A 118,763-nucleotide genomic window follows, 5' to 3' on the forward strand; every position below is an offset into this window, starting at 1 on the left:
TTTAATGGCAACCCCCAACAACTCAAACCTGCAATATTAGTCTTAGAAGAACCGTTATTGTCGAAAATGCTTTATTATGGCCTGATCGGGTGGCCTCCCATAATCCACAAGGCCCACAATATATTAATCAATAGTCAGATCCACGATAGCTTTATCAATATCCTTAACCAATAATCTAAATATAAGTTAGATAATCTAATTAAACGATTCAAACCTTATATTAATTATATTAATTTATTTAAAAATATTTACCTATTAATCAATTTAGTTATATTTTAATATATTAGTTAATATATACAATATAACCTTATTAAAAACCTTATTTATAACCTTATTAATAGCTTTAATAATCACGTTATTTATTAATTAAGTTAATATAATTTTTAAAATATTAATATTTTTATATTTTAAATTAAGATATATAAGATATGATATAATTTAAAAAACATTATTATATTAGGATTTAATTATTAATTTTAAGATATATAAAGGCTATAATATATTTTAACTAATTAGATATTAGGAAATAAAAGATGGCCTTATTAAATATGTAAAAGGATTACGGGGATAAAATTAGCAAAAATATTGGTAATTATTATATTTAAGATTATATTTTAAGTTATTTAAGGATAATATATAATGCTTTTTAGGTTATATTATACCTAATATATGAAACAATTAATTATAAGAAATTAATAATAAGGGAGGTAAATTAACTAATTAATTAATAAATTATTAGGTTTATTATAAGGGAGATAAGAGCCCAATCAATATTAAAGCTTATTTAAATTAGTATTAGGATATTAAAGGAGGTAAATAGCTTAATTACAAGGATTATATAATACCGGGATAAGAAAAGGAATAAGATTAGCCAAATCTATTATAAGGAAGGTAAAGTTATACAATAATCCTTTTATATAATTTTTATATTATAATCTTTATATATATTTAATTTAATAGTAAATATTATAATTAAACCTGTTATTATATAATTTTATATGGCTAAAAAATATGATTTAATGATATTGGATATTTAATTAATAGATCTTAATTAAATTGGTTGAATTATATAATATATAAATTTATTTAGGATATGATTTAAAACTTAATAATACCTAGGATATTAAGAAGGCTATATTATAAGACTAATGATCAAAAGTTTTAATAGCCTTAATAGCCTAGGCAGTGCAAAATTTTTTTTTTAAGGCCTAGGATTTAATTCCCATTCGTATTGTTTTATTTCTTCTTTTTTCAGATCCCAACCCCTGTTTCGTAGGTTAAATTTGATCTTATAACCTTAATAAAATTCAAAAAGAAGTTATAAACTGGTATTAATATATTAAATAACCTTAATCTTAATTATATAATTATATTTTTAATATAAATATCATTTATAATCGCACACACTTATTTTATATAATATTATTCATTTTTAATATAAATTATTTTTTTTCATCAATTTTATTATTTAAAAATCCTTAATATCAAATTTAATAAAACTTGATTTAAGGTTAAGATGTTTAAGTTTTATTTAATGGCAACCCCTAACAACTTAAACCCGCAACACCAATCTTAAAAAAACCATTATCGTTAAAAATACCTTATTATAACCTAATCAAATGGCTTTCCATAATTTATAAGGCCTACAATATATTAATTAATAACCAAATCCATAATAATTTTATTAATATCTTTAACCAATAACCTAAATATAAACTAAATAATTTAATTAAATAATTTAAACCTTATATTAATTATATTAACTTATTTAAAAATATTTATTTATTAATTAATTTAATTATATTTTAATATATTAATTAATATATATAATACAACCTCATTAAAAACCTTATTTACAACCTTATCAATAACCTTAGCAATTATATTATTTATTAATTAAATTAATATAATTTTCGAAATATTAATATTCTTATACCTTAAATTAAAATATACAAAATATAATATAATTTAAAAAATATTATTATATTAAGATTCAATTATCAATTTTAAGATATATAAGGGTTATAGCGTATTTTAACTAGTTAAATATTAAAAAATAAAAAATAACTTTATTAAATGCGTAAAAGGATTACGGGGATAAGATTGGTAAAAATACTAACAATTATTACGTTTAAAGTTATATTTCAAATTATTTAGGGATAGTATATAATACTTTTTAGGTTATATTATATTTAGTATATAAGATAATTAATTATAAGAAATTAATAATAAAGGAGGTAAACTAACTAATTAATTAATAAGTTATTAGGTTTATTATAAAGGAGGTAAGAGCTTAATTAATATTAAGGTTTATTTAAATTAATATTAAGATATTAAAGGAAGTAAATAACTTAATTATAAAGGTTATATAATATTGGGATGAGAGAGGGAATGAAATTAATTAAGTTTATTGTAAAGGAGGTAAAACCATATAATGATTTTTTTATATAATCTTTATATTACGATTTTTATATATATTTAATTTGATAATAAGTATTATGATTGGATTTGTTACTATATGATTTTATATGGTTAAAAGATATGATTTAATAATATCAAATACTTAATTAGTGGATTTTAATTAAGTTGGTTGAATTATATGGTATATAAATTTATTTAAGATATAATTTAAAACCTAATAATACCTAGGATATTAAGAAGGTTATACTATAAGGCTAATGATTAAAAGTTTTAATAACTTTAATAGTTTAAGTAGTGCGAAATTTTTTTTTAAGGCTTAAGATTCGATCCCCACTCATATTATTTTATTTTTTTTTTTTTTAGGTTTTAGTTTTTATTTTATGGGTTAAATTTAATCTTATAGCTTCGATAAAATTCGAAGGGAAGTTATGAATTGGTGTTGGTATATTAAATAACCTTAACTTTAATCATATAATTATATTCTTAGTATAAGTATTATTTATGGTTGTATATACTTATTTTATATAATATCATCCACTTTTAATATAAGTTATTTTTTTTCATTAATTTCATCATTTAAAAGTCTTTGATATCAGGTTTAATAAGGTTTGATCCAAGGCTAAGACGTTTAAGTCTTGTTCATTATTAATTTAATATCCTTGGTAAATATTGGTATATATAATTTTTATTTTATTATTTTAATATTAAATTAATTAAAGTCTATTTAATTGATTATAAATGAGTTAACAGGGTTATAACTAATAATATTAATATCTTTTTTAATTAATTCAAAACCTTTAAAATCAAAAATATCCCAGTTAAGTATACGTATAATATTAACGAAATAGGGATTATGGAAGGGGTTAGGAATAATAGGATAGTTATTAGTAAAATCTATAAAAAACATATCGTAATTAAAAATTATAATAATAAAATTTAAATATTAATTATTAAATATGTTAATGGTAATAATTGATCTTTAAATTTCCTTATTATATATATAGATAAATACATATAATAACAATAATTTCTTAATAATAAAAACGTTAAATTTAAAAACTAAAAATTTACTACATCTTTTAATAATTAAATTAATAATAATATTATATTTAAATAACTTTATAAAATTTTTTTAAAAAAAACGAAACCATTAAATTGTTAATAATAGTAATTATTAATCCTTAATAATTATAATAATTATATTATAATAAAATTTTTTTAAAAATACTTTATAAATAAAATTTATATTATCTTTATCTTGATATATTTATTATACGTCTTATAGGTTATTAACGTAAATATATTTTTATTAATAAAATAAAATTATTGTTATAAACTTATTAAAATATATTAATTATATTATATTTTTAATCTCGATAAAAAGAAATTTATTATAACTTATTAAATAATACAAAAAAAATATTTAATTAAATATAATATATTAGTTAATTAAAAAACTATAGAAATCTATTTTAAAAATTGAAATAAGCTATTAAATTACCAGCTTATACTCTAAAAAACTTCTAATATTACCCTAATTTCCTTAAACTTTATTTTTAATTTAAAAAAACTTAATTTTATCGAAAATATAGCTTTAATTCCTTTAATAACGCCTTTAAATTTACAAAATATTAATATTTTAGCTAAAAAATTATTTAAAATCGATATAATATTTATTAAATTTATAACAAAACTTTTATTTAATAAAATTGGTAAGGTTTTTAATAAAACTACTATAAAATTAACTATAATAAAGACCTACGCCAAATATTTAAAAAAGACATTAATAAATATAAAACTATAAAAACGACACAAAATATTACCTAACCCAAATTTAACGTTTATAAATATTAAAACTATTATAAAAAAAAAAAGTAATTAAAAGCTTAAGAATTAAGTAATATAGTTATAATTAATAATTCCAACATTAATTTAAAAAATAAAGCTTTATTAATTAAATTAATAGTAGAAAATTATATTATTATTAAAATATAATAAATTATAAATTAATTAAATTTAATTTAATTAAATAACGTTAAATTAAAATTAAAATATTTATTTTGAAGGTTTAAAAATTTGAGGTGGCCCCCACTAGGGTGGCCCCCGTAAGGGTGCTTTGACTTAATAGCAATCTAGGCGCACAGCTGGCTGACGGTTTAAAAGGGGCCCATATACGAAGTTAAACCCCATACGCCGAGGAAGAGGTGGGATCGACACGGCATCCCGGTGGACATCGATCTTGAAGATGACCGCGGTATATCGGCCGGGAGCTTGCATCTAGACGTACCAGAAGAGTCGATCTCGTACCCCTGCTACGCTCTGTTCCTGGATCCCTCGAAAGCGCTAATCCTGCGAACTAATAAGCTGGAAGCTAAGCGGAATGAAGACGGAACTAAAGACCTAAATGTTCTCGTCTCTAAGCCAGTTCTGACGACCTCTGATGTCAATCGCAACATAGCCGAGCATCCGGAGATGAAAACTTTTGTTTTCCAAGCCATGCACCAAGTTGTTCGCATCGGAATAAAAAGTTTTATCAAAGAGCCGACGAAGAATAAAGACTATTTTGAAAATGAAGATGAGAAGGAACCGGAGTTGTGGGACGAGGCAAAGCAGGGAAAGCTGACACTAGATAAGATCCTACATGTCGAGGGAGACCAGTCGTGGGGGCTGGTTACAAAGGATGATCCCCAAATATGGGTAACAATAGTGTAATCAATCATATTTGAATTCTGCTATATAATCCAATCACAGAGGCTCATTGGTTAAGCTTCCTAACCCCTTGCCCAGTAGTAATCGCCTTCGCTAATGTGAAATAAGATACTCATAGCCGTACTCTAGATTTAGTATAGGTGATCAGTCCGGGTGTTACAACGAAACTCGCCCAGAACCGAGTAGTAAGGAACCGCATTCATCCTTCATTCCTCCGAAACTCTCCAGACGAGCTTCTCTCCGCTCACCCCTCCCGTTCGAAGTAATTCCAACGCCTTGGTAGCCCTCTCCAGCAGGGTACGTCCTTCAACTACGCGGATGCGATTCGGTACCACGTGGCCGGCAGCCAGCATCTGAGGCATAATCTCTAGTTGTAGTTTTTCCTTGAAGAGAGGGTTCTAATTGGTCAGGTTATGGTTAGTTCATGCCGACCTTTCGGAAAATTGGAAAGGGGTAAGACGTACTCTCCAGTAAAAGAACGTTCGCACGCCGCGTACATTGACGCCTTCTGCCCACTGAGCGCTGGTGCTTGCATCCATCGAGTACTCGGGTACTTCTGTCTCCGTTGCGTGCTTCAAGATGACCGGTAGCATAATCGCGACAGTCGTACCGCTCTGGGCGATCTTGGAAATTGGACCAACCGATCCATCTTGTGAGCCGATGCAGTCGACTATCAGTGGAAAAGCCGGGGAATCCCCTTTCTTATATGCCTTCAGTAAGTCATCTACTATTGTTGGACTTCTATAGTCAAAGGCTTCTTCGACGCCTAAATTCTTCAGGAATTCGTGATGGCGTGGCGATGCGGTCGCAATCAAGTGACGGTAACCATAGAACTTCAGTACTTGGATAGTAAGTTGTCCTACCGAGGACGCAGCACCCCATATCAAGATGGAGTCATCAGCCCTAGGTGGGACGTAGCCTTCGGGCTTCGGCCACGGAGTAGGGAGTCCCAAGTCAGTGGATATGGTATTAAAAGCTGTGACGAAGTTCTCTGGAATCGTAACAGCCTCTTCCATCGAGAAGTTATCGGGGATCTGTCGATATATTAGCTTTTATACCATAATAGGTTTGGTCTTGTCTTCAGAAATGTCACGAACCTTTCCAAAAACCCATTCAGGAGCAGTGGCGTACTCCTGATGACTTTTCCACTTCGGTTGCTGATGAGCAAAACCAATCACTCTATCACCAACTCGCAAGTGTTTTACATTAGGACCAACTTCGACAACAGTGCCAGCTGAGGTTGATCCAGTTCTATATGGCGTTTCTATCAAGAGCCCACCGTCTGCCTGATGAAGGTCTAGGGGTGTAGAAGCCGTCCACTTGACGTGGACACGGACTTCGTCGCCTACTGGCGAGATCGTAGGGAATTGATGGATTTCATAGGGGGCTCGGGGAGCCACTATGACAAGACCGTTATGTGTTGGAGTTGTCATGGCGTATTTCTTAAATTCCTACCAACGTATCAATGGGATATTGAGTTAGTCTATGTTGCTGCCGCTGAATGGTTCATTTCAGTTCTGCGAAAACAGCTTCGGCTTTATATTCGAAGACCTGCTTACAAATGTTACCTCCTTTCTAGAAAGAGTGAGTGTATTTATAATCGATAGTATGGGGCTGTTGTATACATAGGTAGTTATATAGAATCATTTACACTAATCCTGTTTTGGGTTGTAGCACTCATGATTCTAGCTAACATGTTGTTTGAAAGTTTTAAAGAGTTTAGGTAATAGTATGATCAAATAATAGAGTAAAAAAATCATGAAAAAGTCATTTAAGCCGAGTACCTACATACTTAATGTTCTATCTCGAGTAAGTAATGTTGTTCCTTGAATATTCTACAAGTTTCGATTGCTCTTTTGACCGGTCGACACACGATAGCCCCGCTCTTGCTTGTTAACACGATGGGAAATATTTGATAGTCAATTCCTATTGTTTAATATTAGTATAATCATGTAATTTATTTAATTTAATTTATGTAGCTTGAAACATGTTATGCCTGTCTTTTTGGGTTAGACCGAGACATTTTATGTGGAAGTTAAGGATAAGTTGTTCTGCCCGCATATACTAATACTATGATAACTCATTGATACTATGAAGAACTACCTATACTTAAACTCTGTAATACAATTCGGATGTGTACCTCTGCGTTGCTTGGGACATATGTTACATGAAAGAGTTAAGATATTATAATTCGTTATTATTAAACACGATTTAGTAGTACAAGTGCTATGAGTTAGATATCAAACATTTTTCCTGGTTCCTAAACTCCATTCCACATCTCTTCTTAATACGCAACTTGTGCGTTAAGCCCAGCTAATTCTCTTTCAAAGTTCCTATGTTGCGAAACTTGGTACCAGAACTTCTCCAAGAGTCCTGCTGCCTCCTTTGCGATCGTAACGGTCTCCTTCAAATTGTTAGGGGACACATTACTCATGGTAACGACGCCATATGACTCAACCGCCTGCTCATTTCTCGACACCTGAATCTCTGGTAATGCGAATGCCAATTTGAATAACTCGACTGCTTCGCCTGTACCTCCAATGGCCTTCAGATGTCCGAAAGCTTCGCGGAGCCAATGCAAAGCACGGCCGCTCTTAGAAAGAGTCTTGATCGATTCAGCACCGCCAGGAACGAATACTGCATCGAACATGGTGGACCGCATGCCTTCGAGGTGGTGGTCGGGTTTCACACCACTACCTGGTGTCTTTGATGCACCAGCTGGGAATATCTCGGACCTGCGTGTCCCAATAGTGAAGGGCAATGCACTAGACGCTTTGACCCCAGCCTTAACAGCGCTGTAGACAGTATTGTCAAAGCCGTCTGCAATAATAATAGCAATGCGTCGGCTAGCAATCGTCGGCTTTGCTGGCGGGAATTCAAGCTGGCTAAGCTTACTAGCTTTCTTGCCGTGGTTCGGTCTGGTTCCCTTCTCGGGCTTCGGTCCTCCGACCAGTTCGGCTACAGTCTGAGCAAGTGCCAAATCGATATCGGCTAATCGTTGAGTCATGCGCTCGTAGACAATTGGATCGTCGCAGTGGTCTAGTTCGAATGAGAATGCGGCGGCAACGTGGTTCTTCTCAGGTTCGGATAAGCTGTTATAGAACAATTGGGCCTGGTTGTAATGCTCTCGGAATTTTACACTCTTGGCTCGCGCTTTGATACCTTGGACATTGAAGGGAGGCTCCGGGTATGCCCCTTCTTGTGCAGTGGCCGGTGGCCGTGCCTCGAATCTGTTGGGCCAGTAGTTAACTTGTCCTTTGGTGATAGTGTGTCTCCCTTGGCCATCACGGTTGAAGTTCATAACGGGGCAGACCGGCTTGTTAATAGGAAGTTCTTGCCAGTTGATTCCAAGACGGGATAGCTGTGTATCGAAGTAGCTAAAGCTACGTCCTTGCAATAGAGGATCGTCCGAATGAGTAATTCCAGGAACCATGTGCGATGTGCAGAATGCAACCTGTTCGGTCTGAGGGAAATATTCATCCACGTTTCTGTTAAGTTCGAGCTCGCCAATGTATCGGACCGGGATAAGGTCCTCGGGCCAAAGCTTCGTCGCGTCGAGAATATCAAAATCAAATTCGTGCTCTCGAGACTCTGGGATCACCTGAATGCCGAACTTCCACTTTGGATAAGCGCCATTCTCAATCGCCTCCCATAAATCCTTGCGATGGAAGTCGGGATCTTGACCTGCTATCTTCAAGGCCTCATCCCAAACTAACGAGTGAACACCTAGGTCGGGCGTGAAGTGGAATTTGACGAAGTGACGCTCGCCCTTTTTGTTAACTAGAACAAAAGTGTTTACACCAAAGCCCTGCATCATCCTATATGATCGCGGAATCGTTCGGTCTGACATCGTCCACATAAACATGTGGGTAGCCTCGGTATGCATAAACACGAAATCCCAGAAGTTGTTGTGAGCTGACTGGGCCTGCGGTACCTCATTGTGAGGCTCGGGCTTCACAGAGTGAATAACATCCGGGAATTTGATAGAGTCCTGTATAAAGAAAACCGGGATATTGTTTCCAACGATATCCCAGTTGCCCTCTTGCGTATAAAACTTGACGGCAAACCCACGCACATCACGTACGGTATCGGCGCTACCGCGAGACCCTGCTACGGTGGAGAATCGAACAAAAACAGGCGTCTCACGAGAGGTATCCGTAAGAATTCCTGCCATTGACACGTCCTCGGCGCTCTCGAATAATCGGAAGTTGCCGAATGCACCAGCACCTCGTGCATGGACAACCCGTTCGGGAATTCGTTCGTGGTCAAATCTGTGAATCTGTAGTAGAGGTTAGTGATAGTTCAAGCAATGGAAGCAAGTAGTCATAACCGACTTTTTCTCTACCAAACGAGTCCTCTAGAAGCATAGGACCCGTCTTATCATTAGTAGTTACTCGTAACCATTCGTCGACATTGCCTATCTTGATGCCAAAGTCGGAAGTAATCCTATCCTTGGGCGACACCGTCTGGGTGACGGTGTCAAGGTCAGCGACCTTGCGGCCTTTCTCTCCGCCAACCATACTTTTTACTTTGTCTGCTGTATCTGATAGGATACTCGATGACATAAGGGGCAGTTAGGCGAAACCAAGTCAGGGGGATTCAATAAGTTACGGTGAAGAAGAGCAGAAGAGCAGAAGAGGAACCGGGAAACTTTGCGGATGCGTCTACATCTCCTTCTTGTACTAGAAATGTAGATTTCTTACTGCCGCATCTGTCCGCATTTCCAAGAGGACCTCAAGTGGTCACCATCTCACATAGAATTGAGAATTGTGCATGTCGTTGACGTCAAGAAATCATCACGACCGCGAAAAGGGCTGAGTTAAGACTGAATGCCGAGCTATGTGTGGATATAGTAAAGCGATATAGTGGATTGATTTGCCAATTCGCAAGTGAACCCCGAGTGTTTCATACAATAATCAAAAGTGTTGATGTAATATATGATACCTAGAGTAGCCATCTCGTCATATCCCTGTCATCTTGAGCTGGACCGTTGCAAGAATGAACCAATCACAAAGGCCATATTAGAACGCGACCACCACATCGGGAAAGCTCGGTTATCTGCCGAGACTACGTAGCATCACGGTCAACCGGGCGCCCAATTACTCGGCAGGAATTAGTGATGATGGATCTGGACATGGCAATAAACGTGGCGTTTTCAGGGGCAAGTGTTCCTAACTTATGGCTCAATGGACTATTCTAATTGGCCAATCCCTGAGTGTGCAGTACTTCGTACAATATATTTATCAAGAGATATTCTGGAAAAGAAATCACCACATATAGGGAGACCTTTAATTCATTTATGTCCAATGCCGCGTGGTTAAGCCGAAGAGGGGTTTATAAAAGAAACCTCCACGATATACCCCCTTGCACTGCGTTTTATTCATTGTCAAGCTTTACTAGAGTAGGTATACCCATCAGAGCAGTATTTTGAAGCAATTCGACTAGTTAATATGATTGAAGAATATATGTTAAGTATAAGAATTGTGTCCTCTGCTTCTACCATGATGACTTGAATATCACTCTAATTTTGGCTTCTAATATGGAGAAGATTCGTTAAGGCATGACAAATCTTATATAGCAATCTATTATTTCAACCCTCTTAAATACACAAACGCTGGAAAACTGGATGGCGAGACCAACGATCCACAACCACCAAACATGGCAAACGAGGGTTTAGGTTTGAACTACCAAGAATTCCCATAGGAAAAGAACATTGTCTATTAGCACTTAAGACAGCTTGAAAATCAACCATCGGATACAGCACGTGAGAAAAATAAACTTAAGTCATAAGATACTTATTTTTACGGAGTAGATATTAAATCACCTACGAGTACCATGCGAAAACGCCGTTCGCTTCCCCAGCCTTGCCCGGGTATCATAAGAAAACAAAAAGCCATTGATCCGGATTCATGTATCCGCGACGTCCCTGCCCCGACCCCATCTTAATAGCCCTCCTAATGAAATATCATACACCGTTATCGCCCAAGCTTCCTAGTGTACCTAACCATCATGATCAAGATAGCTCCTCTATGACCCACTTGTATTGCCGCTCTTGAAGCCGCGCCGTTATCCAGACTTCTTTGTGACTACTAGTATCCATTGGGTACCAACTAGCACCGCTTTATTGTTGCATATGGTAACCTGATGGACCCGGGGTATAGAACTGATTCTGGGTCGATGGATTCGCCTGAGGTACGAATTCGAGCATGTTAGATTGCCCCTGGGCTATCACGTTGTGTAGCTGGCCACCAAAAGAAGTTGGTACCGTGGGATTGAAATTGTACGGATTCGTGGCATTCTGAATTTGGCTGAATCCATTGGATTGTATGGCTTCAGCTTGCGGTAACCCCATGTCTAAATTAAAGTCCACTGGTATATCTCCGTTACCAGCGGTCGATGTTAGATTTGGGTGCCATCCGTATGGCGTATAATCTGACGAAGCATTGCTGTTACCCGGGAGAGAATAAGGCAAGGGTACGTCAGGTCCTACAACTGAGTTAGGATCTTGGCTATACAGATCTTCCGTGGGAGAGAGTGTGGGTTGCATCAGGAGGGTATTCATGTTACTGGGAGCATACCCCGCTGGAGCCTCCTGATGTCCCTGCGACAGACCCTCCGTATATCCAGTATAACTTGGATCCGACTGGAATATATTCTCTCCCGTGTCTATGTTTTCCCCTGTGTCGCTATCCGTCTGGCTATCCTTTTTTCTTCTGTCACTTTGTGCGTCTAAGTGACCAGGAGTCTTGTTACGCTTCGGATCACGGCCACGCTTCTTGGTAGTCGAAATTTTGTTTTCGAAGGCTGTAGATCGTTTCTTGACGTTTCCGTAGATTTGACCATTTCGATCTACAAGTTCTCCGCTCTTGGTTGCCTTGATACCATTTTCTTGGGCGACTCGAATCCCAATGGCGTTCTGAACGTCACGCTCTCCGTTCAGCTTTCGGTTCGTGGCCTTTTGCTTTTAGAGTGTCAGCCATATTCTCCTTGAGTAATCTTGCATCGGACTTACGTTAAGCTCCGTTCTTGGACGCCAAGCAAGACGGTGTTTGAAAGTAGCATCTTTGAAGAGGGAAATAACAACATCCTTAGACAACTAAACCGGTAAGTGTTAAGACAATAACAATCTCAGGGGATCATGAAACATACTCTAAGGGCGTCGCAAACTGCTTGGAACCTCTCCATAAAGGATCCGTACGAGTTATACGGGGGCTCCTTGCAATAGAGGTAGTTTGGAAGCCTACACTGTCCTACCTGTGCGTCGCGTGTCGACATCTGGACTAATATTAGCATGGGGACTCGATTCAAGGTTGTATAATCTTACCAATAAAGGCCAGAGAGCCAACTCAAACTCCAGGTCAGCATAATTCCCTTGCCGGAGACGCCTGACGCTCTGTGAGCCGTCAGGTTCGTACGTCTGGCTGCAATCATGCGCAGCTTCGAATAGCAGCTTCACTAGTTGCTGCTGACTATGAGAATCGGCTGGGAAGTCAGAACAATCACCCCTTGGGCGATTGTGTATTTTCAAGTATTGATCGTTGACTTGGCGAAAATGACCAAAGTCACGAATTAATCCTTGATAGGTGCCGCTATTTGAAGACATCATCTGCTCCATTTGCACCTGACCAGCTCCATTCATCTCTGTGCCCGACGTAGGTAACATAGCTGTGCCCATACTCCTTGACACTGTCTCGGGCATTTCCATCTGCGGGTACACGTTGGTGTTATAGTTATAGGAAGGAGCCGAGGTAGGGCATAGAGGATTTCTGTACTGTTCCTCCAGCTGAGTGATATAACGAGCCTGGCCGTTGGAGAACATGGTTTTCAAAGGGGTAGCAAGTCGGTGAAGCGATCTGGTGGAGCAAGTTGGAAATGTGTAGGTGCTAAAAGTGAGGTAATGAGTAGATGGAGACGGCAGATAGGCATTGGGTAGAGAAGAATGAATATCGGACGAATATTAGGGCATTTGTTTAGAGTATGAAGGGAATGGGTAGCCTCCAGTAGAGACGGGGGGTTGAGGGGTTCTGGTTTATATTAAATTTAAAAGAGAACGACTTACTCTAGGGAATTGTGACACGAGTAGCGGCTATGCTGTGTCGTGTAAGCAAAAGCAAGGGTGGCAAGGATATGAGCAAGTAGGATAGCAAAGAGGAAAGAAGAGCAATTGGTGATTGAGCAAAGCTGTGGACGACGAGTTAGAAGATGGGATGAACAACACGGGACTTGCCTAGGTTTATATGTGTGACCTTAGTCCCCACGAAGGGGGTAGAATAGAAGGCACACCTCCCAATTCGGAAGTTATCGTGAGTAACTTCAACAGGAGTAGAACAATACTAGTAATGAACATGACGCAGGGAGGTTTCGATGCCTGCCAATCACAAGGCTGAAAGTCTACTAGAATTTCTTCAAGGGCTAGTAATTGGACCTGATGGTAATTCGAGCGTAATGGATATTATCTGGTGACTTGGTGCTTTATCTGAACAAACGACATTATGTTCGATAATCTAGAAGAGTATATGTGCGCTAATATCGTGGACCCACGTCTTCCCGAGGCTGTGATTTGGCAATGTCACATACTAATGGGATGAATTCGACAGAGCTAAAGCAGGATTCAACAGAGAGAAGGAACACATTGGTCACAGGAGCCAATGGAACAGCAGAGTGATTCTGGTGGTCAGTAAGGTCTATCTAGGGTAATCTGATATTATGGTCCATGATGGGGAGATGTTGAAGTGTTTATTTAATTGAATGAATTTTTCGTCATCTCTAAGGAAGAAACTGAATTGGAATAGACAACTATCCTGACGAGTGGTCTCTGACGAAGAGAGAAACCCGACGGGAGTGTGAAAACGAAGTACTACACAATCCTTAATAATCGCTAGCCTTGTGATTCAGTTATCCAGAAAGGGGGGTGAGGCTAGATAAACTGTCATCATACGGACCAAGGCATAGCAAAACTTGCCCGGTAGGAATCTGAATACTGAACGTGTTGGGGAGTTCTACTTTTCATAGACAAGGAAATAATATGTGAAACGGAATTATCATTAATTTAATATATTAGGAGAAGATATAAGGCAATGGCACAAGGTTTTTCTTTTCTTTTTTGAAGAAAGAAAACCCCCAGGACGAAAAGATTGAGGGGTACTGAGAAGCAATTATTTCACGGTCGTAGTACATTTACCTCCTAAGGCGTCATGTGTTCATTTAGATTTGAGAGGTTAAGTAGTAGTAAATTCCCTTCAGATATTTTATGGGGTGATGTTAGTAATTCTGTGTCGACGATATCATGTTTGCTATTTCTGGTGTTTACCCCTTTATGTTTACCCCTTTATTTATGATCCAACCAAGTGAGTCAGGCAGGACCAATAGCATACTTGCGCTTTATGCCTTTTCAACAAATTGCCCATGGTGCCAGAGAAAATGGATTCGGATTTAACAGAAAGGACTTTCTAGCTCCCTTAGGGCTAGGTATCTGTTCACATCCTAAATTTCCAATTCGAATCCATGAGTTGTCGAAGTTGTATTAGTAGCATTAGTTAGTAGCTTTTTAAACTTCACTATTTACCTACCTATGCACATGTAAACACCTGACACCACCTGACGTGTGTGGTGATCCACTTGGCTACTGCTAGTACACAGGTAGGTTAGGTATGTAATACTTCCAAATTTGAAATCGATCCATATTGGAAAAACCTTGAACGTTTCACATTTTGGACTTACTTTGTGCTCCATCCAAAACCTAAAGCCCTTTCTTCAGAGTTTTTACGAAAAGGATAGCACATAAGGGAGCCATTCTTCTTCCAAATTCACAGAAACGTGTCTAGATGGGCTATGGAAACTTCAAACAGACAAATAATCATGATATTGCAAACGTAACAACCTATGACCACATACAACTCAGGAGCTTCAGTTTATTCACCAGGTTAAAGGAATTTATTAAAATCAATGGCCTCTGACGTTTTTACTTTTTGCTAAACCAAACAATAGACGCAAGCAAATTATTAAGGTAATTTATTTGACGGTTACCTACCATAGTCAGCTCTCAGGCGGTTTCGTAAAGGGAATCCGGTAAGTCCACGTCAGGTAGGGTTAACTTTTGTCGCAGCCACCACTGTGGAAAAGGAAACTCGTCCTGGTTTGATATCGTCACGATTTTATGCAGTTTTAACCAAGTGGCCTACAATTAATTTTCTTGGATAATAAAGAATGTATTGACTATCAACGTTATGCGTTATAGCAATATGGGTATCTTGCACCTGCAACCCCCGTTTTAAAGGAAGTGTAGATCTATGAAATCTAGTTCTGGCCCAGTCTAGGTCCAGTCTGTCTAACCAGTCTACCATCGAAATTGGTATGGAGCGAATCTGGCTCCAGTGACCTCGTTAATCGAAGCATTATCAAGTTTATGCACCTGTGGTCGTTGTTATGATCGTCAACCATATTATTGGTACCAACTAGAAGCAGTACAAGGAGTCAATAGACCCTTAGTTCTCAATCTCCTCGCGACTTCCAGCCTCATCGCTCTTCTCGCTCTTTTCACTGAGAGCCTTCTCATGAACCACACCAGCAGGGCCAGCAGAACGAGCCGCACCCCTAGCGGCAACATCGATAAGTCCGTACTTAAGAGCTTCTTGTTCAACCTCCTCAGGACTGAGAAGAGGTAGTTCTTCCGCAGCCTTGACATAAGACTTCTTCTCTACAAATCCCTTAGCGAAGATGATGTCAATCTCTTCGAGCGATCGCTTAGCTGTTTCGGGGTAGAAGAACCAGATGATGGGCAAGAAGCAAGCGTTAACAACGGCAAAGAACAGATAAGTGCCCCAGCCAATGTTGCTAATCATAATTGGCGTAATCATGACGATAAGGACTGTTAACAACTGATTAGTTACCTGACACATGTAAAAGAAAGGGGGAAGAGATTGACAAGCTTTGCCCGACGACTATTAGGGCGACGAGCTAGTGTCATGAAAAAGCAATAAGATCTAAGTCAGTACATACAGTTGAATAGCCAGTTCGTGCAAGTCGAGGTAGCGTTCGCCTTCGCACGGGTCTTGATGGGGTTGATCTCAGCGGGGTACAACCAGGGGAGCGGGAGCCAAGTCGCGCCAAATGAGGCGATGTAGGTCTGTTAATAAACTGTTAGCAAATACCATGTGGTTAACACATCCCATGAACAGAAAACTTACGAAAAGACCGACAGCTGCACCCTTAGCTGCGTTAGATGCTTGACCGGGAATATGAGGACCAGGAATAAGGCAAGCGAATGTGAGAACCATCGACAGGCACTGTCCGACAGTTCCGTAAAGGAATAACTTTCGTCGGCCAACCCGCTCGATGATAAACCAAGAGGTCGTAGCAAAGATAGCGTAGACGATCATGTTCACGCCACCCATGAGCAATGCCATGTTCTCGTCGCCCGGAGTGATGCTGTCCTCAAACAGAATGGGGAAGTAGTAAATAACAGCGTTGCAACCGCCAATTTGCTGCATCAACTGACTGCTGGAGCCAAGCAACATACGTCGGAAATGCTGAGTCTTGCCACCAGTGAAGAGGGCTTTGATCGGGGTGCTCTTCTGGCCGGAGAAACCACTGGCACGAATGGAGTCCAAGATGATGTCTCGTTCCGTGTGAGTCTCCTCGCTGCCCATCTCAAAACCTCGCAGGGCCGAGATGACAGTCTCAGCATCCTCATACCGCTCGTGGGTGAGAAGCCAACGGGGACTTTCGGGTAGGAAAATCATAGAAATGCACACGAAAAGACCGAAAATGATCTGGAAAGCGATAGGGAAACGCCATGAAAGGTCCTCGGAACCAAAGCTGCAGCCATAGTCGATCCAGTACGCAATCACAGTACCAAATGCGATAATACCGCCTTCGATACAGATGAGCAAACCTCGGTTGGAGGTTCTACTACATTCAGCTATAAAAATAAAAATATTAGAATTAATAAAAATCAATACAAAAATATAGAAATCCACATAGAGCCGCGCGGGAGTTACGTACCTTGATAAGTCGGAATAGTGGAGGTGTTGATACCGTTGCCGACGCCAGTGACGACTCTGCCAATAATAAATTGAGCTAGCGGTTGGTGGCCCGGGAACGAAGTGACTTGAATTGTGGCGCCGATAATCATGATGAATCCTCCTAGTATCATTGCCTTCCTTCTGCCCAGTAAATCACCGACTCCGAGAATGAACATGGCGCCAATGAGACATCCGATCTCGTAAATGGCGGTGACAAGACCTTGCATAGTCGGATTGCCTTTTACTTCTGTGAAGACATTTGAGAAATGGGTTGAGCCAATGATACCGCTCATTCTAGAACCAGGTTAGTATTTCTTTTTTTTTCTTTTTATAATTATGCCAAAGTAGGGTTAATTGGGACATGGTACGAGCCGTGTGCGACAATGTCGTAGTCGATGAACATGCGCAGGTAGCATCGTAGGGGAATTTTGGGTTGTATTGCAACTTACACTCCTTGATCGTAACCGAATAGCAAAAACCCGGTGGTAGCCACCGTACTGACCATCATGGACAACGACCGGCCCTGAAGGCCCATGTACGTCGGCGTTGTTCCCGGCGCCGCCGCCATGTTGAATTATACGGTTCGGAGATTAGTAGAAAGAGCCAACTCGTTGTAAAAATCCCGAGGGTTCACACAATTATGCAGGCGGATCTAGGTAACAAGATCTCTCTGATGGTGGCTTCGGCGAAAATGAGGGGTGAAATTTGACCGGCTCCGGATTTTCAATCTAGTACCAGACTGAAGGGACGCATGGAGGTGTGGGAGTAAGACCTGGAGAGTCCGGAGAAGGGCGGGCCTGACCCTCATATAAATGATGGAGAAATGATCCAAGTTTGTTTGCTGACAAAGGTCATTAGACACGCAGACACCTTGACACTGTATGCAGACAAAGCCAAGGAAATCAAAAAGGCTCGTGAGAGGTGGAACTAGACCACGCAGGCCACGCTAAACTGTACGTTTGCACGAGAAATACAGATGGTTACAGATGGCTACAACTACAAAGGTGGTACTAAGGCTAGCTCTCAGACTCATTATGGATCTTTGAACCACTCTTGAACCACGCTTGAACCAAGCTTTTGTCTATGCGTACCAGTTGGCCAGTTGGGATTACAACTCTGCAAGGCCCTGCATGCCTGTTGGACCGGGGCCGAGTTAACCGCTGATCTTGCCGATCTCTAAAAACTTTCCCTTTGACTACATTTAGCTACCTTTGTTAAACATGGTTGTTGGTGGAGTCGAGTCCCAATACGTTTATACGGCTGGTTTCCGTGTTAGGCATGTTTCCACCTGTCATGGTATGGCAACCGGAGAGATGAGGTCATGTTCTTAGTATCCTAGCACGTCCTAGCATTGTCCGTCATTGTCCCATTATTCCCTCGGTTCGGCTAAGAGGATGCTAAGAGTAAGATTTGGCTTTGGGCTGAGCTAACTGGTTGAATTCAGGGGGCCCAGCGGCATTCCCCCATGTAAGGCATGCAAGGTAACGGAATGGCTTGCCTTAGATACCTAAAAATGATACGCTAGAATCGGTCTAGTCCACAGTCCGTTTAGTTTGTCTTCAGTCCCTTCACTCAGTTGGGCCAGTCAAAGTTCAATTTAGCAAAAGTCGCCGAGAAAGCTTTGTTGTAAAAGGGAGATGTTGTAATGTCATACATGATACACGAGGTTGCGTGTTATATTTCTTTGCTGTGAATAAAAACATGATGAAAAGGCTACGCAATAAGTGGAATCGAGGGTCGTGGTCTACCTAAAGAATGACTTATCGACAAAGATTTAAAAAAGGGTGTGCAAGATCCTGACTCCTGAGCTGACGCAGAACTATTATATACGAAGTACAATATGTAAAATCATCAACTGTACATTTGTGGCGTTTTCGGCTTTCCCGAGTAAGTACAACCGGCTAACTGATATCTGATCGTCACCGACTATTTCCGTTGCCGTTCCTTGAATCCTTCAAATCTCCAAATCTATGCGGGGGTTAGGAACGACTTTTTCCCCCTCGATGGGTCCTTGCAACTTCTTGGGGGTACCCCAGGCTTTTCCACCTTTCCTAACCCGTTCCCACCTCGCCTCGGGTCCCAAGAAGCCAGGATTACCAAGGCAAGGGGGCCCTACCTACATACGTATCTACCACAGCAGAAACCCCCGCTGTAACCGCACACCGTGGTTTTACGTGGGGCTCCAGAGTGGATGATAGAGTGGATGATTTAGTGGAGGTTTATTTCCACTACACGCGCAATACCCAACGATATCAACGATATCCAGCAATCCTCCACCTTCAGGGTCCACAATCGCCATCTAATAGCCCTATTTCCCGGCCAGAGTTCGGTGAGATATTCCAAGGTCTTACCTCGTTGGAAAGATGCAGCGCGGATGATACAGCCTGCATGAATTCTCAAGTATTACAACTAAAAAAAAAAATCCCATGCGCGTCACATGAGTGAGAACTGACGAGACTTGTACATAAGAGATTATGGTTGGAAGAAACTCGCAATCATATGCCCTCCTTCCCCAAACGCACCGACAATCGCCTAGTTATACTCAAACAGGAAGATGATGTTCAAGAGCTGCCAAACTAGCAGAGACGCGACGCCGCTGCGTGTTGATCTGAAGGTTGGCTGGCTGTAAATCCACGCGGCTACATTGTTCTTCCAAGTCTACGGGATGAGCTAAAGCACGATTTGTCCCGGCCGGTATCTCGCGTCAGGCTATGTACAAGCATGCACTAAAATTCTTGTCGATCGACATCAATCATGGTCGGTGGCTTTTCTGTTTGCCAGAATCGAGTTAGTATGAAACATATAATTTGAAATAAATTCCACAACATTAGCTAAAATCTCAAAAAAGAAAAAAAAACAATAATAATATTAACTAAGTTCACGATGTTTACAAAGATCCGTACATAGCAATTAGTAATAAGAGGAACGGGAAATAAAAAGTACGATTTTTATTAAAATTTGTAAGAAATATTCGCCAGGTCCGAGGGGAAAAAGACCTCCTCGTGTTTATTTGGAGAAAAGACAGGCAAGTTTCAGCTCTTCAAATTTCTCGTTATAGTAAGCCGGAGGATAGATAGATCTTCATTCTAACCAAGAGTGATAGAAAAGGGGTACACATGGTATATATAATACGAGCACTCCAATACGCGGCGCTTAAGATGGCTTGACAACGTGAAAATGAAGTCATTATGCATACGAAGGATTCTTGCGAACATTAAAAATTCGAGCTATCACATGCTTATCTTAATGCTTTTTTTACTAACTATGTACGAATGAATAATATGTGGATAAGGGCTCGTATGTAGTATAGTGTATACACATACACAGATCTAGATATTACGAATAATACAATGCACGTGGGACGGAGGTAACTGTCCCCCTTACATCCTTACGACGTGTAACGGGCCACCAAACTTCCCCAGGACCCTGTGAAATCTGGCTGTGTGAGGATGTTGGTTCCGTCCCCGAGACGGAGAGCCGTCCGAGTGCTCTTGGAGCATATGCCGTATGCCTTGAGGTTTGCGGGTGTCTGGGCAATCCAATGCATGTAGTCTACCGTAAAAATTAGCAGCTGATGCAGGAAATAGGAGATTAAATCACTTCTTAACTTACCCTGGCAATCTCCCGAACATCCCTGGTTGGACGGGCCGCTAAAGAAGGCCCAGGATGCGGATGCGTACGTGTATATATCGGAGCCGCCTTGGATGTAGTTTGCGAACCCCATTCGACATCTAGTATCTCCACCACTACACCATGAGAAATCCGGGTCTCCCCAGTTCTTCACATCCGCTGTCCAGGGAGCTGGCGGTGTTTGCTGAACGTTATCGCCCTGGTCATAGTTCGTTTCCGACTGCAGCAAGCTAACCATGACGTTTTTCGCGTTCCGCAAGTTGAGCTGATATAGCCACCAATGTTCACTGCCGAGCGCGTGGAGCCAGGTGCCTTTGGTAGACTCGACAAGAGCGCCGCCTTTCGCAGCTATATTGCAACCGCCGCTCCCCTCGGTGAAGTGGTCGGCAACCCAATTCCATACATTTTCAACGTACACCGATGAGCCAGAAGTGAAATGTAATCCAAGGAATGCCGCCTGACATTCGTGACTCGGATCGCCGCAAGCGTTAGCAAGCGCAGACGCTCCGAGCGTGCCACCGACGGTAATTAGCGAGTTCCACAAGGCCACGTCCCCGGGAGACGAGCCTGCAATGTTAAATTGTAGAATGATGGCACCAGGAAGGACATCGGAGACAGTGAACCGCATGTCTTGGATCTGAGCCGTTCCAACGTCGCCATTTTTGCCGACAGAGACAACCGGTCTCGGATTAGCCGAGTCCTTGAACTTGGCGCCGTTACCAGTGATCGTCGCCCAAGCTTCGCCAACAATACGCGAGCCTTTCGGGATGATTAATGTATCGTCTACTCTATACTTGCCGAATGGGAAATAAGCAATCTTGTTATTATCTGCTGCATGTTGTAATACTTGGTTAAGCACCCCCGACTCGTCCACACTGTTGTCTCCCAGTACTTTGTGACCGCCGTTTTGGGCCGAGTCTTTCACGTTGATAAAGTCCGAGACAGGGTTCTTGGCATAGTTGGGAGCGGGGACAACTGGATACCTGCCATTCGGTGCCAAAGCAGCGGGTCGGTTCAATGATGAGGACACGGGGCCGTAGATAGGATTTCTGTTCACGGTGTTTCCATATGAATAGTTATCCACATGACTTTTAGGACCCAGTGCTGTGTCTCCTCGCACATGAGCAATATCCGAGTTAGTATCTTTGTCCAGGTTCTCGATTAGGAATGATGGGTATCCTATTGGCCTGTTGTTAGTCTTTGTCAACCTGACACTGTGTTACGAAGGGGCTGCGATCGTATCTTGGGTCTCGCGAATAAAACGCATTGAAAGATATGCAGTAGAGAAATTATAAGGGTCAACCCCGTGGGGTCAGCCCTTAGTAAGGACGACGATCACTGACCTGAAGTTATGAAAGTTACGCCGGAATTGATGGATTTTGTGTCAATAAGTGCAACCCACGGGGCACCGCCATCATGCTGAACTGCGGTTCCGACGGTTTCAAACGTCGCGCCGATAATGCTAATAGTATTCCCGCCGTTTATCAGCATACCGACCGTGTTTTCGTGAAAATAAATACTCTTGTAAAGGGCTTGCTGATGACCATTATGCCAAATCCCGTTCTTGATCGACTTTGTTAGTAACGTTCCCACCATGTCAACAGGAAGAGGGTGTTATGCTATGTAATTACCTGTCCGCGTTCGACTCGAACGTCAGCTAGACCGAGAGTAGAGCCCCTCGTAAGTTGGATACCAGTATGTCCCTTGCCGTTAACAGATGATGCCATAACAATTCTGACATTCTGCAACTGTGCTGCTTGGGCAACTCCCCAGCCGAGTGCAGTAAATTCGTTACCTAGTAATCATTATTAGAAACAGATCCGAACACTCGTCATAATGCCAAAATAATATTACCTCCTGGAATACTAGTAGTGTCAAGTATTATATTTTTAATCCCAACCGCAAAGGAAAGTTCCCCCCTCCCACCAGTTCCCGGATCCTGACCTTTAACACAGTTAGAAAAGTCCACACCCTCTTCTTATATCAGGACAGGCTTACCGGACAGGAGGGTTTGCTCTCCCGAGAAACCGGCTGCAGCTTTGATTGTAGGCGGCTGACTGAAGTTAGTGGGCATAGGCTAGAGGTAACTTATACACTCACGTTTGTGGCATCACCCATGAGAATAGTATCGGTGTTCATACGAATGGTCTCGCTGACTTCGTACGTCCCAGGTGGGATATAGACTACCTAATTATACCTTAGCCGACGATCAATAACCTTCATAGAAACCTCATACCCTTGGTTGAGACGCCAACCATTGAGAATGCCGCGTATTACCACTTCCCGCGTCTTTTATGGCGTTCGCGATACCAGGGCCATCGCCGGGATTCACAGCAATATATACGGGATAGCTGTAGTCGTCGCCCAGGTCCGGCGCATAGCCGCGAGCCTGGCCTGTGTGGTCCATATTGGCATACCAGAAGCTAGTAGCCCTCTTGGAGATGGTTTCGGTATCTCCTGTACCCCATGGGATACTGTAGCATGAAACCCTCCCCAGCAGAGCAGCAACGAAAAGCTTGAGGACAGCCATATCGAATATTCGTTAATGTATGAGCCTATGTTGAGACTCAGCAAGCTACCTAAGCTAAAATATTTACCTCGCAAAGCTAGCGAGTGAAGTTATATATGTGAGGTGCATTGGGCCAAACACTGGCGGCACTTCTAACGGGGCTGATGAGGATGAGGGCCGCATACGAGCTTTGCATTCGGAAGCTACTTTTGATGACGCCAGCAACACCTAGGGTCATGAATATTCATACAATCTAGTAGTTGAAACTGTGCTAGAGGTTCATGATGGCGTCGGATTTATTTGATTACAAAGAAGTCGAATGAAGCTCAGCATTTACTCATATGCCTACCTAAGGTACATATGTAAGACTTACGGCAATTGAAGATGACATTTCACCTTGTGGGGAGTGGTTGTTGTATTGTCCTTTCCCAATAGCCGTATTTGATTTATGGTTGTCCATTATTGTTTCCATAATAGTTAGCTCCATTATCCAATAAGGAGGGCACATTGCATCCGGTCAGCTGAAGTCACTCCGCCGCATTAATTACATCTATCTCACTTTACCTCTCACCGTGGCATTGATCACACCCCCTGAATCTTATGGGAGATTTTGACCTTGCGTAAACTGGTCAATAGTTCAATGATTTATTCACTTGTTCACCTTAATATATTGATGCAGATCATATAGAAATAGCCTACTTCACGTCATGATGGCATATCCTCTGAAAGACTTCAGTTGGTTATGGTACATCGCAAAGAGAGCTGCTACATATGTTCTACGGACAATTTAGCGAAAGAGTTACTCCGAGTCTACTACATTTCAAGGTAGCGGCCACCGCTATGTAGCTATTATAAGGTAGGTGGATTTGCAGTAGCCCGATATAGAACTAGACCTTCCCTTTCGAAGATTGCCAAGGCAAGGGAACGTAGCAAATTGAGCTAACTTTAGATTTAGATTCGACGATAACTACCCCTATACTTAGGTAGGTTATATACTTAGGTAGGTACCTAACCTATCCATGCAATCCTGTGTCAATATTATGCATTCGAAGCTTTTTATTCTACGAACCCTTCAATTCTAATTTCTGAGGATCAAACGCAAGCATTGTGTTATATTCTAATAGCCAAATTCATACATCTTTGATTAAATAGTTGAAATGTTTTAATACTAATTACCTACCTAACCGGCCTAGGTATATATTGCTTGTCTTGTTACTATCTTCTAATAATGTTTAAACTTGTACAAACCGAAAATAGCAGTTATTCATCCAGCTAGCTGATTTATAATGATTCTACTATTATTAGTTAGATACTTCTCTTACTAAACTTGCGGAACTGGTGCGCTATACGGTCACCTATTATATGAGTTGACAAATATTAAAGCAAACTGGGTCAATAGAACGTATTGAATAGTTACCAACCTTGCTGAACATTGGCTAGGAAGTATCCTCCCGAGAAGATCACCATGCTTAGAAGTTCTGACTCAGATACGAAACTATTATGCACGCATGATTTAATAAGTTTGACATCGACGATGAGCTTCATGATTAATCAAGACCAAAGATACATACGTAGTACTGGGTTTTATCAAGTTTCCACGCTAATCAATTTAGGTAACCTACCTAAGCTGCCTGATAGATTGCACAAACCCTCGACGACAGTTTTCACGTCCTCAAATTGTTTGCTTCTCTAGCAAACGTATAGTTATCCGCTTACCCGTTTTGATACTAAGAACCAGCAATTCGGCATCGCCCCGTTCTTGGTTTCTTGTGCAACAGAAATGTGTTAAGTATACTAGCTTCTAGGAATTAATCTGCTTTATGTCGATCTGTGCAGTCTGAAAATGTAGGGAGACTCTATTAGTCTAGGAGAGGTTCATTAGGTAGGTCATGGGTTGGTTAGAGTACAATGGTTTGTCTTCTTCTTGACTCCGACTGAAGCTACACCGACCGAAAGAATCGAACGGACCATGGTAATCTTGGTAATATCACGTCAAGGATAAGTGTTTTCTAGCATATTAAAACGTATCCCTGTCGTCGGGTTCTTAAGGCATTTATATTAAGCTTATGATACTTTCCTTGGAACCTACTAGGTTAGACTCTTGTCACCGGATTGACATCTTCAACCTCATCTAGCTGTAATGACCTATATCAAGATAAAATAAAGATATAATTTTACAACGATGTTGCCATCCTCCATAGTATATAATAGGGACCATCCCAACTTTAGAATTACTTCCCAGCTCGGCCACCATACTGTATCACAACCCGTTCGTTACCTGTAAAAAAAAAAGAGGGGGGGACGCCTACTGCAGTTTAATCTTCGATGGGACGAATTAGTCCGTATTGATCCATATAGAGTGGCTTGGTAGATGTAGTTATGTAGCTGTATGTCCAAGTTAACATAATGAATGACTAGTGGCAACGGGGAGTACCTAGGCGTAAATAGAGAAGCAAAAATGATTGATACTTACGTGCATCGTCCGTCATTCTCGCGGTCAAAGCCCCCTCTCATAGCCCAGAGGCTCTCCATTTTGAGTCGATGCGGATTCTTCGGTTTGCCCTCGGCAATCCGTTTCTTCTCGAAGTAGACATAAGCAGCATAGAAGACCGGACTGGTGCAGCCAGAATTGGCACCTTTCTTGCCACGGAAATCGGCCAGTTGCTTCGACTGGAAACATTTGCCTTTGGGCTGTCTGAGTTGTGCATATATATCACGGCAAAACTGTGCGGCGGTCAAACCCGGTGTTTTGAGATGCGCGTTGATCTTCCTGCGAACTTCGTCGCATGTGTCGTATACTGGAACAGAGTCGGTCTCTTCACCAGGTAGAGTAATATTGCTAATATCCGTCCCGGAAACTGGTGGCACTGTCACCTTGCTGGCGCCACTGGACCTAGCGGCAGCGGCTGCTTCGGTCTTCTGTCGCTTTTTCACATCTGGCATCTTGAGACCAGCGATCTCTCGCTGTTTGAACCATTTCCAGGCGCTATAATAAACGGAACTTCCGGCCCCATCCATGCTTCCCCTCTTAGATAGAAATAAGTTAAGGCTTCTAAAGTTGCTGCCGATGGCATCGCAGAACTCGCCTTTCTTCATGATGTCGCTATCCAAAAGCTTGTTGATTTTGCCTCTTACTTGATTACAACTCATATCCATAAACATATGATCAGTTTCGATGTGGGAAAGGTCCTGCTTGTATGCGGCAATGTCATCGTCTAGCGACGTCTCCGACTTGCGTTTCTTGCCAGCGGTAGCAGCGACCTTCGGGGCCGGTACAATGGCTTCGGTCACGGGAGGTCCGGCAGCGGGAGGTTGTCCGGTAGCCTTCTTGCCCGACGGCGGAAGAATGGGAGTCTGGTTTGCCCGACTACTGGCATCTTGAAGGGCTGGCCGCGCCGCCTATATTTTCGTTAATGACTTAGAACTATCTTATTAAATGCGGGGCTTACTTTACCACAGAGTCTTTAGTTGCCATAATTGTAGCTCCTGAAGTTTATCGTTTTAAGCTTGGTTTAAGATTATAACTAATGATAACTGTAAGTTAAAAATCTATAGTTATATTTTGTTGTAGGACTACCAAACATAATATTATGTACACAACACACACAATATAAAGACGCGACAGTTTACATCGAGATCACTACGCGACAACGCGGTGGTTCGTGCTGAACAGGGCCAAGCTTTGACGCTAACGATGAATTGACGTCACTTAAACATCATTAAGATCAATAATCAAGATGATCAAGATGATCTAACTAAACGATAATCCTAAACCTTCCATATGAATACAATCCAAACACGCTTTCCTAGCATATCTATAACCCAACGCCAATCTTCATATATCATACATAATAGCTCTTGAATTATTTATCGGAGGCGGCGGTTCTGCTTAGCGCCGTTGCGCTTCTTTAAGCGATAGGTGATTGCCCGCTTGCGTGCAGCAGGGGACTGTGTAAAAGCCGCTGAGCCTCCAAACGGTCCTGCAATGGCTTGGTTTCGAACTCTCACGATGCAGACGTTCTGAGCGTCACCGACGGTAGCGTCGCAGGTCATCCCCTCGGGCATCTGTACGGTCAAAGGAAAGTCCGTATTAGTGGCCGTGGATAGTCCTAGGAAACCTAGGCCCGGAACATCCTGAGTTACTTCGGCGGTCTTGAACGCGTTAGGGTCCTGACCGCCCGAGGTTCCGTCGACGGCGGCCTCCATCGGACCAGCACCATCTTGGTTGATTTGTCGGAATGTCATGGTGATTGAACCATCATCCGCACATGTAGGGAGACCCGACGTGGCACCCTGTCCAGCCGTGGCGGCAACCGAGGTTTCTTCAGGCGTCTCGGTCTTGTTGCCCGCGCCGGTCTTAGCTTTGTTACTACTAGTGCGACCACCAGTAAGCCCTGAAAGCAAGTCGCTCAGTCCTCGAGGGGAGGAGGTGCTCTTCTTTGCTACGTTCCCCGGAATGTTGTCCTCCACACCGGTGGCAGCAGCAGAACCATTGTTGGTTGGAACCGTTGTGCCTGCTCCCATGAAACTCTGGATCATGACGGCGGCGTCGATGGGTCCGTTACCTTGGGTCCGGCCCAGAGCACTCGCCTTGCCCGATTCTATCTCACGATCTCTGATGATTGCTGTATCGGCCTGTGACCCGCAAGAGTTGGAACTGCAGTCTCGGGGCGTACCATCGGCAACTATTTCTAATCAGTACACAACGTCAAAAACACGGGATGGATTCTTAACATACCGCTCAGTCCGGGCATCACTACGCCATTTGCTCCTTTGATAGATGTCACAAGACCGTGACTATAAACAGTGGCAAGAAGGCTGGAAGTAGCAATAAGTGAGTACCGCATTTTGACGACTTGGGGAGTTAATAAACAGGAATTATGACGTTAAAAATATACCACCAGGGCTGTCCTCAAGACAATAGAAGGGAATTGTGGATTAAATGGATAGTAGTTGGAGGTTTTGGTGTGGTGCAGACAAGAGTAGAATTGCTGAACTGCGATTCATTTCGAGTCTTATATACACCATTTTGGCTGAAGCAAGTTCTTTGGCCTGCAGCAGGTCGTGCGTCTCAATATCAGTTACACCAGCCATCATGCCGACTTTGAACCAACAGCTTCTATTTTGCGTGAAATATCGTCCGAAGTTTCCGAAACGATGGACAAAACAGAGAGAAATAGTTTCGTATCCAATCGCATTCCAGCATCTAGATGTTCCCACTTTTCAGATCTAACTAGATGATCGCCTCCTTAGCTTTAAGACAAGCATTTATACTCATTAAGGCTTAGCTATGATAATGCGTGAAGCTATCACGTTTCGAACTATCCGAGTCCTCTCAAGGGCGCTAGAAAAGACATGGAATCTAGCAACTTTTTAGAATCACGTTTACATAGCATCGATATACCTAGCGCAGAACGCCAAGTCCCTTAAAAAATTTTATTTTTTTATTTTGGAGAACCAGGACGACCCTAATTGAATAGTTATCGAAATAATCTCTTAATAATACCGTACAGTTATATTTAATTGCAGTCTAATAACTACCTGACCTTCATGTTTTTTCATCATTCTTTTTATATTTTATGTCTCTTTTACGGCCATGTCCCAACGCAACTACCGCTCGCCAAGAGAATTCTGAGGCTCTCAGGTTGAGACACTGTAGCAAGGGCTCAAACATCCCCTGGGAAAATCTGTTTCTGGGGAGACTAAAACTAAGATGATTAGCCAATCGGCGAAGCCTTCTTTACTCGCATCAATACCTCTTTTAGACCCTGTTCCGAATTCTGTTATCGGAGGAGGGGTAATGTTATTAGCAACCCTAAGCAAGTTACATCATCTCCTTATATTCTACGCATACTATGATGTGCTGCTACCGATGCGGTTAACGGGAACCTGCCCTTGAGGAGATCTTTGCGAATCCCGAGGATCATTTGAGATTGCTGGGCTCCCAGCCAATATGTATCAGATATCCCAGTCCCGTCCATCAGCCAGTCAGAGCCTTAGCTAAAGTCCCATAGTCTAGGGACTTGATTATAAACAATTCAATACACACGATGGCGGTTTAGATTGTACCAATCGCAACACTTGCCAGTTTTTGGCGCATTGGTCTCAGATCTGCTGTCTCCACGATTACCACCGTGGCACAAAGTAACATATCGAATCGGGTATGATACATAGGTACCTAACAGGTAGGTATATTGGAAATGCTACCTACCTTGCTGTCAACTTAAAACCAACCATATATGTGAGTGAGCTGAAAGATCCGTGCTCTACTCGGTAGATGATAATATTCTATCCTATTATATCAAAAGGTATGTAGCGTATCTGTAATACGTCATAAAAGGAGAAATGATTATAAATATGCTACACGAACTTGACGTGCGATAACCGCCTATTACATACCGGCCCATGTATGCCGAAGGGATCTATGATACATGAATCCCAAGTTTCGATAGACTACGCATAAGGAAATAAGCGCGAGGCGGTATTAACCAATGCGTAACCAAAGCAGCCTCGGGTTTCGTATCCAAGGGAATAAATATAGATTACCTATATTGTGTAAGGGGTTGGGAAACTTATATCTAAGTGATCCTCTGCATATCCAATGACAGTAATCTCCAATCGTAATTCTCTTTGCTACACTTAGCATATAGTAGGTCTCGCCCTTATTCTAGTATCAGCCAGTTTAAGCTTCCGCAATCCTGGAGTAGTAGTTGTTCTTGATCGCGTCGTTATCCGAGCCGGTAGTCCTCATGCTCGCAGCACCTGGTATAATACATACGTCAAGATATTACTGGCGGCGAAAGAATATTGCCTTATCAGACTTTAACATTCGCCCCCGTCAAACTAACTATTCAATCATATCTAGGCCGTTGTAATTGACGAGAAAGGTATAGGTGGGTTCCTCTTTGAATCTACGTTAACTCTTAGAGTCCTCCTATGACTTCGGTACAGTTCTCTGCAAGACTAATACGTTGGTTTGAGATTTTCATTTACCACGCGGTCAGTCTCCATAAATATCTCCGAGCTGTCAAGTATGGTAGCTTTGATAGTGACTTCGTTGAGGGTTGCTAATCAAATTAAGTCCTGGTATGTAACATATTTAATTCATCGTATATAACGGTATTTTTAGATTTTTACTGTTCATTTTATATGTACCTAGATACGATGTGATATGGTCGCTTACTTTGCTCTCTTCGCCTCCAAAATACTAAGTTCCTAACCTAGGGGTCACTAGTATGAGATGGATATCCATCATCCCCATAGTCCTTGCCAAGCAATAAGTCAAAGCACCCTTACAAGGGCCACCCTAGTGGGGGCCACTTTAAATTTTTAAACCTTTAAAATAAGCATTTTAATTTTAATTTAACGTTATTTAATTAAATTAAATTTAATTAATTTATAATTTATTATATTTTAATAATAATATAGTTTTTTACTATTGATTTAATTAATAAAGTTTTATTTTTTAAATTAATATTAAAATTATTAATTGTAATTATATAATTTAATTTTTAAGCTTTTAATTACTTTTTCTTTTTTATAATAGCTTTAATATTTATAAATATTAAATTTAAATTAGGTAATATTTTATATTATTTTTATAACTTTATATTTATTAATGCTTTTTTTAAATATTTGACGCGGGTTTTTATTATAATTAATTTTATAATAATGAACTGGTGTGGTGCCATATCGCCAAAAGTAAGGATATTATTATGTAATTTTAAGTTATAAGTCATATAAAGGTTTAATATTTATTGTATTCTTTTGATCAAATAGTCACGATTATTATTATTTAATTATACATTTAATATAAATATATTTATTATTTTTCCATATTTATAATTTATAACCTTATCTTACATATTTATTTTATATATTTTATTTGATTAATAGATCTTTATAGTTTTTTTAAAGTATAATATTATTATTAACTATTTAAGGCCTTTTACAAGGATTTAAACGTTGAAGTAATATGTTATATTTTGCAAAAGATATTAACTCTTGTTTAATAGCAACTATTACGGGATTTGAATCCGTAACCTTAATTTTAAAAGGATTATTAAGTGTTAATTAGTAAGAATGGTTTTAAGAGTTAAGAAATTAATTTTAAATATTTATTAAAAAAATTTATAAGAAAATAAAAAGATTATAAAAATTTCGAAAATTGTTAAACATTTAAGATAAACTATTATTAAACTATTATAAAAATCTTTTTATAAATTAATATTACCTAATTAAAGATACTTTTATTAATATAAAATAATTATAACTAAAATATGTCAAAAGAATATTAAAAATAATTATATAATATAAAATTATTTACAAATTAAATAATTAAAAATAATAATTAATATTATAAAACCTATAGATTAAAAAATATTAAAATATATAATTAAAAATAATGTATAATTATGATGGAGTTATTATTAAAAGATATAAAATTAATACTTTTAAGGATTATAGTTAAAATACAATTAAATATTAATAAAAAAAAAGATATAAATTGGAATATAATATTATAACTATATTATTAAGATAAATAATTTATGGTTAATAAGTAATAAAATCTAACGTTAAAAGATTTATTTATTTATTATTTTGGATATATGGAAGAATCCATTAATTAAAATATTAAAATAAAATAAATGGAATATTATTAAAATTATTATAGTAATTTTATTATTACTTACCTTAATATATTTTTAAAAGATATAAATAAAGGCTAAATTAGTAATTACTTATTTATAAGTTAAATTTTACGTTAGAAAAAAAATGTTATACGATAGTTAAGAAACCGATCAACCTTTAATAGATAAAGATAAATATTACTTTTACTTTTGTATTAAAAATAAAGGGTAAAGTTATTAACGCAAATTATTAATAAGTTAGATATTTTTTATATCTTTATTATAATAAAATATTAATTAATTTTTTAAGAATATCCCTAATTAGCTTTAAGCCGGTAATACTAATTTAAAAAATTAATTAATATAGTAAAGAATAATATTTAAATTAAAAGCATAACTAAGCCTATTATCTTTTAAAAATATTATTTTACCATTTATTAGTATATTTTAAGTATCATTAACTACCGGTTTTATTTATATTAATTAGTCAGAATTTAAAACATATAGGGATATTTTAATTATACCATCTAATAGTGAAGGCAATTAAAATAGCAAATTTTTAAAATAACCCTTAAGTCTTAAATAAATACGATTAATAACGCTTATTAATTAGTTACGATAAGTTATTATCTAAAATTTTAATAAAAGAATATCTAATTAACGTAGAAGATTAATTAATATTTAATTAATTATATACCAGGATTTTATTAAGAATATACCCATTATATTAACCACTATCCTAGTTTTAACAACTTCGTTAATAATATAAATACCGGCTTTTAATCAAAGATTGCTAATTTATTTGTATCAAATTATCTTGTTAAACCTGTAAAATCATAAAGATAAATTATTTAATAAAATAAATGTTATTTAATAGTTAAAGGATATTAATGAGATTCTCTACCAATATAAGGTAATTGATTATAACTGGATTAAAGAGATCCTAGTATGGATTGCTAATAATAATATGCGCAAAAAGGTTAATATAGTTATTAATAATATAATTATTTAAAATAAGGCTTAAATCTTATTAAAAAAGGAATTTGCCACACATAACCCATATTAATATAGATTATATAAGTTAAAATTAAAAGATCTTAAAAATAAAAGCGTTTTTAATGACCTTATCAAATTTACGGATTTAATCAGGAATTATGCAATTTTTTTTTAAGATATTAAATCGAATATAATATAAAACATTAATCTTAACAACTATATTAATATTATCTTGGGATAAATCAATAATAATATCCTAAAAGATATTATCTATTATACCTATTCCTTTTTTACAAATATTTAAGTTATATTATTTAATGTAATTAAAAGTATGATATATAATTAGGTTAGTGAAGAAGTTAAATTATTAAACCGTTATTATAATAATAAAAAGGTTAAGCTTTAAACTTCCGATAATATTAAAAATATTTTTTAACAATTTATTGATTATTTACAAAAGAATAGCGTTAGTAATTAACCCTAATTTAAGATTTTTATAAAAAATAATAAGTTATAAGATTTATTGATTATAGAGAGTTTAGCAAAATATTTCAATATTATATAAATTAACATGTAAAAAGCCATAACAGAACAGATTAAATAAGAATTAATAATTATTAAAAGTACGTTAGGAATATTACCTTATATAATAATGCGTGACGGATGTATAGCGTACCTTAGTTAGCCTATTAAAATTAATTAAATTCAAACCTATAGATAACCCCAACTTTTTAATTATTATATAAAAGGTTATGATCAGGTTAGACTTTTCCTTCCATATGTAATTAATTATTTGTTTAATATATATTGGTTTTATGGTATTTAAGGAAATATATATATACGTTATACAGTATCTTTATATCTAATAGCATATAATATGGCTGTAAATAAATTCTTATACTATAATAAGACTTGTAATATATATATTATAAGTCGATTAAACGGATAAAAACCAATTTAGAATACTGACATCCTTAATATAATCCAATTGACTATTAAACGAGAAGGAAAGGTTATTAATATTATTATTTATAAATACATTTATAATCAGAATATCGATAACTTATTCGTTAAAAAATAAGTTGAATATTATATTAGAAAAATTAAGATCGAATAGGAATTAATAATGCCACGTTTTATTTCGATTAATTTAATACCTTAGGATTAAATCATTTATACAATAATAAAAATTAACGTTATAAAATTTAAGAATAATATTGAAATGTTTAATTAAGATTTTCTTATTAAGTATGGATGGTTTTTAGAGGTAATAAGGAAAGATAATATTACTTATATAAAAAGTATTATTTAAAAAGAAATTAATAACCAATTTAAAAACTTACCAATAAACATTAATATAATTAAATAATAAAAAGGACCAAACGGCAAAACTATTAAAATTAAATATCCTAACAAAAATAAACTTAAGAAAATTAATAATATTAATTAATTAAAAATTAAAAAACTTATATTAATAAAGATTTTAAATATATATAATAAAAAATCTATAAAATTTTAAAAAGATAAATTTATAGAAAATTTTAAGAAATAATTTAATGTAATTTGAAATAAGATGATTAGATTTATACCTAGATTTAACAAGTTTGTCTGTTAAGAACTAATTAAGAAATCTAAAAATCAAAAGATTACTCTAAATTTAACTATTAAAATTATAAAGGAATAAGTCCAAAAAAATGTTAATATTAATATCAATTATATCAAATTTATTAACTTGTAATTAAAATTATATATACTTTCTTTAAAAGATATTAAACAATTTTTAACTAATTAATAAAACTAAAAGTTACTACTTCTATTATTAAATAAACCTAAAGTATATTTTAAGCTATACCTAAAACTAATAGTTAGAATCAAATCCCACAGAAATAAGAATTTAATTACCAAAATTATTAATATAAAAACCAAATCATCAATTATAATATAATTATATATTAAATAATATAATCTATTTTATAAATAAAACAAAATAGTTTAAAAAGAATTTAATTAATTAATTTTAGTTTTAATATTAAAATATATTAAAAGGCCTATATAACTAACTAACCAATTATTACAACTACCTATTTACGTTATAAAAAATAAATATTATATAAATAAATTTATTTTAAACTTAAATTTCATCTTTTAAATATGGATAAATATAATAGTTAAAAATAATAAAATTTTAATAAAAGTTATAATTTTTAGTTTAATAATAATCGAAATACCTTTATTGCTTAAGAATTCCATTAATCAGGTTTTGGAAGATTTTATTAAATTATATTATATATAAGAAAATTTAAAGCCGTTAATAATAAAGGCTTAATTAACAGTATTATAAAACCTATTAATTTAAATAATTTATTAATTAATAAATTAATATATAAAATATTTACCAAGATTAGTATGGTTATGATGGATATTAAAGCAGAATTAAATTATAACCAAACCAACCCCGATATTGAATAAGACTTAGATGTTTTGGCCTTGGATCAAGCCTTATTAAACCTGATATCAAGGATTTTTAGATGATAAAACTGATGAAGGAAAGGAATGACTTATATTAAAAATAGATAATATTATGTAAAATAGATGTATGCGACTATAAATGGTACTTATACTAAGAATATGATTACATGATCAGGGTTAAGGTCACCTGATACACCAGCACCAGTTCAATATTAAAAATACTTATAAAAAAGATATAATCCTTAATGATTAGCTTAAAACATCTTATTATTTAAAGGTAAACCTTGTCGAACAAATTTTACAAGATTTTAATTATAAAAATAAATACCCATTCCATTTAAAAAAAAATAAAGAAGTTAAAGTAATATTGTTTAATGATTAGTTTTTTGTGTTTATGATAAAGGCCTTACGTAAAATATGGAGACGATTTAAAAAGAAATAATGAAAGATATAAAGGCGTTTTAATAATTAAGTAATTTAAGTTAATATAATATATAAAAATAAATCTTAAAAGATTTATTTTATTGATAATATATTATCTAACGGATTAATATTATTTAGATTATTGAATTGGAAGGATAAAATATTTGAAAAAATCTTAAAAAATATCAAAAATTTAAAGTTATTTAAAATAGATGGTTTATATTAGAACATTATCCTGTAATTTACTAAAAAACTATAAGAAACATAATTTATTCTTAAACGATTTAAAACTTTAAAAATTAAATTACAAGATATAAAATTTATTGATTAAGAAAAAGAAGTATTTATTGAAGTATTATATTACCAAGAAATGGTTTTAAAATAAGACTTTACCAAATTAGGGAAGATTAAAAATAAGATTGCGTTATTATATATAATTAAAATAGTTTAATATAAGGCCTGATAGGTTAAAAATATTCCAATTTTAGTTTTATTAAAAAATTAAGTAATTAAAATTTTATAAAATAAAATAAAAGTAAGAATTTTAAAAAAAAGTTATAGCTTTTATTATAACGCCTAATTTATTATTAAAAAAAAGAACGGTGAATTATAATTAATTAATTTTATTATTAAATTAAATGTTTAAATAATTAAAGATATGTTTTTTCCAAAAGATTGCGATATATTTATAGAAAAATTTATTATTTACGCAATATTTTTATATATAAACTTATTTTTAAGATATGATTAACTAAATTTATTAGTATATAGTTAAGATATAATAATATTTGTTATTTTAATTGATTTTTTAAGATTTATTACGATTTTAATAGAAGTAATAAATTTAATTGTATATTTTTTTAAAGTTATAAATTGTATATTATATGATTTAATTCCAAACGTTTATAAGTTATTTTTTAATAATGTTGGCGTTAAAGGCCTGAATATTAAATATAATGATTAGGAGAATTATTTAAGAATTTATTAATTTGTATTAAAATATATTAAAAATTTAGCGAAGGTATTATTTAATTTCGAATTAGTTGGAGTTATTGTGAATCTTATAAAATTTAAATTTTGTAAATTGATTGTTGAGATTATAGGTTATATTTGTGGATTTAATAGTTGATTATTAAGAAAAGTTAAGGTTTTAAAGATTTTTGAATAGGATATATGTAAAGATATTTTTAAAGTTTAATTATTTTTAGGTTTAACGATATATTTTTGTATATAAATTAAAAATTATGCTATTAAAATATTATTTTTGATAAGATTATTACGAAAAGAAAAACCATTGAACTGGTGCTAGTGTATCAGGTGACCTTGACCCTGATCATGTGATTATATTCTTAATATAAGTACCATTTATGGTTGCACACACCTATTTTATATAGTATTATCTATTTTTAATATAAATTATTCTTTTTCATCATTAGTTTTATCATTTAAAAATCCTTGATATCAGGTTTAATAAGGTTTGATCCAAGGCTAAGACGTTTAAGTCTTGTTTACCATTTATATGGAAAATATCTTAAATATAATGTATGATTAAATTAAAAGAAGTATTTATAAAACTGTTATATTTTATTGTATTTAATTATAATTTAAATTGATTAATAATGTTGAAAATAAATATATTTAGTTAAGGATAGGGAGTAGTAATAGGATAATTTGATGATTAAAAGAATTTCAAACCTTTTTATTATAAATTAAAAGTTTAAAAAGGAGTTAAATTTAAATATAATATTATAAAATAAAAATATCTTATAATAATGAAGATATTAAGACGTTTGAGGAATTATGTTTATAATATCTGATTTTAATTTAAAATTAATATAAAAATTTTAATCTTTTAATTAAATAATAACTTTAACAGTCTATTAAGTATAATATTGTTAAAATAAATTATTTATATTAAAATGTTTAATTTTGAAATAAAATATGTTATAAGTAAATGTAATATAATAGTTGATATTTTATTAAAAAAATTTAATAAATTATTTGATTAGGAAAATAAGTGATGGGAAAGAGATTTAAACGATTTTATTGACGTTTAATTTAATATAATTATTCTATTCTTGATTAATCTTAAAGCTTAAGATTATAATTATAATTTATAAAATAAGCTATAATTAGTTGTATTATATCTGATTAATAAATGAATTATTAAATTTTAAAAAATTGTAAAATATTTAATAATATTAAAATTATTTAAATAATTATTTATTGATTATATGGAAAAAGGTTGAAAGACTTAAATTAATTTTAAAATAAAGGTTTTAAAATATGTTATATTTAAAGGAATTCTTTAAAAAAAAATTAATAAAAACTAATTAAATTGTTAAATCATTAATTATAAACTTATAAAACAAAAAATTATTATTAATTTATATATTTAATATAAATATAAAAGCCAAATTTTAATATTTTATTACATTTCTACTATATATTATTAAAAAAGAATATATAAATACATTATAAATGCAATAAAAACTTATACTTAATATTAAAAAACAAATTAAAACAAATTATTAAATAAAGTAAATTATTTAAACCTAAATATTATTTTAACTTATTAGATTTTAAACGTATAATATATACTTAACGATTATGAATATAAAGCGATTATCGAAATTAAAGAATAATTATTGGATTATTTAAAAATAACCCTTTTAAAAGTAGTAAAATTAATAAACGTAATAAAGTTTATAAAAGAAAGAATAATTTTACAATATAACTAACTATTAAAGATTAAGGTAAATAAAAACTTAAAATTTAAAGACAAAATTGTAAAAGCTTATAAGGAATTAAAGATTAAGAAAATAGTAAGACCACTTTATTTTTTACAAGTTTAAAATTAAATCGAAATTGGTTATAAACCAATTAAGTTTAAATTTATAAAGATAATTAATGGAATTAGTAAAGGTTAAATACAATATTTAAATATAATAGTATAGGTTAATAAGATTATAGTTAAATTTAATAAACTTAGCTTATATAAGATCATATATAATAAATACCCAATTCTTCTGATTGAAATATTAATTCCATCTTAAAAGGTATTAAATTAAAAAGAAATCAAAATTCTTAAAAATTTAATTATTATACGTATATAAATAATCGAACGCCGTTTAGTTAATATCAACCATATCGTACAAATTATTACTAAAAAATAATAAGTAATAATTATAAGAAATAATTAATAAAATGTTTATAGAATAAGAAAAAAGTTTTTAAAAATTAATAATTTAATATTTTTATATAATATTTTTAAATATATTAATATGTTTTAAAAACGCCAATTATAGTATAATTAGTAAGAACCTTATTTAATTAATAATATCTTTAATCTAGATAGATATGTTATAAAAGATTTAGAAAAAAACAAAGTATAAAAGAATATAATAAAAAATAAATTAAAATTATTTATTTAAAATAATTAAAGATATTAAAAACTTATAAATCTTAAGAATAATAAATAGATTATTAAACCAACTTTGGAATTCATTAATTAAAACAATTCCAAAATAGCTAATATAATTATTTTAAAATTTGAAAAGAACGATTATAAGAAGATTAAATAGTAAAAAATCGAAATTAAGGTTGATATATTAATGGGAATAAAAGAAGGATATAAAGATTATATAAATATTAAATTTAAAGATATTAAATTAAAAGAATATAAAGGGGGATTATATTATTATTTAATACGAATAAGGATATAAAAAACGCGGCTTAATTAATTATTTTATAATTATTAATTAATTAAAAAATATAAAAATTAATAAAATATATAAATTAAAATTTAATTAAAGTATTATATTTATTTATTATTAAAATTACGTTAATTATTATTATTTATTTTACTATTTAAAGATTTTTAATAATAACAATTTATTATAGTATTCTTTTATGTACGGCAAATTATTTAGCGTAATATTTTTAATAATTGGAGGATCCTTATTATAATTAACTTAAAAACGATAAAAATAAAATTCTTGGAACGAATATTGTTTTATTGCGAATAAATAGTTATTATAGTTATTGTTAAATTGATTAAGAATTAATTGGTAGTTAAAAAACGGTTATATACTAGTATAAGTTAAAGATTTGGAAAACTTAAAATGTTTTTCATAAATATAATACGGGATTTTATTTAGATAATTATAAGTTTAAACGATTAAACCTTTAACATATTTAAAATCTTATAATTAAGCTATAATTTATCCAATTGGGTTACTTTAATAAATGTTTATATATATGAGGAGTGGACCATTTATAACTTAACTTTAAGTATAATTGGTATAAAGTGTTAAAGGTTTAAGTAATACCTAGAATTAATGAACTGGTGCTGGTGTATCAGGTGACCTTAATCCTGATCATGTGATTATATTCTTAATATAAGTACCATTTATGGTTGCACATATTCATTTTACATAATATTATTTACTTTTAATATAAGTTATTCCTTTCTTTTATTATTTTCATCATTTAAAAATCCTTGATATCAGGTTTAATAAGGTTTGATCCAAGGCCAAGACGTTTAAGTCTTGTTCATTAATTATTTATAATAATCTAGCGAATGTATCGATCAATTACTATACCATTAAAGAATTAAATAGCTAGCCATTTAAGTAATTATATATCTTAATTATTAATATTATAAATTAAGTATTAAATAATAAAATATTTACGATTTAAAATAGTAAGAAATGTAATTCTTTTATTATATTAATTATCTATTAATATTTTATTATTTAAAATTTATTAAATCTTTAATTTAAGCGTTTAAGAGCTTTTAAGTAAAAGAAAGACTTAAGAATTAAACCATTACTATTGCTACTACTAATATTATTGCCATTGTTATTAGTTAAATCGGTTACGGTATCATAGGTAGATAAGAAATTACAAAGAAAAGGAAAAGTAATATATTTTGCGTATTTCTTAAAAGTAGCCTTAAAATTAACATTATTAATAGTGGTAAAAGGAGGTATTGTAAAAAGTTATATATAATATATATCAAAAATCAAATAATAAAATCTACCCTAAAATAATATAATATTGCGATAAGACGAGACGATTTTGTTAATCGAATAAAGATTAATTAAACAATATTAAAATAAATTAAGATAGGTTATAAGAAATTAAGATTTATTTAATATAAAATAAGGAGATAAAGGTTTATAAAAAAGGAAAGAAAAAGTAAAGGAAAAGGCAATTTACATAAATTATAAATATTATAATGGTTATTTTATATTAAAATTTATAAATATATATAAATATATATATTACCTTTTAATAAATCTTTTAGCTAATTAAATCCTTCTAATTAATAATAACAAAGTTTTAAGATATAATATAAAAAAATTATTAACTACATTATCTCACAAATATCTTATTCTTTTTCCTATAATATTATTTAATATATTAATATTTTAATTAAGTTAATATTTATTTTTATATTAATTTATTTTTATCATATTTTATTATATTATCATTACTAATTTAATATATTATTAATAATACCTTCCTTATTTATTTTTTAAAATATTTAACACTTCCTTTATAAAAATTAAAATAAATGTTAAATAACAAAAGACATATAACTTAATTTATTTACTCCAATATTTAATTCATGCTAGCAAATTATTTAATTAAGAAGATTATGTTAATTTTAATTTTTAACGCATAATTATTACTAATAAAATCATATCTCCAAGCAATAAATTTAATAACTTATTATACACTTAATTATTACCACTAAAGATTAATAGGAAAAAATGGGAATAAGATTTATTTTTTAAACTTATCCATATCCTTTAATTATATAAAAAAAAGGAGTAGCTATATGTTAAACAAATTATAATCTTATAAAAATTAACAATATTAAATATCTTTAATTAAATAGTAAACTATAAGCCGATAATAGTTTAAATATTCAATTACTAAACCACAAGGGATTTTAGTACAAAAATAAAAAAAATCTTAAAAAATTACCCCAAAATAATAACCTTTTTAACATTCACTAATTTATTAAATCCGGAAAAGACAAAAGAAATTACAAATAATTTATATTACTATCTCTTCGCCATTTATATATTTAAATAAAAACAAATCTACGTATTTGATATAATTAAAAATAAAATAAATTAACAAACTAATCATATCGACAAACAATTAAAAGTAACTATAAAAAATTAAAATTAAACTTTTATACCTAAAAAATCAATTTTATTTAAAATAATAAATCAAAACAATAGATAAATATATAAATATTAATATAAACTTACACTATACCTAATTATAAAAAAATCAAAAATTTTACTAAATATAATAAAATATAATATAAATCTATACATTCTACTTAAGAAATATATACAATCTCTCTCCGCATACCTAAATATTAAAATAATTAATAAACTAACTAAAGAATTAACACTACCGGTATCCCCACAACCCTTAAAAAATATAAGCTTTATACCTAAATATAAACCATAATAAAAAACCCTCGTCACTAAAACTAAACCAAAAACATTAAAAAAACAATAGATCAAAATTTTAAATATATTAAAAACCTTAAAATAATTAATTAAACTAACTACTAATAATAACAATACGTTAATTAAAGAATTTTTAAACATAATAAATTTAAATAAACATTACTCGCATAATCCCAAACCATATAAAACCGATTAATATAGATATAAAGAACTTACTCCGTATATATAAACCACTAATACATATAAAACTGCTACCATTTAACCATAACCCAATTTCCTAATAAAATAACCAAATTAAAATAAATTTAAAAAACAACTTAAACAAATTAAGCTAAAATTTAAAAAAGTTATTAATTAAGCTAAAAACTATATTAAATAAGCTAAAACCAAAGTTAAAAAACGGACTAGGATTGTTAAGTTAAAAAACGAAAACATAAATAACTTTAATAACTAAATTAATTTATTACTATTAAAAACACGTTAATTAGCGATTTACGCGTTAAATCAAAATACTTTTTTATCAAAATTACTTCACTATTATTAATATTATTAATTTTAAAAAATATTAAATTAATATAATATCATATTGTTAAAAATAAAGATATTATTATATAATTTTAAGTTATAGGTTATATAAAGGTTTAATATTTATTATATTTTTTTAATTAAATAACTATAATTATTATTATTTAATTATGTATTTAATATAAACATATTTGTTATTTTCCTATATTTATAATTTATAGCCTTATTTTACATATTTATTTTATATATCTTATCCAATCAATAAATCCTTACAATTCTTTTAAAATATAATATTATTATTAGTTATTTAAGGCCTTTCATAAAGATCTAAACGTTGAAATGATATGTTATACTCTGCAAAAAATACCAACTCTTATTTAATAATTTTATTAAAGATTTTATTAATTTTATTAAATAAAAACCTTACTGCGGATTTAATAAACGTTATATTAATTTTAAATAGTTTTTTAATTAAAATATTAATATTTCGTGAACTTAAAAACATTATTAAAAAAATTAAGATTATATTTTCGATAAAATTAAACTTTTTTAAGTTAGAAATAAAGTTTGGAAAGGCCGGGGTAATATTAAAAGCTTTTCGAAACATAAACCGGTAATTTAATAACTTATTCCAATCTTTAAAATAAATCCTTATAGCTTTTTAATTAACCAATATATTATATTTAATTAAACGTTTTTTTATACTATTTAATAAATCGTAATAAATTCCTTTTTACCAAAATTAAAAATATAATATAATTAATATACCTTAATAAATTTATAACAATAACCTTATTTTATTAATAAAAATATACTTATATTAATAATTTATAAAACGTACAATAAGTATATTAAGATAAAAATAATATAAACTTTATTTATAAAATATTTTTAAAGAAATTTTATTATAATATAATTATTATAACCGTTAAAGATTAATAATTACCATTATTAACAATTTAATAGCTTTATTTCTTTTAAAAAAACCTTATAAAACTATTTAAATATAATATTATTATTAATTTAATTATTAAAAAACGTAATAAATTTTTAACTTTTAAATCTAACATTTTTATTATTAAAAAATTATTATTATTATATATATTTATTTATATATATAATAAAAGAATTTAAAAATTAACTATTATTATTAATATATTTAATAATTAACGTTTAAATTTTATTATTATAATTTTTAACTATAATACGTTTTTTATAAACTTTACCGATAATTATTTTATTATTTTTAACCCTTTCCATAATCTTTATTTTATTAATGCTATACATATATTTAACCAGGATATTTTTAATTTTAAAGATCTCGAATCGGTCGAAAAAAATATTAATATTATTAACTATAACCTTATTAACTCGTTTATAATCAATTAAATAAATTCTAACTAATTTAATATTAAAATAATGAAATAAAAATTATATATATTAATATTTATTAAAGGTATTAAGCTAATAATTATAAATTAATAATCTTTTTGCAATATTTTTAAATTAATATAAAAAAAACATATAATTAATATAATTCAACGTAATAATTTAATTAATTAATTTCTTTTTTTAATATTTTAATAGTTTCTAACGTTTTTTTAAATAGTTATTTTGTATTTTATAACTTAATATTCGGTTCGTAAAATAATATTATAATATAAGGTATTTTTTAAACGCTTACCGTAAAGATACACCGTTAAAAACATTATTTATCGCTATAACACAACGCAATTAAACTAAGAAAATAAGCATTTTAAAATCGTGAAAAAATAAGGATTTAAATAATGTTGGTAGGTACGTACGTAAATAGGAATAATAATAATAACGAGAAAGCAATAGCAAATAAATTAATGGTATTAAGACTGGTATATTAAGATGTTTAAGGAAAGAAGAATCTATCTGAGGCTAGCTAGGTATAGCGTATTCTTATATTCCAATAATAGTGGATACCCAACCCCCTTATCCAGTAGAATCAGGTATCTTATCTCTTTCTTCCTTATCGGCGATAAGGGCACCTTATCATCAGTAAGGTCCCTTTATGTCAGTGTCACACAACCATCAAATAATAAATTTTATTTTTTAATTAACTAAAAACTGATAAAATTATATAATAATTTGTATGTAGATTTTATCGCAAACGCGTCGCGTTTTTGAGGTGGCCCCCACTAGGGTGGCCCCCGTAAGGGTGCTTTGACTTATATTGACGGGAGAAGCCACGGACTCCGAACCATGCAGTTCAGTCTTCGAATATACTTGTAAACTTCAACAGGATTATCGTATTGAACGAATAATCCGATCCTACCGGTGCGACTTGCTAAGGAGAACCCCCCCTGTTGGATCTGTCCCAATTAGGAAACAGCTCTCTGATTGGTTCTGCCGTGGCTGGAATCCATAACACCACTCTATGTCCCTATTCTAGGGGGCAATATATCGAATTAATGTATGATAACCGTAGATGTATGGAAGAGGACCGAAATTCTCACTTAATCTTCTCGGGTTTTACGGAAACTAAATAGTCCAAAGTCCGTAGAATAGGAGGATAAAATGGCGTATTTCTCCCGTCTATCTCTACTGATGGTCATAGATGTTACCTACACCACTATTACTTAACAATCTTCCGTTATCATTCTACAACACCACTTAATACTATTCAAGAAATACTACTTCATAATGATGGTATCTCCCCGAGAATATATATCTGAGCAATGGCAAAAGCTCCCTGTCCTCGCTACGACGCAGACTTGTGCTGGAAAAACGTACATTGTTACAGGCTCTAATACCGGCTTAGGGCTCGAGGCCGCGAAACATCTAGTCCGTGTCCGAGCCAATAAAGTGAAAGCTTATATGGGATGAGATAACAAGGGTTCTAGAGGCAGTTGGTCCTGGCTGTTTGAGTAAAGTATTGTAATATGGGTGGCATTTTATGTACGGATTAGGAGTTTTATGGGCATAATTTATAAATACGGAAGACAAATACAGCCCCTTATAGACTATGATGACAAACATTCATACAGAGACTAGAAAATACTAGTTGCATGCTTTAGGTATGCAACCCTATTAAGATAATTTACGTACCTAGGTACACTCTAAACGATCCCATAATAATCGTCCTGGTTTATCATGAAAAGCGTTGATCCAGGGAAATTTAGAGAAAATTTGACATACGTCATCCCAACTTTGGAGACCCAACGATAGAATAACCTGCCTTATCCTCTGCATCAACTTCTCATCCTAAGATCTTTTGAATAGTGTTATTTCTGCCATGAGTAAAACACAGAGGAGGGTCTACTTGTTTTCTGCATCATCGGTAAATTCTTCTTGAACAAGGGCTCCTATTTGCTGGCGGAGAAGTGGTAGATCGGGGAGTCTATGCATAAGGGAAAGTAGGAAGTTGGCCATTATCATTAGTAGCCTCACGTGTATGATATTCTCGAGACTGTTAGCTGGGTCTGCATTCAGGGGTCTGATGTCAACTAGTCGATAGCTGATGAGGATGAGGATGAGGGTGTCATGATACGTGTACCCATCCATCTTAATACTATCATCGACATTCTCGTTAAGAAACCAAGTAAGACTCATAATGTCTGTCCAGACCTCTTTCATACGAGGGTTTAGCTGCACGAAAGACTGCGACGTGAGTAAGCTAGATATTTGAGACGTCCCAAGTCTCTCACGGAGCCAGTTTAGAGTAGCGACACCCGGCACATCGTCGACGCTAAACCGTGTAGACGATCCTAAATAAATAGCAAACTCGAGATCGGCCCTACTGTGACGTTAGGACACAGTCATATATAGTATTTGTGGCGGTGTTTCTTACCTGGATATCTTTTGAGCAAGCTCCGGTTTCTCTTTCATAAGCTGGGAGATTCCACCGCGGAGCTCAACCATCTGCTGAAGCCCTCTGAAATGGATTAGGGCTTGATAATACTGACCACACATCCGCTCGTATTGGAGCATTGAAACTACGGAGGCCAGTGTCATGTCCGACAACGCCTCTCCCTCGGATAGTCTCTGGTTGACTAGGCGGAGGCTGTCTGATAGGTGGCTCAACCCTTCCGTGGAATCCTCGGGGTTTGTCGTTGATAGGTTTTTAGCAGCGATAGACGTCGCTATAAAGCAGTGAAAGTCTTTGAACCGTTAGCTCGTTTTTATACGTGGGTTCGGTAGAGAGACTTGCATGCTTCATCTACAAACCAGAACTGGATCCATATCGACCCAGCTACAGAGAAATCAATGGCATTGCCGAGCCCAGGTTTATGAGGGACGCTGATAAGGAACTCGAAGGCTAGATGGTAGTAAGAAGTATGCTCATATGTATAAGTAGGTGCCCATCTATGAAAGTAGTCGTGGGTTCGGCCGCTACCTTTCTGAACAGGAGTTCTAGATTCTGGAGTTGACTCGACTGGTAGGGGGAAAACGGATAAGCTGTCTTCAAATTGCAGTTCTATCGTAGGTAATACCATGTGATGGTTACGAGAGTCCAAGTGTTCGGTTTTATAATCAGATTTGGCAATATCAGCTTTGATCGTAGCTCTTCTCCCCCGCGATGGGTGCTTTTTCCCGACATTCCGACCCTTCGCTGCTTGACTGCGGATCAACTTTATCGTGTTGCGATCAATTATAGTATTTTCGACGAATCCAAAAGTCATAATTCCTTAAACTAATAAGTTTATTTAATATATCTATAAATTTTGATCTGGATTTATGATGGTATCAGATGAGATAAGTGTAAGAATAATGAGACTCATGAGTCCGGATTAGCAACGGATATATCGGAGTTAAATCACGCTCGTCCAGGTTAATAAAATTAATAGAATTAAGTACCTAAACCAATGTGAAAAATGTTTCTACATTCCTTCTCTACAATCTATGTTTTTTTTTTTTTTTTTAAAAAAAAAAAAAACTTCACGAATAGATGATATCCTCTTGATCGTCCTCATCTTCCTCCACTTGATTTTGTTTCTCGTAATAATTTCGCCTTAGACCCTGGGTCATAGATGCTACCCTGTGAACCCATTCATCACGATCTGCTCCTTGCAATGGGGCATTATCGAGAGTCGCGTCGACTTGGGTCCCGAATGGTGATGGTCTATGATACTGAGATGTTGGCGCGTATGGTTCTTCTGTTGCCCAGTCGCGGCGAGGCGTTCCTCTCCGTGAGAACTCCGATCCAGCTCTGCCACGTGCAGCTGACCGGGCTTGTCTTCGCTGTTCTTCCAACTTCTTCTCTTGTCTCTGTTCATTTATCCTCTCTTCCTCTATTTCCCTGTCCTCGTCCCACATTCTTCGGAAGAGCTCTTGGTACTGGACTAATGTAGTTACCTCCCGGCGAAGGCGGATAAGATGGGCAAGTAGGAAAAGTCCGAGACATATGGACACGAGGGTCGAGGTCCACCAGAAAAGTTGTTTTGTATTGTCTTTGATACCATCTAGCTGAATGCGACCCGTGTAAGATTAGTCCAATCGGCGCATACGCAGATTTCTTTTTTTGACTCACCGAGCTCTGGAGATGGGTTACGTATTTGATAGTACTATGTAGAGCGGCTGATAATTGATCTCCAACATCCCTCCCGTCGTACGAGATGTCAATATTAGATTGTCCACTCATGGCCGCTTTGCTTCATCAAACAGCCCGGCACCAAAGCTCTTGTTGTCTATTGTAGCAGAAACGAACGTAATGTGAGGTTTTTTTTTTTTTGAAAAAAAAGGGCGTGCTCATAAATGACAATATGTAGATTATCTCGGGATTCCATTACAAGTCCTTGTGGTCCGCATTGGAATGCAGTGTAAACAAAGACCCGAATTGTTGAACTTCTCCTAATCGAGCTTTCGGCTCGAATTAGAATCCGTTTTCAAACTAAAGAAGTTTTTACATTATTGACGATAATAATACAACACTGGAAGATAAAGCTAGACATTGAGCTGCAGCGTTTACTATTTAGTATTCACAAGTACTCGATTTTGACGTCTGGTCGTGACCACGTGTTTTTAATATGATAATAAGGAGTTCTTTAGGATTGTAGTGTACATGGACTTACTCATATTGCTATAGTTTAGACACTCCGGTATACGTATATAGGCCGAGGCTTTGTAAAAACCCCAAGTCGCGAACGTGTATTGGAGAGCAACATGAGTTAAGAGTCCTGGCACCTCAAATGTAATTTTTCATTTCAGATTATCTAAGACCTAGCTGGTAAAACTTACTGAGTCACCCCAATCGTGGATGAGAGCTGCGAGTTTAGGACATTGTTCTTGGCCCTTGGCGAGAGAAATGCCTTCACCACCCTTGTAGGAGAATTGTTTCGCTGCCTGACTGTGAGCATATGCAATAAAGTCAGGAGCTGAGATCGAGGGATCAGCCCCATCCTCCCGAAGCTGTCTAAAGACCGTTTGGATTTCCCCAGCTTGGGATTTCAACGTAGTAACTGAGTCCTCGACTTGTTGATCTTCATAGACATGTCCACCCATTTGAGAGCTGGCGGCGGCGCTATCGGCTATTATGGAGTCTAGGAGGAGTTGGGATCCGAGTTCTGCATCTGTAAGCTCAGCCTTGGCGGCTTTCTCGAAGAACTGATGTATATCTTTTGAGAGATCATTGCCCTTCTTCTGTCGTGAAGTGACATAGTGGTCAAGCTTTCTAATTTGCATGTGTGGGGTGAGCGGATTAGCTTTATCAACGTCTATCGGGACGGGGCCGTAGAGTTCCATCTGACGCCGAATACTCTCAAGCAATGTGTGGTCCTTTACTTTGCTGCTTCCTTTTTTTTGGTCTGAAGGGGGATTCTTGGCTAGTCTTTTGGTTACGTCTAGGTCTGGTGTGTTGTTCATATGGGTAAACGTGCTGAGAAGGGATTGGTGATGATAAGCTAACATCTTAATACGATCTGCTAGGAGACGGAGACGTTCATTCATGAAACCAAGAATAGCAGACGTCTATATCGAGTCAGTTATGGGTTAATGTGTTTGAAATTGAAATGCCAACTTACATAGCGAGAAACGGTTGCATCACGTATAGTCTGACGCTCAGAGCACGTTTCGACCTTCTCCAGGATAGGCTTGAGAAATTCTTTTTCTACCACCATATGCGCAAGCGGCACCATCTCATCCCACAGAGATTTTATTTCGGCATATACATCATCGCGCTCATCATTAATGGCTTGCGCATTGTCAGGCGCAAAAGAAACGCGTTTATTAGGAGTAGCAGACGTCTCCAGAAAAACAGTATCTAATGATGCGCGGCATTTTGTAGCTAGTGATAAGACGATCCTATCGTCTAGTTAGTAACAGCGTAGAATGAGAGATATGGAATCTGCTTAACTGATTGGCATGGCGTCTGGCTGTCCGAAGAATCGCATCGTCATCGATAACATCGTCGCCTAACTCACAATATAAGGCATTTAATCTACCAAGGATATGATCATAGGATACAATCGTGGTTTCGAAAACTTGCTTTAGGGCAACGGGTTTTAACCTTTCATTGTCATCTGTCTCTAACAAGGTGGACTTGATTTGACCGATCTCTTCAAGTTGATCAGTATGGTGGCTGATTTTATTTTCTAGGTTGTGGATCTTTCCAATATTAGTATCAGGAACTATTCAACCTTTGGGATGAGTATATACCTTTGATTTGAGTAAATCTTTCCTGTGAGACAGAGCAAAGATCTTCTGCTTTACCATAGACACTTCATCATTGGTTTCTGGAGGTTGCTGTAAGTTAACAATGCTACGGCGAACATAATCTTTGTATTTCACCAGAAGTTTCTCAAGGACATTATTATACTGATTAATGTCATGGAGAGCAGCCTTGACCATGTTATGATCAATAGTCTTCTGACTAAATGGCATCTCAGAAAATATATCCACTTCCGCATGGGATTGAGTTGATCGGTGGCTGCGACTAGCTGATTGAAGAGCGTTTAGACTGCGATGTATGTTAACGATAGATATCTAACGTATATCAGATGAAAGTGGTCTGACGTACTACTTCAACTCGTCCTCTGATAGCACACCCAAGGGACCATTCGATTCAGCCAATGACACCAAGCGGGCCCATTCAGGAGATAACTCGTTACATATAAACGACTTGAGTAGGTCCTTTTGACTTTCGTTCGTGGCATTTACAGCCCCGCAGACTTGATTGAAGAGACGCATCTCGGTCTCCGATAGGGCCGAAAGACTAGTCATCTTGAAATATGGCAAAGCGGACTACCTACGAGATATCAACTGTCAGACATATGCAGCTATAGTACGAGATGCAGGTAGTACAGGAGAGAAAGGGGGCAAAAGGGGCAAAAGGGGTCGAACGCCAAGTGAACGGGCACTGATTCAAAAGATCTAATGCGGTGTAGTTGAATAGTTCAGTCCTCGTATTATTGAAAATGTAAGGCGATGTGGCTAAAAACCCATTGGGTGTTTCCTATGGATAGAATGAGATGATGATGTTGAGATGGCTGTATAGAGTGGTAGACTCCGGCTACAAGATGACATACTGACCTGAGATGTTGGCTTGTTCCCGTGGATGGAATCGGTGCTGCGGACAATCCGGTGACCCCCCGCTCGTAAATCACCGATATTGGAAACTGTAGCCGGTACGCGGTAATGACACGATATCGAATCTAGAACGACCTAGACAACTTCAAAGATTGAGTATGAATCCTTGACTCTGAAAATTGTGATATCCTCATTTGCTAGTATGAAAAGGCGGTCTTGAGTTAGATAAGTATAGCCGTAGGCTAAACAAGTTGTGAGATGAAGCTTAGAGAGTTGATGTATGGCAAGGTTGACCGCTTCCGTTGAGAAGGTTTATCTAGACTAGGAGGCCAGCTTGAGTTGAAGAGATCATGATGAGTATTGTAACTTCTGAAGAATCATTTGGCCGCTTATAGCTTCATGTAAGCTAGGATGTACCTAGGATATAGTAAAGGGGAAGGGATAAGCTTGGTGCATTGGTAGGTAATTGGTGTACACCAATTCAGTCCAATAACTTGCGGCTTGTTTCACGATATCCGAGATAACATGTGCGGTACGAAGTAAACGCGAAAATAATTATTGGGGACTTTTGTTTACACTTGACCTGTACTTCGTAGAATTTGAAATTCTCCATAAATGCATAAGAGGTACCTAATATTATGAATGCATATCTTCATATAAGTGCATTTTAGCTTGGCATCGGTTACGCTAATTGCATTGCAAGTTCTTTAACGATCAACAAATGAAAGATTTCTTATTTCGACTTTCTTTAATGTAGGTATTGCAGCTCTTTTTACCGTATTCTACATTTGCATACTTAAATCAAGCTTGAGCAAAAGCTTATCAGGATTCCTTCATGACATCAAGAGCCAAATTATCAAACAGCAATTGGACATCTTTTAAGACAAGGGTCCTTCTAGACCAGAGCCGCAACCAGCCGCTGGACAACCTGGACTTGCAGCAAGTTGTAGGTGAAAATTCATACCCGCATATGCCCGCATTCACAGTCCAAAGTTCCAACTACAATCACCGACATTTTTGAGATAAGTTATACTTAGGTACATATGGGCAACGTTTTCCAGTTAGCCATGATTCTGAGAAAAAAAAACTTGATATTTGGGATCTTCAGTGAACCCTTATATGCATGACTGTCACTACAAATGACGTCGGCAAGGCTGCTGGTCACAGTTACAATGCGTCGTGTTTCTGTGACAAAATAGAGACGATCCGCCATGTCCGTCTGCTCAGAGATAGACAGACAAGGACGTACAGCAACATGGACTATGATGCTTCAATGGTAGCGCCGTCGGAATGATACGGATTCACTTAGGCTCGAAGATGAACAATTCCAGATTGCCCACAGAGATCTTCTGACTTTATCGCATCAACGTCTAGAACGGTTCGCATTGCTGGGCTTGTCTCATACGCTGTGTTTGCAAGCAAAGGGTCCTGAATGGTCCGCCTCCAAACTGTACCACCTTCAGTCCAGCGGTCAACCATTCATTTCCTAAAACGGGACACGAGCTCTTTTTTATCGTGGCTTTTCCTGAAGACTGGTCCCAAAGTGCACTGTTACTCTTCCTTCAACCTCTTCACAATCTCTTCACGGGTAGTCTAAGACCTGCTTTCGTCTTAGTCCTACTCTCTCCAGATAGTCTCAAGTAATATTGGTGCCAAATCTAGAAAACTGCAAGCTAACATACCTACATAATACAAGATCTAATTCTTTAACAGGATGGGATGTCCCAGCGCTCTGTTTAGACACCGGCCATGCGTTTGCATGTGCATGTGCCAACCCGTCTCCGCTATCCCTCCCCGTCGCCATGTCAAAGTGACAGCGGCCGAATGTACCGACACTCAAGACTTTAAGCAGTGGTAGCAAATGCAGATTAACATTGGGCAATGCTGCTGTGACTGGGCTATCCTTTTTGGCTTGTGCTCATGAGTCTGTATCCCATTCTTGTCGTCGTTGTACCTACTAGGACCCGCCCGGTTGCCCACTTGCCTGGCTAGATACGTGAGACGTCATGGAACCGTATCTCCATGCCATCCTAGCATGGTTGCGATTGACCTCAATTCCTCTGTACTCTCCAGGTACTTCTCAGGAACTTGTGCAATTATGAATCTGCCATGCGTTTCGGCTGTGGAAAAGAAGTAACTTTGATCTAGCTAGTCCATGTTGAATACTCGCTTCCCGAGTCACAGAATCTTCCGTCAAACGAACTGTATCAGGTAGTATATATCCTAGTTGTTCCCAAACAGTCTTTTTAATCCCTTTATTACTTCAAGACATATAATCTTCTAGAACTCATCTCTACCCCGCTGTATGTCTTTCCATCCCGGAGGGCCACAAACTAGACCATGAATTCAGCTATCCAACAGCTATGTAGGGCTCTACATAAACCAGAAACAGCCAAAAGATACCGGGATGCTGGGATAGGGTTGGCGTTTATTGGATTGAGTCAGGTTCTGGTTGTTCCTATCCAGATCACCCTTGATCTCTACTCCATAAACCTCCCAGCTTCTATCCTGGTGATGCTTCTCTTCTCATTCCTCCTCCTCATCGCTAACTGTATTCATGGGGGAACTGAGAAGTTATACTCCAAACATTTACGCGGGCCGACTGACTTCCTTGGCCGTCACATGTCTTTTGGTTTCGTAGCATCCTTTGTAATGCTCAACAGAGACCACATATCCAATGTAATAGACATCCCTAGAATTGCCGGGGCTTTTTGTAAGTTGCCAGATAGCATTGCCCCTTGCGGAACTTAACTAACTAAAACTAGTCATCACAACCTTTGCGGGTTATATTAGCACATACTTGGTTGCGTTCGGGAGTTCTAAGCTAGAACAACGACTAAGAGGTGTACGAGAGAAAGTTTCCGACGTCGAAAGCCGCCCTAAATCCTGGCCTAGTCCCTCCGCAGCATGGCCGGCTCCGCCAACAGATAGGAGTGTCAAGCGAATATCCCAATTGTCTCGGCTAAGTGTCGCTATATCGAACGAGAGGTCTCTTATTTTGACAGAAGCGGTGAAAGGAGGTCCTGCCTCGCAACTTATAGAACAGATCGTACGCACAGGCCCGCTATGGATTTGCATCTTTCTACTTGCCACTGTCGGGGTTCCGGTATATTTCGCGACTAGGTACGAGGCGCCGTTTGAGCTTCTATGCTTCATCCTATTCTGGATTTTATCCGTCCAGTTTCAGAGGTCATTGAAGACTTCATACCGTCTCCTAAGGTTTCCATGCCTCAGATCAGTAATGGTCATATCTGCGAATCCGGTGCTCGTGACTTGGGCAATTGGAACAGGTTATCTCTGGATTAAGACAGGATATCGAGGACAAAGCATCGATGTCACTATCACCGAATTTCACTGGCATCAGACTTTGGCGGAAGGCATAGTTACGATTGTAAAGGGCGGGGGGATATCAAATAACATTGGTGCTGGTGACCTATCTGGACCGGTCTTGGATGCTGGCATCGTCTGTATGGGGTTCAAAATGTTCGAGTACCGAAAAGAGCTATGGGAAAGTATATACACAGTGCTAGCCACATGCGCATTACTTACCATGGCGAACGTCTTCCTCAACGTTATACTCGCCCGCGCATTGGGATTACAGCCCGCTGATGCCCTGTCCTTTGCTGTCCGATCTGTTACTATTGCTCTTGGGGTGCCGGCGATTGAAAGCTTGGGCGGTAGTACTACGCTTATGAGTGCACTTGTTATTTTTGGCGGGATCATCTTCCAGATGGCTGGAGATTGGCTGTTCTCACTGCTGCAGATTAATGACCAGGAGCGCCAGTTGAAATCCAACGACTCGAACAACAGTAGTTGCACGGAAACTATGGGGTCTACGGATATGTGGAACGAGAAAGACATGCAAAAGCAGATTGCTAGGACCGACAATGCGGTAATCGCAGCCGGTGTGACTGTAGGCATCAACGCAGCAGCGATGGGCACAGCGCATCTAATAGAGCGGGATTCGAGAGCTACAGCATATTCCGCATTGTCAATGACGGTGTTTGGGGCTATGACGGTAGCACTCACGGCGGTTCCTAGTGTCTCGGAGACTATAATATCTCTGGCATCGAGATGAGGCAAATCCCATATTTTAGAGACCCTAGTTAGCGATTACGATGAGATATGAGATATGAGATGAAATCACGTTGCATGGAGATTTCGGGCATGGCGAATGATACCACTACATGGGTTTTGATAGATATGGATGGGGAATAGGAGCATGCTCCGAGTCGAAATTTTCTTCTCGGGAGATTTACGAATATAAATTAATATTTCCTCGAGCTTATTCTCACGCAGTGATATCATAGTCGTAATCGTACTCCCAATGGGATCGTGATCGTTCAACCGACTTTCCTACTAGCATTAGAAAATTCGGTTGTCCCTTAGCCGTCTTACGCCGGGTACCGACAAGAGAGATATGGACTCGGACCGTAATTTAGATCGCGATTGAAATTCGGTATCTTACTAGTTCAATCACGATCCGGTGCGAGATGAAATCCTGTAAAACTGCCGCATCGTCGATCCCATAGCGCACACATACCTACCGACGCAGGCGCTATCTTTAGTCCTCGCAACGTCGTACGGCACGGCGCGTCCCATAATTTCTTAGTTTCTACGTTATGGGCATGCGTGTTTTTGCCTTCTAGAAGATATTGAGAGAATGCCATACCCATTTGTCGAACGCATCTCAACCTACATGGGTCCGTCCTGCTGGATCCTAATATGTATCTAGTGTAGATTAGTCTACATCACCATCCAGGGGAACTATAGTAACCGTAGTACTGGAAACCGAAGACATAGATATGCAGGGGAATACGAAGGCCCTTGGTATCGCAATAATACCGAAGCCGTAGAGGAAAATCATACTTGGCTCACCTACATCTTTGCGATATTTGGTCCTTCGAAATGTAAAGTTGCATGTGTAAATACATTATTATGGTTCTTATTGTTTTCAAATGTATCTGGCTTGCTTATCTCCCAGAAATTACCATGAGTTTTATATGGCTTATAGGCCAAAGTGTGCCTTGATTCGGAAGACTTGTACTTCTCACTATGGATCGTGGGCTAACATAATAACTGAATGACCTGCAACTTTAACATATATCTGAATGAGGGCTTAACCTATATATTTACTATTCGATGGAAATAAAAATAATATAGCATGTCTAGGGGCATGTCTAGGTACCTTTCATTAAGTGTAGGTTGACGTTAAGAAATATAAAAGGGGTAAGACGTGTAACTAAACTAGAATAAGATGAATAAAGGGGTATAGCCATGAAATTTACGGTAACCACTAAATGATATAAATATACAAGATCTATGAAACAATTCAGGATATCTACTTAGAATCCGGTTCCTGCTATAGAACTATGTGAGGTTTCGGGGAGAAAGACTCTTTGAGTTGTATAGAAGCGTCACATCACACGCTATTTTTTAGTATATAGAAATTGAGCTGTCCTAGATGTGCCTCCTCGTTCTAGGCTAAAGAATTATGAAATTCTAAGCAGTGGCTTAACATCATGTTCGGTGAACCTCATGTAGAGGCAGCCATGCGCGTAATTAGCATGACTTCTCACCCCTAAAAATACACAAGGGTTTAAACTAATCTTTCGATTAGATGGAGCCCACTTGCGGTTTCTACAACACCACTCATCTGACCAGGTTGTAGTGCGAAAGCAGCCTCTTCAAATTCCTTTTGCATGTCTCCCTTACCGAAGTATCCTAAATCTCCCCTCTTTCTGGCCGAACTGCAGTCGCTTTCAGTCATCGCGATCTCTCCAAGAGACACGGTTCCACTCTTGATCTTCTGCTCATGACCCTTGATAATAGCCATTGCTTCCTCCTTAGTTCGGGTAATTTTGCTCTCGCGCCAGCTCGCAGGTCGTCGGCTGTCGCGGTGTTTAACCAGTAGGTGGGCGGCACGGATTTTGCCCTCGGGGTGGCTGACGGGAGCCATCTGAGAGGAAGTAGAATGGTGGATTGCCATATATTGTTTCAACTTCTCGGTATCGGTTCCAACCGGCGGCTCCCAGCGAGAGACTTTCTCGCTCGCGTTGAAATAGTATGGAAGGTTCTTGGAGTTGCTGTGGCGCACCTCCCAGTTAGGTGGTAATCCCGAGTCATCCTGACCGCAGGAAATATTAGTAACTGCTTTTATATGAAGATGAATGAATGGGTAGAACAGATCTGCGACTCTAATCCCTCTAGCGAGCTCGAGGTTAACTTACCATGCTGGCGGTATGATACGAAGACTACTATTTGACTGATGAACAGCTTTTATAATTTATTCAATAGCTGTTTAAACTAGGCTGGAGCAAGAGTATACTACAGTCCGGAGTATGCGTCGGTCTAGAATAAAGAGTGGACGAATTTTCTGATGTTTACCTCAAGGGAAGCTTTTCAAGCTCAGAATTGAAGCTATAGCTTGTTAATTGAAGCTTCCTTAAAAGTCAATTAAATCTAAGAAGCGACAATATAAGCTTTGCTTTTCTATCCTTCTCAAGATGTATGAAAAAGCGAGTGGCGATGACGATGGCGTTATGGTGTTGTGTGCTGATGATGCAGCGAGTTGCTAGGGAAGAATTGCGTCGAATATCAAGGGTAGGTAGGTAGGTACATACGTAAGTACCTTTCCCTGACCTTAGGTAAGAAAGATCACGAGGATGCTGTCAGTTGAGCGGGGCAACACTGACCTAACGACGGAATGAGTTTGAAACGCGGGGTGGTGAATGGGTGAATCTAAAAGTGATTGGTCTACAGAATCAGCGTGGATCATTGAATTAGTAGGTACCTAGGTACCTAATAAGGTCCACGAGTACCAATCAGGTGGTCCACTGGCTATGGGCTCAAGCCACATCTATGTTAGTCATCTTTAAGAATACTTTCTCCGATGTTCCGAAGCTTCACTGCGCAAAACCAATTAAAAGTTAGCCCCAATATTACTGCTAAATCTAGAATACACTAACCTGATTCTTGAGCGGTCACTTAAAGCTTGACAAAAAGTGACTAAGGTCTTTCCATCTTTGATTAACAACAACCACCAAACGGCATCGGTCTTTCAACATTTCATCTCACATTTTCAACACCGTATTGCGAACAATTTAATATCCAATCTTGGCCACAGGAAACTGCGATAAAATACATAAGCGCAGCTTCATTTCATCAAGGATAAGACTATCCCACTGGAATTATCATCTACCTAGGTATTTGACAACCATCAATTCCCAAGGTCTCGTCGCATCCTACTCTACCATTACATCCAGCTAGTATCCAGTGCCATCAGGAACCTTGCACAGCAACATGTCGTCGCCGGCGCCAAGCAACGACGGGGACGCTCCCAAGAACAGCCAGGAGCAGATCACTTTCCGTTTCTGCGCAGAGTGTTCCAACATGCTGTACCCCAAAGAAGATGAAGATGCCCATAAGCTTCAGTTTACCTGTCGCACGTGCCAATATACCGAAGAGGCTACGTCTTCCTGTGTCTTCCGTAATGTTATCAACAGTGCAGCAGGAGAGACAGCTGGTGTGACCCAGGACGTGGGATCGGACCCGACGGTTCGTAATCATATTTCTTCTTCCACCCAGGCTTCTCCCCATCCCCGCCCCCATCTCCCTACTTCTACCGATTGCAGCCTGGCTGTCTGTCTAAGATGTGGCGTGACGCTCCTCCATTGTGATCGGTGCAAAGACCCTGCATTGGTTGACGAGTACAATCATTTCGTTCGACATAACCCGGATTACGCCGTTACAAGAACCTTAGACTCCATACGATTCGCTAGCTATTGGGCTTTCCAGGATGAAGAAGGGAAGGCTGCTTGGGCCGACGAATTTGCTTCATGTAGCGAACCAGCTATTCCCAATCTCTCACAAGATAAGGACAGTCTTGCCTATTACATTTCTGGCAATAACTTCCTTATGTCACCTGATGCCTTGGATGCTGATCCTCCCGAAGCCCTTGAGGATCCTCCCGAGTATGGCGACGTGTCGATGCCTTACCCTGAGCTCATCTCTGCCCAGTCAACAAAAATTGCTTCGCAATGATCTTGTCCTCTAGATTTGATGATTATATTCTCATATCTACGTCTCGTTTATACCTACTTGTCGCATATTTTGGGCAACAGACAGACCAACAGACAGACAGCCGGGCAATGGCATGCACATAATTCTCTGGATTTCTCTTCAGTACTGGGCACCCAGCTTTGGAGAGCATGCATTGTATGTATTCTCTCTTGGGGAACCTAGTGCTAACGCCTTGTTTTCTTGGCATCTAGCTTCCGCGGTCCAACAAAACTTGCCCCATTTGCAAGCATGAAGAAGCCGTATTCTTTCAATCCCAGCAACGAAGCGCGGAAACCGGCATGGTCAGTGCTCTCCCCAGTCTTAAATAGTGGATTGATGAGAGCTAAATATCTAACTATCTCCCGACAGAAACTTTTCTACGTATGTTGCGAATGTGGTCACATATTTCAGTAAAGAGGATCATGATGGCCTTTGATCATGAAGGATCATGAAGGATCATGAAGGATAGGTTGCAGCATATATGCAGAGACTTTCATCCGACCATTAAGGTCATTTTCAGTACTGCATGACTCGGCGTTTGGAAGCGATTCCGCGGGATTTCTTAAAGAAATTTCCCTGGCATGGAAAACTGCACTTTGATATGGTATCAATATAATTTAATTTCTCGGTACAAAGTTACATTTACATATTGTGGCTGTCTGCTGCACCCCACGCCTGCTGCCAAATGAAGAGCCGGGTACGACTGGGGCAGAGTTTCACTACACGTATAGGCGAGGGTTTCGAGTGATGTAATGAGGTAATATTTGGGGATTTTGTAAACTCGATTGCGAGAATAACGCGCAATTTTTCATATCGTGTACTAGCTATTTAGTACGACGCTGGTATGCCTTGTCAACGTCTGCTATATACGCGTTTAGTATATAATACATGATTTATAGCTTCTGGTGTGTTGACGCTCATTCCCTTGACTCATCCTAAAACGTCAGGGCTCTTGCGGTTGACGTAAATATAGTTTGCCTTTTAACACCGTCTGCATTCTTATAATTCATAGACACAGCCCCTCTCATAATGTCGCCTACGCCTAGGCATGCGCGGGTGCCATACTCAAGATCTTGCTCCATCCCCGTCTCCTTAATTCGGCACCTACTACGCCGTTCACACGAGTGCCGATGGGATCTCCGGCCTTGTTGATAAGGACGCAGGCGTTGTCGTCGAAGCGGACGACGCTGCCATCAGGGCGCTGGACCTGCTTCCTGGTGCGCACAATGATAGCGTGGCGGATATCGCCGCGCTTGACTTTATTTGCTGCCGAGGCTGCACCCATACCAGCATCACTTGCGCCCCGCTGCTTTTGGACGATGGCTACTATTCTGTCACCTGACGTATCTAGTTTAGCGGCTGGTGGTCCTCAAGGGATGATCGATTGAGATATATTGAGATGTATGATGGAGCTATGTATGAGATCTGAACCTACCAATGGTCGCGTGTCTCTTCTGGCCAACTACTAGGGCACATTCGACTATGGCGGCACCCGAGTTGTCGATGCAGTTAAGCATCGTCTATATTTCCCTCGAAGTTAATATAAGACATACCATGGGTTTTGAAATGGTCTTATAATACCTTAAGTTGAATCATCTTGGCCGGCTGATACCCTTGGTATCGGGTTCAAATCCTAGATAATGCGATGCGGTGGCACGCGGAGGTATTAAAGTGCTTAAATATTGGTTTGTTTGAGGTCGAAAATTTGAGGCTCTATCAAAATGATCTAAGGCTGAATTTGTCAAGATGTAATATTATTGGTTACTATCTTAAGGTCCTGACCCTAGATCTAGTTAGTGGCTTTTCATGATGCGTCTAAGTGGCCCCGCCGTCTGTAAATACATAAGTGGCTTAGGTATTTTGGTATATCCAACATCCATACCTAGGTACCTAATCATGCAACCCACTCACCCCACACACGTGACCACCTATTGCCAGGTCCACGGTTCGATTCCCAAACCTCGATCCTTTCTCTTTTAATAGGTTTATGTAGTTAGGGTTAAAGGAAGTATTGGGTATGGCCTTAAGCATGCTCCAACTTCATCGAAATTTATTAAAAATCATGGTAAAAAACGGGAATCAATTGTAATACGTTATACTTGTTCGAAAACACCGCAATAAGAGATTAAAAGGCATAAAAGAACGATCTTCAACTCTCACCATATTAATGGGGTTAGAATGATGTTAATTAACCTAGGTAGGTTAATTAATATGTAATTACTAGGCAAGGCCCAATAATTGTCTGTATAGTGAGTAATTACGTAATCCCATACCACAGTACGTAATATATCAAAGCGGGATCTTGTTGAGCTTTGCAAAGGACATCCCGCATACGAGAATACAGCGTCTCATCTTCCCCTTGCCCATTATCAAACACAGCCTCTCGCAACTTATTAACATAAGGCCCTAATGGCATATAATAAGGCGTAAAGTATTTCTTGATTGTGCGGTTAAAAATACCCCCTCTTGTCACAGTGCCCATCTTTAATTTTGCCAATCCATCCATACTCATGTAATTCCACTCGTTAAGGTCAGGAACAACTTTGCTCTTCCCTGGTCCATCGTAATGTATGCATATCCAGAAAAGCACCCAGAAGAAAGACTCAAGGTCGTGCATGAAAGAATGCTGCTCGCCTAAAAGAACGTTGATAGCCATAAAAGCTCTTGTGCCGGTTTTCTCCTTGGCACCCGAAGCGCTTTCTCGTTCCTCTCTTATAGCAAGATCTAAATCAATTAAAAAAGAGGACCAGGGGTTACTATCATTATTATCCTCATTGATCATGAGGTTGTTAATTGAAATGTCTCTATGCAGGATGCCGGCATTGCGTAAGGACTCGTGTCCCTTGATACAGCCTTCTAATGCGGCAAGAAGAGCTACGCGCGAGCTGGCTTTGTAGATGGGTTGTCCATAATCGCGAACAATAACGCGTCGATGGATGCGATTTGGTAGTGTGTTGCGGTTAGCTTTGATTGAAGACTCTGAGCGGGATCTTTTGTTCGACGGCAGGCACTCGCTAGTTTGGCTAGATGATCTCTTCTGACCGGCGATGCTACCCTGGGATATCTGGGAAATCCTACGGGTATCTAAGTCATGCGGCTGGTAGTTGGAGGCTTCGGTGATATCTATCCCTTTTCGAACGCCGTGTTGAACATCATCAACACTGCCATCGACAAGAACGGTCTCGTGGTAATAGTACCTGGCTACGTTACAGACGTTCTTTTTGGATACCATGCATAACAAATCGCCTTCTACGTCCCGCTCGGGGTACTGCCACGAATCCTTGATCACGAGTGTCGTGGATGGGTCCCTCTCCGGGTGAGCCTTCCAGCATGTGGTTGCCCGACCTACGACACAAGGCACTCGTCCTATTACCTCGTCGATTACGATGCGTTCTAGTGTTCCATCCCGGTTTATTTCAATATACCGCTTGCTATTGAACCGAACAAAAGTTGGGTCGAATCCTATATCCTTATCCTCTAGCCATAAAAAGCCGAGAATTGTTGACACAAACTGAAGCCCGTTTTTATTGATATCAAACTGCGTCGAGGCGATACAGCCAAGGCGGTCAAACTCCCACACGCGCATGAAAGATCCGCAGAGAGTAAAAGCTAAAACGAAGCGTCGGGTATCTTGCATGGCAAATACCTCCCTTACATATCTTCCGATGTCTAACCATGCCCCGTCTTTCCGGTCTTCTTTTGGATTTTTTTTCAGCTCTCCGGGTATAAGAATCCGGGACCAATCTGCTGAGGCCTCGGGGCAGCTCACAATACCAACATCCAGTTTGCGCTTCGCTGTTGAGCCCCCGAGCGGCTTGTTTGGCTCTGCCAATAATCCTCGTGTCGGTGTTCGCTTGTAGTCTTGAGCCCACAGAGCAATTTGTTTGATTATTTTTTGAAGCCAGCTTAGAACAGCTGACTCCTCGGCATCTCTCGGCCATCCAGTCCATCCTTCGCGAAAGAATAGGTCTGGTTCCTTGCAGCATCTTTCAAAAATGGCTCCAGATGCTATTTCTAAATTCAGAATATTACCGAAGAAGGTCTCGTAAAACCGTGGGACGTTAACGCACATGAGGCCAAGCTCCTCTTTGAGTATATTATCTATATTTTTGCGAAGTTCAGAAGAGTTTACGAGACTGACCATGTTAGGAGACGACGCCGTCTGTTGAAAATGAGAGGCGATTGTTCGGGGCGGCAGCGTAGATTCGGTAAAAGTATAATAAACTTGGGCCCAAATATCTTCGTCGGACTTCTTATTAATAACTGCTCGCAAAAGGGGCTTAACGCGGTCGAAGTCGAGGTCGCCGGAAACGAGCGAGAGTTGAAGCCGTAAAAGGTCGGCTTGAAGAGGACCACGCGTCCGAGAAGGTAAAAGTTGAGCAACATCAACTTTTTGGAGCCCCTGCAGGAGCTTAGCTATAAGATCCTTCACATCTATGAGTTAGTTAGTAGAGGTGTGCCGAGAAGGCTAATTCACCTATCTTACCTTTATCGCTAAACTGGCCAAGAGCCTCTCCGGAGGAGCAGATATTTCTGCTCTCGCAGCAAGAACTAAACAACGTGAAGAAATCCTCGAGGCTGTTACCGATGGGATTATTTCTGATAATTTCAGACCGATCTTGATCTTCCATAGTGGGTTAAGATGCGTAAAATAAAGGGATGAATTTATAATGGGATTTAAAGGCTTGAGAGAACAATGCAACGCGACGCGACGTTAAAAAGCTACTACTAGCTAAGGCCTTGTATCTTGAATATGTGGTCTTGGCTGACGTCGCTATGTATAAATATATGGTAAGCTTAGGTACTTAAATTCAGCGTAGGTACGCTAAATTTAAGTAGCTTAGCAGGTAGCCGACACAGTATTAATACCTTGAAAGGATGATGTTCGAATACGGTGTCAGGGACCGCCACATGTATATACAAGACTTTTGGCCCGGACCTTCGTTAGGTACAGTTAGGGTTACTGGTTCCATCAGATGAGGCTTATAAGATGCGGTGGCTAAGCAATCTATACCTATGTTAGATTAGGTAGGTGGTACACCCCTGGTATTGTTAATCTGGCTAGTGACTTCCCTCCCGAATTGATCGACTGATTGCATCAGAGGTCTCCCCGGGGTCCGGACTTGGTTGACCTGCCACCCTCTTTTCCCACTTTTCTTGCACTCTCACTTTTGCGCCGACTCAACAGGGGGCGGCACTTCACCCACGGTTCCTGATAGATTAATTAGAACTACTCTTTGTTTCTTTTTTTGGTTTTTAGACTCGAGCTCACAAATAGATCATTCCAATTGGGTTTCCTCTATTATTCAACGACGACTATCCTTTTAAGAGTTTACCCTCATCGTACTTAACAGCTTTTCTTTGGTCTTTTCTTTGGTATCAATGAGAATTGCCGTGGTCAAAAGCCAATATACCCTCTTCTCCCATCCTCTCATTCCCTTGCCCCGGCTCAACTTTCGCATGACGATATATATCATAAAACTTGCATTTCTTGTCCATACCAACTATCTCGCTCGAAAGGCTTGTGACAAGAACTCTAAAAGGCATTGATTAGCGTATGCGCTGGCGCTCGGAGGCACTTGTCAACTTCAACTCGGCCCCCCTTGACTGCATTTCAGCCCAGAAAAATCATCCCATTGCAACTAGGTGTCACCCTTCCACCTTACTCACATCTTACTTGCATGAAAAAGTCGGACACTCCTTGGGCCGGAGAAAACTTGTAAATATAATTCATCTATCCTAGGATCACGTCCTGCATATCTGCACATTACTTCACAGTAGACCCTTTAGAGCTTTTGTTTTGGCTTCATACATACTATTGTATTGCAATCCCTCCTTGGTCTGGCTGGGTAAAGCTGCGTGTCGCAATGCCTCCCAACTCGTCTACGGCATTGAAGAAGCAGCAGATCACTCTCTCGCAATTATCATCATACGACGATATACTAACAGATGCCCTTGTTGACCATGTGAGTGGAAAGACCTATTCTCCAACAGCGATGGTGCATTGTAAAACGAGGAAGAACTAACCATCTTCTCCAGGCATACTACTGGACCGCAATCCCCAAGAACCGCCCATCCTACCACCCTTCGCGAGGTGTAAAAGAAGAGGAAATCGCTAAGATTATCCAATCTCATCTTATTGTCGACCCTAATATCGAAATTGCTGAGTCTAAATTACTCGCGACAGACGGACTGCGTAAATTTCATGATGCCCTCAGGACTCCGAAAGAAAAGGCCGACTTCCGCGCCCATCTTCGTCGGTACATGCAAATCTACCTGCCCGACTGTCCCTTCGAGGTTAGCTCGACGAATCGATATACCATTGTTACTCACGAAGCAGCAGTGACTGCGCGAAAGTTTGTCAAGAAAGGCCATCCAGTCAAGTACTTGTCGGGTATCCAGGTGTTAATCACAGAGAAGGAGGAGAAGGAACTCTCCAAGAGGAAGAAAGATTTCAGTATCGTAGTTAGTGCAAGGAACAAATGCGCAAGCTTGTTCATGGGACCTGCGCGATTCGCAAACCATGACTGTGAAGCCAATGCGCGTCTAATGATCACTGGTCAAGCTGGAATTGAGATCATCGCTGCAAGGGATATTGAAGTAGGGGACGAGATTACCGTCACATACTCTGAGAACTATTTTGGAGCCGACAATTGCGAGTGCCTATGCCGGACATGTGAAAACAACTTGGTAAACGGATGGGCACCAGCCGACGGTACCATAGCCTTAAAGAAGAGCATTGAAACAACTACTGCGGAGGGATACTCATTACGCCATAGGAGACGAGATGATAGTTGCGCGTCTGCATCCCGAACCCCCTCCGTTACGCCGGATATCCGACCCCGAATTTTAAAGACCCGATCCAGGACGTTGAAAGGAGATTCTGAGATGGGATCTGCATTTGGGTCTCCAGCACCCCAGGGCATCTTACGTCAAAAGCGAAAGAGACAGTTCGAGTCGCTACAATCACCACCGGTTACTCCTGACAAAAAACCGAAGTTGTTGCAGTGTGAAGTTGAGGCTGTACCAGCTCCTCTAAGCTTATCTAGACAAAGTAGCGACGAGGGTTCAACTAGTACTAACTCTTCGGAAGGGGAGAGTATAGATATGGTTCTGACGGATGCCACAACGCCCGAAGAAGATGTTAAAGAGCCCATCCTAAAGTCACCGACCCTGACGCCTGCGAAACTATTAACTGGTTCTCTTAAACAGGAAGACTTGGAAGCATCCCCACTTTCCGAGATCACCTACACACCTTCAAGTCTTGAAGCGCAAGACTCGATAGCTGTCGCACCATTGCCTACCGTTGAGAGCATTGTTCAAATCGATAGAGCTATACTAACCCCCCCAACTAGCCAAGTTGAGGAACCTTCATCAGATATCGTAGTACTTCCAGCCCCTATAGTTGCTATTACACCCATCTCCACCTCGACGCAAGCCATTACCTCTGCTCTTGAGGAGACGGGGTCCTTGATTTCAACCAAACAGCCTAGCCCCAAGCGAGGCCGCCCTAGGGGTAGACCGCCAAAGAGCGAGCTTCCAACTGCCAGCCACGCAACCGAGGAGCCTGCACCTCCATCTCGTACCCGAACTCCAGGAGATTATACTCTTACCCCAGTGCTACTTTCCGAGCCTAACACCGCTTGGATACATTGTACTGTGTGTAGTGAGCCATTTGTGCAGTACAATGCCTATTATACGCGAAGTTCCTGTCCACGATGCGAGCGTCACTCTAAGTTATACGGCTACCAGTGGCCCAAAACTGAGAAAGAGGGTAAACACGATAAAGAAGAGCGTGTCCTAGATCATCGTACAGTTCATCGATTCTTAACAGCGGAGGACGAAGCAAGAATCCGCGGACGAAAGTTACCTTCGATGACTACTACAGCTACGCCTGAGAAGGAGACTCCAGAGAAAAGGGGGAGAGGCCGACCTCGAAAAGTACGCCCTGAACCAGGCCTCGAAGATGAAATGTACAACGAAGAGGACGACGAACTTGGTAACATTAGACGAAGTACAAGAAAACGGCAACCAAGTATAAAAGTTGCATGTTAGCATATCGGCATATAGTGATTTTGGCAGTATGGGGAATGGATTAATTGGTTACTTTCAACAGTCATTGTCCCAATATGGGATATGAGATATGGGACATATTTCCCCTGGGCATATTCCCGGCGTTATTTGCCATAGCGTTTGCATCATCTGTCGAGTTGAATTGTAGAATTGTATATCAGACAGATAGGTACCTTACATATCCTATCTAATACTTACACTGCAGCTTGGCTGCTTAACCCCCTATTTTTCAAGATTCTACATGACCCGTTCGATGGATTTGATTGCCAGCTGAACATACACTAGAATAATTGCCGACTTGTTGTCGATCACGTGTGCAAGAGAGGTGCTACATATGATGTCGATATGTGACCTTGTGTACATATGGAAGATCTCCAGGAAAGTCTCAGCCACATTTGACGTCATATCATATGCTTAGACCCATCTCTTTAGCCGTCTCTCGTGTTTCCAACAGCAGCGATAGGTACACGTACGCAGGTACATGCACATATTAGACGTTTCAGGGGTTTCCCTTGAAACAGCTTTCCATTGATGTAATAACGTAAGCTTAGCTGCTAGGTTAGTTAATTGCTTTCCGTTTCTTCCGCGTGACACCTTACGATGTTGGCTTGACTTTACATTTCGCATCCTCCAAGTGAGCCGATTCATTGAACAAGCCAGCTCTAATTCTGGCTCTAATTCTGGCTCTAATTCTGGTTTATTTAATTCCTACCTAGGTAGCGAGCTTGTTTTAAATTCCCATACTAAAGTTTAGCACCCCGTTTCACCAGTTCAAGTCTATTCTTAACGTTGTTTATCTCCACTTAGAACGTTACAATGAGCCGCTGGTCGCAGTACGATACCGACGAGGAACGCCTCCCGGAGGGCATGCAGCGTATTGGTTACGATTCCGATACCCAAACCTACACATTCCGCGATGCCGAGGGCACTATCTGGGAGAGCGCACCCGGTAACCAATACGGTGAACTCCATCGCGTCAATACAACATACGCACATTACGGTGATGAGGAAGCACATGATGCAACAGAGCCACTGCACACAGCCTCCAAGGGACCACATACTTCTTGGAGACATGAGATGATGCCCTTGCTCAATTGGTTCTTACTGGTCGGTCTGTTCCTGATCCTCATCTTTTGGATCATCGGCGGTACAACTAAACGGATCGAACCGATTACCTGCGGAGAGCACAGCAGTCCGTACAAGATCAAACCTGGCGATACATGCTGGGCCATTGCCGAGGGACATGATGTCCCACTCGATTCTCTCATCCACAAGAATGAAGGTCTTGACTGCGATAAGCTGCCCATCGGTGGTACGGTATGTATCCCAAGGGTCTAGATCGTTGCTACACCAAGGGTTTCAGGGTCTTCTGGTTACTTTGGGGTCCTTGACACGGCAGTATTAGCTTGTGAGCTTTCGTTATCGGGATCAAATCATTTCGCTTCTTTTGCGTCTACAGATATGTACAGGTAGCTGTGCTGGCTTTCCCCATTTAGATTCGTGTCTCGTGCCAGGTTTACATATTTCGGTTTCTATCTTAACTATCTACCAGAAGAACCTATATACAGCTTCCCCGGCTTTGTGTACGGTTCTCTCTGTCTCGGCTCCAGACAGTAATATAACCCGACACTTGCCTACTCCGTTGAACTTATCTACGAGCTGTTGGGTTGTCTTGGGCGAAGTTAGGACGTATGAAAATCAGATGGATCAACGCGAGCCACGACAATACTTCGTTGTAGGTTTCAGTAATCTGCCGGCATGGTCGATAGCTTTCCGCCATCATTGACGAGGATGAATCCATTACAGAAAGAGCCTGCCTTGCTGGCCAGATAGAGGACAGCGCCAGCCATTTCATCATCGCTTCCGAATTTTCTAGCTGGAATAAATTTAGGATCGTCGACCGACTCTGTAGCTGGATCGCGTGACCCTATCAAATTTGCTGCTAGCTCAGAAGGGAACACTGCAGATCAATTAATCTTTGGATCGTTGAAATGGCTGAGAAGAAACTTACGCCCTGGAGCAAGTGCATTGACCCTAATACCGTGCCCACTGAGACCTGTACTTGTGTGCTTAGTTAGATGGACAAGCGCTGACTTGCTTCCCGCATAAGCAGGCGGAGACAGGAATGATCGACTAAATCCCGAGATACTACTGGTGATGATAACCTGGCTCTAGGAGTATTTTAGCAAATGTAATTGAGTATTGAGCGTTTGTCAAGACTTTCATACCTGGATTGAAGGAGCTTCACTACCTTCCTTTATCGGAGCTCCGAACCCCCCTTCCAAGGCCCGTTTGTTACCCGCATCTAAGAGCTCGAGAAATGCAAATATGGAGAACATGGTACCAGTCACGTTTACGTGGAAGGCATTGCTGAACTCCTCCATGGAAGCTTCTTCAAATAGGTTCTTCCGAAGCTCCGAGATGGATGCTCCCTTGTTCCAGGCTGCCCGTGGACCGAGAACACCGGAGTTGGCGATAAACAAGTTCACATAGCCGATGTCTTTTGTGATAAAGTCAACTGCGGATTGGAGGGAATCCTTGGTCGAAATATCACATTGTACAGGAATAATACTGGGATGTGCAGTGGCGGCGGTTTCGAGAGTCTCTCGTCGTCGTCCTAGAATGTAGACCTTCTTTGCTCCAGCCCCTGCAAATGCCCTGGCCATAATATGTCCAATACCTATAAACAGATTAGATGGGATCAGAAAAGATTCGGAAGTGTTAAAACCTTACCACTTCCACCACCGGTGATGACAGCCACCATGCCATCCACGCGAAACAATCCGGACGAGTCCATTTTTAATTCCTTGATAAAGAAATCAACGAAAGTAGTCAAATTAACCTGTAACTGGGTAATTCTGCTGAGGATATCTTGGTAAAAACTATGAACATAGGTGTCTATAAGTACTATCTTCCTATGTATGGTATGCAGCACAGGGGATGTCCATAACTATTGGGACGAGCCAATAATGTAGCCGATTAACCTAGGTAGTTGTGAAAAGCCTCGGGGTTAAATGTAAACGGACCTCCTAATGTCCGTGGGATGATAGGTACCTAGTTTGAAGCAAAATCCAAGACATGTGCTAGTGCAATCTAAGTTAGTTCTTGAGTCTTCAAATTGTTTCTAGCCAATTGTCGAATTCGTAGATTTAACTTTCGAAACCTGAGTGGTTCGCTTAAAATTTTGAGTTGCACAATCCCCGGTGACAGCGTTTGGATTCCGATGTACGATATTGGGAAGATATCATGTCGAATAAAACTCGCTTCTCGTAGATTTCACGACCATTCAATCCCGCCCGGAATTAAACGGCCTATTGCCGCATGTCTAGAGTAATCATCCCGAGATTTAAAATATAATCAAGTGCTACACTAGTATGTTAATCAGTATGGTCAGTATAGTGAAGCGGTCGTGTATTCAACAAATAACATATGACTGGTATTGCAGAGCCTCTAGGGTCACGTTCTCGAGGGCTTCAATAGGATATTATCAGCTGCAAAGTACGGTGGTCTTAAAAATAGTGTATATTCTCGAAGATGGAATAATAGTATCACAAGTGTTTGCAGTACATTGCTAATATCCTAGAGTCTTAATATACCATATACAATAATAAAAAAGGTACACATCGTAGAGGTCTAAGCGGAAGTGACAGTACTCTAGTTAAATTTAAGCAGACGGTCCGGTCCGTACAATCATGAATTTTAACATGTACTTAGCTCCCATCTAAAAATTATAACTAGGCTATTATAATTCCTTTAAGCCAGTTTCATTATTGAAAATTTGTCAGTAATAAGTCTTTGCTGGCCTGGTCAGATAGGTCCTCGGCTTCCTATTCGCTTCTAAGTTGATATCATGCATCTATGTATATTCTAGTAACTCAAAACTAAATATCTGCTATTCCTATTTTGCTACCCTAGGGGCTAAATTAACACGGTGTCAACCCTGCATTAACATTACAAGATATTAACAGAATACGAGTTGGCGGGGATATGGTGGAGTCAACATCATACCTAAACCTCTCCTATCCAGCACACGAGTTCACTAATACCCATGCTTAGGTAGGTAACAATTATTGATATAGTTATGTATTAAGAACCAAAACTTACGTAATACCTATTGACTATAATAGTTAACTACCTGTTAACTAACTATTCCTGACTATCAAACTCGAGTTTGAGTGACATGCATCTTATGCTCCCTATAAATATATCTACCATCTTTGTTCTCTATGTATACTTGCTACCCCACGATATTACAAGTTCCCCTCTCCTTCGCGAAGCCTAAATCCAAATCTACATTGATACCAAGAGGAAATAAATATAATAAAGCTTTGCTATTATTCATGTAAGGAATTGTATGTCGGATTGAGATGTCGCTCAAGAATTACAATATTTCATACTCTATACAATATGCTCTAAGCCCACGAATAATGGAGTGGGGCAATTGAGTAACACAATACGAAGCATTAACCGCCAAATCTATCACTCAGAGTATAGATCTACTCTCATGTTGACATTTTCGTCTAAGAGTCGTCTGATGGGACAAATATGAAACGCAATTCTTAGGCCAGGTTATCTGCCGAACCCACTATATCGTCCAGAGCACGTCGCAGATCCTCAGATCATCAGAGCAACATATGTAGTAGTAATGCGCAAAAAACCCATTAGCTTGGTTAGTCTGGGGTTTGCCGATCTCACGCCAAGCACAATTCCGGCTGAAGTACGGACGTCAGAGCGCATCTTACGAGGTTGAGCCGCGTCGACTTTCACCTAGCGTGTCTCCGGCTCCGGGAGTGTCGCCATCGCTCTTCTCGGACCCTACATGTCAACTCCAAGCGCGTTTGATCGACCTTGGGGGTTTGGTGTAGGAGCTTAATTGACGCTCATCGTCTGTTGGTTACTGGGGAATTGGAATGAAACTAGTGCAATACTCAACTGAAGAAAAACTACAAATAGACACAGGTTCCGGATGAATAGATGCCAGAATTTTAAAATCCATCTCGCACATAAACATATCTTCCATTCTTCACTGTATAAAATATCTCTTACGACCTGGTGTCGCTCATTTTACATCTAAATATTAGTGTATATTCGATTTATTCCAAAATCCTCCTCCGTCAAAATGGTTCGCATCAACATTGCCGCTCTCCTGACTCGTAAGTCCAGTCATAACTAAAGTTCTTTGTCTGGATTACATAGATACTGATTATTTACGCCTCTTAGTCGCCGTCGCAGCTTTGGCCCAAGTTACGCCTAACAATGCCGGCGCCAAAAACGTAGGCCAGGCTAACGGACAACAATTCATCACCGGTGGTTGCACTTCTAATGCTGTCAGTACTAGTTTTATGCATCATTCATGCATTCATGAAGCAACGTTTCGATAGGTCTCTTGGTTACTAACTCAACACCAAATGGTTAGGACTGCTCGTCTGCATGCTGCGCCCAAGTTCAAACCACAGGCCTAGGTGTCTGCTCCGCCGAAGCTGCGTCGCTTCAAAACGGGAAGTTGGGCTGCGGCTTCGTCGACCCCAACTCCGCTCAGACTATCGCTGCTGCTAAGGCTCAAGTCGCAAAGCAGGGTTTCTAGGGTGGGAATTTATAAGGCATTTGTCGTTGGGCTAAAGGATTTTGCCCAGAGCTATGTACTACCTATGTATGGGAACTTAGATCGAGCATGAACTCCGAGAAACATATATCGCATCAATCAATAGACGTTATACACTATTAAAGTCAATGCGTGATAGAGTACCTTGCATAATATCCTTCGTGACGAATCACAGAAACCAAGAGTTAGATAAAGGCCCACGTCCCATCTAGACGCCCGGCTTAAGGCACTGGCTTACCCCTAATATCGAGTGGATGTTTTCGTTGAACCTACCTACCTACCTATCCAATCCAGTTGTGATTTCTGCTCTTCTAGCCCGTCGGCATGTTGCCAGTTGCTCTCTGCAGTTGCGCTTTGTTTTATTACCAGACTTTCCGTCCCGCTCAAGGCAGCTACCACATCTTATTTTAACTACCATAAATATCAGATATTACGAAGTGCTTGAAGTTATTTTTAATGTTCACTATACAGATATAATAGCATATGAAGTACGGAATATTAAGTAATCCGTACCATCAAACTCTGTTGTGTATACTTCTAGATCATTAGATTCCTAAACCACCTTCTTATTACGCCATAGCCCTGTGATTAGTCGCCTGTGATTAGTCGACATCGTCATCTTCCTCTTCCTCTACCTCATCGTCCTCGGCCTCGCTCGCACTCTCCCTATCCATATCATATGTTTCGTGTAAGTAATCTAAGTCATCTCCTGACAATGCGATACCACTGAGGATATTGCACATGTCCTCTGGCTTGAAGAAGAATTTTCCCATCGTAGGCTCCCGAGGCCCTATTGCCCCTTCATCCTGCTCATCATCCGAACCCGACAGCGGCTCAAAGCCATACACGAGGAGTAGCCCATGATCCTCAATATTTTCGTTGACTACCACTATGAAGACGTGAGGCCACCATCCGGCTGCCAGAGCCCCGCCTTCTCGCGGTTCCAGCTCCTTGTCCATGGAAATATGTGCATCGACGATATCCTTCAAGGTCTTGCCGGCAAAATTGGCGGTAGGTACGGCCGGCTTGATACACTTGGTGTTCATGTCAAACTCTTCCCATTCTCCCTGTGGAATGGCGGCGATCTCGTTAATTCGGGCCTCGGAGACGCTGTTTGTCATGCTGTAGATGGCGAAAGATGCGCCTGTGCAATCAGCTTGGCCAAGAACATTGGTGAGCTCCGGCCGAAATGGCGGGAGCTCTAGGTCGAGGCTGGGCACGGCCATGGCGATTAATTCACAGTAAATTATTTGAGGAAAGAAAATGTGTTTTCTCCTCAAGGATGACGATATGAGTGTATTTGTATCGAGAGGGGAAAAGAGGCTTTATCTGTCGTGTAACATTCTATTAATAGGTACTTTTCTATCCACCCCTTTCATTGTTAGGCATGGACCTGCATATATGTGTCTTCGCCTTACCTGAAATGTTAACGTATGACTGTCCAATAAACATGAGGGCACCGAGAGGGTGCCCTCTTGTCAAAACGCTCAGAAAACGCCGTGCGGACGAACTTTCTCTTTCGAAAAAAGGCCCCCAAGACAATATCCCTCGTAAAATTGGGAAAAGGAGGGCACCCCTTAATTCTGCGGCGGGGAGGGGTGCCGCAATAGCCCGAATTTATGAAGGTTTGAGGAATTATATAATATAAAAAACGATACGTATTTCGACAAAAAGATAGAAGTGAGCATCTTCCAAGAACATAGGATGCATCCAATAAAAAGCTCGAAAAGGCCTCGCATAGAGGAACTTCCTATTTCAAAAAAAGGAGCCTGTGACAATAATCCTCATAAATTCGGGCAATCAGAGGCAATACAGTATTTAATATGCCCGCAACACGCACAGTCTTTGCCTAGTTTCTCTTCCACTAAATTGTACTTGGCAGGATAAATGGAAGGTGATACATGCTTACTTCTGCTGATTGTTTCATCCTTCGAATTCTCCGTCTCTCGATGCTCTCCGTATAAGCACAAGTCCTACGCTCAGTACAAGGTGCAGTCTTGTAGTTGACCTATCCAATTAACTGGTAGTAAATTATTGTCGATGTCCTCGTATTCGCGTCATACGGGTGCAGCCTTCTAGCTACAGCTGCCTATATGAATTTAGAAATATGTCTCTTCTGTTGTATTACTCCTTGGCCTTTAGGGGCGAACTAATTTCACCTCATGAGAAGCCACAAAGATCCTGTATGTAAGATAGTCCAATCTATCGCAGAAACTGAGTTATAATTAGGATAATCTGTCTTCTAAATGTAGAAAGCTAAGACAAGGAGACTTGGGGAAACAATCCTCTATTATTGACTCGAGTCGGTATATATTCTGCTCAAGATGTGTTCTAGTTCGAGTGGTTGAACGGAATATCAATGAAACCTTCGAATCAAAGTCTTAAAGCCCTCCATATTGCCATATCTCCTAATTGAAAATTATTTACATCTTTACCTGCTTGGTCCCCTTCTCTCCATAATGAAGCTACTTTCCTTCCCTATTTCTCTTCTCTTATATTCTGCCACGGTAGTCATAGCTTCATCCGAAGTAATCCACCCGCATGGCCTTGAACAGAGAGATATTACGGGCCACTCCGAGCTTGCAGCGAGAGCTCAATTCACCTTTGTAGTCCAGTGCTCACCATACAAGGGAAAGGATGGCACGCCCCGAAAGGGTGCTAGGGGTAAGTAATTCGTATCCTATCTGCTATAATCTACGCTCTAACTAGCTATTATGATTCGACAGAAACTTGTAATACTATGGTTAGCTTTATCACTATATATACCTGTTTGAATAACTTCCTTTTTAGTGTGACCTAACAGTCAGCCTTTATAGTGCTTTGGTACGTGATGAAGTTTATTATTCGGCTATAGTGCTAACGAAAGAGTAGGCACAAAGTGTCACTTTAAGAAAAATACTTATACTTTTGATGGAGCCAACGAGGCCAAAAAGAGGCAGAGACGGCAAAAAGCTGGGTGCAATCCTACTAAACAAAACAGTACGTGGAAGTCTATCAGTCATGGTTATTAAATCTAACTCCAGGCGAATTTTAGTTTGTAAAAAAAACAAAAAGTTCAGAGGAAAGACTGGCTGTGATGAGTTTCCTTTAGCTTCAACACTGGAAGCCGACAAGGGCAATCAGATCTTCCGCTGCGTTCCAGAGATTGATAACAACAGTAAGAAAACTACCTACATATAAAAGACCTTATGCATATCTCCATATCAAGTGCTAATCAGTGTATTGGATGAACCAGGTCAGGGCGGACAGGCGAAAAGTTTCACGGGAAATAAGAGCCTCTGTACCAAATTCCCGTGCAAGTTCAGCTTCAGTTTCGAAGGTGCTAAGCCTTATAAATACGTAAGTAAACCCCTAGTCTAATACTATGAGCTCTGTTCATAGAAGTCAAGAAGAATTTCGATCCTTATAGCACAGTCCTAAGGATTAGGCCCGAATTTTGAAATTTCTGACCGGAAATTATAGTGTGCTAGCAAACCCAATTGCAAGAGCGACGGCAATTTTTTCACTAAAGGCAACAAGCCGGTGAAGCGTGACCTCGAGCTAGAACCAGAGGTTGAGCAGGGTGGATACTATCAACTTCGCAGTGGCGCCACTATCTGTATGTACTCTTCATATTCATTTATTAAACTGTCTCTATATATTTCAAGCATCTAACAATAAGGGTTAGACTCCCCCAGCGACCTCGAGATCGGGAGTTTTGCTGTGCGCAATATTTACGCTAACCAGACCATCGACGAAGCTGAGGCGGCTCATCTCGAGGCTCGCGGGCTATTTGAAGATGGCGATGATGACGATGAAGAGATGATTCAGGACGAGATTATACAGAAGCTGTAAGCTTAAGAAAATATTCATCATCATAGTGTATATAGAACTATCATCATGGATAAAGGCAGGGCCATCAACTAACCCCACATGGCTAGCTATGCTGCCATATACACTCATTAGATAGCTGGCTATAACTTACTCTCCTAGTCATACAATGTACTATTACTGCACTTATACGATACCTTCACTCTTTAGCGACCCTTGATACGGCGCGTAGCGTCGTTGCCCCCGAGACTCTACGAGGCTTATTACTCTAAGGTAAACCATAACAACTATGCTATCCATGTTCTAGGTAGTAGTCACATAGCTTATCTTATGCTACCTATTCAGGACGGAATATGGTTTCTACCCAGGCTTTGATTTAGATGTCATGAGAATTTGTTATCATAAAATAGTTAGCATCGTAATGCATAATAACTGCATTCTCCCCAGGTACTTTTTAATTCATGTTGTTTAAGCGAGAGGTTGAGAACCCCTTTTCCCTGTTCAAGGCTAGTATTCTCCTGGACTTGTGTATGGTACTGCTATAGGATATGAACAAAGGAAGCATAGTTGAACGATACCTTGGGCAGGTATGCCTTACACACTAGAAATACAATAGTCAGTGCCGAGAAATGGGTTCATTGGCAGATGCAGACACTTTGGGCAAAATAAAGAATTATGTTAGGAACAGCTTAACTTACGTCGCTAGATTTTAGAAAGGATTAAAAACTATTCACTGCTTTGCACGGAATATTTTAAATATCGTAGATGATAGTTTATTGGCGTCTTCAGAAGTCTGAGGTTGTGAAAGACAGCAAACTTTGTTCCTAAGGTACTTAAACAAGCGTGGCGGACTTTACGACGCGCTGACGTGGTTGTGTGTGGATGGTTGCTACATCAATTGGTCCATTAATTTAGGTAGTCGATTTATTAGGCGGCTATGATTCTGTATGTTTTTATTGACGGGCGTCATCGTCGCAAACACGACTCAGTATCCCCCCCCGCACCCATTACAACGGGATTGTATTGTGGCCCAAAGAACTGCCTTGGATCTTTGTGCCTAATTGTCTATAAGTCAAAAAAGAAGCTTTGTGTTGTCCGGTATCACATATGAATTCTAACCTCGTTGATTTTATTTTGGCGAGAATACAAATGCAACTCGGCAGGCCGTCCCTGCGCCTGCGCTTCTGTCGAAGTACATCATCTTGCGATATACCAAAAGGATAAAGACCAAAAGGATAAAGACTGTTCAAAATACCATGGCGAAAGTACAAAAAAGCAACTATCTCCCTTACCTTCAACAGCTCCTCGACACTCAAGGCGACACGGAGGGCGTGGCCATAGAAAGCGTATGCGCGATCTGCCAGGAGAGCAAACTGGATATCTCGAAGAGCACTAGGGAATTTACTTCTTCTATCGAACCCCCAAAGGAACATCTCCAATTACATCGAAACTTTGTCGACTATATCAAACATGACATCGAACGGACTGTAGCTCTTGCATGTGGTCATGTCTTTGGCGATCGATGCATCAGGAGCCTCTTAGCGCAAGGATCAGACCTCGTCTGCCCGTCTTGTGGGTTTAGAATGGCATATCAAGGCTGCGGCCACGTCATCCCGCCAGCCCTAATCCCAGTTGAAGGCGACAATCCGATCCGGGACACATTTCCCCTGACGATCCCCGAAGGCGCAAGAGATCCGCAAAACTGTATGGAGTGTAGATGGAGGCATATTCGATCGCATATCCGGTATGCTCTTGCCGACGAGTGTGTCTTATGCCGGCAAAGAACACTCGCTCACGTACCTTTAGACGCAGCTGGGCATCGGGCACATAGAGATCAACATATGAGCATGGGGCTTAGACAAGCTTTAGACGACATCCTAGCGCTTGTTTGGCCTGAGTTCGTGACACGCGAGACCAACGAGTCCCTATCCAAGGCTTCGGCTGAAAGTGAGCGCCACCAAATCCACGTTTCACTGCTAAACGCCATGGTTCGATCGGAAATAGAGGACACAATTTGGTATCGTACCAAAGCCGGCAGGTCGACTCACCTAACTAAGGAACAGTTGAGGAGACATACCCGTGGGATGGCATCGATCGAGCAGACTCTTCTAGGCTGGCTCATGGACTCTACCCGAGAGCAGAGGCGGATGTGGTAGATGATTGTTGTTGTTGTTGTTGTTGTTGTTGTTGTTGTTGTTGTTGTTGTTGTTCTTGTTATTTCACCGATAGGACATCCGGCCTCGACATGGAGTGGGTGACTCAGGTTGCAAGGTTTATAAATAGGCACTTTGTATTCAATAAAGACATCAAAAACACGGTCGATCCCTATCCTACCTAGTTAATACCGTTTGGCCCCCAAGCTGCGCCGCCTTACGACCTTCCTTACTATCAGCCGTTTTCAGTACCACGTATCATGTATTGGGTAAAATTTCATGTTCAATCTAGGACTTTCTGTTATGCCAAGACAAAAATGCGGCAGGCTGCAGCTCTAGCAAATCAGATGCATCCTTACACCCGTTGAAGATATTTCGAGTTGTGGGGTTTGCTAAAGAAGGGGGCTGATGGCCTGCATATCTTCAACCAACCGCTTTTTTATAATCCCCCATAAAACCATACACGTCGCATTATAGATCCGTCCATGGCTCTAATTTAAACCAACAGCGCCGGTACTACCCATAGGTACAAACGCGGATATCATAGCTACCGTATATTTCAAGACAATGAATAAAATGTCATGATGATTTGGCATGGCAGGATGCTATTTTCTTCTGGAACCCAACTCGGTTGACATGCTGTGCAATGCAATGATTTAGATCTGTTTCGACTTGGATTCGTATCTGTAGGAATTGTTTATCAAGTACAAGCCTTAAATTCAAGCTGGAAATAAGATTGCCTTCGCCTCAATCCCCCATGTCCGTCATGAATTTAATGTTGCAGTGATAGCGGCTGGGCAGCTGCACTGAAACCAACATATATCGTTCGGGACTATGTATCACTGCAGCAATGAGTCAATATCCTCTATATGTCCAAGCCCGTATGACTGCAGTATATATATGAACCACTGGTAGGTTAGGACAGTGCCCTTTTTGTTCGGTTCCTGTCTTGTTCTTTCTAGAGTTTCTTCAATCCAATTTCTGTATAGCCTGACTATACTCGTACGGCCAAACTCCCCCGTATACTTCTTTTGTCCATAATATCTCGACGTTCTTCCTACCTACATCATAATGCTCAAGTTAGCAGTACTAGGGGTTCGAGGCTTCTTGGTATGTCCCGCAAATATTTACCCTTACTACACTAGGTATTGTCATACTCATTGAAGCTCAGCTTATCTCCGGTGCAGTAGTACTAGGTCTTTCAGTAACCCTTGCGAAGCACCAAGTCGAAGGCTCCCCCCCTGCAGAAACTTCATTTGGAAGCTTTTGCGGCGCATTCGGTATACTCGTCTCGCTGATAGGCATTGCCGCCCTGTTCATCGATAAGATTCCCAGCATAGTGTCCATGGGAGCAGATGGCCTTGCCACAGCGCTTTACCTTGCTGGCGCCATTGTAAGTGAATCCGCCGGATAAATCTGGAGTTTCAGGCCCGGTGATAGATATAAATATGCTAACATCACGCTGTGCCAGGCATTGACAGTCGCTTTAAAGCCCGTACCTAGCTGCACGAGTGATGATAGCGAGAGCATCTATCAGATGGTTATCAATAAACTTTTGAATGGTGGCTGTGGGACCATTGCCGGTACAACTTACTGTCCGGGTATACCTGATGATAGGAGTGAGATGAATGGCCGATGTCAAAGAGTGCAGGTCAGTACCTATTTATAATCTTTCGATTGCTCTAAGTTTCGCTCAGAATGCCAATATACTTAAGGCATAACACAAATCCATTCCATTCCAAGTAAAACACTTAGAGCATCTAGCTAGGGCACTTACTAACCCTGAATCATCTGCTAGGCCGACTATGTATTCGAATATTTAGGCTTCATTTTCGGAGTCGCCATTGTCGCTTTGACCTTCTTCTATAACAGGAGCAAGGGAAGCAGAAGCGTAGCCTATGTCTAAGAAGGTCACCCGCGGATTCGGAACTATTAATTATCAATTTGGTTGGGTTCGGAGAAGTGCACGCGCAACACGATATGAGACTTTTATGTATATGAGAAGGATAATTATGAAACTCTTCGGATTCTTTGATTTATTTCTGGTGCTTTCTGCTGCGGTTACTCCCTTGGAGATATGGAATCCAAGACAATCGGACTATCTTAAGCCTAGGTACAAGTCCCAATATTCGCATGTTTGGGTACGTGTAATTTGTTGCCGTGTTATAGTGTAGCTCTTCTTTTGAACTGTTTGAGTGGAAGAAGTTTACCAATTACTTTTCTACGGAAGCTATATCTACCTCCTATCAACCCAAATTAAGAACATAGTGCTAGTTATAATGAGTAAGATGTGTTCCGAAATCCAAGCAGGAGCCAGTGTTTACCTTGTTGGAGGCAGAATATAGCAGACCTATATGTATATTTGATGACTATCAATTTTGAATCATGACTTTTATCACCTTGTACTTTCAACACTACTTCAACCGCGCTCCTATTTACAGAAGCTTGGCATCCCCGTCCCACCACCTTGCATTTTGACACCTATAAATTCTATCGCTTAGAGGCTTTAAACCCGTGGCATTTTGACATTGCCATATTCATTTCCCATTCCTTAAGCCTACGAGACTTCGCACTACGTATTTTTTACCAAGATAACATGCGTTCGTTGAACAATACATTTCTGATCCGTCAATCTAGTTCTCAAGGGCGGCTCTGCTTATCGCTATTATCCTAGGAATGGTCTCAAGTGGTCTCGTGCTATTCGAATGAATCAAATCCAAGTAAGGGTCGACTTTCGCCGCTTCAACTTACTCCTTAATACATCCCTTTCTGACTTAATTGGAGGTTGGAAACCTATTGTGGTTTCTCTTATAAAGGTACACATAATTCTCATCACAGAGAGTCCCCGTTAGAGGCGCGTGAAGCGCAAGCCCAATTGCTTCATAATGTCATCATTATTACCATCTACACGCGGGGCTTGACGTACAAGCCTCGTACCAGTCTGTGCGTAGCTTCGAGCTTGACCTCTTCGCGGATCCGGAGGGGGAAAAGTACGCGACGCCCCTTGTGATCGCAATTCAGGAATTGAGCTGCTGCTACAGGGCGTGATGAACCAACCCGGCGTGAAGGCTTTCCACATCTCAGACGCCGATATTTGGCCTAGTTGCCATACCCTTATTTTACGCTTGACTATAGCGAATAAATGGCCTCATGGATACCCTAATCATATGCAGATCCCATTTATGCTGGAGTTTAAACCCGCTGAGACTGGGACCCGAAGTGGGACCCCCCTATTCCATGGAACGATAATGAGCTCTTAGATGATCTCGACGCTGAGATTCGCTACGTATTCCAGAAGCTGAATAACCCACGGAATGAAACTGGTCTAGAAAATATCCAGAGGTAAGTTGGCGCGAGCTACTGGGTACGTACGCGCGCGAATAAGCCGCTGACTACAATTCTAAGTAATGATAGAACGTCCATGCGCGACTCGGCTTTTGCTAGCGGCGCTCAAGTCGTCAGTATTGACTTTAAGACCTACGGGCTAACTAGCCGCTGGCATATTGACTAGGTAGGTACTCTGCGTAGTTTGAAGGTGGAATGGCTGTGCGGTGTAATCCAATTATTGGGAAGGGTGATTGCTTGAATGTGTTACTGGAGCCTAAGGATTATTTACGAAATTAATCGCATAGCAGACTTACAAGTATCGTTTGTTGGGACTGGATATTTGATCAATTGCAAAGATGAGACTTTCAGGGAAAGTAAAAATAAGAATATTAGTTATTCTTCATGTGCCTTAGGTACTATTACACTAAGTACCTAGCTATTAGGAAATTATCGTGATCTGTTTCGTCAGTATATCTGTATCAAAGCGCATTGCTGCCCACTAGACCGCGATGCTACCTCTCAATCTGATATCCCGACTACTAGCACCGACGTATAAGTCATATTGGCCAGCCTGTACGATCCAGCCCTGAGTGACAACATCCCACACACTTAAATCACGTCTTGTCAGTTCGAAAGTGATCTCGGCGGACTCCCCTGGAACGAGAGGAACTTTTTCGAAGCCGCGCAACTGCTTCGGCGGGCTATTCGGGATGCCGAGGTAGAGCTGCGCTACTTCTGCACCGGATACCTTGCCGGAATTGGTAATTGTCACGTTAACCATAGCCACAATATCCCACAAAGCTTCGTCGCTACTCGGAGTAGAGGATCCTTGCGTCTCCGGCGTGATATCCAGGGGCTCGACTGAGAGCGAAGAATAGTTAAATGTCGTGTATGATAGACCGTACCCAAATTCGTATCGTGGTGTTATATTATTCTCGTCAAAGTGGCGATAATCAACGTAGACCTTTTCAGTAAAGTCACATTGCGGATCAGTCGTATTTGACGGGCCGCGACCACATGGGGCGTATACTGCATAATCACTTTCGTTCTTCGCCAACGTGTATGGTAGTTTCCCCGAAAATCCGGCCTCTCCATAAAGGAGCTGGACTAAGGCTTCTCCGCTGTCTTGGCCGGGAAGGTGAGCAATAATTGTTGCAGTGATGTTAGGATGATCGATCCACTGATCTACGAGACGAATGCCTGCGGCATGTATGACGACGATGGTGTTTAAACATTTAGAGGCCACGTTTAGAACAAGTCCGTCGCTAAAGTCATCGTGAAGCCCATCTCGATCCCAACCTTCAGTGGCAATAGCATTAATGAAGACCAAGCAAGCATCCGATGCCGCATTAACATCCGGATTAGGTGAAGTTAAATCCCAGTTGACCCATGTCCCATCAACTCTTGCCCTCTGCTGAATGGCGCTCAACGGCTGCATAAAAGTTAGCAAGAATGAAGAATGAGGAATCGGAACTCCTTACGTCGTCGATATAAGCTGGCGCATTAGCACCGGCTCTTCCACCAGTCACAATAGTACCCCCTCTAGCAGCCTGGTTAAAATGATTATTTGTGCCCAATACTGCCTGGCCCATTTCCGATGAAGAAGTGTAACCTAGTTGGAAAAGAGTATCCGTGTTCTTAGTGTCAGGGATCGTAGCATCATAGCCATAAACGGACAACATAGTCGGGTTCTTCTTAAAAGGCAGGGCATCATTATTCTTCACTAGAACATGCCCTGTTATCGCACCTTCTAATATAATCGGCTTTGATTCAGGAGTACGGGCATCGACTTGCTCGTGAGGTAAAGTGAGATTCTTCATCCCGATTCCAGGGGCCGGAAAGTTGCTGCCGTTTTGGCCCACAAGGTACCATGCTGCAAGAATCCTAAATGTATTGAGCTGACTAGCAATGAACTTGGGCTCAACTTTTCTCTTACCTAGTAGCCATATCGGTGACTCTATCTTCACTGACGGATCCGTCTCGAACCGCTTCGGTTAGGTTGTTGCCCCAAAACCCACCTCCAGGCATAATCACTATGATATCATAAGTTAGTAACCATAGTTCAGGTTAAGGGGCTCGTGAGTATGAGGGCATACTGTCCAGTCCTGCGTTCGCGCTCTCGAGATTGTGTTGAGCGTTCCAGTCAAGGAGTACGAATCCGTCAAAGGCAAGTTCGGTTTTAAGAACACCATTCAAGAGTTTGCTGTTCTCACAGCCGTAGGTGTTGTTGATTCTATTATAGGAACACATAACCGAAGCCACACCAGCTCTCACTCCGTCCATAAACGGCCAGAGGTAGAGTTCGTGAAGCGTCTTATCATCAATATTTGCTGAAATAGCTTCAACCCCAAAGTATGGTCGTCTGTACGTCTCCTGTTCATTGGCGATAAAATGCTAGACGCTAGAATTAGCAACTCGATGATATTCTGATGATTCGCATTGCATTCATACCTTGATATTTGCAATGACGCCAGCGTCTTGGTGGCCAATGATTGTCTCCGCGTTTAACTGCCCAGACAAGTAAGGGTCAACAGAGAAACCCTCCCAATTACGGCCACCTAAAGGAGTCCTTCCCAGGGGCCCTGCATTGGGACCAAGCACAACATTGACTGATAAGATGTAAGCCAGCTGCCCTAACAACTATAAAAGACTTTCTGTATACTTACCACCTTTGGCCTTGAACTCATGGCCAATATAAAAAGCTCTTTGGTACGTCAGATTCTTGTCCCAACTGGCGCCAACATGGATTGCCGACGGATATGAGTTAACGAGGTCTGCAGCTCTAACCCCATTACCTGCGTCGTGCAGGCACATACCCGGCCACTCGAGTCGCGGGACTGTCCCCGTGTTACCGGCGCAGGTATTATCGCCAAGAGCGAAGCCGCGTGTGACGTTGACCTTCTCCTCTAACGTCATCTGGCTTACAAGACTGCTGGCGCTATCGTACGCGTCGGCCCATCTGCCCGCCCCCTTCCCAGGTGCTATGAATACAGATAAGTGAACAAATCGACGCGACTATTAGGGCCTATATAGACTTACGTGAGGGGAAAACCGGTGGTGATTGCGCATAATTGCCTGTAGGACTGGAGGGGGCAGATGCGACAAGCGGCGATACGAAGAGGGCCGTTAACAGCGAAGACAACATAGCGGCCACAATATGAGAGCCGGTCTTAGATAGACCGAATCCTAACTTTAGACAACGCTTTCAACCTACATAGGAGATTGAAGTAAACTTTTCTCCAAAGTGAGGCGGAAGCCCCTGTTTTAAGTATTGCAATAACCCGGGATGCTTGCTTTTATGATGTGCATGGATCCGATGACGCTCCGCTCTACTAACTTGGCAATTCGGCCAGTGCGGCATAAGATTCCAGAAATGTCCACTGCTCTGGGTTCCTTGCTCATCCCCCAGATTATGTAGTGTAATATCTTCGACAAATATATGCAAACAATGCGCAGATCTACCACATGGAGTTGCACCACTTTCGTACCACACCACAATGAAAGAGAATCCAAACCCAGAAGGACTAAACTTGCAGATACGAGTATTAAGCAGATTGATTAGATATGTAATACTCGTTATATTTACCTGTTAACAGTATACTAAATACATTTATTCATAATATTACATCCCAAGAACTCAATCATTAGCTAACATGCGCGTAGGGAAATAGATACAATTTATAACTTCCAATCAACGTCTCGAGACTTTTTAACCAATAGGTACACGAGTATTTCCTTTATAACAAACTTGACGTATGAACAAAGACACGTAGAACAAAGTGCTTAGTTACATTGAATAAAACTCTCATAAACGTATATTAATACTCGTCGGAAAAGGGGAGAAAAGGAACCCCGGGAAGCCAATCCTATTCTAGTATGTTCTATATAGTATATTCACTTAAACTTGCCGCGTCATGACAAAAGAGAACATCATGTATCAGGTAGGTAATATATGTTTGACTATCCACTTCAGAGAAAGATACTGCCTCGTTTTCTACAGTTACTAATATTATTCCAATTGTGAAATAGTTACTATCTGCCGACACATATACAGTACTAACCATTTCAGTCAAGTCATTGGATTTATATTGCAAATACTATTCTGAATACCGCAATTCATAGTCTATCAACTAACAAGATCACATACTCTCGGAAGGTCGCAGTGCAAAGCCCCAGGTTGAATTCCATGTATAACTAATGACGCAGCGAGTCGTCGACACCTTGTTTGATTCATAAGGTTATAAAAGCAATCAACGTGGCTGATGCACAAAGAAGAACATCACTCTCTTTCGGTTTTAGGGAGTTACACGTGCAGTTCTTCAAAGGCTTTATGCCTGTGACTACCTAAAATATACTACAATACAGAACTATTGTATAGTAAAGTGTAGTTAGATTGTTCAGAAACTACGAAATTATTTTCCAAGCTTATATAGACGGTCACTAATCTCGTACATCTTCTAGTGGTGAAGAAAGAAGACGCATTTTAATCAACTACCTCTCAGCATCATTTGTCAGCAGTCATGGCCCCCTTTTTTCTCACACATCGCGCCGAGTGCTCGGAGCAGGACTCTCCTGATCCACAAGGTGTCGCTAATGATTCCCCCTCTCCTTGGTGCCCAGGGACATTCTTAAGGGAAGACTCGCCTCCATCCCTTAATTGGCCACCCAGAGGAGGGAGCCTTGCCCCTTGGATAGCGGTATTTATCTGCGTGCCCGGAGCCGTGATTCTCCTACTATGGTGGATATGGGCATGTATTCATCGGAAACGTCGCGGTTAAGCAGTTGAAAAGCGAGATTGTAAAGACCATCGTCAAGTTTTAGCGACCCCATTCCGAGTGGTACGATGCATAAATTATCAGAACACAAGATTTAATAGACTTCACTTCCCGAATCGCAATTGGAATGAATATAATATCGTGATGTAGATAGGTGATAATTATTTAGCCATCGCCATCATACTCGGGACGATGGGAAGGCATTCCCCAGCTTTACAAGCTAGGGACTAAGCATACGATAGTTATAGTTACGAACGACGTATAGTTCTTTCAATCGCATGCTAACCTGTGGGCGATAGGTTCCAGGAGAGCCGTTTCAATAGATCACTCATCGTAGGAGGGCATGCTCCAAATCAAGCGGGAGGATTGTTCCATAGAATAGCCCTTTATAATTTAAACGAATTCCACATTGCGGTTTCTCAGTCTTGCAGTTATCCCTCGAGTGCCGATCATATGAATCTTTTGTGCGTGTGTGGACTGAGACATACTACAAAATCATGAGTCAATCCAATCCAACTACTGAGAATCAAGGGGCGATAGGTATGCAGTAAAATCAGGGCTATCCATTCCCTTGAAATCATATTGAGAGTCATTCAGATACAAAAGCCATCAGAATCCTCGAATTATTTGGGAATATTCACTCAGCACCATCAACCAACTCGTCACTCATTCACAGTCACTCATTTAGTTTTACACTTGTATTTCAAATTTAAATTCGACTATTCAACTTCTCTATCTTTCGAGATTTCTAACCCTTTCCAAATCAATCATCCAAAATGCAGCAACGCGCAATCATCGCTCTCATCACCCTGCTCGCAGCAGCCGCCAACACCGCACCACTCGGCACGGTGCCCGGTGCCGGAGCTCTCGCAGCCCCCGCTGGCAAGGCCTTTGAGAATACTGCCCGAGCCGTCCCTCATACCGTGTCCGGCGTCACCGCTGGCGCTGCCGGCATGAAGGGAGAATCCAAGAAGGGCCACAAGTCCGCCGAGGGTGCTCAAGGAGCCGTGAAGGGTGGCCAAAAAGCTGGCAGTGCCGGCCAGAAGGCCGGAAAAGCAGGACAGCATGCCGTCGAGGGCAGCCAGGTAGCCGGCGAGCAAGGCCAAAAGGCTCATAAGGAGGGCGAGTTCGCCAACAAGGACGAACAGCAGGCTGGCATGGAGGGCCAGAAAGCTGCCAAGCAGGGGCACAAGGCCGCGGAGGAACAACACCAGGCCTACGAACACGGCAGTGAGGGCAGCCGAGCCGGTAACTACGGCGCCGACAGGAGCGCTTCCAAGAACGGTGTCGCCCACAACAACAAGAACGGCGCCAACAGCGCAGACAGGGCCTCCTTGGACAAGGCCGACGGCTTCCAGGCCGGATTCGAAGGATCCAAGTCCGGATTCGAGGGATCCAAGGCCGGCTATGAAGGCTCCAAGCACGGCAACCAGGGATACAAATCGGGTACCGAAGGCTCCCACTCTGGATTCGAAGGCTCGCAGGGCGCAGCTGAAGGATCCAAGGTTGCAGCCGAGGGCTCAAAGGCTGGTTTCGAGGGATCCAAGGGCGCTGCTGAAGGGTCAAGGGCTAAGAAGGAGGGCGATAAGGAAGAAAGCGGGCTTTCTGGACTCCTCGGTGGTTTCAGCGGCTTCGGTGCTAACTAGAGGTAAAATTACCAGTCTTTTTCTGTTGTAATGTTCTAACCTACATCTTTACTAACGGGTACTCATGTTTAGGCTACGCCACCGATCCTTATCATCATCGTTCGCCCCCATTCCATGATCTCGTACACAATGGAAGGCAGTGTTTGGAAATATAAGAGCAAAAAAAGGGGGAGTTTAGGGTATGCATCATTGGCAGTTTAGTCTTGAAGTAACAATTGGTTTTGTGTTGTCTGGTGTATTAATAGATTCTAATATTCATTGACTTCTGGCCTTAACTAAATCCTATCATCCTCTAGCCCCTCCTTGTGACCATCTTTCCCTTAAGAATATCGTGTCTCCGTTATTTGATTGTTATATAGGTAGCCTCTAATTCCACTATTTAATATGTTCTATCGTACCGCAATGTATCCAACGCCTCTATCATATCAACCCTTTCCGTAGTATTAGCCCCATCGTCGTATATGGGTAACAATATAACAAAGAACCTCGATATGCTCGCAGTAATTATCTCCAATACTATTCCTCTTACTTACGCGATAGACCTTTGCTTGAGATATCAGCAATTAGAGTTTTAAATTGAGGGCTAAGTGCATCAACAACGATCGAAACGTCAGGGGGTTCGGGCCACACCTGCTCCTCCTGCCGAGTAAGAGCATCTGGGTCCCAATTCTCTGTTTTAGCGACAGACTCAGTCTTTCCGAGAGCTTTTACACCCTTAACTTCCTTTCCACTTCTTGGCGGGCCTCTTGGTGTGTTTGGTGTAACAATAGTCTTATCCAACAGGCAGTGCCAACGCGTTATGTACACCCCCGGACCGCCCATGCTTCCACATATCTCTTTATTTTCGTATGAAGCTAGGCCATCTATAATGCTCTGCATCCGTACTATCGATACGTTTTCTGATGTAGAGAGATATTCAACGTGGTCATCGATGATGGCTCTGACACTACTCTGCTGGTCGGGTGGGAGTTTACCAAACAGATCCTGCAAGCTCCTGTTCATTTCTTTGGGATCGCGAGAGTTGCTACCTTGATTGGCCCGCCGGAAAGTCTCGAGGCTTTTCTTGGCCCAATTTAGCCACGTTGTCCGTAGATCCGGACACCCTTCAGCGAAGTCGCGTAGATAGTCGTAGGCTAACTGGCGGTTCCGTTTTAATAAAGCGACATAATCTTCAACGGAAGGCGGTGTAGTACTGTTCTGTGATTTGCTGCTATCTCGCCCCTTCGGCTTGCTTGTCTCTATCAAGTCTGTCAAAAAGCTCTCGACAGAGCTAAGATGCTTGCGTATGTCAACATTCTTGTGAATGTCTCGAATCATAGGTTCGAAAACGGACACAACATCTCTCACGATAGTTGTAGTTAAATCCGGGGTCTGGCGGCAGAGAACTTCGGTAATTTTCTCCCTATCTCGAATCGCGAGTTGAGCTGAATAATATTGCAAACATTGGGCATGTTGCTCTTCTGTTAGCGTTTCTAGCAACGCCTTGTCCTTGACCTCTAGAATAGCTACGATTATGGATTTTTCATTCCTCTTACTCAGTTCACGAAGTGATTCGTGTTGGTCCCTAGAAGCTTGTAGGTGTTCGTCGATTGCGGTTAAGCACGATTCGCCAGGCCTATCTTTGTTTCGCTTAATATTATCGATAGCCTTGCGAAATTCGCTGGTATCCCATTCTAACACTAAAGATATTATCCTAAAGATGATTAGGTTAGTTCATCCCAAATCTGTTAGCAAGTACACACCTTTGTAAGAGGTTCATCCCATCTGAAGCATTTTGCGTCAAGCCAAGCCAGTTCGAAATTGCACCGACGCTGACTTTGGCTAGAAATAACCTAACCATAGCGTTGATCATGGTTCCAGCATTTCCAACGCGCAGTGTTTGTCCGATTACCGTGTATGGGATCAATCCATGAATGTTATTGATCAACTTGAGTAAATAGGGGCCTTCCGCTGAGAGGACAAAAAGATGGTGGAGGAATGTAGCTACATATATTATAGCGAGATTAACAGCAGCATCAACTGCTGGTGAATGATCCTCGAGGTTTGCAGTATTGGTGAAGTGATCGAATAACTCGTCGATTAAGTTCCCGTAGACTAAATGTTGAACCACGTCATCCCAAGCCCTAGAAAGGTCTTCTGCTGTACGGGTGTCATATCGGCCATACAGGTTCGGTAGCTCATCATTTGGTATGCCACTTAACAGGCCCCTAGTGATGCATTCGTGAATGACCGAGGCGGCTGAGGCCAACCGTTTTCTACTCCCTAGTGTCCCTTTATCGTAGCTTTCTGACAGTTCTGCCTCGCCAAATCTTCTCATAATACTTCGGAACTTGGTAGTCCAGAATTCTGGGGGAAGATCTCTGACTCCAGGAATGGGAAGAATTAATCTAGTAAGAAGAAGTTGTAGTAGTGGAGATGACGATTTTCCGTTTGCATTACTACCTCGGTCGCGAGTTGGAGGATCAAATGGATACCCATATTGCTCGATAGCTTCGGGGTTCTTGAAACTCTCAGCTTCCGAGTAAGTCTCGTGGTGAACGAGAATGTCGACCAAAGCCCCTAATTGCTGCGGAGACAAAGTTGTAGAGGACATGGACATGATAGGCGACTAGAGATTATGGGTTAAGAAAATCCAAAAGGGAAGACGGATATTTGTTTAATCCATATAGTATGGTATTAATACATTACGACGTCTTGGAGTCTGTTATGCTTGGGCTTAAAACCAGTAAGACTAAGATACTTGATTAAGGTACCCCAATTGGTTTTGTACGGGAGTAGAAGACCTCCAAAATTGAGTCTTAGGGTAACCTTTTGGGATTAATTGCTGACGTCACATGGAATAAGTGGTTCAAACTTAAATGCCGTACAGTTTCAGAATGGAGTACATGTGCATGCTAGTAGATTGTATGGGCTTTTATGTACCTGTAGTTTCAGTTGTCAAACCCGCCATTTACCGTTATTCACTCTAGCCATCGTATCTTTGCGCCGTTCGTAATGTTATAGCCAGCGTTAATACATTGATTGCAGTTTCCTTATTCAATTCAGTTCAAGGGCAAGATTTACAAGCAGTTACGATGTCGATGCTCCATTTTAATATTGCATAATAATATTTATGTACCTATACTTAATATTACCTAATGTAACTAATTCATTGTTTCGCAACAAACTATTCACCCGACGATTCCCCGCAAACACTCTTCCAAACTCGGTCAAACTTCATCCATCATCATAACCTCAAAATGACTTATGAGGACAATGCCACCAGGCCGCGATGATATTAATGGCTCACCCCGGGATATATATACTGGGGTTCTCCCTGTAATACCATCCGATTTAGGTCCAGATAATCCGTCGCGCAATAATGCCGCAACTGCCGCGTCGGCCGCCGGTGTTCGAGCCTTGAGCGCCCAGGCCATCGCTTTTTACTTCAGGGCTCCCGTCAAGGCCTTCTTCCGGACACGTGTCGACTATCTTGCGTATGCCCGGGGTGTTCACCAGACTCAGACGGAGTTACTAGCCCGTGCTGCTGCTAATAGCCAAACTGCCTCGAGGCTGGGCCTCACCTTCAAACAAGCATGGATGTGGGCACGAGGTACTACCCCGGGCTTACTTGCGTCCGTCATTCAGCAGCACGGATGGAGCGTCGTACCACAGCAGATTCTCCCGCCTCTTATGGCGAATGTTGGAGTTGGCGCTGTGCTGTATACTAGTTATTTACATATCTTAGCTCAGCTCCATGAGGAGACATCGAGAGCGCCGAAGAGGATATTTCCTCCGCCAGACCCGATCCATACCTTTACTGCAGGATTCATAGCCGGAAGCATTCAAAGCGTTGTCGCAGCCCCGCTTGATGCTATACAGGCGAGATATGACCATCGTGATCTCATTTCTGGCAACGAGAATGGGAAACCGAGGAGCATGTGGGCATTCTCGGCAGAAAAGCTTAGGGAAATAGGACTACGAGGGATCTTCGCAGGATGGGGACTATCTTTCTTAAAAGATAGTTTCGGGAGCGCAGTTTTCTTTAGCACTTTTGAGTTTGTGAAGGCCCAAGGGTTCTACCGGTTCATCACGTGGTACTATGGTGGACTGCACCCTGACGTTGTTGATGTGTTGGCCCAAAAGAGACCACCCACTCACAAGAACTCGAAGGGCAATATTAATAAGGATGGTAGCCGTCCGGTCGTCATACGTCCGCACTACGCAATTGAGCCGATGTTCCTGCTGTTCGCTGGCTTCACGGCCTCGCTCACCCAACAGCTAATCCTTCATCCACTAAACCACATTCAAGTTGAACATTGGGACCATCTAGAAGATCTCGACGCTAAAGCAGCGAAGTTAAGAAACTCAGGAGCCGCGAACCCTGATAAGCCCAGACGCAAGTGGCGCATGCTCCGGGCTTATTATCACGCCTACCAAGAAACTTGGACTAAATGCACCACTGAAGCAACCTTGGAAGGGAAAGGTTTGACACGATGGTTATATCGTGGATTTTGGTGGAACACTAGTAAGTCTTTTCCTGCGGTAAATGAGCCAGTGCCTGGGTCATATCAGCTTGGTGGGAGATACATCTAACAAATTACTACAGTACGACAGGTGCCAAGTACCAGTGCTGGTCTAATCATCTTCGAACTTTTCCGACGTAAATATGGAGGCGGGAATGAGCCTGTGCGGGTTGCGAAGGACGATTATGAAATTCTCCTAGAGTAGATTTTTGATAATGCGTTTCGGCGTCTTTGGCTTTAGGTACAGGGTAGGAATTCGCCACTTGGCGAGAGGCTTCCTTTTCAACACAGCGATAGATATGCAGCTTTCCTAGCATTTTGGTGTAGAGATAGATCACGCACACGCGGTCAACCTCATCTCCCCTTATTTCCAGCACTACGAATAAATGGTTCAAGAGGAAAGACTTGTCCTTCTGGTGTAACACCTTCGTAAAGTTGTGCCCAACGGTACTTCCAAGCCTCAGGGGTTGGCCAAGCATTTTCTGGGTCCCGCAGCCATAAACGTAAAAGGTGACGACTGCATGAAGAGGATAGACTTCGTCAGCAATACAGATAAACGCGTTCACAGCTACACGGGGTTTTAAAGCATGCTTACCGCTTCTCTAACGTGTCGGTAAATCCGTCCCTTGCGTGGAAGATGGCGAGGTTGTTTATATACTGGATATCTCCTTTTTGGAAATTGGTATTCACGCAGTACTTCTCACCTAGGAAATGGATTGTATCGAGAGCTTCAGCCTGAGCCTCTGAAATAGGCGGAATGTTAGAGCTGCGTGGGAGAGCACCGAAGCCAACGAAGTATCGTCGGCCATATTGTAGAGCAACCCGCTCGGGGAATGAATCTGTCCCAGGGAAGTGATACAGCAGCGGTCTTTCCACGTACTGCTTATCGGCTTTCTCGAATCTAGGACGCGGATTAGTTATTGTCGAAACTGATGCACCTTCATTGCTTCAATCTCGGGAGAATCTGATAGCAAATGAGACCGCGTCTTGAGAAACAACTCACACTTCCATATCCCAACTTTGAGACAAGGTATGGATAAGATCCGGACGAGTAGCAGCAATTTCGTTATATACCCGCCACGTACTCGCTAATTTGCTAGCACCACCCGCTGCCGACGTCTCGAGGGCAAATAAAGACACGATATCGCCAGAATCCGTGTGGAAGACCTGTTTATCGGTAGTATAGGCCGGACTGCCGATGGAGCCATTATTCTGCGACCAGGTCAAATCTTTGATGTGGCTGAGGACCACATCAGCCTTCTGACCGTTATACTTGTGATCCTGCCGACCGCGCTGAGCAGCAATGTGGGCGGAAATGCCTGCGTAGATGATGACATTTTCCTCCCGAGAGTGGTCGTCGACACGCAGGCCACGAATCACGAAGAACCCGTGCCCGTTGTGCAATTCTGCGGACAGGCGGCGTAGTTCTGCGTGGAGGCTCGGGAGCGGGAACGTCTCTGCCGTGAGATGGCCCAGCAACAAACCCAATCCTTGATGGAGTTGGTTAGTAAGAGATCACGATATATAATTCTTAGGTACCTAGAAGAACCACAACCTACCCTTGAAGTGATCTACAGCTCGGTCTATCTCATCAAGCTGTTCGTCACTGAGAACATAGGTCCAGTCATAAGTGTCTGCTACAGTTTCACCTTCCCATACTAAATCCCCCTTCAATTGCACCGGGAAACCTTCTGGTAGTGTAGTCGGCAAGTTCCCCTCTTTGAGTCGACGAGCCGCTCGGGCCTGCCACTTATCGTAGTCCGGAGCATACGAGATATCGGGCTGACCCGGCGGCGCGGGGGCCTTCGGTGTCACAAACGTAACGGTAGTTGTCGACATGCTTACTGTTCTTGAGGTCAGAGCAACTTTGTTGGACTCGCTTACTCGTGTACTTGCGCAATAAGATTATTATTATTGTTGTTGTATCGCATTGTTTACAATTATGTCCCAATAACTACCTAGTTAGTGTGAAGTAATCAAGTTGGGAGAAATGAGCAATATCACACCAAAATTGCGTCATCTGTTACCCTCTAATACGACTTGAGAGAACTACAACCGGTTATGTTCTATCTGCTTGCAACATAGATAATGGTATAGATAATGGTATTCGAAATTAAGTTCACTTCAGTAAAAGATCTACTGGAATGAAAAACATGAGTCTTTACAATATTGTTCCAGGGGCATTATGCTATAGGTATAATAACATCGACGGCTGTTCCCTGGTGCCCCGCATTTCTCTTTGCACATATATTAAAATATTTTGGTTAACTAGGGGTTAATAGACCATTATGCAACTATCATTTTAAGAGGTATTCGAGACAATAGGTAATCCTTTCCAATAAGTCAAAGCACCCTTACGGGGGCCACCCTAGTGGGGGCCACCTCAAAAACGTAACGCGTTTGCGATAAAGTCTACATATAAATTATTATATAATTTTATTAGTTTTTAATTAATTAAAAAATAAAACTTATTATTTAAATCTTTATTTTTTTACGATTTTAAAATGCTTATTTTTTTTAGCTTAATTACGTTGCGTTGCGGTAATAAACGACGTTTTCGACGGCGTATCCTTACGGTAAGCGTTTAAAAAATATTTTATATTATAATATTATTTTACAGACCAAATATTGAGTTATAAAACACAAAACGATTATTTAAAAAAACGTTAAAAACTATTGAAGTATTAAGAAAAAAAATTAACCAATTAGGCCGTTACGTTAAGTTATATTAACCATACGCTTTTTTTATATTAATTTAAAAATATCGTAAAAAAATTATTAACTTATAATTATCGACCTAATATCTTTAATAAATATTAGTATATACGATTTTTATTTTATTATTTTAATATTAAATTGGTTAGGGTTTATTTAATTAATTATAAATAAATTAATGGGATTATAGTTAATAATATTAATATTTTTTTCGATTAATTTAAGGTTTTTAAGATTAAAAATATCCTGGTTAGGTATATGTATAACATTAACGAAATAAGGATTATGGAAAAGGTTAGAAATAATAGAATAATTATTAGTAAAATTTATAAAAAATGTATTATAATTAAAAATTATAATAATAAAATTTAAACGTTAATTATTAAATATATTAATAGTAATAATTAATTTTTAAATTTCTTTATTATATATGTAAATAAATATATATAATAATAATAATTTTTTAACAATAAAAATATTAAATTTAAGGGTTAAAAATTTATTACATTTTTTAATAGTTAAATTAATAATAATATTATATTTAAATAATTTTATAAAGTTTTTTTAAAAAAAATAAGGTTATTAAATTGTTAATAATAGTAATTATTAATTTTTAATAGCTATAATAATTATATTATAATAGAATTCTTTTAAGAATGTTTTATAAATAAAGTTTACGTTATTTTTATTCCAGTATATTTATTATACGTTTTATAAATTATTAACGTAAATATATTTTTATCAATAAAATAAAATTATTATTATAAATTTACTAAAATATATTAGTTATATTATATTTTTAATTCCAATAAAAGAAAATTTATTACAACTTATTAAATAATACAAAAAAAATATTTAATTAAATATAATATATTAGTTAATTAAAAAGCTATAGGAATTTATCCTAAAAATCGGAATAAGCTATTAAATTATCGGTTTATATTCCAGAAAGTTTCTGGTACTACCCCAACCCTTCCAAGCTTTATTTCTAACCCAAAAAAGCCTAATTTTATCGAAAATATAACCCCAATCTTTTTAACAATACCTTTAAATTTATAAGATATTAATATTTTAGTTAAAAAATTATTTAAAATTAATATAATATTTATTAAACCCGTAATAAAGTTTTTATTTAATAAAATTAATAAAGCCTTTAATAAAGTTATTATAAAATTAACCATAATAAAAACCTGCGTCAAATATTTAAAAAAGATATTAATAAATGCAAAGTTATAAAAACGGCATAAAATATTATTTAACTTAAATTTGACGTTTATAAATATTAAAGCTATTATAAAAAAAAAAATAATTAAAAGCCTAAAAATTAAATGGTATAATTATAATTAACAATTCCAATACCAATTTAGAAAATAAAACCTTATTAATTAAATTAATAGTAAAAGATTATATTATTATTAAAATATAATAAATTATAAATTAATTAAATTTAATTTAATTAAATAACGTTAAATTAAAGTTAAAGTACTTATTTTGAAGGTTTAAAAATTTAAAGTGGCCCTCATTAGGGTGGCCCCTGTAAGGGTGCTTTGACTTAACCATAAACTTGTAGCTATATTGCAGAACAGCTTTGCGGTTATTTACTCTCTTGTATTCTTTGAAAGATGGTCGTTACATGATAGTATTACACAATCGTCAACCAGAATACCCAAGCCATGACTTCTAGAAAACACTGTGACTCAGGTCACAAGTATATCTATAGGTATCTAGGTACGCAGATATGCTCCATTAAATCCCATGAAACGCCTCATTGATACGCCTCCGTGAGCAGTAACTTATGCTTACTCCGTGATCCTATCCCGTAATTACGGTCGATTGACTGCAAGAGCTCATCTCAAGTTCGAATTGGAAGGCGTTATACCCGCCTACACGGGGCTTTTCTCTTTCTGGACTCGTCGCCCAGATTGAAAGGGGATTCCTGGCGAGACAGTTAGGCCGATTAGTGAATTTAGATTGGGTTGAACACTATATCAAAGACCCAACACCCTGTTGAGGCCGACACTCACGTTTAAATTCCACTTTAAATTTTGCCACCTCCTTATATATACCATAGAACGGATGCGATACCAATCCTATGACACCTGTTATTGTTAGACTGGTAGTCACGACTTGAATGTGGGGGATAAGAACCAGCTAAGACTAAACTCACCAGCAGATATCTTGAATGCTATACTACCAAGTCCTTGTATGAACCCCTTAAAAAATCCGAGGAATCCATCTTTTCTGGCGCATATGTAAGGCAACACGAACCAGTCTGTGCAACCATCGAGAAGCCCGTACAAAAGGGCCTATAGTGAAACATGTTAGAGTCTGTGGGTGAGGCGAGGTGATTATAAACTCTTACCTGCACGGCAGCAACGATTCCCGATGGGAAACCGGTGATTTGAAACCACTTCCGAACAGTGGTGTCGTTATATAGTGTCGGGGTGAAATGCAGCGCCTTCGCTATGCCGTGCCCAATAGTAAAAGGAATTTTCAACATGCCAGCCATAATTAACCCTATTCCCCTAATCATATCCCACCATGACGTCCAGAACGGATGACACCCTTCATCGACGTCCTCTTCATCATTTCTAGTATTCCTAAATTCAGTGGGCCTCTCCCAATACGGAGTGCCTCCATATGATTTGACTGATTCGTGAGATCCGCTTACAGGCGGCTGCCCACGCGAACCGACGTTAATAGTGCTGCCGGCGAGGTCGTCCATATCTGCAATAAACTTCATTCCGTAATCTCGTCTTCCAGTGACGGACATCTTAGAGGTGGTAGCAGAGGGTGGACGCTCCATTTTGAATGTTTGGCGCTTCAAAATAAATCAAAGCTGTTATACTGCTGCCTTGGACTACATGCAGGTTAATCCGATTTAAGTCGAGAAGCGGCCTGACGATTAAGAGAAGAAGGGTCCGTAAGTATAAAAGTATAAAAAGAAAATACGACCTAAAAGTAGAAAATGGGCCAAAGCCACACGACTTGGGTTTAGAGGAGAGGCGGCGGAGTGCCGATCGCCCAAGGCACCGAGATTATCGTGTATATGATTGGTTGAATAACAGGCGGAATTGGTGAGAGATACGATGGTCCAATCGGCTGATTGGGCCCTGGGCTGATATGTATGTCTGATGAAACCTATCGTGGCGCAGCGTATCTTCTACGCTCCTTGTTCTTTTTTTGACGACATACGATTGTTTATTTTTCAAGTTCTGACACTTCAAGGATAATTCGTGTAGCCGGGTAGTAACAAGGTGATCATCGAGTTAGTAGAGTTTGTTGGCGGATGAAGGATGAGAATCCCTACTACATAGATCATCATGATTATCACTTTATTCTTTGCCAAGAAAGGGAATTAAAAATGGTTGAATATTATTTTCTTTGCTACCCTACTGCTCGCCCTTTCGATCGGGCCAAGCATCATACAACCCCTCGTGAACAGTCACGTCTCCAAATACCACTTCCCCTTCACCGTCGTGGAAGAATCTAATTTCTCGGGAAGCAGCATACCAAGACCTGCTAATGAGTTAGAATATATGTCAAATATGAAGAACCAAGAGTTGACACTTACCGAGCCCAAGTACTTATCGCGAATCTCCCATTAGCATGCACCTCGACAATGGAATTATCGACCACTATGGTCAAGTTAAGACTTTCTATCTCCTGCTGGCCATCTTGCACCAAGTCAAATAGACGCAGTCGACCTGCTTCGTTACGAGAATCGATGCCATTCGTCGTCTTTGCCGCGGCACTGGAATTGCTGCGGTCGATGATGATGGACTCGTTGGAGAATTGGTAGTAGATGGTCGTGCTCTCGTATTCAGAAGACAGGATCTGGAAGCCAGCTCGTAAACCACTCTCGCGACAAGCCTTCGGGAAGGAAAGCGATGCAGTAATCACATAGAATTTGCTTTCGGGAACGTTTTGGAATGTTATAGCGCCTGGTGAGTTCAAAGTCCGACCTGGTTCAACCGTAGAGCCACCACTAGTTAATGCGGCCAGTGCTTCACGCGCGATCTCCTGCTTTAAGGTCACTAGTTCAACGACACCAGACTCGCTACTGCTAATCCGCCACGATCCAGTTTCATGAACAAGTTCATTGTCGATGACATTGCTGATCTTTCCCACACTCAACTCACGCGGGAGCAGGAGTGCACCGGTCCAATTCTGCTGGTTAGTCGGGAAGTCCAGAGTGCCGTAGAAATCTCCCGTCAACCATAAATAGGAGATGAACCGATCGGGGGCGCCGCTTTTCTGGGAGGCTTTCGAGGTTGCCGGTAACTCCTTGCCAGCAGCAGCATATGCAGAATCTCCCCAGTCAAGCTTTCCGGCCATAGTTGGTTGAAACTTGATCTTTCCATCTTCGCGAGAAACATTGCCAGCTGCCCAAAGCATCTCGCGGAAATCCGAGACTTGTGGCACAATCGGGTCCAACGACCATTCAGCGCCAAAGGTTGTGAAGATTTCGCCTTCAGCATTGTAGCCCTGCTCATCCAAGCTGAATATGTTGGCGACTTCAAAGTTAAACCCCCACCGACCGGCCCAGTCACCATTACCCCAGGTTGTGTTGACGGGTTCATGCCACCATTGGCCCAACTCCTCCCAGTACTGGAACTCTGGGTCGTGCTGGCGGTAGAGGAACAGACTAGGCCCCTCTCCATGGACACCTCCAGAGATAACGGTATACCAAGTTCCAGGAGCACTTTCAAGTTCGGTATCGAGCCGGCTGTTCTGGAAGACGAAAGGGTCGCGAAAGCCTGTCACATTGACTGCGAAAGGCGGTGATGGGATAACAGGCCCTTGTTCAAGTTTCGTGAAGTTACGACCTCCGTCACGAGATACCGCTAAAGATTGCGTCTCACTTCCTCGTGTGTATGGAATAGTCCATTGGATAGGTAGGAAGCTCACAGAAGTATACAGAAGGGTAGGGTTACCATCGATGCCACTAGGGATGACCGACCCATCGAATACTGCGATTGGATCGTTCTTCCCGCCTGCTACTATGAACGGCCGTCCCTCTGGATTGGCATCATGATACGTAACAAGGTCGTCTGTCGTGGCACCAGCAGCACCGTTATGCAACCAACCGACATGGAAGAGCCCAGTTTCGGGATCGGTGTAATGTATACAGGGATCACCTATCTGCCCAGATGGCGGAAGAATATGCGCTTTCGGCCGCCATGTTTCGAAGAGAGTCGAGTTAGGGAGAGTTGACAAGTTTGGCGGTGCCGCATTGTAGTCGATGTCTTGCCTTGCGGTAAGGGTTCCCGCCAAAACCGCTGGTGTGAGCTTCATCGTGTCTTGAGATGTTGAAGATGAGGCACCCTCAAGATGAGCTCCGAATCCTGAGTGGCTAATGAGCACATGATCATGATCATACGAAGTCACCTGTAGTATTTATATAATGGTTCATGGGACTTTCGGTCTAACTTTCGTAATGTTGTTCCGCCGCAAGGTCACGATGTGACTTCAGAATGCTTGGAATTTGGATATTCTGTGGGGTTTGCGGAGAAGTCCGTATAGGGCCAAGGATGAAGCTGGAGATATGCGGAGTATCATACAGACACTAACTACAATAGATATAGCCTCGGCCTTATTAAACAACTACTCATGGCTTTAGTGCTTCGAAATCTTGTCTCTGGAAAACTATTGAAGGCTGGTTTAGCAACAGCTCCGCAGCATCACCTATAGCAATCTCGCCATAAGTTCAATGTTAGATTCTTCTAAAGTAACAGGCATAGTTTCTCATATCACTTCAACATCCATGAATGACACTAGGTAGAATATAAAAGGCTTAGAGAAAATAGTTTCTTTTTTTTAACTGACTACCTACCTAGGTAGGTACCTAGGTAGTCACCGGTGGAAAGTTGTACCACAAATATCCAAGATGCACTTGAACTGAGCCTGAATGGAATTACTCCTGTTTGCTACAGCACGTTAGTAGGATTTACAGAATACTCTTACAAATATATGGCAAGTTGGGACACTAAAGAAAATATATAACTAACCTTAGATAGGTATTTACATGTAATCTCACTGCAGGAGGCGCTATTCAACCAAATGGCTTGATCATTTGGGCCTGAGGAAAGGATGTGCTTCGGTATTGAGCACATAGTCGTCAAGATTAATGACGTCGGGAGTCGAGAAGAGCAGGTAGAAATATTTCAAAGTCTCTGCTAACCAAAAGCTCTGTATTTAAACGTCAGCATTATAAGGTAAATGCCTACCCATGCATATTGATACTCACCTCCATATAGTCATCTTTTGGTAGAACATCCGCTATGCGGGTCACGTCTTTTACGGCCGCGTGAGTCCCCCGATCGGTCTTGGTTCCGTTCGCGATAGCCATGAACATGTCCCATCCTATATCTTGCCAAACTGTGTTCCCGGTGATACGGTACATGATGAACACACTCTCTATCGCCTCGGGTCTTAATATATATCGGGGGTCTTTAGCAGTAGTAAATCCAAGAGGAAGATGATCCTTCCCTATATCATCAGATATCAGTAGGTGTCAGTTACAAGACCAGAAAATGAATCAAGTTGACTACTTCGAAAGCTACGAGGAAACGAATAATTTAGGATATTATGCACCAACTTACACTCGTGTTGCTTCTGTTTCTCTTCGTCAAACCGCTTTTCGTCCCACTCGCAATCTTCAAACGACTTGCAAGCTACCATATTCAGTCGTTCGGGCATCATCCCCGTTGGAAATGACCGATACCCATATACGCAACCAAGCGTCAGCTTGGCGCCAATATTGATGTATCCTGGGTTACCAAATAGCTTCCCACTCAGCGCATAGACTCCGCCAAGATAACAAGCAAGATGCTCAGTTTCCTCGTCCAAGGTCACCTCACCTGTAGCAGATACACTAGCACTGCTAGCAATGAGTATCTGCATGTTGTTAGGTACCATAGGTCTAAAGAGCAGGTTATTTTTAGCGGCCTCCAAGAATCCCTTAGACATCATCTCGTACTTCGGCTCCATGCCCCCAAGAAGAGCATACTCTTTGGGAAGATACTCATATAAGCTGTCAGCACACCCAGCAAGAGTGTACGAGTTCCCCGTTATGACATCTTGGGATTTCATGGAGACGTAGGTAGGCCACAGACCCGGTATCAAAGTTTGGTTTTGGCCTCGGTAGAAGACGTCCATTACTCTTGCAGCTGCATCATAATATTTCGGGTCTCCTGTGAGCTGCGAGAGCCGCGTCAGTTCAAGAGACAGCGTTCCTGGAGAGGCCGAGACCACAGAGGACTCGACAGATAGAAGTTTCCCAGTTTTGGCGGCCTGAAAATCAATAAAGTCGACGGGCATCCGATTCTCCGTGTTGAAAGCTACGTAAATCAAATCTCCAAGCTCGATAGCTTTCAAACGCAAGACATCTCGCTTGCTAAGGTCATACGTTGCAAGCAGACCTCCTAAGTAGCGAATGTTCGTCTCGAATGTGTTGACTCTTGCGGAGCTAGATCGACCGAAGTCTATCTTAGAGACTGCATCGACCGCCTCGTCAAATTCCTCTCTTAAACCCAAAATCCATAAGGTATCGAGGGAGTCTACTAAAGTCGCAGCCCATCCGCTAAATTGGTCCTGAAATTCCCCGGAGATCGGCTTCAGTGCATCCTTCATCCACGCATACTTCTTGTATGCGGCCCAATCATCGAGGAAGGTTTTCTTCACATCGAGGCGCCTTGCTTCTCGAGTCTGTCTATCGACAGACGCCTCGGAATGAAATTGAGCCTGAACAAGTAGGCGACGGGGCTTCCCCGCTGGCAAAGGAATTATTTCCTCTGCCGGAAAATGGAAGGGAACGGTGCTCCAATCGAAGCTACTTCGCTTTAATGCGATCGGAGGAGAGGTTGCATCACTGTTCATATGCCGTTCGAGCCTGGTGAATTCCGAGATCCACAAGCCCGAAAAAGAAGCCGATAACATCCACCATACTACAAGGACGCCGGTAAGAAGGATTAAGGTGCGTCTATGCTTGCGAACTTGGAGATGCATTATAATACACGACCTGCGTAACCAGACGCAGGAAAACTAATTGGAAAGAAATTCAGATAGGTATTGCAACGGACGACAAAATCATTATGTTTGCAAGAACCCATTTTCAAAATCTTACTGTGCAAATCCCCAACGTGTCATTTCCGGTCCTAGCAAAGGGGAAAATATAATTTCATGTAAATTGCCCAGAATAAGGTCCAACATTCTCCAATTAGCGCTGATCCCGGGGCCAATGAGACAAAGCGTAGCGTCCGAGGGGCCAAACGAGATATGAATCGGCCAACCGGGCCGGGGCCTAAAGGGGCACGGAGCTCCGCCAAGAAAACACGGACCATATTACTCATCCGTGCCAGACGGTTGAAGCTCGGATCGGTCCGTACAAGATGCACGATGCACCGCGAATGTTAAATCAAAACAACTAAACGTTCTGTTAGTTATATGAGATATGAAGGTACACTTCACCTATATTAATAATACAATAATATAGAGAGATGAAATCATTTCTATATGTTAGATGAGACAGACCTATATACTCTATAAATTAGCCATCGTCAGGGTTAACACTAGCAAATAAATGTATTGTGTAAGTGCCAACTACTAGATCACAGGAGCGAGCTTCATCCTAATCGTTAGTGTACGCAAATTCATGATAGATGCATATCATAATTCAGAAGAGTTTATCGATAGGTTCATAGTCACGGTAGGTAGTTATATAGTTAAAACAAAGTATTAATAGGAAGAACACACTTAATATCCATGTAAAGAGCGAGCTATGGCAGTAATAGCCAAGATACATAGGAAAGTCGTTAACATCGTTAAAGTCCCTCCTTTTTACCAAGATGAAAATGAGTCTATAGACTCTACATGGTGACCATCCCAAACATTCAGTATCATAGTAGAAAGGTAGATGAAGCATAAGCGCACTCAAAGGTCTTGCTCCTTCGATGACGTCGGATGTTAACGCTTAGTTCGTTAAGAAGAGCCAGTTGTCAACAATAACAATGAGTATGACCGTGGCGGACTATATCTCAGATCAGTTAGGTCTACGACCTTATTAGATCGAGCCGGATCCGATGTTTTGCTGGTCTGGTTGCATAGGGACCTGGTACTGCTGGTCGAAAGCATGCTCTTGAGTGTTGTAGGGATACATCAAAGTTGAAGGATGCATCATAACTACATGTTCATCAAGATCTACATTTCGAAGATAACCGTCATATCCCATTTTAGGGCAACCGAGTACGGGGCAAGGGTAGGGGGGCATCAAAGGCATAGAAGCTTGGGGGCCAGGCGCGACGGTAGCCTTCTTAGACCTCCTGAGCTTGTGCTGGCCAAGTTTGTCCGCTGTGTCGATCCTGTGGTAAACTTTCAAGTGCTGAGTAAGATGGTCTCGACGGGAAAAGGCGTTCTCGCCTTGGTAAGCATAACAATATTCGCACAAGTACTGGGCGGCATTGCGAGACTTGGAGCTAATGTGGCGGTTGAGGGCATCAAGCCGAGTAAATGTGGTGCCACAGATACATCCGTAAGCATTGTGTCCCTCTTTTTCGCCATGCTTCCGGAGTTGCTCATTCGTCCCGAAGGTTTTGTAGCACGTGGAGTCAACGCAGGTCAAGGCTCCTATAGCGGAAGCGTATGGGAAGTGGCTTTGACTACCTACGTACATACCGCATCCACTAAGAAACAATTCATAGGGCACGGACCACACGCCTCAACCATACCATATCTAGCAATGATTTGACCATATCCTGCTGTGGGGTGCTTTAGCGAATATCGCAAGTAACCGGATATAGTTTAGGTCAGTCTAAATATAGTGTAGTTGAAGTCCGTGGTCCGTGCCCTAGAATAGATTGTTTCTCCGTGGATGCAATATCCCGTTATCGAATCAGCATTTCCGTGTTAACAAAAAAAATTACCTTCCATGCTCCTGCAGCTGTACTCCCGAAAGTGGGGCAGCCTGAGGAGCAGGAAGACCGTTCATTGGGTCGTGAAGGTCGTAATATGCAGTGTTATGCTGAAAAGTAGGATTGTTGGCCAAGGCATCGCTGCCCAGTTCGTTCTCATGTACCTGGTTGTAGTCGGTCATAGTGATGAGGCTTTGAGCGTTCAGATAAGGTGAGATAAGACAATATGGCTTACAAAGTAAGGTCGCGCGTGTGTAGTTTTGAGAACAGTCACTGAGGTATTCTTATCTTTTTACTTAGGAGCCTCCTTCAGGCACATTTTGGTTCTTTTGGAGTACATGAGAGGTACATGCCCGCCCGGGTAGGGTGTCGTAGGGTGGAAGCTATGCAGCTTACGATGCAGGTACTCAAATGCAGAGCATTTCAGCGGTCTTATTGGTCAAAGGAGGTTTCAATGCCGCTGAGTGGCTTGTCGGAGGTCACGAAGATCATATTGCCAGCGCTGATACCAGAAAGCTTGACAGAAACGGCTCATCTTACTTAACAATTGTCTCCCAATATATCCTGCATGCAGCCAATATCAGTATCTAGCTCAAAGGGGAAGAGGTGTTGAGACGTTTCTTACTACTTGAGGTGCTTTATTGAGAGGTACCCATGTATAGAAAGGTCTTACAAATATGATAAGAAGCAGAAAGACTCGAGAGTGCCAATCTTGACCATACAAAATGAATTATACACACTTATCCTGTTTCCTAACCTTGATTTAGATTCTAACTGCTACCATTTATCGTGTCAACTCAATGCTAGCAAAACCAATATACCCCTTAAGCTTCGAGTATAACTTATTGCGAACTTCTGTAGCTCCGGAGCCTTACTTTCATATATTATCAATATTCATTCATCTTTTAGCACACTTTGGTTCTTGGTATAATTGGTCACGCCCCACAACACATTCCAACCCGAACAGGTATGTGGTCACATAGGTACGGATTTTATGAACAGGTCTCTCAGCCTTAGATTAGCCACCCTAAACCTCATATATCCCACGCGAAATTCTAGGCTATTGGTCTATCATTTTATTGTATATTTCTGATTTTCGATTGTATGAATTTTCTGATTTAATGTCTACCTCGTCCTTAATTAGGTACTTAGAAGGTAGGTAGTTACCTCTCCTTTTGATCTGACTTCAAGGGAATGATATGGCAGCACTAACTCAATATGCATCTTCCTGCTTCACGCAATTTGTATGTAAATAAGAACTACCTAAGAACTTCCAATCCGGAACCCTTCATACGGCTGCAAGTAGTTAATACGCATGTTATTGGGTCCCATGTGGTTCAGTTGTTTTGGTTGATAGTGCGAGGTTATTTATAGCACCCCTTGAGCCTAAAAGAGTACTTCAGATAGGAAATCTGTTAAATGTGAAGCTATATTAATGAAGTAATCTAAGGTTAGGCAAAATAACTACCCTTGTAATCCAAGAGATCAGCAATCGCACATTGGACTAGACCCCCCGCGCCGAGGATATGAGGGCCAATTTTGCCGGCATATACTTTTGCGGAGAATGTTTGCCATGTTAAAAGGACTTCCCCAGGCGCAATGTAAGGAATATCCTTACCTAACTCTAAAAGACATAATGGCGCGATTTGGAAAATATCAAAGTCGGTAGGAATACAGCGAGAAAGGTGAACGATGATTACTACGATTCGCAAGGCCATCGGGGCCGGCTTGTCGGTGTTGGCGCTCAGCTCTACGACACTGTCTGAACGCTGTGAGAGATCCTGCTTGGAAAGCCTGATCTCAGACTACCTCAATGCCTTAGTAGCCCACGACCCATCGAGTTTGCCGACGACCCCGGACGTAAAATACGTAGAGAACGATCAAATATTACCGTTCGGCACTGGCGAGTGGCATATTGTGGAGTCACTGGGGAAGTACAGCCACACGTTCTCTGATCCCGAAGCGGGCCAGGTCGCGATCATCACTACCATTATAGAGAATGGTGTCGGTGCTATCTATCTTGTCCGCCTCAAGGTGGAAGAGGACGGAAAGATAAGTGAAATCGAATCACAAATCACACGTGATTCGGGCGGCGCGGAGCTCTATGAACAACGAGGTCAGCCGGAAGCCGTTTGGTTCGAAGCTGTACCGCCCGAGGAACGGATTCCCCGAGACGAGCTGATCTCACAAACCAACAAGTATTACACCGGCATGCAGGGAAACGACCCCAAGGGTGACTACAGCTTCTTCGACAAAGAATGTAATCGTCTGGAAGATGGTCTTCAAACGACAAACGTCAAGACCGGTGATCCTTATGGCCACTCTAACGACACGGCATTCGCTTCCCTAACTTGCGAGGAGCAATTCCAGACAGGATTTCTTGGTTTTGTCACAAGAATCCGGGAACGTCACTTTCCCGTAGTGGACGAGGAGCGCCAGGCCGTCTTTGCTATCACTACTCTGGATCATAATGCTACGGTGAAATCGTTGCCTAGCGTGAATGGCACATCCTCGCCAATCCCACGTTATTTCGAAACGCCTCGTTCGTTGCGAGCCATGGAGGGATTTCGCTTGCGTGGCGAGAAGCTTTATCGCATCGAAATGACACTAACCGAAGTTCCTTATAACATGCGAGCGGCATTTCCCGATGTTCCACCCGTAGATCTCAGCGGGCCCGGCACAAACTTTACCACGTATCCGATTCCGTGCGACCAGGTCTGCCTCGAGAATGTAGTGGGAGATGTACTCATGGCGATCCGGGTCCACGACCACACGCGCCTACCCTTAGCGAAGGGTGGACGATACTCAGAAAATGGCCAATTTGTAGCGTTCGGAGATGGTCTATGGGAGACACTAGAAGCAATTACTTGGACGGACGGGTATGGAGCAGTCTTATCCGACTCGGAAAGCGGGACGGCTGGCTACTGGGGATTCAGTACGGAGCATAGTATACCGGGAGTCCTTTCGCTACGTATCAAGGTCGAAAATGGCCAAATAACGGAGATCGAAGCGAACGTTGTGCGTGGAGAAGCTACCGATAGTCGTGGCGGAACAGTAACGCTTATGCGCCCGCCGCTTCCAGTGGAGTGGGAGGGTAATACTACAAGTATCCTCGATCCTGTGTTCCAAGAATATAGCACCAACGGTGAGATTCCGCCAGAATTGTTGAGTGCATATTTCGATGGCCTAGAAAAGCATTCAAGCGAGGGAGTGCCATTTGCAGAAGGGTGCACTAGGCGTGACAACTTTGGCCAGGGGGATCTGACTTGTGCTGATCAGCTAGATGGGAAGGGACCGGCTCCGAATGGCCTCTCTAATACCACGACGACAGTGCGTGATCGGCGAATCTTAGTTGCAGATAATAAGAGAGGAGTCGTGTTAGCCGTGGTTCTGGTGGATGAGCCTGCCAACGGTCCCGGTTCACTGTCGCCGGCAGGTCGTGTTCCGGGGACTTACATGATTCCGCAGTTGATCAAAGTTGAGGGCGGTTTGATTTCTCATATTGAAAGTGTAATCAAATGGGTTCCGTTCGGATACACGTCTGCATGGGTAGAGGCGAGTGAGAAAGTAGACAAATAGGTACCTAGGTAAGCAAGGGATACAGAGTTGTTATTTTGAGAAGATGTTTAGGAATGAAGACTTGGAAATTAAATTAAACATGGTCATAGGAAGGGAGTATGCACTTATCACATATGGTCATACTGTTATAAAACAATTATCAGATGTATGCACACTTATGCAAGTATCCCCCTTCAAGCCCCGCACCCCGCACCACTCACTGTTGCAGCGATGGGCTGATGGAGGGGCATCCTTGCAACTTTTTAGGCCGCGCCAGCCCTAATATCTTTTACTTTACATCCTCAGACCTGCGAGCCGGGTTGTGTTAGGTGGGATCACTAACAACACTACCCAGGCACATAAGTACCTAACATAGTCTGCTATCGTTGATCTATAGAGGTATTTCTATTCGGGTTCTAGAAAGACCTCTTTAATATAAGGAGACTTCAAGGTCTTAACGAAAACCCAGGATGCAGTCCGGAATATCTGGTATTATATCAACCCCTATTCTTGACTTAAAGATAACTTAGCTTACTTTCGCCAACTCCAGCTTCTCAGGAGCTCGTCACTCAGTTCAACAAGTTCTTGGGTGACCCGGCACAATTTGGACTTCTTGTGACTATCACCGGAGAGACCCTCACTGCGTCAACTACACTTCCGCGGTCCTCTCTATCGAGCAGTTTCGATGCCGACCTTCCGAAGCTGTCCTCTTACATAAAACCCGATGAGCCCCTCTTCATCATTCTACGCAGATATGACACCGCTCCGTACCTAATAGCTGTTACTTATGTGCCCGACACGGCCAAGGTGCGGCAGAAGATGCTGTTCGCGTCGACGCGGTTGACGCTGGTGCGTGAGCTGGGATCCGATCACTTTCGGGAAACAATATTCGCTACCATGGCCGAAGAGCTGAGCGTCGAGGGTTTCAAGAAGCACGACCGTCACAATCAACTTGAGGCACCCTTAACCGAAGAGGAGAAGACTTTGGGCGAGGTTAAAAGAGCTGAAGCCGAAGCCGGTGCCGGTACGGGTGTTCGTGAGATTCATCTCAGCAAGACCATGAACATGCCTGTCGCTACTGATGCGTTGGTTGCCCTAAGCGCTTTAGGCCGCGAGGAGGGAACCGGACTAGTAATGCTTGTGAGTTCGAGGAATATAATCGGGGAATATGCGCACTAACAGGAATCAAATAGAAAATCAACCCCGAGACCGAAGTCGTAGAGCTATTACAGGATTCTTCCTCACCTTCCACAATCCCTGAACTCGTGAAAAGCATTTCGGCAACCGAACCTCGCTTCACTTTCTTCCGATACAAAGCCACACCGCCGAGCGGAGGAGACGAGAAGAACGTCATACTCTTCTTCTACACGTGTCCCGCCTCGGCGGGAACTAAAGCTATCAAGTTCCGAATGATGTACCCGCTAATGAAGCGTGCCGTACTCGAGGTGGCCACAAAAGAGGCAGGGCTTCATATTGAGAAGAAATTCGAGCTTGAGGATCCGAGCGAGATCACCGAACAGTCCGTTACGTCCGAGTTATTCCCAGAGGCGGAGGTTAAAACAGCTTTCAGAAGACCCAAGCGACCCGGCAGGTGAAACGTCCCATACGGATTGTTTCTATCACATATATAGCATATTGGCGAGGATGAACTTGGAATTAGCGTGAACCCATAACCCATAGGAGATACGGAAGCAATGCGATTATATTTCGCTATATTTCATAATATGATATGATATATCACCGACGTGATGAAATCGAAAATGCCTAGCCCAAGGGTCCCCATCGCAGTAATACTACAATGCTATAGCTAGTACATAACCCGGCCTCTTAAAATCATACACCCTTTCCTATTCTTCATACCTCTGTCCCGACAACACACTCGGTCCACTCTTCTCCAACTTGTCCTTCAGGTATTCATACACCGTAAACGTTACAGCCTGGCCTGGCGCAACACGCATGATTCTCGGCGTGATGCCTTTGTAGAACGCATGAAACCCCTCTTGCCTATATCATACATACATACAATACCGTATTAGCACTGACACACGAGCAAATAGAAGGTAAAGCAGAAGCAGGAAACAAACTCACCTAAACATATCCCTCGCAATCAAACTGATCCTCTTAAACGCCGAAACCCCCTCCTCGGCCGGCGTCTTCTGCAACCTCGTCTTAATCGTATCGATCGGCGCGTTGCTTAACGGCCCCATCGCGCCGCTCACCAGGCCGATAAGCGTAGTCTGCCAGCTGGGCAGGGTCACCGCGCTCCCTCCCTTGTCGTCCTGCCACCGCAGCAGCACTTCCTTGAAGTACGTGTACGCGGTGAAATTGACGGCCTGGTTGCTGCCCTGCCGCAGCGCCGTCAGGCTCACGCCCCGGTACAGAGCGCCGAAGCCTTCCTCGCGCACTACCGTGTACAGCGCGTGTGCTGCGTTGCGGTACTTGGGTATGTCGAGGGGGTCTGCCATGCTGTGGTGCTGCGCCTGCAGCCGGATCTTGATGACTTCCATGGGCGTGACGACCGCCACGGCTTCCGTTACGCCTGCTGCGAGCCCCGCGACGAACGTCCCGCTCCCGGAGATCGCGCGCGTTTCGGCGTCGGCCAGCATTTGCTTGTAAGCCTCGAAGGACGTGAACCGGATCGCCATCTTAGGCACGATGCCGGTTAGAACTGCGCCCAAGCCCTTGTATAAGCCTAGCGGCGTTTCGCGCTTGACGATTTCGGCTCCTGTGCGGATGAACCCGCGTTTGGGGGCGCCGGGCTGGCGGGCTCGTCGTGAGAGCTGCATTCGTACTTTTATTGTGTCTGCGTGGAAGGACTGCTGTTAGAGAAGATGATGGGACGGTGGATATGGATATGGATATGGAGTACGAACCGAGAGGGTGGCACGCCAGAGCTTCCATCATACCTGCTCCTCCGCCAGCTGTTTCGATGCATGTTAGTATATAGTAAACTGGCTTTTCTGAGAGCAGGTATGGTCCAAGAACACACCGATCAAATTCGTCGCTGCCGTCGGTGGCGCCTTGCCATCTTTTCCTCCTACATTTGTCGCCATTATGTATTATTAGTATAGGGCTTGCGCCCAGGTTATACACTATCGTGCTTCCGTTCGTAGCTATGTTGTTGATATTGGGCGAAGCACTATGAAGAGTTCTAGGAGGGTAACCACATGCAATAGCCGTCACCGACGTGCTGTTAAGTAATACCGAGAAAAAGAAGGAGTCCTCTCAACAAAGAGATGTAGGCAGGTAGGTACTTAGTATATACCGAGTTTAGAAGAGGCACGTGAGAGAAGGGAGCTCGGTACGAGTATAGCAGCACAAAGCACAAAGCATCAAGTCTGACGAGTATGGGTATGTGCGTGTATAGGAGACTTATGACTCATGAGCAATAAGAGAAACAGACGACCAAACACACAAGAGGACCCCGAGCCAGGAACTCGAGCCGGGATATCTAAGTATCTATATAAAAAGCCAGGCCGGCCCAGGTACGAGGATTGCCGAGCTCCAGCAGTCGACATGCACCTGCGTGCCCGCCATACCGGAGAAGTCGAGCAAAGTGACTTAACTCGCCAGCACCAAAGATCCGCGGCTGGGACGCAGACGCGCCCATCATCTCGTGCTCTCCCCCTAGGTCTAGGCCTCGTACGTACTAGGAAAGGCAATTGGCTGTGGGGTCGAGGGGGCCAGATCGACGACGAGTGATGACAGCAGAAACTTTAACCTGGGCGCGCGCGCGCGCGTGTGTGTACACTATACTCCAAGATTTGCTCCCTTTCGTCTTGGTGTGGACGGGCTGCCGGATCAGCCCTCGTTCGGCAAACCGGAGATCTAGTCGCATGTTGTTATGCTAGCCATTGACGGCCGGCGGGAAGTGATCTAAGCCCCTTTAGAGTCTTTCAAGCATGAGGATTCCTATGCTTATTGGTTAGTTAGCTAATACTAAGTATCCCCGTATCTCATAATCTCGATTCCCTTATTCGCATTATCTGCTGCGATAGCTGGAATATTGACAAGTTCTGGCCTGTGATTCTTTAGCTGTGACGTCGAAAAAGGTGTGTTTACCGACTGAGAGCCGAGCTTGTGATTTTGCGGGGGGAGAAGGCCGGGGCATCAGACTCGACAGGGATCTTGAATTGGTACGTACCAACACCTTACGTTAGGTACATAGTTAGACCTTGTGGTTCATATCGGATACTACCGGGTAGAGATGTTCTTTGGGGTCACTTGTAGTCTAGTTCTTTGAGGCTCTAGTAAGAGCATGAGTTTATGAACGTGTTTAATACTTCACTTACCGAGGTTAGAAATGCAGCTGGAATGTTTCTTGGCCGAGCTTCTGAGACAGTCGAGAAATCAGAGCCATCCATCTAATATGGAATGCTTTTCAGCCGCGGGATGCAGAGGGCCATCATTTATAAGAAGCAGTTTAAGCCGGCCTCGCATGCAGCATATACGGGTTAGCAAAATGTGGGGAGATTCAAGGCGCATATCAAAACATTATTCTCATTCTCATACATCACAGTAGATAATTAATTTTCTTTGATATATTGGACAATGTAAAATAGACCGTACCCTATCCTAATTCTAAATAAAACCCACCCCTTCAGCAAGCGATATTACTGTGTTGCTAAGCCTTATCCAGTACGCCTTGGAATTTTATAAATATTGGACGCCGACCTTCCTTAATGCCGTCAAGTTTTCATTAATAAGCTGTCGCCTCCCAGCTTGGCTAGTTTTTCATCCCTTTGTAGCTGGTTTAACAGCTGTGGTATATGTAAACGCCTTCCGTGAAACAAGCCCGCTGTAAAATCAATCCATGAATAATGTTAGTTCGAATAGGGGTAAACCAGATAACCCAGCAATGCGCTCAAAAAGGTTAAGCAGGGGTGCCGAACTCTTCGACTTCTGACGGTTCGCCCTCGAAACTATATAACCGCACCTCTCCGTCCTCGCCTCCGCTCGCCATCCGGCTATCGCTGAGCCCGACGCAGGTTACTGGCCCGGCATGGCCGGTAAATGTTCGTTCGCACTTGCCGGTTCGAGAATCCCACACCTTGACTACATCGATAAAAACATTAGCAAATGCTTCAAAATCTTTGTCAAGTCTAGTTCAAACTCTTACCTGTAGCGTCATTGGCACTAGTAACGTATCGCAGAGAGTCAGCTGCGAGTCCCCAGATACCTTCAACATGACCAAAGAAGGTTCGGGGGCTTTTTCCTGTTGCTGTGTCCCAGAGCCTCATAGTTGCGTCAAGGGAGCCCGTAAGCATATAGCGTGGAGGTAGCGGTCGGTCAGGGTCGTTCTGGAAGATGGGTCCATACATTGCCCGTTCCTCATCCACATCCTGGGTGCTCGAAAACGAAGATGACGAACCGTTTGGAGGCGTGCCGCTACGGTTGCTAGCTACAGAGACGGCATCGCCATCACGGGCCGCCTCATCTTCAAATTCGTAATCGTCTGGAAGCGGAAGAACCTGTTGTACCTGTCCGACATGACCCTCGAATGTCTTGATACAGACTTTGGAGTCGAGATCCCAAAGCTTCACAGTGCAGTCGTCGGAGGCGGAGAGTAGCGTACGCGAAGCCGCGTCAATGCGAACGTGGTTTACCCAATCGCAGTGGCCGCGTAGAGTAAATGACTGTTGGGTTTTGAAATTGAATATTTTGATCGACCTGTCCATGGATCCCGAAGCTAAAAGACCGCCATCCATATGCACGGTTATGACACCGCCTTGGTGATTAAGGGTGTTGATGCAAACACCCGTTCGCCAGTTCCATATTTTGACCGTACCATCTAAACTCGCAGAAACAAGCATCCTATCATCGAATTGGAGGGCTCGAATTCCCATCGTATGACCGTGGAGAGTCCGAATGACCTCGCCCTTCTCGATATCCCAGAGCTTTATTTTCGAATCATAAGAGCCCGTAGCAAGCATGTTGTCGTCGAATTGCAGAGCAGTTATACCGTTCGTGTGCTGCCCCCCAAATGTTTTGATGGTACACCTCCCATACCGCCAGTTTGATCCAACGCGATATCTCTCTCGGTATAGATCTTTCCACGGCCGAAACTTCTGGGTACTTTCTGACGACTTGTTTTGGTTGCTGACACCGTTAACGCATTGACGTTTCGAGGAATCAGTCTCCTTATCCTCCAGGGAGGACGCGGCACGCTTGACGACCGTCATGATAGCAGAATCCTGACCATTCGTCAATAATGCTCGATGGTTGCTCATGTTTGCTTGATGCTGAATTTTCCATTCCTTTAGCCGCTTCTTCTCCAATCTCGGAAGACCCCATTGACACTTCTCACACTTGCGTCCGATGTGCTGCTCACACATACGGTGCCACACGACGTCGTCTCCAGATAGCTGGGTCCACCTTCTGCTAACCTGGGCAGCTTTGCAGAGAGAAGAACAATCAAGGTAACACAGAATCTTCAGAGATAGCTCCGTTGGTAGAGCAGACAGGAAGTCTATCTTTAATTGCTCGTGGACCTCACGGGACACTGTAGATAGTTGAGGAAAGCAACACTGAGTAATGATGCCTTGCAACATAAGCTCGCGGTGCTTTGAAGGTGCAGCGGAAAACAATGACCAAACATTCGTAATAGCCTGTCTATCGGCAGCAGGTAGCGTTTCGAGTTCCTATACATCAATATAAGTATCGGTGAAGAGCTATGTTATACCAGGTGGCGGGCAAGAACATACGCTCTGAATTAACCCCATCTTGGTCTCGTCAGCAGCCCTACGGCACTTGGAGTCTGGCCGGTGTCGGTAGCAATATTTACTGTTAGGGTCCTTCGTCGTAATAGCAGCCATAGACGGAAGATCGGGCTTTCCTATAGGTGCGTACAACCCGGGGATATGTTCCCGTAAAAAGGGAGTAACAGATTGACCCATGAGTTGTTGGGACATATTGGGTAGTCGGGAGGAGTCCTCTGCACCCTCGGGTCTTCGTCTGTCACAGTTGTCCCTTGATGGTTTGGATTGTTCGATCGGTACGGAGGACAAGGACTGTCTCTGCAGACGAGATCGGTTGATGGTGGATATGTTGTTCAAGTTCGTCGGTGTGATATCGTCTGGCAGGAAAATGGGGCCATCGTGTCTCGACATCGACTCGTGGCCGTTGGGTATCGGCATTGGCGGCAGGCTATCCATAATGATAGATGATGAAAGTTGAGGGAAATTGGATTGGTGGCCGGGTGCAAGGACAAAGCCCAGGTAAGATCTTATTCGAATTGCACCATCGAAGAGAGTATGGTGAGGGCTACGGTGAAACACGGTAAGATGGCGTGCTGGGTCGATGATAAACCGTACAAAGTGCGGTACAGATTTGCGCTCGTTTCCGTTCGGTTGTCGTAGACTGAGCGGGATCTCGCAGGCCCCCCCTCAAGTCTCAAATATCCCCAGGATCTAGCAATCCAACTATGTATGCCGCCGGTTGACGGGCTAGACGGCTCGGTATAATAATATGGTGTACCCTGCTTTTTTTTTTAGTTTCCCTCCCTTTTCTTTTCTTTCTTCTTTTTTTCTTAAGTATCGACGGCCTTGATGGCCAAAAAGCCGGGGAAGCAAAAAAAAAGAGGGACGGACTTGAACGGGGTCAATTGCACGTCAAGTAGAACAAGATGGCGAAATCGGCCAAAGCTGCATTTCCTTACTTTCCCTGCTTTCCAATTGTTTGGCGCTGGCTGGTCTTGACTGGTTGGCCCGGTTGGCTCATCGAAGCGGTCAAAAAAGTGGTGATCCTGTCCCCTAAGAGCCGACCAGCCGCCAGACCAGCGCCAAAGCAATTTGCATTTAGGGTCTTAGGGTCTTGCTTTGTTCACCTTTGTGGTGCTTTGGGGCCCGAATGGCGACATACTAGACCGATAACCTTCCGAAGTACCGGGCCCCACTACGGCTGTCGGGGCTTCGACAGCTCAGGGATAGCCTGGTGGGTCTGGGGTAGGTGCACCTTAAAGCACCTAGACACCTTAAAATAGACCCAGTCTGCCAGTCCGGTTGAGGCTTTAAAGCTGATGAGAAACTGGTAACACAGTGTCCGATATACTGTATTATACAGTACTATTAGGTAATCGATTCCTTCCACCAGTCTACCTTACCGGAACTCCGACAGCCGCCAGCCCCCTGTGGCTTGATCTCGCCATTTTCACGAAATCTTCCGTCGTTTGCGTAACAATAGGTATTATATCACCCGTAGGATTCAGCCACTGCCGTTCCGTAATGAAACATTCATCTAATTACATACATGCAGGTTACAGATATCATTTTCTAGATGTCTTAAAACTTACCTAAGCTTAGTACCTAAGATACTAATGTTGGCCTCAGGCTTACCCCTGAGCACGCAATCAGTCGATAGCGTTGTGTACTTCGTATTGTATCTTTAATTAACTAAATCTTAAGTACGAAGTAGTTAAGCTCTCTCAAGAACGTGCGTGCACTTGTTTCAATATTGCACGCCCCTATTACGAGCCCCTATTTCGACATATTGCACCGTCATAGCTCAATCACGCAAAATCACAACTTCTCAACTACTGATTTACTAACATTACAATTCATAAAGGCCAAGTACCTACCTAAGTTATTTCATCAAGTAAACGTATCGTGTAAGTGCCCGTATCGTTTCCCGAGTTCGTCCAGTACAAATCACCTCCTGTAAGGGAAGATACTCAAATACAAGGTAGTCAGCATTCTCCAGTAAAATTGCAAGACGACTTACTACACTATACCAAATGGACATTCCTCACTGATGGACATTACATCAGATCGGTAAATAGGGGTAGCCGCACAAATGCGTTATTCGTAGTCCAGATATCATTAGTTCCTTCACAGAGGTTCTATCTTCATTCGCAACGGATCTCTTAATAAGGATCTTACTAGACTATGAGAAACAACTTCTACTATCAGATTTATCGTCTCAGCTACAATGGTGAAATATACAAACACACGGTTCGGCTTTCTCATGGATAGATCTACTTTCGTCAGACTAGTTCGTAAAAATAAAGATATTTCTCCGCCCAAAATCGCATACTAGCCTTAGAACCATAGTATGCAAATACATTGTCGATTCCATTTTCATTCATTGTGAAATCACTACGTCTACTTCTAGCGAAACTACGGGGTATAATGGTATTGTTGATCTACATACGATGGACATAGAGAAAGCCACTCCTTTGACCTTTAGATTGAGTAGGTACATACAAAGGCATTACTAGGAGCACGTAGTCGAATGAATGTCTTGAGACAATTGAGAAGTTCTCCATAGCCAGCTATAAGGAGAACTACTCACATTGCGAACCG

The 118,763-nt window shown here is 40.7% G+C and overlaps 37 protein-coding genes across 37 annotated transcripts; 13 read left to right on the forward strand and 24 right to left on the reverse strand.

Moving 5' to 3' along the window:
* Positions 1-3,377: 3,377 nt before the first annotated feature.
* F4813DRAFT_401520 (uncharacterized protein) lies at positions 3,378-5,196 on the forward strand (the record flags this gene model as incomplete). Its single annotated transcript, XM_049248417.1, has 2 exons — positions 3,378-3,386; positions 4,585-5,196. The coding sequence occupies 2 exons, from the start codon at positions 3,378-3,380 to the stop codon at positions 5,131-5,133; spliced, it is 558 nt and encodes a 185-aa protein (XP_049101396.1). The 3' UTR covers positions 5,134-5,196.
* A 3-nt stretch (positions 5,197-5,199) lies between these two features.
* F4813DRAFT_352974 (GroES-like protein) lies at positions 5,200-6,824 on the reverse strand. Its single transcript, XM_049242568.1, has 3 exons — positions 6,228-6,824; positions 5,595-6,164; positions 5,200-5,528 (listed from the first exon to the last, which is right to left on the reverse strand). The coding sequence occupies exons 1-3, from the start codon at positions 6,561-6,563 to the stop codon at positions 5,337-5,339; spliced, it is 1,098 nt and encodes a 365-aa protein (XP_049101397.1). The 5' UTR covers positions 6,564-6,824; the 3' UTR covers positions 5,200-5,336.
* Positions 6,825-7,355: 531 nt separating this feature from the next.
* F4813DRAFT_333675 (catalase) lies at positions 7,356-10,038 on the reverse strand. Its single transcript, XM_049241160.1, has 2 exons — positions 9,465-10,038; positions 7,356-9,409 (listed from the first exon to the last, which is right to left on the reverse strand). Exons 1-2 carry the CDS (start codon positions 9,693-9,695, stop codon positions 7,415-7,417), a joined length of 2,226 nt encoding a protein of 741 aa, XP_049101398.1. The 5' UTR covers positions 9,696-10,038; the 3' UTR covers positions 7,356-7,414.
* Positions 10,039-11,251: 1,213 nt separating this feature from the next.
* F4813DRAFT_387549 (uncharacterized protein) lies at positions 11,252-12,949 on the reverse strand (the record flags this gene model as incomplete). The annotated part of the gene is made up of 4 exons (XM_049246569.1): positions 11,252-12,091; positions 12,143-12,226; positions 12,280-12,405; positions 12,455-12,949. 4 exons carry the CDS (start codon positions 12,947-12,949, stop codon positions 11,252-11,254), a joined length of 1,545 nt encoding a protein of 514 aa, XP_049101399.1.
* A 2,665-nt stretch (positions 12,950-15,614) lies between these two features.
* On the reverse strand, positions 15,615-17,721 carry F4813DRAFT_387550 (general substrate transporter; the record flags this gene model as incomplete). Its single annotated transcript, XM_049246570.1, has 5 exons — positions 15,615-15,997; positions 16,129-16,255; positions 16,317-17,050; positions 17,134-17,447; positions 17,603-17,721. 5 exons carry the CDS (start codon positions 17,719-17,721, stop codon positions 15,615-15,617), a joined length of 1,677 nt encoding a protein of 558 aa, XP_049101400.1.
* A 2,820-nt stretch (positions 17,722-20,541) lies between these two features.
* On the reverse strand, positions 20,542-23,313 carry F4813DRAFT_379756 (glycoside hydrolase family 55 protein; the record flags this gene model as incomplete). The annotated part of the gene is made up of 8 exons (XM_049245495.1): positions 20,542-20,705; positions 20,766-21,962; positions 22,127-22,346; positions 22,415-22,578; positions 22,638-22,727; positions 22,782-22,836; positions 22,884-22,970; positions 23,020-23,313. The coding sequence occupies 8 exons, from the start codon at positions 23,311-23,313 to the stop codon at positions 20,542-20,544; spliced, it is 2,271 nt and encodes a 756-aa protein (XP_049101401.1).
* A 2,017-nt stretch (positions 23,314-25,330) lies between these two features.
* On the reverse strand, positions 25,331-26,900 carry F4813DRAFT_352989 (uncharacterized protein). The gene is made up of 3 exons (XM_049242570.1): positions 26,747-26,900; positions 25,766-26,691; positions 25,331-25,677 (listed from the first exon to the last, which is right to left on the reverse strand). Exons 1-3 carry the CDS (start codon positions 26,765-26,767, stop codon positions 25,608-25,610), a joined length of 1,017 nt encoding a protein of 338 aa, XP_049101402.1. The 5' UTR covers positions 26,768-26,900; the 3' UTR covers positions 25,331-25,607.
* A 54-nt stretch (positions 26,901-26,954) lies between these two features.
* Positions 26,955-28,803, reverse strand: F4813DRAFT_352992 (uncharacterized protein). Its single transcript, XM_049242571.1, has 2 exons — positions 28,031-28,803; positions 26,955-27,977 (listed from the first exon to the last, which is right to left on the reverse strand). Exons 1-2 carry the CDS (start codon positions 28,137-28,139, stop codon positions 27,160-27,162), a joined length of 927 nt encoding a protein of 308 aa, XP_049101403.1. The 5' UTR covers positions 28,140-28,803; the 3' UTR covers positions 26,955-27,159.
* Positions 28,804-45,932: 17,129 nt separating this feature from the next.
* On the reverse strand, positions 45,933-47,536 carry F4813DRAFT_352993 (uncharacterized protein). Its single transcript, XM_049242572.1, has 4 exons — positions 47,202-47,536; positions 47,016-47,123; positions 46,656-46,965; positions 45,933-46,601 (listed from the first exon to the last, which is right to left on the reverse strand). The coding sequence occupies exons 1-4, from the start codon at positions 47,485-47,487 to the stop codon at positions 46,124-46,126; spliced, it is 1,182 nt and encodes a 393-aa protein (XP_049101404.1). The 5' UTR covers positions 47,488-47,536; the 3' UTR covers positions 45,933-46,123.
* Positions 47,537-47,715: 179 nt separating this feature from the next.
* F4813DRAFT_352995 (uncharacterized protein) lies at positions 47,716-48,620 on the reverse strand. The gene is made up of 2 exons (XM_049242573.1): positions 48,336-48,620; positions 47,716-48,271 (listed from the first exon to the last, which is right to left on the reverse strand). The coding sequence occupies exons 1-2, from the start codon at positions 48,444-48,446 to the stop codon at positions 47,744-47,746; spliced, it is 639 nt and encodes a 212-aa protein (XP_049101405.1). The 5' UTR covers positions 48,447-48,620; the 3' UTR covers positions 47,716-47,743.
* On the reverse strand, positions 48,621-51,353 carry F4813DRAFT_352997 (uncharacterized protein). The gene is made up of 8 exons (XM_049242574.1): positions 51,332-51,353; positions 51,143-51,254; positions 50,820-51,047; positions 50,459-50,759; positions 50,157-50,407; positions 49,825-50,104; positions 48,877-49,771; positions 48,621-48,806 (listed from the first exon to the last, which is right to left on the reverse strand). The coding sequence occupies exons 3-7, from the start codon at positions 51,020-51,022 to the stop codon at positions 49,025-49,027; spliced, it is 1,782 nt and encodes a 593-aa protein (XP_049101406.1). The 5' UTR covers positions 51,023-51,047; positions 51,143-51,254; positions 51,332-51,353; the 3' UTR covers positions 48,621-48,806; positions 48,877-49,024.
* Positions 51,354-53,238: 1,885 nt separating this feature from the next.
* On the forward strand, positions 53,239-55,420 carry F4813DRAFT_334007 (uncharacterized protein). The gene is made up of 2 exons (XM_049241161.1): positions 53,239-54,041; positions 54,094-55,420. Exons 1-2 carry the CDS (start codon positions 53,669-53,671, stop codon positions 55,404-55,406), a joined length of 1,686 nt encoding a protein of 561 aa, XP_049101407.1. The 5' UTR covers positions 53,239-53,668; the 3' UTR covers positions 55,407-55,420.
* Positions 55,421-56,499: 1,079 nt separating this feature from the next.
* On the reverse strand, positions 56,500-57,699 carry F4813DRAFT_334024 (rotamase-domain-containing protein). Its single transcript, XM_049241162.1, has 2 exons — positions 57,559-57,699; positions 56,500-57,455 (listed from the first exon to the last, which is right to left on the reverse strand). Exons 1-2 carry the CDS (start codon positions 57,559-57,561, stop codon positions 56,928-56,930), a joined length of 531 nt encoding a protein of 176 aa, XP_049101408.1. The 5' UTR covers positions 57,562-57,699; the 3' UTR covers positions 56,500-56,927.
* A 557-nt stretch (positions 57,700-58,256) lies between these two features.
* On the forward strand, positions 58,257-59,440 carry F4813DRAFT_334030 (uncharacterized protein). The gene has a single exon (XM_049241163.1). It carries the CDS (start codon positions 58,631-58,633, stop codon positions 59,369-59,371), a length of 741 nt encoding a protein of 246 aa, XP_049101409.1. The 5' UTR covers positions 58,257-58,630; the 3' UTR covers positions 59,372-59,440.
* A 602-nt stretch (positions 59,441-60,042) lies between these two features.
* Positions 60,043-61,090, reverse strand: F4813DRAFT_334041 (50S ribosomal protein L14). The gene is made up of 3 exons (XM_049241164.1): positions 60,971-61,090; positions 60,825-60,909; positions 60,043-60,727 (listed from the first exon to the last, which is right to left on the reverse strand). The coding sequence occupies exons 1-3, from the start codon at positions 60,983-60,985 to the stop codon at positions 60,432-60,434; spliced, it is 396 nt and encodes a 131-aa protein (XP_049101410.1). The 5' UTR covers positions 60,986-61,090; the 3' UTR covers positions 60,043-60,431.
* A 418-nt stretch (positions 61,091-61,508) lies between these two features.
* F4813DRAFT_401524 (uncharacterized protein) lies at positions 61,509-64,020 on the reverse strand (the record flags this gene model as incomplete). Its single annotated transcript, XM_049248418.1, has 2 exons — positions 61,509-63,823; positions 63,876-64,020. 2 exons carry the CDS (start codon positions 64,018-64,020, stop codon positions 61,647-61,649), a joined length of 2,322 nt encoding a protein of 773 aa, XP_049101411.1. The 3' UTR covers positions 61,509-61,646.
* A 1,236-nt stretch (positions 64,021-65,256) lies between these two features.
* F4813DRAFT_379760 (uncharacterized protein) lies at positions 65,257-67,444 on the forward strand (the record flags this gene model as incomplete). Its single annotated transcript, XM_049245496.1, has 2 exons — positions 65,257-65,355; positions 65,429-67,444. The coding sequence occupies 2 exons, from the start codon at positions 65,257-65,259 to the stop codon at positions 67,442-67,444; spliced, it is 2,115 nt and encodes a 704-aa protein (XP_049101412.1).
* Positions 67,445-67,938: 494 nt separating this feature from the next.
* Positions 67,939-69,242, forward strand: F4813DRAFT_334159 (carbohydrate-binding module family 50 protein). Its single transcript, XM_049241166.1, has 2 exons — positions 67,939-68,020; positions 68,270-69,242. Exon 2 carries the CDS (start codon positions 68,279-68,281, stop codon positions 68,798-68,800), a length of 522 nt encoding a protein of 173 aa, XP_049101413.1. The 5' UTR covers positions 67,939-68,020; positions 68,270-68,278; the 3' UTR covers positions 68,801-69,242.
* Positions 69,003-70,600, reverse strand: F4813DRAFT_334153 (NAD(P)-binding protein). Its single transcript, XM_049241165.1, has 4 exons — positions 70,196-70,600; positions 69,691-70,142; positions 69,474-69,633; positions 69,003-69,422 (listed from the first exon to the last, which is right to left on the reverse strand). The coding sequence occupies exons 1-4, from the start codon at positions 70,257-70,259 to the stop codon at positions 69,205-69,207; spliced, it is 894 nt and encodes a 297-aa protein (XP_049101414.1). The 5' UTR covers positions 70,260-70,600; the 3' UTR covers positions 69,003-69,204.
* Positions 70,601-72,221: 1,621 nt separating this feature from the next.
* Positions 72,222-73,172, forward strand: F4813DRAFT_353022 (uncharacterized protein). Its single transcript, XM_049242575.1, has 3 exons — positions 72,222-72,615; positions 72,683-72,789; positions 72,879-73,172. The coding sequence occupies exons 1-3, from the start codon at positions 72,582-72,584 to the stop codon at positions 73,044-73,046; spliced, it is 309 nt and encodes a 102-aa protein (XP_049101415.1). The 5' UTR covers positions 72,222-72,581; the 3' UTR covers positions 73,047-73,172.
* A 284-nt stretch (positions 73,173-73,456) lies between these two features.
* On the reverse strand, positions 73,457-74,341 carry F4813DRAFT_353023 (uncharacterized protein). The gene has a single exon (XM_049242576.1). It carries the CDS (start codon positions 74,288-74,290, stop codon positions 73,667-73,669), a length of 624 nt encoding a protein of 207 aa, XP_049101416.1. The 5' UTR covers positions 74,291-74,341; the 3' UTR covers positions 73,457-73,666.
* Positions 74,342-75,425: 1,084 nt separating this feature from the next.
* Positions 75,426-77,062, forward strand: F4813DRAFT_353026 (uncharacterized protein). Its single transcript, XM_049242577.1, has 8 exons — positions 75,426-75,728; positions 75,791-75,807; positions 75,881-75,887; positions 75,936-76,043; positions 76,099-76,221; positions 76,300-76,403; positions 76,527-76,662; positions 76,732-77,062. Exons 1-8 carry the CDS (start codon positions 75,524-75,526, stop codon positions 76,896-76,898), a joined length of 867 nt encoding a protein of 288 aa, XP_049101417.1. The 5' UTR covers positions 75,426-75,523; the 3' UTR covers positions 76,899-77,062.
* A 590-nt stretch (positions 77,063-77,652) lies between these two features.
* F4813DRAFT_353027 (uncharacterized protein) lies at positions 77,653-79,082 on the forward strand. The gene has a single exon (XM_049242578.1). It carries the CDS (start codon positions 78,131-78,133, stop codon positions 79,028-79,030), a length of 900 nt encoding a protein of 299 aa, XP_049101418.1. The 5' UTR covers positions 77,653-78,130; the 3' UTR covers positions 79,031-79,082.
* Positions 79,083-79,817: 735 nt separating this feature from the next.
* On the forward strand, positions 79,818-81,377 carry F4813DRAFT_353028 (marvel domain-containing protein). The gene is made up of 4 exons (XM_049242579.1): positions 79,818-80,137; positions 80,199-80,420; positions 80,499-80,678; positions 80,826-81,377. Exons 1-4 carry the CDS (start codon positions 80,099-80,101, stop codon positions 80,931-80,933), a joined length of 549 nt encoding a protein of 182 aa, XP_049101419.1. The 5' UTR covers positions 79,818-80,098; the 3' UTR covers positions 80,934-81,377.
* A 1,344-nt stretch (positions 81,378-82,721) lies between these two features.
* On the reverse strand, positions 82,722-86,012 carry F4813DRAFT_353033 (glycoside hydrolase family 3 protein). The gene is made up of 7 exons (XM_049242580.1): positions 85,394-86,012; positions 85,021-85,335; positions 84,806-84,963; positions 84,451-84,748; positions 84,291-84,387; positions 83,836-84,238; positions 82,722-83,786 (listed from the first exon to the last, which is right to left on the reverse strand). The coding sequence occupies exons 1-7, from the start codon at positions 85,497-85,499 to the stop codon at positions 82,854-82,856; spliced, it is 2,310 nt and encodes a 769-aa protein (XP_049101420.1). The 5' UTR covers positions 85,500-86,012; the 3' UTR covers positions 82,722-82,853.
* Positions 86,013-87,777: 1,765 nt separating this feature from the next.
* Positions 87,778-89,012, forward strand: F4813DRAFT_353035 (uncharacterized protein). The gene is made up of 2 exons (XM_049242581.1): positions 87,778-88,777; positions 88,848-89,012. The coding sequence occupies exon 1, from the start codon at positions 87,906-87,908 to the stop codon at positions 88,773-88,775; it is 870 nt and encodes a 289-aa protein (XP_049101421.1). The 5' UTR covers positions 87,778-87,905; the 3' UTR covers positions 88,776-88,777; positions 88,848-89,012.
* Positions 89,013-89,069: 57 nt separating this feature from the next.
* Positions 89,070-91,556, reverse strand: F4813DRAFT_334262 (PX-associated-domain-containing protein). The gene is made up of 2 exons (XM_049241167.1): positions 90,518-91,556; positions 89,070-90,468 (listed from the first exon to the last, which is right to left on the reverse strand). Exons 1-2 carry the CDS (start codon positions 91,372-91,374, stop codon positions 89,301-89,303), a joined length of 2,025 nt encoding a protein of 674 aa, XP_049101422.1. The 5' UTR covers positions 91,375-91,556; the 3' UTR covers positions 89,070-89,300.
* Positions 91,557-91,761: 205 nt separating this feature from the next.
* On the forward strand, positions 91,762-94,046 carry F4813DRAFT_334268 (mitochondrial carrier). Its single transcript, XM_049241168.1, has 2 exons — positions 91,762-93,282; positions 93,364-94,046. The coding sequence occupies exons 1-2, from the start codon at positions 92,022-92,024 to the stop codon at positions 93,483-93,485; spliced, it is 1,383 nt and encodes a 460-aa protein (XP_049101423.1). The 5' UTR covers positions 91,762-92,021; the 3' UTR covers positions 93,486-94,046.
* Positions 93,260-95,502, reverse strand: F4813DRAFT_353043 (Clavaminate synthase-like protein). Its single transcript, XM_049242582.1, has 5 exons — positions 95,287-95,502; positions 94,840-95,234; positions 94,284-94,770; positions 93,876-94,181; positions 93,260-93,797 (listed from the first exon to the last, which is right to left on the reverse strand). Exons 2-5 carry the CDS (start codon positions 95,117-95,119, stop codon positions 93,635-93,637), a joined length of 1,236 nt encoding a protein of 411 aa, XP_049101424.1. The 5' UTR covers positions 95,120-95,234; positions 95,287-95,502; the 3' UTR covers positions 93,260-93,634.
* Positions 95,503-97,459: 1,957 nt separating this feature from the next.
* Positions 97,460-98,938, reverse strand: F4813DRAFT_353046 (uncharacterized protein). Its single transcript, XM_049242583.1, has 4 exons — positions 98,358-98,938; positions 98,163-98,301; positions 98,020-98,094; positions 97,460-97,931 (listed from the first exon to the last, which is right to left on the reverse strand). The coding sequence occupies exons 1-4, from the start codon at positions 98,799-98,801 to the stop codon at positions 97,879-97,881; spliced, it is 711 nt and encodes a 236-aa protein (XP_049101425.1). The 5' UTR covers positions 98,802-98,938; the 3' UTR covers positions 97,460-97,878.
* A 205-nt stretch (positions 98,939-99,143) lies between these two features.
* F4813DRAFT_353050 (glycoside hydrolase family 32 protein) lies at positions 99,144-101,745 on the reverse strand. The gene has a single exon (XM_049242584.1). The coding sequence runs from the start codon at positions 101,291-101,293 to the stop codon at positions 99,566-99,568; it is 1,728 nt and encodes a 575-aa protein (XP_049101426.1). The 5' UTR covers positions 101,294-101,745; the 3' UTR covers positions 99,144-99,565.
* Positions 101,746-102,067: 322 nt separating this feature from the next.
* On the reverse strand, positions 102,068-103,936 carry F4813DRAFT_379766 (glycoside hydrolase family 47 protein; the record flags this gene model as incomplete). The annotated part of the gene is made up of 3 exons (XM_049245497.1): positions 102,068-102,187; positions 102,246-102,487; positions 102,601-103,936. 3 exons carry the CDS (start codon positions 103,934-103,936, stop codon positions 102,068-102,070), a joined length of 1,698 nt encoding a protein of 565 aa, XP_049101427.1.
* A 647-nt stretch (positions 103,937-104,583) lies between these two features.
* Positions 104,584-106,375, reverse strand: F4813DRAFT_353055 (uncharacterized protein). Its single transcript, XM_049242585.1, has one exon. The coding sequence runs from the start codon at positions 105,666-105,668 to the stop codon at positions 105,060-105,062; it is 609 nt and encodes a 202-aa protein (XP_049101428.1). The 5' UTR covers positions 105,669-106,375; the 3' UTR covers positions 104,584-105,059.
* Positions 106,376-107,598: 1,223 nt separating this feature from the next.
* Positions 107,599-111,059, forward strand: F4813DRAFT_387578 (uncharacterized protein; the record flags this gene model as incomplete). Its single annotated transcript, XM_049246571.1, has 3 exons — positions 107,599-109,465; positions 110,015-110,604; positions 110,658-111,059. 3 exons carry the CDS (start codon positions 107,599-107,601, stop codon positions 111,057-111,059), a joined length of 2,859 nt encoding a protein of 952 aa, XP_049101429.1.
* Positions 111,060-111,226: 167 nt separating this feature from the next.
* On the reverse strand, positions 111,227-112,623 carry F4813DRAFT_334380 (mitochondrial carrier). The gene is made up of 4 exons (XM_049241170.1): positions 112,454-112,623; positions 112,338-112,385; positions 111,553-112,267; positions 111,227-111,468 (listed from the first exon to the last, which is right to left on the reverse strand). The coding sequence occupies exons 1-4, from the start codon at positions 112,515-112,517 to the stop codon at positions 111,312-111,314; spliced, it is 984 nt and encodes a 327-aa protein (XP_049101430.1). The 5' UTR covers positions 112,518-112,623; the 3' UTR covers positions 111,227-111,311.
* A 1,301-nt stretch (positions 112,624-113,924) lies between these two features.
* F4813DRAFT_334482 (WD40 repeat-like protein) lies at positions 113,925-116,797 on the reverse strand. Its single transcript, XM_049241172.1, has 3 exons — positions 116,169-116,797; positions 114,584-116,105; positions 113,925-114,519 (listed from the first exon to the last, which is right to left on the reverse strand). Exons 1-3 carry the CDS (start codon positions 116,616-116,618, stop codon positions 114,338-114,340), a joined length of 2,154 nt encoding a protein of 717 aa, XP_049101431.1. The 5' UTR covers positions 116,619-116,797; the 3' UTR covers positions 113,925-114,337.
* Positions 116,798-116,864: 67 nt separating this feature from the next.
* On the forward strand, positions 116,865-117,891 carry F4813DRAFT_334457 (uncharacterized protein). The gene is made up of 3 exons (XM_049241171.1): positions 116,865-117,407; positions 117,502-117,659; positions 117,718-117,891. Exons 1-3 carry the CDS (start codon positions 117,089-117,091, stop codon positions 117,736-117,738), a joined length of 498 nt encoding a protein of 165 aa, XP_049101432.1. The 5' UTR covers positions 116,865-117,088; the 3' UTR covers positions 117,739-117,891.
* The last annotated feature ends 872 nt before the right edge of the window (positions 117,892-118,763 follow it).

Source organism: Daldinia decipiens, assembly GCF_022478715.1.
Source record: "Daldinia decipiens strain CBS 113046 unplaced genomic scaffold F4813scaffold_9, whole genome shotgun sequence".
NCBI classification, from domain to species: Eukaryota; Fungi; Ascomycota; class Sordariomycetes; order Xylariales; family Hypoxylaceae; genus Daldinia; species Daldinia decipiens.

Coding starts and splice junctions, on each gene's coding strand:
- F4813DRAFT_353046 (XM_049242583.1), bottom strand. CDS start 98,801: ATGGAGCGTCCACCCTCTGCTACCACCTCTAAGATGTCCGTCACTGGA. Junction 98,302..98,357: donor GAATCGTTGCTGCCGTGCAG/GTAAGAGTTTAT, acceptor GTTTCACTATAG/GCCCTTTTGTACGGGCTTCT. Junction 98,095..98,162: donor AGCATTCAAGATATCTGCTG/GTGAGTTTAGTC, acceptor TAACAATAACAG/GTGTCATAGGATTGGTATCG.
- F4813DRAFT_334041 (XM_049241164.1), bottom strand. Junction 60,728..60,824: donor GAAGAGACACGCGACCATTG/GTAGGTTCAGAT, acceptor TAGATACGTCAG/GTGACAGAATAGTAGCCATC.
- F4813DRAFT_352992 (XM_049242571.1), bottom strand. CDS start 28,139: ATGCGGTACTCACTTATTGCTACTTCCAGCCTTCTTGCCACTGTTTAT. Junction 27,978..28,030: donor AGTGATGCCCGGACTGAGCG/GTATGTTAAGAA, acceptor GATTAGAAATAG/TTGCCGATGGTACGCCCCGA.
- F4813DRAFT_352995 (XM_049242573.1), bottom strand. CDS start 48,446: ATGAGTGGACAATCTAATATTGACATCTCGTACGACGGGAGGGATGTT. Junction 48,272..48,335: donor TAACCCATCTCCAGAGCTCG/GTGAGTCAAAAA, acceptor GGTCGCATTCAG/CTAGATGGTATCAAAGACAA.
- F4813DRAFT_353043 (XM_049242582.1), bottom strand. CDS start 95,119: ATGTCGACAACTACCGTTACGTTTGTGACACCGAAGGCCCCCGCGCCG. Junction 94,182..94,283: donor CAAAGTTGGGATATGGAAGT/GTGAGTTGTTTC, acceptor TCCGCGTCCTAG/ATTCGAGAAAGCCGATAAGC. Junction 93,798..93,875: donor ACCGACACGTTAGAGAAGCG/GTAAGCATGCTT, acceptor CTCTTCATGCAG/TCGTCACCTTTTACGTTTAT.
- F4813DRAFT_333675 (XM_049241160.1), bottom strand. CDS start 9,695: ATGTCATCGAGTATCCTATCAGATACAGCAGACAAAGTAAAAAGTATG. Junction 9,410..9,464: donor ACTCGTTTGGTAGAGAAAAA/GTCGGTTATGAC, acceptor CCTCTACTACAG/ATTCACAGATTTGACCACGA.
- F4813DRAFT_334030 (XM_049241163.1), top strand. CDS start 58,631: ATGTCGTCGCCGGCGCCAAGCAACGACGGGGACGCTCCCAAGAACAGC.
- F4813DRAFT_334159 (XM_049241166.1), top strand. CDS start 68,279: ATGAGCCGCTGGTCGCAGTACGATACCGACGAGGAACGCCTCCCGGAG.
- F4813DRAFT_353022 (XM_049242575.1), top strand. CDS start 72,582: ATGGTTCGCATCAACATTGCCGCTCTCCTGACTC. Junction 72,616..72,682: donor CATTGCCGCTCTCCTGACTC/GTAAGTCCAGTC, acceptor TACGCCTCTTAG/TCGCCGTCGCAGCTTTGGCC. Junction 72,790..72,878: donor GTGGTTGCACTTCTAATGCT/GTCAGTACTAGT, acceptor CCAAATGGTTAG/GACTGCTCGTCTGCATGCTG.
- F4813DRAFT_334268 (XM_049241168.1), top strand. CDS start 92,022: ATGAGGACAATGCCACCAGGCCGCGATGATATTAATGGCTCACCCCGG. Junction 93,283..93,363: donor TGGATTTTGGTGGAACACTA/GTAAGTCTTTTC, acceptor AAATTACTACAG/TACGACAGGTGCCAAGTACC.
- F4813DRAFT_352989 (XM_049242570.1), bottom strand. CDS start 26,767: ATGGCAACTAAAGACTCTGTG. Junction 26,692..26,746: donor TGGCAACTAAAGACTCTGTG/GTAAAGTAAGCC, acceptor ACGAAAATATAG/GCGGCGCGGCCAGCCCTTCA. Junction 25,678..25,765: donor GAGAATGACGGACGATGCAC/GTAAGTATCAAT, acceptor TTGGACATACAG/CTACATAACTACATCTACCA.
- F4813DRAFT_352997 (XM_049242574.1), bottom strand. CDS start 51,022: ATGACTAGTCTTTCGGCCCTATCGGAGACCGAGATGCGTCTCTTCAAT. Junction 50,760..50,819: donor TCAGAGGACGAGTTGAAGTA/GTACGTCAGACC, acceptor CATACATCGCAG/TCTAAACGCTCTTCAATCAG. Junction 49,772..49,824: donor ATGCAACCGTTTCTCGCTAT/GTAAGTTGGCAT, acceptor GACTCGATATAG/ACGTCTGCTATTCTTGGTTT.
- F4813DRAFT_334482 (XM_049241172.1), bottom strand. CDS start 116,618: ATGGATAGCCTGCCGCCAATGCCGATACCCAACGGCCACGAGTCGATG. Junction 116,106..116,168: donor AGATGGGGTTAATTCAGAGC/GTATGTTCTTGC, acceptor ATTGATGTATAG/GAACTCGAAACGCTACCTGC. Junction 114,520..114,583: donor TAGTGCCAATGACGCTACAG/GTAAGAGTTTGA, acceptor TTATCGATGTAG/TCAAGGTGTGGGATTCTCGA.
- F4813DRAFT_334457 (XM_049241171.1), top strand. CDS start 117,089: ATGGCGAAATCGGCCAAAGCTGCATTTCCTTACTTTCCCTGCTTTCCA. Junction 117,408..117,501: donor GATAGCCTGGTGGGTCTGGG/GTAGGTGCACCT, acceptor CTGGTAACACAG/TGTCCGATATACTGTATTAT. Junction 117,660..117,717: donor CAATAGGTATTATATCACCC/GTAGGATTCAGC, acceptor ACATACATGCAG/GTTACAGATATCATTTTCTA.
- F4813DRAFT_353050 (XM_049242584.1), bottom strand. CDS start 101,293: ATGAAGCTCACACCAGCGGTTTTGGCGGGAACCCTTACCGCAAGGCAA.
- F4813DRAFT_352974 (XM_049242568.1), bottom strand. CDS start 6,563: ATGACAACTCCAACACATAACGGTCTTGTCATAGTGGCTCCCCGAGCC. Junction 6,165..6,227: donor CTGAATGGGTTTTTGGAAAG/GTTCGTGACATT, acceptor ATATATCGACAG/ATCCCCGATAACTTCTCGAT. Junction 5,529..5,594: donor GAACGTTCTTTTACTGGAGA/GTACGTCTTACC, acceptor CTGACCAATTAG/AACCCTCTCTTCAAGGAAAA.
- F4813DRAFT_353055 (XM_049242585.1), bottom strand. CDS start 105,668: ATGTACGTAGGTAGTCAAAGCCACTTCCCATACGCTTCCGCTATAGGA.
- F4813DRAFT_353033 (XM_049242580.1), bottom strand. CDS start 85,499: ATGTTGTCTTCGCTGTTAACGGCCCTCTTCGTATCGCCGCTTGTCGCA. Junction 84,388..84,450: donor CGCGAACGCAGGACTGGACA/GTATGCCCTCAT, acceptor ATGATATCATAG/TGATTATGCCTGGAGGTGGG. Junction 84,239..84,290: donor GTCACCGATATGGCTACTAG/GTAAGAGAAAAG, acceptor CAATACATTTAG/GATTCTTGCAGCATGGTACC.
- F4813DRAFT_353035 (XM_049242581.1), top strand. CDS start 87,906: ATGCAGCAACGCGCAATCATCGCTCTCATCACCCTGCTCGCAGCAGCC.
- F4813DRAFT_334153 (XM_049241165.1), bottom strand. CDS start 70,259: ATGGACTCGTCCGGATTGTTTCGCGTGGATGGCATGGTGGCTGTCATC. Junction 70,143..70,195: donor CATCACCGGTGGTGGAAGTG/GTAAGGTTTTAA, acceptor ATCTGTTTATAG/GTATTGGACATATTATGGCC. Junction 69,634..69,690: donor GTGAAGCTCCTTCAATCCAG/GTATGAAAGTCT, acceptor AAATACTCCTAG/AGCCAGGTTATCATCACCAG.
- F4813DRAFT_353028 (XM_049242579.1), top strand. CDS start 80,099: ATGCTCAAGTTAGCAGTACTAGGGGTTCGAGGCTTCTTG. Junction 80,421..80,498: donor TTTACCTTGCTGGCGCCATT/GTAAGTGAATCC, acceptor ACGCTGTGCCAG/GCATTGACAGTCGCTTTAAA. Junction 80,679..80,825: donor GCCGATGTCAAAGAGTGCAG/GTCAGTACCTAT, acceptor ATCATCTGCTAG/GCCGACTATGTATTCGAATA.
- F4813DRAFT_334380 (XM_049241170.1), bottom strand. CDS start 112,517: ATGGCGACAAATGTAGGAGGAAAAGATGGCAAGGCGCCACCGACGGCA. Junction 112,386..112,453: donor GGCAGCGACGAATTTGATCG/GTGTGTTCTTGG, acceptor GCATCGAAACAG/CTGGCGGAGGAGCAGGTATG. Junction 111,469..111,552: donor ATTGCGAGGGATATGTTTAG/GTGAGTTTGTTT, acceptor TGTATGATATAG/GCAAGAGGGGTTTCATGCGT.
- F4813DRAFT_334007 (XM_049241161.1), top strand. CDS start 53,669: ATGAATTCAGCTATCCAACAGCTATGTAGGGCTCTACATAAACCAGAA. Junction 54,042..54,093: donor TAGAATTGCCGGGGCTTTTT/GTAAGTTGCCAG, acceptor AACTAAAACTAG/TCATCACAACCTTTGCGGGT.
- F4813DRAFT_334262 (XM_049241167.1), bottom strand. CDS start 91,374: ATGTCCATGTCCTCTACAACTTTGTCTCCGCAGCAATTAGGGGCTTTG. Junction 90,469..90,517: donor GGGATGAACCTCTTACAAAG/GTGTGTACTTGC, acceptor AATCATCTTTAG/GATAATATCTTTAGTGTTAG.
- F4813DRAFT_353027 (XM_049242578.1), top strand. CDS start 78,131: ATGGCGAAAGTACAAAAAAGCAACTATCTCCCTTACCTTCAACAGCTC.
- F4813DRAFT_353026 (XM_049242577.1), top strand. CDS start 75,524: ATGAAGCTACTTTCCTTCCCTATTTCTCTTCTCTTATATTCTGCCACG. Junction 76,044..76,098: donor CAATCCTACTAAACAAAACA/GTACGTGGAAGT, acceptor GGCGAATTTTAG/TTTGTAAAAAAAACAAAAAG. Junction 76,222..76,299: donor TCCAGAGATTGATAACAACA/GTAAGAAAACTA, acceptor TGGATGAACCAG/GTCAGGGCGGACAGGCGAAA.
- F4813DRAFT_352993 (XM_049242572.1), bottom strand. CDS start 47,487: ATGACTTTTGGATTCGTCGAAAATACTATAATTGATCGCAACACGATA. Junction 46,966..47,015: donor CTGGTTTGTAGATGAAGCAT/GCAAGTCTCTCT, acceptor AACGGTTCAAAG/ACTTTCACTGCTTTATAGCG. Junction 46,602..46,655: donor CTTGCTCAAAAGATATCCAG/GTAAGAAACACC, acceptor ACGTCACAGTAG/GGCCGATCTCGAGTTTGCTA.
- F4813DRAFT_353023 (XM_049242576.1), bottom strand. CDS start 74,290: ATGGCCGTGCCCAGCCTCGACCTAGAGCTCCCGCCATTTCGGCCGGAG.